The sequence below is a fragment of the Eublepharis macularius genome, chromosome 10, assembly GCF_028583425.1.
Source record: "Eublepharis macularius isolate TG4126 chromosome 10, MPM_Emac_v1.0, whole genome shotgun sequence".
NCBI lineage: Eukaryota > Metazoa > Chordata > Lepidosauria > Squamata > Eublepharidae > Eublepharis > Eublepharis macularius.
The window spans coordinates 59,578,796-59,700,691 of NC_072799.1; the positions used below are offsets into that span (position 1 = coordinate 59,578,796).

General features: G+C 42.0%; 1 protein-coding gene across 3 annotated transcripts; it reads left to right on the top strand.

The window, feature by feature from the left end:
• The first annotated feature begins 61,707 nt into the window (after positions 1 to 61,707).
• GUCY1A1 (guanylate cyclase 1 soluble subunit alpha 1) lies at positions 61,708 to 109,262 on the top strand. Of its 3 annotated transcripts, none has more exons than XM_054990053.1 (9): positions 61,708 to 61,798; positions 85,851 to 86,257; positions 90,923 to 90,984; positions 92,322 to 92,380; positions 94,408 to 95,117; positions 96,608 to 97,093; positions 97,688 to 97,831; positions 101,546 to 101,700; positions 106,725 to 109,262. In XM_054990053.1, the coding sequence occupies exons 2-9, from the start codon at positions 86,012 to 86,014 to the stop codon at positions 106,924 to 106,926; spliced, it is 2,064 nt and encodes a 687-aa protein (XP_054846028.1). In that variant the 5' UTR covers positions 61,708 to 61,798; positions 85,851 to 86,011; the 3' UTR covers positions 106,927 to 109,262. The 3 variants fall into 3 exon arrangements, with proteins under 3 accessions (XP_054846028.1, XP_054846030.1, XP_054846031.1); XM_054990055.1 differs by lacking the exon at positions 61,708 to 61,798 and adding an exon at positions 62,692 to 62,796; XM_054990056.1 differs by lacking the exon at positions 61,708 to 61,798 and adding an exon at positions 62,890 to 62,912.
• Positions 109,263 to 121,896: the final 12,634 nt, after the last annotated feature.

Sequence of the window (121,896 nt, forward strand, 5' to 3'; positions counted from 1 at the left end):
GAAGGCAGTAGGGAAAAGAAGAATACCCTAGATGTGGTAGATTGACTTCGGTTTGCAATACATGGACAAGGCTTTTGGGATATTTTGGAGCTCAATAATTCTAAAGTACACCATAAGTGATTTGAATGCATAAAACATACAGACACATACACATAAAATGTATATACCCCCTCCCCACCAAATTAAAGGTTTATCTTATGCCCCGGTTTTCTCCCCCATGGGAACCTATAGTGGTTTACACATTGCTGTTCTCCCTTGATTTGTTTCACCCTCATCACAACCAGGCTAACAATAGACAGCTGCTCCATGCCTCACATTGGAGTGACTACATCCACCGATGGCCTTCTTAGTTGTTGGAGGGGGGGAGGGGGGGGGGAGGAAGGAAACAACGCACTCCTGCCCACTCTATCTGGGGCCTAGGTGACCAAATTGCTTGGCCTTGGCAAGGAGCCAGTGGTGGGGCGGCACTGGTTCTGGGGCCCCGTCCAGAACATTTGTCTAGGGCCCCAAAATCACCTAGACTGCCTCTGGAAAACACAACACAATTGTTTACTTAGGCTGAGCCAAGAACATCCATCAAGCCTACAAGGCACAGAATCAGAGTCTGCCAGATTCTAGACCAACTCTCTAGCCATTGCACTACAGTGGATATCTAAAAATTGTTCATACCCCCACCAGCAACTTGAACATTTTTCTCCAAAAGGCACACAACTTGGCTGGGTCTCAAAAAGGACTATGATGCATGGGCCTGTCAATGCATACTGTTACTAAGGCTCTGGCCGGGGGGAGGGGGGCATTGTGCCAATGCCACCCTGGCTTTGGAAGGGGACAGTAAAATAGAAGAAATAATCTAGGTTCAGTGCCTCCCCCCCTTCTCTGTCTCTCTCTCTCTCTCTAATGTGTGTGAAAACATTACTGACAGACTATACCATCACTGAAGCCTACAGGATACTTAGGGTCTGTTCACACACGCATGATCATTTCATGGCAATGCTCTGGCATGATGATGTCTGTTCTAGGAAGTGATGTGATCATCACACAAGGCTGGGGAGCACGCACAATTCACAGCAGGCAGATTTGGGCCACAAGTGATCCTGCTTTGGCCTGTAGGGCCCAAATCAGCCCACTGCAAAGCACAGGAATACTCTCAGGGCAGCCAGATAACATCAGTGACATCACGGCAGCAGCCCCAGGAGCGTACCTTGAAGGCTCATTCCCTGACTTTCCCCCTTCCAGCCAGGTAAGCAGTGACAGGGGGTGATAGGTGAGAGTGGGGGATCCCCCACCAAGGGGAAACGGATCCCTAATTGTGTCTGAGGTTGTGGAAATCAAATGGGTCATTACCTCCATATTGCTTCTGTCTTTGAGGGACTTACATGCACATTATATTTAACTCCAGATTTCTTGATTGTCAAGGAATGCATGTGGTGGGGGGTGGTAGGAAGGGTGGGAGAAGGGCCCCTGAGGGTAAGGGTGGCATTTGGCATGCAAAATGCCACCCCTGGCAAGACAAGCCTCCCCCAGCTGTCAGTGGTAGAGATGAGAGCAGAGCACCTACTTGGGGAGGCCATGAAATGCCCCCCCCCAAGTGGGAGCAGGCTGAGCCTTGGTGGGGGGGGTGGGAGGAAGGGTGGGAGAAGGGCCCCAGAGGGTTGGGGGGGGATTTTGTTGCAGTGGTTCCCCCCCATTAAGTCATGTTATGGAGGGAGAGTTGTATTAGGCTGGTAGTTATTATGATCATCTTGTCTAGTGTGGGCTTCTGTTTCCATGCCCTGTTGTACCCGCTTACTATGTAACCTGTTGTAATGTTCAAAACTTTACAGATTGTCCATTTCAAAAGAAAAATTGTTTTTAAGATTCTCTGATGTGTAGTTAATTGTGTTGTGTTGTGCTGTGAGGGACAATAAGTGTAATATGTTGTGATTTGTTGACCACTTGTAATTTGAAAATGATAAAATAAAGGTTTTTTAAACTTAATCATTGTGTGTCTGTGTTCCCTTCTTTGATGGGAGGTTGGTTCCCAGCATAGGGAACAATGGGGCAGGCTGGCCAGCCTTCTCTGTAGGTGGTGGGGGGGGGTCAGGGGGGTGGTTGTCTGTGTGCCAGGGCAGGTGCTCTTTCCCAGGGACGATTTGGCACTGCCACCATTGTGGCACCCCTTGTCTGTGCGGAACTGCCCTGGGAAAGAGAGTTTAGGGGTTCCCAAAAGGGGAGGGCAGGCCAGCCTGTTCCTGGGGTTATGGTGGGTGTGGGGCAGGTGGGGGTTGATTTGGGTCTGTGAGGGGCTACTGGGGGGATTTGGGTCTGTGTGTGGCAGCTGGGGGGGAATTGGGTTTGTGTGGGGCTGTGAGGGGTGGACTTTGGGGGCTGAGGGGACCTACTTGGGGAGGCCATGAAATGGCCCCCCCAAGTGGGAGCAGGCTGAGCCTTGGTGGGGGGTGGGAGGAGGGGTGGGAGAAGGGCCCCTGAGGGCTGGGGGGCATTTTGCATGCAAAATGCCACCCCTGGCAAGACAAGCCTCCCCCAGCTGTCAGTGGTAGAGATTAGAGCACCTACTTGGGGAGGCCATGAAATGCCCCCCCAAGTGGGAGCAGGCTGAGCCTTGGTGGGGGGTGGGAGGAGGGGTGGGAGAAGGGCTCCTGAGGGTAAGGGGGAATTTTGCATGCAAAATGCCACCCCTGGCAAAGGAAGCCTGCCTCTTCATTTTTTCCCCATAGGAAATAATGAAGAAAGATTAGCAGCAGCATGCTAACAATATGCTGCTCCTTCGCTTTCTTATGGGAGGATGGGGAGACCTGCTTTGGGGGGCCATAACATGGCCCCCCAAAGTCCAATCTGTCTGAAACTTGGGTGGTTGTTAGAGAAGGGTTAGAGGAAGGTCCCCACCAATTTTGGGCTTATTCGGTGGGAAAATGCCTCCTCCAGGCGTCCTGGAAGACGGAGGCATTTTCCCATAGAAAAAAGCCGAAAGAATGCCGAAAGAATGCCGAAAGCCGAAAGAGATTCTTGTTTCGGCTTTCGGCTTTAACGGTAGAGAATCTTGTTTCGGGTAATGCCGAAACAAGAAAGCCGAAAGTTTTTTCCTTGCACACCCCTAGTTATGACTCAATTGCTTGAACTGTCAAAAGCTGTTAACCTTGCTTCTAGGACCCGCAATGGGAAAGTATGCAAGGGGAGTGTTTACTCTCTGTGTTATCTGTCTACTCCTTTGAACCTCTCACCGTAGCCTGGAAGAGACTCTGGCATGACCTTGAGAACCCCCATCCATCTTTCCTGTTCCTTTCCTGCCTAACTGCATTCCCAATGCCTGCTAGATGATGTTAGTTTGGGGGAGGGGGCTTGGGAGTTAGCTGTGCTTTGGAACCTATAACTGCTTGATGTTTTCATATAACCATTATTCCTGGCAAAGATGGCATAAGTGTATGATACTAGCAGCTTATCAATAAAGAACTTTTACTCCTGCAGTGAAGTTATTTGAGAGTTGCTTGGCAGATCCTTGCAGTTATGCATCTCTCTGGGGCAAGGAGGTGGTGTTTAGTCAGCCAGCTACTCTGACTCTCCTTTTAAAATATTTTTCCAGGTCCTTTTTCCTGGCTTGCATATTTCAGGGCAGGCAGTGTCTTGCACTTGTGCTATATGAGGAAGGGAGCTTATGATTTTATATCCATAAACCACCCCTCAGTGGGAGGAGGCGGCGAACTGCTATCAGCTGTGGGCAAGGGATCCTCTGCTATGGAAGTAGCTCTGTCAAGCCTGTAAAGGGAATAGTTTGTTCAATTGTCCTTGCAGTTGGCAGACAGTATGAAAACTTTTGGATTGGCCAAGAGGACTGATATTAGGGGTTTGGTCTACGAGGATTTTGGTCTGCTACCCATTTTTGGTCAATGGAACACTTACTTCTCTCTCTGCTTAAATTCAGAGTCCAGTTCCTCTGGCTTCTAGTTCAAGCAAGCCAACAATCTCAGGGCCTTGCGCCAGAGAACACGCCTCTGGATCCAAAATCAAGCACAGACACCCATACTTGACAGTCCTCTGCAGGGCTTTTTTTCTGGGAAAAGAGGTGGTGGAACTCAGTGGGTTGCCCTCGGAGAAAATGGTCACATGGCTGGTGGCCCTGCCCCCTGATCTCCAGACAGAGGGGAGTTGAGATTGCCCTCCGTGTGCAGCGGCGCGGAGGGCAATCTAAACACCCCTCTGTCTGGAGATCAGGGGGCGGGGCCACCAGCCATGTGACCATTTTCAAGAGGTTCCGGAACTCCGTTCCACTGCGTTCCAGCAGAAAAAAAGCCCTGGTCCTCTGACTGAAATACTGTGCTGGTGTAATGCAGATGAGCTATCCCATCTGTATTTATCAGTGATCTAACTGACAAATGCCTTTGAGGAGGTCGTAAAAAGTCAGCGATTATCTGTGACTGCTACTCATGAGTTCTAAGACAAACACTACAAAAACCACCCAGGAAGGCACTGAAATATTGATGATCAAACGCCTCCCGCTCCCAGTTTAATAAAGACTGAAACTCAGACAGTATTTATTTGTATTTGTTTTCAAAGTAATTACTGCAGATGGCAGCTCTACCATGCAGGAGGAATGAGTCAGAAGGAACGGATATATCCACACGCAAAATGAAAGTGTTTGAAAATAGAATAGGGCACAGACGACAAGAGTTGTATAACAACCAGCACCACACAGGCCTGTTCTCTACTCAGGCAGTAGCATGAGAGAGTGAGATAGACTGGGTCACTGTAGACTGGAGCAGAAAACCAGCGTGCTCCACTCTGTATAACCCAGCTAACCGAAAACTAGCACAGCAGGGGTTGGGCTGGACTAGAACCTTTTCCCTGGACGTATCAGAGTTTTTACTAGAACAGACATTTGAGTATTAAACAGTGGTAATACCTGCAATCTAACAATCTATTCTACCACCTTGTTCTGCAGCATATATAGACCCAGTCATTACATAAACACAGCACTCAGCCTTTCATAAGAAGAAGAAATGCCCATCTCCCTTAAGATCAGCAGAGTTTGAGCTAGGTTGCCCAAATTTGCCAAAACAACACCACATGGCTTTAAGCCTTATGCCTGTTGCGTCTATGGATCTTAAGCTGAGGCTTATTCAGCAAAAAAATTATGTTTAGGGTGTATCGGACACCACAGTGCCTTTTTAGTAAAGGCTTAAGTACAATGTCCAGTTGTTGCCATTGTAACTTACAACATGTCTCTTAAAAATATGCTTTGGACATGTCCAGTTATTTAGTCCATTTGGGAGGAAGTCCTTACTAGACATGGGCATGAACGGGGGGGGGGGACCGAACACACTGTTAATTGTTCATTGCTGTCGACGAACATGAACAGACGAACAGTAATGAATATGTCCCGTTAACTAACATGTTTGGTGTTTGTTGTTCGTGGGGCCAGAATGGCCCCCTTGGGACTTAGAGAGCCCATATTCACATGGAGTGTTCAGCAGGCTCTCCTCCAGCCATCACTCAAGTTTGGTCAAGATTGCAAGATGGATCTTGGAGTTATACATTCCCAAATCCGACGTCCCCAGGAAACTCCCATTCGATACAATTGGAGCCACCAGTTGACTTTGGACCCGTGTACAAGCAGTGGACTCAAAGGTGGGCCGCCTCCCCCCTAGGGGGTGGGGTTTGGATGCTTGCCGGTGGCACCCCCCCATGTGCCTGCCCGCCAGGCCTCCCAGAAGCTACTTTCTGTATGGTGGCCGCCGCATAACCAAATGACCTAGCAACACTCTGCAAAGAAAACCCTCCAGCAAGACATGATGGAGTATGCTTCTCCTTGCACACACAAACACACACCCTGGTGGGTCAGAGACACCAACATACTTCCACCAGATGGGGACATCATGGCATTGGGGCCAATGCTGTTGTCCACACCTCATGTGGTGCAGAGGCTGTTGCTGCCCAAACACACCGGCTGGACATGGAGCATTGGACGTTTAAGTACATGGGATAGATAGGTTTCTCGATAGACAGGTGCATAGCTGTATGGGATAGGTGTATAGGATAGAGGGATGCACGGATACATTGAATAACTGTATTGGATTGACAGGAGAGACAGATACCATGTACAGGGATATTGGGGAGATAGGTGGATTCATAAATATCTGCGTTATCCCGTCATTAGAAAGTTGGAAGGAAAGAACCAAGGATGGGAGGTGGGGCCCGCCCCTAACATGTAGAAGTCTAGAGCCCAGGTAATCTGGTTTTCAGTCATGGGGCTATGATCTTTATATTTTAACAATGAGTCTCGAGAGATTTTATCTGCTCTTATCTTGGCTTGTTGAATTACTCGAGCGGGGTACCCGCGCGCTTGAAATGCTTGACTCATTTGCCTAGCTTCTCTTATGTAATCTTCCTGAAAGGATGCATTTCTCTTGATGCGAAGGAAGTGGCTATAAGGTATATTCCGCTTTAAGTTAGTTCTATGGAATGATGTATATTCCAAATAAGCTGATCTATCTGTCAACTTACGATAGGGTCTGACACCCAAGCTACTCGCTATCTGTTTGAAGACCACTACATCCAAAAATGTGACACATTGTAAACTACCATGGTGGGTAAATTTGACGTTTTGATTTATGGCATTTATGAACACCAGATTACCTGGGCTCTAGACTTCTCGCCCCTTTCAGGGAAAATAACAGAAATAGTGAAACGAAATTGGCACATAATTCGTGATGTCCCTGGATGTAACCCCCCCCCCCCCCAAATCGGATATAGAAGGACCAAAAGTCTGAAGGATTTGTTGGTACATTCTGATCTCAAGAAACCTACTAGGGAAACAAATTTGCCACGGGGGTATTTTCCATGCAGACATTGTAACATTTGCCCTTTAAGTATGGATCTCAAACAATTAAAGCACCCGCAAACAGGGCAAGCAATGTATTCCCAAGACTTTTCTATTTGCTCTACATCAAATGTAGTTTATCTCATTGTATGCACTTGCAATTTAATGTATGTGGGAAGCACTTCTCATCCTATACACACACGGATACAGGAGCATCTCTCAAAAATAAGAACTTTAAACAGGGAGGCACCTCTTACTCAACATTTTAAGCTCCATCAGAAAAATGAGAGGGAACCAAATTTTTCAGTACTGGAAATGATTAAGCAACCAGGGAATCAGGCTCTAATACAATCTGAGGCTCGATGGATTTTTAAAATGAATACACTTACCCCAAATGGTCTTAATAATGAAATTGACGTCTCTGTTTTTTAATAAAAATATTTATGAAAAATAGGTCTATTTTGCATTCTCCTTATGTAATATAATGAATACCATTTTGATATATATTTTACCACCCATTTATAAATGAAATTGACTTTTTAGTCTTTAAATTATATACCAGTCTATCTTGTGTCTTTCTTATGAATTTTATCTTGATGTATTTATTATAAATGATATTTATGAATTATAACATTGTAAGGTATTGTACAATTATTTATGTATTTAATTATGTGTGAGCAAAGGTTCTGTGGTAACCCATGGGCTTGTTCCGTTTGTAAATTTGAATGGAAGGATTTCCCTTTAAGAATGACTCACAGACGAATGAGCATGATGGTATATACTTTGTAACAACTGGAAGTGCCTCACTCCATTGATATTGACAATACTGACCATATTGGAGACTGAAGTTTGACCACTGTTTATTGAGAAGAATTGTAAGTTTCATACTTTATTTAGTTATGTCAAATAGGAATGCCTTGGAGTAAATATACTGTGGTTATTTGTAGAATTATTGGCCGGAAGAAGGCTTTTTCTCAAAATGAGCCGAAGGAGATGGGGCCGGCGAAGCTCGTAGCCATCTGGGTGGAAATACCGCCTCTGTTCCTCCCTCCCAAGGGGAACAAGCGGCTTCCAATAATTCACAGATTGCATGACTGTGTGTGCTCCGCTATAGGCAATCTTGAAAAACAAGAAAGTACATGACATATTTGTGAATGGGACTTTGATATCGAACTTTGAAATTTTGTGAACAGGACTTTGATATTAGACTTGACTGTTCTGAATTATTGTACTGATACATGAAACCGTTTTGAATTATTGCACTGATACAATACTGATATAGACAACTTTTCTGAATTATTGCACTGAAACATAAAACTGTTATTAAGCAGAAGGTATTTAATTTCAATTGTAACTTTTTGTATCTCCTTGAGCTTTGGCTCTCTATCTTGGGTTGGGCAACCATCTCTGCCACGATGCAAATGCCCGCCTCCTGAGCCCTCGACCTCACCCTTCTCAGCGGCACTGTCCCCGACCCTGAGGGAACAACCTCTGCAAGGGTGCCTGCCTGACTGTTCCGCTCCCACCAGCAGCAGCCTTGGGGCAAGGCTTCTTGCTTGGGGTGGATTCCGGTGACCCTCCCACTGATCCCTGGTCAGAAGAGCTGGTAGTCCTCTTTCTCCCTCCGCTGGATGTTTCACTGGCCGAGGACGGAGACCACAGACTCGGGTGGTGCATCTTCAGGTGCCTACTCAGGATCGTCGACAACAGGTGCTTCAGGTCATTGTCCCTGCGCACCCCCACACGGGGGTCATTTGGAAGGGCCCAAAATGTCATTTGGAAGGGCCCAAAAGTGCATCCATACAGAGAGCTTGAAACGTGGCCCACTAACTGTTCCAGAGGAAGGAGGACGAAGGGTTACAGGCCACGCTGCAGAGCTGGCACTAGAAGACAGAGTAAGGGGTGGACTGCATGCAGGGACAGCACTGAGATTTTGGGATGGGGACGGGATGGATGTTTCATCGAACCCCAACCATTCCTCCATGGACTCCTGGTCCTCCTCCTCCTCCTCCAAAAGTTTAAGGAGATCCTCTTCCCCTGGCAGCAAGAGCTCTTCGGCCTCCTCCACAGCCTGCACAGCTGAATCTTGGGAAGCAGGAGGTTCTGCTGCCCCCGAGCCTCGCTCAGTACTGCTTCCCACGTGGCAACCAGGACAATCTTGGCACTTCCCCCCATGACCACCCTTCGCCCCCACCCAAAGCCTCATTTTGCCAGAAAACAAGAAATGAGGAATGAGAAGGAGAGAACACTGTGACCCCTCAGCTGAGGTGCCCACTGAGCTTGGCCCCAGGGCCTGGCAGCAGCTCTGAAACCAGAGGGAGGGGGTAGAGCCCTAGCCCAGCACTCCCAGAAACCTGACCAGATCAGGCACTGAGAGTAATCAGTGTGAGCCCTCAGCTGAAGTCCCCACTGAGCTTGGCCCCAGGGCCTGGCAGCAGCCCTGGAACCAGAGGGAGGGGGTACAGAACTAGCCCAGCACTCCCAGAAACCTGACCAGATCAGGCACTGATAGTAATCAGCGTGAGCCCTCAGCTGAGGTGCCCATTGAACTTGGCCCCAGAGCCAGGCAGCAGCCCTGGAACCAGAGGAAGGGGTAGAGCCCTAGCCCAGCACTCCCAGAAACCTGACCAGATCAGGCACTGATAGTAAACAGCGTGAGCCCTCAGCTGAGGTGCCCATTGAACTTGGCCCCAGAGCCAGGCAGCAGCCCTGGAACCAGAGGAAGGGGTAGAGCCCTAGCCCAGCACTCCCAGAAACCTGACCAGATCTGGCACTGATAGTAATCAGTGTGAGCCCTCAGCTGAGGTGCCCACTGAGCTTGGCCCCAGAGCCAGGCAGCAGCCCTGGAACCAGAGGGAGGGGGTAGAGCCCTAGCCCAGCACTCCGAGAAACCTGACCAGATCAGGCACTGATAATAATAATAATCAATGTGAGCCCTCAGCTGAGGTCCCCACTGAGCTTGGCCACAGGGCCTGGCAGCAGCCCTGGAACCAGAGGGGATAGATCCCTATCCCACCCACCACCCACAGAAAGAATCCCAGCTCCAATGCACTCTCCCTGTCTCTCTCCCAAAAGGCTAGCAACAGCTCTGTCCCGCTCCACTGCCTGCTGAAACTGAAAGCCAGAACTGGGAGCACAGTGCCCTTTTATAACCAGAGGTTTCACAGGGAAAAGCAGGATGTCTGCAGTTGGCAGTCACAACTGCCCAACAGGGTTTGCAGGGATGAGATTGGAGTGCCCAAGGCTACAGAACACCACTCCTTCACCCCCGCCCCCCGGCCTCTGTTGCCATGTAACCAATTGTAACCAATTTGGAGCTCCACACTTCGAAGGAAGACCTGCCCATCAAGCTAAGTTGGGCTCAGATTGGGGTTTCCAGGGCAACAGAAGGAGTGCAGACAGAGTTCAGGCAGTCCCTGCCTCTGTTGCCAAGGGAATTGATCGAAGGTGCCTTACTGTCTGGCTTCACAAACAGTAGACGAACACAATGAACAAGGCTTGCAACGGCCACTTGTTCATTTACAATGGCGCCTCACGAACGGCTTGTTCGCGAATACCCACTTGGGCTGTTCGTGAGTTTTTTTATTTCGTATTGCTGTTCGTGCCCACCTCTAGTCCTTACTCATATTAATTTTGTATTAGAATATGCATTTATTTTTGTGGATGTTATGTAATTTTAAACTATTTGCCTGCCTCATAGAATCTAATCAATGATCAATGGGAATGGACCCTTGCTAAAAAAATTATACTACAGCATTGGAAAGACAAAAGCCCACTTCCCGTAACTAATTGGTTGATCTTATACATTTATCTACATTTGATTGTATTGCATATAGATGACAATTGCATATGGACTTATTTTTACATACTTGGAAATCTTTTATAGAAGCTTACGTATAGATTTGCCAGGATTCCTTTTTGTTGTTGTTTGGGTTGAGAGAAAGTGTTTCTTTTTTTGATGCTTTGCACAAATAAATACATTTTTAAAAAGAAAGATCAGCAGGGTTTGGCTTGGGATTAGGGATGCAAAAATAAAAACATGTTTCCTCTGAGGATATTAATGGGCCTTTTCTTCAAATTTTGAAGAGTGGAGTGCTTAGAGTTGGATGGATGTCTGATCCATGCTAGTGAAAACCAGAGGCATCTACCCTCTGGAACTAGGGTAGACAGGACTGGTCTGGCAACCTGTGGAGACACAGAGTGGGGACATGAGGGGGCACCAGCAGCAACAATGTGACATCACTTCCAGGGAAAACCTGGAAGTAACGTCAGTCCTCTCTAGGAATCACCAGAAACATGATAGTTTTACTACTGAGTTTCTGTGATTCCTAGGGAGGACTGACATTGATTCTGCATTTTCCCTGGAAGTGCTGTCATGCACTCAAGCCAAGAGCCATTTTTTGTGTATTTTTGTTCTGCCGCCATTCTGACTGGCAGTGAGAACAGTAGGTGGAGACGGGGACTTCCTCATCACTGGGGGCTTGGCAGCCCATTCTCTTCGGAGTCCACCTCAACCAGTCTCTGATGTCCTTTAGGAAGCAGAGAAAGTCTTTAGACCAGATTTTGAGCACTGGTCTAGTTTGTATTTTATACATAGGCATAGTGTAGGGACACAGAATTTCCAGCTCTGCATTTGGTGCCAATGTATGGTTGAAAGACAGCAGCTGTCGTGCTGAATCTAAGGTGGTCCAGAGCTCGTCAGTACTTGGATGAGGAACCTCCTTGGAATCTGTTGTCCTGATTTCCATAATGGAGAAAAGGTAAGATATAAATGCAGTGCATGCAACATACAAACTGGGGTGGGGATTTGCTCATGAGAAGCAAAGGGCAAGAAGGGATGTTTAACCCCTCCCCAGCTACTGACTTTTTCCAGTCTGGGTTCTGAGCTTACCAATTGAAGGAGGGGAGTTACAGTATTGTTTTGAATTGTGAGGCACCTTCAGCAGGTCTCTGGATAGGTAGGACATACATTTCCTGAATAGATAAAAGCAGCAGGCAGGGAAGGATTAAATACTCTCTGCTTCTAACCTGCAAGCTCCCTTTCTGTTGTACAGCAGGCAAATCCTTGCTGGCACTCCCTATCCCCAGCCAATGCACTCCTTCAACGCACACAGAGTTGTAAATCATCACCCCTCATAAATAATGGTGTGTATAAGGGTTGCGGGAGGGACCCTTTCCCACGGTTTTTTACTCCCAGTTTGCCCCTGCTTACAGGGTTGTTCTGAGGATAAAAGGGGGAGAGGAGAATGATGTAGGCTGTTTTAGGTTCTCATTGTGGAGAAATGAGGGATATAAATGAAGTAAATAAATATAAACATAGCTGAAGATGGGGGCAGATAAAAAGTAGTTTGGTGGGTGGGAAGGGGAGAAGGAAACAAAAACAGAAAGGCTACAGGGGCTTTCAAAGAAGGGAAAGGGAAATAGTGGGAAAGGGAAAATGAGATGCCCCCACAAGTCCTTGTGAGTTCCTGCTTGTCTTACAATAATGACAATAAAGCTTTTGTTGTTTCACCATTTGTTGGTGGGAGCTTTGCCTCTTTCCATTTCTGATCTGTCATATAATTGCTGTAGGATATAATGAGGTAGTAGGATATCTCTTTCAAACAGTAATTACTCTTAAAGAAGCAATATTCTGCAAACAGTGAAATATTGTTTAATTAATGGTCACCAGGTGGATCAGAGGCAAAAACAGCAGAGGCTGTGCTATCCAATTAGTGGATGCAGCACTTCTCTCTGCTGCTGTGTTTATTTACAAGGAAGCAATAAAACGTTCCCGCTATACTGCAAGACTCTTCCGTCCTTTTCTGTCAGTGTGCTAATTAGCTAAGTAGAAATAATTTCTTTATGTGTTTGATGATATACTCTAATAAGGCAGCATTCAAATATTGGCATTCCCTCTGAAATTACGTTTCGTATTTAAGGGTTGTTGTTATTCTTACCTCCTGCACAATTGCTTTGACTGTAAGACTGCAAGACTCACTATGCAAGCAGTTATATATATGATTATTTATGAGAGGTAATGACTTACCACCACTCTGCATGATGAAAGGAGAATATTGTTAGAAAGAAGGCTTCAGACTGTAGCCAAATCTGTTTATGGTACTATTAACTACTGTAAAATTTGAGATTTGATATTATCCATTAAATTGTCCTTGATTGCCATGAGCTTGTTTTAAAGATGAATTAAAATCAGTCCTTCCAAATTGTAAGTACGAATGCAGGCTGGGATTCAACAGAACTTCTGTGGATGGGATGATGTCTGCCTGTGGAGCATCACTTTCTTGTCTCCTCCTGCAACTCAAAATGACTCCCCAAATGCTGTTCTTGGGGGATAGTGCCACTGGTGACTGCCCCACTACTAATTTAAATAAAATCCAAACATTATCCCACTGTCTTCAGTTTGGCTAAAAATATAAAGTGATTAGTTGCTGGTAAGGGGTTTCAGCACTAAGAGTACTAGCATAATCATTGTAAACAACCTATATACATTACTTTACTTTTACTTGGGAAATACATTTAAGGTAGCAGTCATAAGCACAATACTTGAGATTAACTGAATCAAAGGGAAATTGTTTAAGCTGCAAATAGTAAGATGATCTGTTGATCATCTTGCTATTTGAGACAGCCAGTTTGGTGTAGTGGTTAAGAATGCGGGACTCTAATCTGGAGAGCCGGGTTTGATTCCCTACTCTTCCACTTGAAGCCCGCTGGATGACTTTGGGCTAGTCAAAGTTCTCTGGAGCTCTCTCAGCCCCACCCGCCTCACAGGGTGTTTTGTTGTGGGGATAATAATGGCGTACTTTGTAAACTGCTCTGAGTGGGCATTAAGTTGTCCTGAAGGGGTGGTATATAAATCGAATGTTGTTGTTGTTGTTATTGAACAACAGATAATGTTGCTTGTAATTTTTGCCATTAATTTTTATAAATATCTTCAAAATACATTCACTTGAATTTATTGATTGATTGATTGCTTTATAGTCCACTTTTCTCACTGAGACTCAAGGCAGATTACACAGTGTGAGTCAGTACAGTCAATATCAAAGACATTTCAATAAACACATAATGAGTACAGACATGTGATTTGGCAAATATTTAAAGACCAGCAGAAATCCAATTGGCTGCTTGTGTGCACTGATGTTATCGACCATCAGCATGCATCTCCTCATTGAGGAGCAAGACTTTGCCAGCCTTGATGTTTTTATTACTCTCTTCTCTCGATGTAGCCAGGGACATTGTGTTAATGGCCTCCCCAGTTACAAAAGCTAACCGTGTTCGGTACATAGCATGTCAAGGCAGTATCATTAATCTTTTTATCAAGAAGATCAAGTAAAGGGCTAAAGCAAAGGCAAATATTTTTAAAGAAGAGGCAGAAGCCAATACATTTATGTTGTGCCTTGGGATATAAGTAACTCTGAATTTTGTTGTGCTGTAAATTATATATTCACATAACAGAAGCTCAGTTCTGCAGGACCGTCTCTCCCCATATGTTCCCCGGAGGGCACTCCGATCAGGAGATAAACAGCTATTGGTGGTCCCTGGCCCCAAGGAGGCCCCCTTAACCACGACCAGAGCCAGGGCCTTTTCGGTCCTGGCTCCCACCTGGTGGAATGCTCTGTCTACTGAGATCAGGGCCTGGCAAGACCTACTATCTTTTCGCTGAGCCTGTAAGACAGAGCTGCTCCACCAGGCACATGGCTGAGGTCTGGGCCTCCGCTGGCCTGAAACAACAAGGGGCGTATAAAATCTAACCCTCCCTGCAAAGGCTGTCCACCACCCTGTTTTAGTTTGTAAGGCTGACTGTCTAACTAGAAATACGTTTTTATTCTAATGATGTTTTTAAATGTTTTATGGAAATGGAATTTTATTGTATTTTAATGGGTTGTGATCCGCTCATGGGGAGGGCAGTATAGAAATGTGAAATAAATAAATAAAAATAAATAAATTTTAGGAAGCATTACGGATTCAGAAAGCAGAGAGTTTCTCAAAGGAACAAAGTAAGAGGTTGACTAATCAGGTAAGTTCTGAGCATATGCCAACAATATCTAACAACTGGTTTCTTTTTATGCAAATAAACTAATAATTTGAGAGTTTGGTTTCATCAACATGAAAGAAAAAAAAACTCTGGATTCGGTTTCGTTTTCTCGGCCATGTCGGACGCTCCTCTCCGCAGGTCCGAGAGGAAGCGCCCGAGCAGCCTGACCGGGCGGCTGATCTGCGAAGATTAGCCCCCAGAACTCCCAGTGAGGGAGGCAGGGTCCGGAACGCGGCGGGAAGAGCCCCCTGAAATTGATGCAGGGGGTAAATTGCCCGTTTGTTCCTATGGAGGCCGGCAGACGTGCGCGGCACCTCGAGTGCTGCTGGGCCATGGAAAACGGCAAAGAGCAGAACTAGGCGGAAGCCTGTAAGTAAGCGAATCCCTTCTGTTATTACAAGCGCACGCGAAGGAGTGGTGGGATCTGAAGCTAAGAAGTCTCGTTCTTCCCCCTCGCTGAGTTTCAGAATTTGGTCGGCGGTCCCCCCCCCTAAAATGGCAGCGAAAAAGCAGAGTCCCGCTTTGGGCAAGTCAATCTCGGCTGCCCTGCAGGGGAAAGGAGAGTCGCTCGAGGACTTGGTGAAGAGGTCGGTTATCAAAGCCATAAAGCCCTTTGTTGACAAGCTGAATGAAACAGATCAAAGGGTGGGCTTAATTGAGAGCAAAGTGAAAACCATTAAGGAAGCAGCGGGGGGGCAGAGAAGTCTGCTCGGGAAAATGCGTCACTCGTGAGGGCAACGAATAAAGAGTTAAAGCTGGTGGAGAACCAGCTGATCAGGCTACAAGTGGAACGAACACAGACAATTTTGCGCATCCAGAATGTGAAAGAGGAGGAAAATGAGGATTTATGGGATCTGGCCTCGGAACTATTGGCGACACCCGCGAGGGCAACTAAAGAAGAGGTAAAAAGCACCATTTTGGAAGTCCGTCGGGCTTCTTCAAAATATGCAACGAAGCGTCAGCTGCCTCGCGAGATCATCATCGATTTTTCATCTAAGAGGATCCGAGACACTATCCTATACAACTCATACAATGCGGATCTGGACTTTCTGGGTAATAAAGTTAAGATACTGAAGGACGTTCCATTTTTAGTTCGGAAAAGAAGATTTAAGTATAAAAAGTTCGCAGCTCTTCTGAGGGAACGTGGAATAAAGTATAAATGGCTATTTCCGGAAGGTATCTGGTTTAGTTACAAAGATCAAGCTTACAAGATAACATCAGAAGATCAACTAAGGGATTTTGAGGACAAAAATCAAGAATTTCAGCAAGACACCAAGCAAGAAGAAAAGGATTTGAAGTCTGAAGGGGGGGGGGGGACGAGCACTGCGGTTGCAGTTGCTCAGAGAGAACTGCGTCCGAAGCCCGGGGGGGGAGGAAGACTTAATTTGGATTGTAATCTGTATTTTGCAAGGTCAACCACTCCATCAATATCTTACAAAGTTTTAATTTTTTAATAATGGCAGTATGAAGGGAAAGCATTATTTGTAGTGTAGTGTTGTTATATGTTGCTGTTTTTTTTCTTTCCTTCCCCTGCCCCCCTTCTTTCCCTCTGTATTGTTAGTTAATGTAGGTAATAAAATTTTTTTTTAAAAAACCATGAAAAAAACCTCTGGCCATTATGAGTAGAAGAACTTGGCATTATCTGAGTGTGTTTGTGAGTTTCACAGCATTACTAATTATTAATTGTTTTAAACTTTGTTTGTGTGAGAATCATACTTATAAAACATTGCCGAGTCCAGAATTTATTGTCCCCTGTTGGAGGTAGGAGAGAGCAGTCTTGGTCAGCTTCATCTATGTTAGGCATATATGCATATATAATATGCATTCATTTTTTGCTTGTTTTGTTCTTTTCAAAGTATGCATTTTATTTATTCCCTTTATTACATGCATTTTCTTCCTGGAAAAGCTGGTTTCACAACATCAAGTTCTACCTAGAGAGACAGTTTGAAGCTAATCTCTCAACACAGGATGCTAATTAGACACTTTACATTAAACCTGTAAACTTTAGAAAGATTACCTATAGGGTGAAGAGTCATTTTGACACACACATCTGATTACATCCACCATGTTTTATTAATATGGAATATGATGGTTGTTGTTCTTCAGGAGGTACATCTTGGTGCAACGCTGTATTCACATCATATACCAAAGGGAACAAAGACAAATGCAAACCAAAAAAATGAATTAGTTTTTGTTTGCAAGGGTCAAACAAGATATTAAATCTCCTGTGGTTATTTTATTCCAAGCAGCAGCTGCAGCAGATAGAGGGTTATGGGTGGTAGGTATTGTATTGTGCTGTGGCAAAAATATTTTTTACACTGTTTTCCCACATGGTTTTCCTGATCATGCACTGAAAGGCAATGTTGTATAATGGTTAGAGTGTTGGACTTCAGCCCAGGAAACCTGGATTCAAATAATCACTGAGCCTTAAAGCTTACTGAGTGACCCTGGGCCATCTGAGGTCAGGAAAATGGCATAAAGGAGGAAATAATTAACTCCCTCCCTATTATGTGGTCATTCCCAATCTAATCTCCAGAAATTTATTTATCAGTAAGGAATGACTAATCTTCCAGCATCCTATCTAGCTTGGTTTGATGAAGAACAAGGGCTTTAATTGCTTTATGTCATTGCTGCACTAAACTGTATTCACTATTACAAAGGTAAAGGAGGCAATTCATCTAGTGGCACATCTCTGGATTACTGCATGTCCCATAGTCTGAGCCAAAAAAGACAGGCAGATGATCTGAGCCCTGGAGAGCTGGCCAGATGAGTCTTTCCTTCCAGAGACCATGGAGGAGCATGGGCTATCAGGGCAGTGTTAAGCATTCTAAAGCAGTAGAAGGAGGGTGGGGTGATCTCCTTTCTCAGATATAAAATAGAATGGGTAGTAGAACTGGGTGGAAATGATTTCTGATAGAAGATGGTCCACTAGTTTGGTGTCGTGGTTAAGAGCGTGGGACTCTAATCTAGAGAACCAGGTTTGATTCCCTACTTCTCCGCTTCAAGCCATCTGGGTGACCTTGGGTCAGTCACAGCTTCTAGGAGCTCTCTCAGCCCCACCCACCTCACAGGGTGTTTTGTTGTCGGGATAATAACAACACACTTTGTAAACTGCTCTGAGTGGGCGTTAAGTTGTCCTGAACGGCGGTATATAAATTGAATGTTATTATTATAATATTATTATTATTATTAAATAGCATACGCATACTCATCATGCAACCACAACATGTGGGAAGCAACCATAATAGGGTACATGGGATACACAGAGCCCACCAGCTATAATGGTGCTGCAGAAACTCAGTAAATATCCTGGTTTTATTCTCATCTGGGAGTACGAAAGCAGGGAGGATGTCAAATTTATAAAAAAAGTATCATGAAACGGTTCCTAAAATGACTTCCAAGTCTTCATGGATGAACACTCCTATCCAGCTAAGGTGTGCAAACATGTAGAAGCAAGCTGGATGACAGTGTGGGGAAACAAGTAAAACTGCAAGTAGAGTTTCTGGCTGGACTCAGCAGCTGAGGCTGTATGTAGGTAGTAATAAGCTTTTATTTGATCTTCCTTTCTTAGGTCAGCACCAGAAAGCATAAGCCAAAGTACAAGAACCAAAGGGCTCTTGGTGTGAAGACCTGGTTCCTGTGTGTGCATGTTGCTGGACTGGGGCCTTAGACTGAAATCCTATTGGAAACCCCTATTAGATAGTAAGTCTCACTGAAATAATTTCCACTTTCACTTCCACTTTTGACAACTGGGTAGTTAATAATGTTTGTAATGTTTTATCTAAGAATTTCCTTTCAGCATTCCTTTCCCTTAACCTCCTCCCTTAGTCCCGCTTTGTGCATGTATTTGGGCAATGAAGGAGGGGCTACTGGGGGCTGTGTGTTGTTGGAACCATATCATAATGAATAAGGATAAATTGATGTTTCCTCATGCAGTGTTCTTTGTTAATATTTTGTCATTGATTTCAGCTTTTAGTATGCCGTTTATTTGGGATTTATCTATAACATGCACATGTGTAATGCTGGTTTTTGATGCAAAATAATGCTTATGAGAAAACATTGGTATAAAGAAACAAAATGGCATAAAAATAAAGAACTGCAGTTTCGATTTGCAGGTTCGAAACTAAAAATAGATCTGGGGAATAAAACAGCAAAGTTGGAGTTGAGATTGTAGGAATGAAACCATTTCCTTCTTTCTACAGATTATGATTGGACACATCTACATCTTCATAACTTCTCGTAATTGCCACTGGGGACTGTTCCATTTAATAACTATGAGAATCTGCTTCAATAGTCAAGGATTTACGCATCATTGGTCCACAAAAGCTCTGAGTGTTTATTATTTGAGTTTAAATGGGAGGTGACAGTGGTGAGATATTGACACTTAGGGCCCCCACATGGTGGAGTACCCCACATTGGTACACTTTACTAGGGCCTGGAGGTCCAGAGGAGCCCAACCTAGGCTGCAATCCCCATTACCATAAGGGAAAAAATTGAGAATAAACTCTAGATCATACCTGAGGATATTTATAAAAACTTATTTCCTTGCATCAGTATCTTACCTTATCCTCCTCCTCGTGTGCGTGCTCTGGGACTACACAATGACATCACTTTCTGAAACTGACATCATTGTGCAGGCCACAATGCACAATCGAGATTTATATGGCAAGGCAAAAAGCCAAGGGTTAAATTTAAGGTTCTACTGGATGCAAAAGAAAGAGGAGGTTTGGGCCCCCCAGATTTGAGATTATATTTTGTGGCTAACTGTTTGGTTTGGATGAAGGAATGGATACTGTGAAAAAATAGAAGATTACTGGACCTGGAAGGGCATGATCTAAAATTTGGGTGGCATGGGTATCTATGATATGACATAGTTAAAGCCAATGCAGAGTTTAATAATCATTATGTAAGGAGTGCAATCCTGACAGTATGGAATAAATACAAACAGGTTTTGTTCGAAAATACCTCTCTGGCTGTCATCGCAAGAAGCTCATTTTAGAAGGGAAATGATTAGTCCACTTAAATGGTTAACTTATCAGGATTTATTGGAATTCTCTCAGGACCAAGTTAAAATTAAATCAAGAGAGGACTTAGCAGCAGAAGGGCATGCCTGTCAGTGGTTTCCACATATGCAAATTTTGGAGAGATTCAAACTAGACAAGAGTCATTATGACTTTGAGAAATCTAAAACTGAATTTGAAATAGCCCTTTGTACAAATGATGAACATGTTATTTCTAAAATGTATAAACTTTTGTTGAGGTTTGAGATGGAAGAAGAGCAAGTAAAAGAATGTATGATTAATTGGGCGAAAAATTGTGGACATGATATATTAATGGAGCAATGGGAAAATATGTGGAGAAGAGGGCTGAAATTTACATTAAGCTCCACTATTAAAGAAAATTTTTACAAAATGATGTATCATTGGTATATGACTCCTGAAAAATTGGCTAGAATGTATAAGGGGGCATCAAATGTATGTTGGAAATGTGCTAAACAAGAAGGGACATTTTTTCATATGTGGTGGATATGTAAGAAAGCAAAGAGGTTTTGGTTGCAGATACAATCATCGATTCAGAAGATTTTGAAGATTAAACTTCAGCTGAAACCAGAGACTTTTCTGTTGGGAATAATGGACAGCCAGTTGGAAAAAAGTTTTAGAACACTGTTTTTATACTTTATTACAGCAGCAAGAGTACTTTATGCACAAAAGTGGAAAACGACAACATTGCCTACAGTGGAGGAATGGCTGACAAAAGTTTTGGAGTTTGCATTAATGGCAAAACTTACTACATTAATTAGAGAAAGGACATTAGTTAACTTCTTGACTGAATGGAAACCATTAATAGACTTCTTGCATGAAATGGATAACAAAGATTTGATGACATCTGGATTTCTGGATTAAGAAACAGGAACAATAGAAAAAAGAGGGGGTTTGTGACTAAGTGGGACGCTAGAAAAGATATATACTTGTTGCGGAGAAAATCGGAACTCAACTTGTAGTGTAATTTAGGGAGGGGGGTGTTTTCTTTTTTCTTTTCCTCTTAATTTTATAGATATATGTAATGTTAGTGTGTTATGTTTAGAATTGTGTGTTTTTTCTTGTTCTCTATGTTTGTTGTTTATTGTGTTGTGGTGTGTAGTTTATAGTTTAAATAAAGAAAATTTTAATACAAAAATTAGTGCCACCTTTCTTGAAGGCCATGAAATGCCTTTAAACTAATGTGAGCACTTTGTGCTGAGAACATGGAAATAGTATTGACAAATAAATTAAAGTTAATTTAGTTGTCCTTTACAGCATTGTTTCAAGGACATATCAAGATGGTACTTTAAGGGACGTACAAAAAAGGCAAGTGATCTCTCTTAGAAGGATTACTGCAAGTATATTTCTGCAGCTCTTTTCCGTTCCTTTGGGACTCCTGATGAAGCTCCAAATGCAAATTACAAGCCTGGTTGTGTCAATTAGTCTTTCAAAGGTACAGCAAAGAATAAATTAACACAGCAGATTCCAACAGAGAGGGATGCTGGGAAGAGAGGAATGGGGGAAGGATCCTCAGGTTTCATTGGATTGTCGGATCCAATGAATATGTTTTATGTCATTTAGCTGGGGTTACTTTTATAGTTCTGTTCTGGTTACATTTGTTATTGTCTGCTAACTTACTGCTAAATCATACCACAACTGGGACATAAGCAAACATGTAGTTGGAAGTTTATTAATCAAGATCAGACCTGAGTAGTATCCTTTTTTTTAGTATCAGAAATGCACCAAATTCCCTCCCACATTACCTGTGCCATTTTGCAGAGTTCTTGCACATCTGGTCCACTACTCCACAGAAATGTCTCTGACAGTGGAATGCCTAGGAGAAGATAGACAAGTGTTTTCAAAGTTCATAATGGAACCCTATGCCTGGTAGGGTTGTACATTACAAAACCCTGAGCTGAAAATATACATGAAAACCGCTGTTTCAGGTCATTACTGTAATTTTCTGGGATGGCAACTAATGTTTCCCACGTAAACCATTTGTGTACTTTATTTCTGTTAATTAAGGTGGGGTTTTGTATGTATGTTTACTGTGGTTAAAATGCATGCCTCTAAAGCAAAAAGTAGGGGGCTGAATGGGTGAATGTGCTGTACTTGGATGGTAGCTGTACCCTATGGGGTGAAATAAACGGCAAGCTTTTGGAGAGTGTTCAGTAATTCAGTATCTCTGAGTGAGAGAAGACTGAGTTATTCTGTGAGTGAAATGCTGAAGGAAGAAGTCTCTGTGTTTGACTTTGTAGATGAAATCAGTGGGAAATGGGGAAAAAATAAATCTTTGAGACTAAGTCCTTTTATAAATGTTTGAAGATCTGTACCTGCCTTGAAAACCATCACGCTATGCACTATTCTGAAATAAATCCCCTTACTCTGAAACCGTTACACATATGTACTTATAAATATTGTTTCTGGTTAAGTAAAAGCGTCTGTTTCACCTAGAATAAAGGATCCCCTTTTTCTCTCACAGCCATTGACCATTCTGTCATTCTACCATCTATAACTAAGTCTTCCTATTCTATAAATCAAACTGAGACAGAACTAAGGCAAGTCTTTGGTGGCAGTAAAAATCTAAGGCAGGGAGGCAGTGTAACATACCTCTCATAGAGACCTATGTTATACCCCAAAAAATCCATGTTGTTTTTTGTGTTTGGGTGCTTACTATCAGCACTGTTGTGGGCAGTGGACATCTTGTTTTTTTATTTTTGATTCTCTGATTTCCCAAGCAGTGGCACTTCTCTCTTCCAATTGGATCCTTGCAAGGGATGAGTGCTCCCAGCCAATCACCTTTGGAGACATGCCCCAGAGAAGGAATTTCCATGGATGAGTCTGTTCTGATAAGTGAGAGCTCAAACGACTCCATGCACTGCTCCAAATTTATGTAAATAACTTCCCATTGGGAAGTTTAGGATCAGGAAAAGGCTGAGGGAGGAGCAAGATCGTTATTCCATGTTAGTCAGATTTATTACAGTCCTAGACCAGCAGAGATATTACAAAGATAAAAATAGAGTAGACAGTTTGAAAGATAAATCAATATAGTAATAAATTACATTGCCTTATATTAAAATTTTAAAAATTTAGAATTTAGTATATCATAAAACCAGATACAAGACTATGATTAATTAGTGATAAACAATTTCCTGTTTTTCATTGCCATCCATCCAAATTTGGCAACCTTGTATGTTATGTCCTGGGATCTATCCAAAAGCATTTTTGAAAGGAGAAAAATTCTGTCTTCCCAGATGGGCAGAAAGTATAGACCTTATGTAATCTTCTCGTAGCTATGTCTATATCTTACAATCAAAGATGACATGTTCTAGTGATTCTATTTTCCCATCACCACAGGGACACAAACATTCTTCTAGTGGCATTCTTTTATATCTACCTTCAAGTACAGCAGAGGGCAAAACATCCCATCGCATTAACATGAAGGTTCTCCTGTGTTCATGACTTGGCTGATTATAAAGATAAAGCATAGGGGTTAGACTAACCACGGGGTCAGGGTCAAATAGTAACATTTTGGTTCTATTTAAGTCATGTTGCCTCTTGACCTCAAGTATTCTCTGTTTAATAGCCTTTTTGGCTTGACCATAACCCATACTGAGCAGTAATTGCTGCGATAAACCATAAGAAGCTAGTTTGCTATCTATCTTTCTAGCCCAGGATGGAGTGTAAAGATCAGTTAGCATTAAATTGATAAGTACTTTGGGAAAATAGATTAACTTTAACCAATAGAGTATTGCCACAACCCATAATCTGTCTTCCACTCCACTGTGATCAGGCCTGCATCCAGTCAAATTGCAGCATTTGTGGTACAAGGGGGGACCTGGAAGATACCTCTCAGGAATTATGATTGTGTTATTTCAATTGAGGTACAGTTGGATTTAATACTAAGCAAAGCTCCATATGTTAGTTGAGCTAGTGATTTTGCAGAGAACAGCCTAAGTGCAGTTGTCAGGCTTTGTCCAGAAGAATTTTTGGATCGCTCCCTATCCTCCATTTGTGCTGCCCCTCTTCAGCAAAATCAATGGCTTTTGAACAATATTCTTGGAGCTGATGTATGACTCTGTTCAAAGCGGTGAATCTGGACACAATTCATAAATAAACAAGCTTAGCCCTCAGACTCTCCCACTCCCCAGCCCCTGCTGCTGCTGCTGCCACCTCCTCCTCCAGGAAATCTTTAAATAATAGTAGTATTTATTACTAATTAAGGTACCCCTACACTATATACCCAGCATGAAGACATGTGTATCATAGCAATTGGATGATTGATTCATCACATGAAACCACATGGACATATGCTCTATTTTTAAAAAAAAATATCTGAACTATTTTCAAAGATGGGATTAATAGGGTGGGGAAAGGGTCTTCAAAAGAAGCCTTCATTACTTTGAGAAAGGAAACTGACCACAAGAAGGAAGGGTGGCAAATGCAGAGTTTTCAGCAGAAAGGTAATTTTTCTTATTGTCAGTAAGTCACTGTAAGTTTACGTTAAAAATGGATGCGTACAGGTATTTTTTTTAAATGTCGGTGGCCAGGACCATTGCCTTTCATGGGGATTAATGGGGAGAAGTGTGTCTGCACTGAAAAGCACCTGCTTCAGCCATTTGTAAAATCAAACCCCTTTGTCCTCTCTGTTTGTATTTAAAGGGTCCTTAGAGATCTAATTTGTAATTTAACCTGTTAAACTAAGCAATTTTATGACAATAAAAATGATGTTTAAAGAAAGAAATGCATGTTCTGTGTTAATTTGGCGCCATTAACTTTAAAAAAAAACCTTTAAAATCCCCTCTGGGATACACATCTTTATGTGTTGAGGGGGTTTGAGCATGTTAGTGAAGCTGAGAGCAATACCGTCAGGAGTGCAGGCTTGGTCAAGAGTCTAAATGCCTGGAAGAGTCAATCAAGGTAGAATGGTCAAAGCTAAGACACCAGACTACGATGCTTCCACCCTCTTCAGGAATCAACGACCACATCCGCGGAAGAGAATTCATTGTTCCAATGGTGATGGGAGCAGAGGAATTCTTGAAGGCTAGCTACTGAACAGCAGCAGTAGTGGAAAGTGACACTGGTGGGGGATCATTTGCAGACAACAGCAGTGTCACTTCAGCTAACCATGGTTGGTACTGCTCAGAAGAAGGCAATGGTAAACCACTTCTGGTACTGCTCAGAAGACGACAATGGTAAACCGGTCTGATAAACCATATGATGAGACAATCCAAAATGAAAGAAGATACAGTGCTGGAAGACAAGACCCCCAGGTCGGATGGCATTCAACTAGCTACTGAGGAAGAGCAGAGGACAAGTACAAATAGCACTGTTCTTAATGATGGGACTGGATTAAAGCCAAAAGGATGTCCAGTTGCTGATGTGAATAGATGCGAAAGGTACATCGAAAGCTGTGCAACACACATAATAGGAACATGTAAAGTGAGAAGTAAGAAGCCAGGTAAGCTAGAAATCATAAAACAAAGAATGGAACATTTAAACATTGGAATCCTGGGCGTGAGTGAACTAATGTGGACTGAATTCAAACATTTTCAATCAGAAAACTACAAAGTGTTTTACTGTGGAAATGACAAACTCAAAAGAAACAACATTGCTTTAACAGACGAGACATAGCACAAGCAGTCAAGAGCTATAATGCAAAGTCTGACCAAGTAATATTAATCCGACATCATAGAAGGAGTATTAACATAACCATGGCCGTTTCCACACTGCTTACCTTCCCTCAGAATGACCCGGAACATCGCGCAAAAGAAGATCATGTTTTCTCGTGCGAGATAACGTGATCTTCCGCGTTTTTTGCGCGATGTTCCAGGTTGTTCCAAGGGAAGGTAAGCAGTGTGGAATGGCCCATCACTCAAGTTTAAAGGAGAAATCGCCAAAGGAGGATTACAGCTGAACATCAAGAAGACAAAAGTAATGACTACTGAGGAATTACACAATTTTAAGGTTAACAATTAGTAAATTTTACATTGTTCAAAATTTTCTATTCCTTGGCTTAATGATCAACCAAAAGGGAGACTGCAGTCAAGAAATAAGAAGATCAAGACTTGGAAGAGCAACCACGAGGGAACTAGAAAAATCCTTAAAGGTGTCTCTCTGGGGACCAAGATCAAGGTAATCCAAATTATGGCATTCCCCATTACTATGTATGGATCTGAAAGTTGGACAATGAAGAGAACTGACAGGAAGAAAACTGATTCATCTTAAATGTGTTGCTGGAAAAGAGTTTTATGAATACCATGAACAGCCAAAAAGACAGATAACTGGGTTCTAGATCACATGAAGCCTGAATTTCCCTAGAAACTAAACAACAAAACTGAGGTTATCATACTTTGGTCACATCATGAGAAGACAAGATTCTCTGGAAAAGTTAATAATTCTAAGAAAAGTTGAAGGCAGCAGGAAAAGAGGGAGACTCCAAACAAAATGGCTTGACTTGATAAAAGAAGCCACGTCTTCCAGTTTGCAAGGTATGGGCAAGTTTGTTAATGATAGGATGTTTTGGAGGGCTTTCATTCATGGGTCGCCATAGGTTGAAGCTGACTTGGCAGCACGTAACACTCACACATCTTTAAAAGCGGCTTCTCCAGACCTTTGATTTGGTTCCCCATTGAAAACAGTGGTCCCCAAATTCTGGAACACGGAGGAAAAAACCCACAGATTTGATCCCTGAACCAGTAATGTCCTACCTGAAAACCAGCAATCTCAGTAAAGCCCTCCCCCCACCCCCATCTTGAATCTGAAATTATAATTAAGTTTTTCTTGGCACACCTCTCTAAAGAGTGGTGGAGTTTTATGTAGCTTAAATAAGTCACATTGATGAGATCTTTTTCAATGATGTTAAAACTTTTATGTGCCTGATACTCCTTAAACAGATTTGTCAAAGATAACGTGTTAAAAACTTTGCTTGGTATTTAATATGTTAAACTAAACAATTTATGACAGTAAAAAAACGTTTAAAGAAAGAAATGCATTGCCAGTTTTAACTTCAGCCTTTTAAAGATTCCAAATAGGCTATGCCACAGAAGTATCTTTATTACATAACCAAAAAAAAAATCATTGAGATCCACAAACTAAAGTGCTATTTTTAGGTCGTAGCCACATTGTAAAGGTTTTGAAACACTGATGGCTTGGAATGTAACCCATGTAAGCAAAAGCCTTTAACCTAGAATTTCAATACAGGGAACAAATCTTCTAATTTACCATCTGTTGAACTTGGCTTGAATTTCAGTAGAAACATTTCTTTCCCACAGAATACTTTGAAATTGCTGGGAGAGAAAAAAAAAACATTTCCTTTCTTTAAGCGCAACACTGTTAACTCTGGTAAACCACTCAAACAGTAGTTCTTCAAATTGTGCCCAGTTCCCAGATACTATTACCAAATTGAACAAAATCTAATCAGAGTGTTTCTCCTTGCCCTTGCCTTGATCAGTGCTACTCACACACATACCCTACATACTGTCTATGTCCAATGAAAAGAGCAAGGCCTGAGAACAGCAGTTGAGTGTCTTTGGTGATTTATAATAGAGCAACTGTTGCTTGCTCCGGATGAGCAGCAACTTCTGAAAACAGCAGGTGGGCAAATTTGTTTTGAGAAACTTCTAAAGATTGGCGATTTCCAGACCCCCAAATTGCTGCTCCGTATAGAAGCTGTAATTTCATTTTATAAATTTCCATAATCTTGGTTTTATCATAATTTACATTAAGTGGTTTGTTTTATAATAGAAGCTGAATATTAATAGTGTATCATCTGGATCATAGTGAAGCAGATGTAGGAAAGATCACAGGAAAGTTAGGGAAAAGCCTGAAGGTGTATGAAGCCCCACAAATGCCGTGGGGAAGCAGGCAAAAAAATGCCCACTTCTTATCAGCAGCAAAGCTGGTCGGAACACTCAGTTTGGAAGCCCACAACTGTGTGCATACATGCTTGATGCACACAGCATCAAGCACACATCATCTTGGTAGGCCCTTTCCTCTAAACAGATGTTTCTCTGTCACTTGCTTTGGGGTATCCAGCAACCTCCTCTTCACCAGACCTATTGTTGTGCCCTCCTGGAAGCAGCTTCTGCCAGGCCCCCAAAAGACAGTATATGGATTTTCTGATGTGATATACAGAGAGGTATCTTTTTAGGAAGATGAGCCACCTGTGATGCAGTGCAGTGGCATATGAGCAGTGAAACAAGCCTGGAGGCACCTGGGGAGGCCTCTTGCTTTTCTTGTTCTTCTCATCTTGTTTGCCTGTGAGCTGGTTAGTGACTCTGGCCCACACAGTGCTTATATTTTAAAAGTTTATACCCCATAAAACTCTATTTATTTGCATGTCAGGTTTTCATATGCCTAAGCCACTATTTCTTTGAATATATTTATCTGTTCTGTTTTATAGTTAGCAAAAAATCCATAATGCAGCTGATAAGCAATATTGTCTAACATTTAAGTCAAACCAGTCTTTGGTACATTACTGTAAATGCCCCAAATATTACATATGAATGTTGACATCCATAGATGATGTTTGTGAACCCATATACACACACACACACATCTACATGGAGATGTGTGTGTGTAGAGAGAGGAGGGAGCACACCCACAAATCACAGTAATATGGATAATATCTGAAAACTTAGATGTCCTGCTGAGTGTTGAGAATCATCCTCCTTTTGGGACATCTTCAAGTGATGGTTACCTTTTCACACTTTACCAAAATGTCAGCATCATATGCAAATGCTGACATTTATCAAATGTTGGTGATAAGGAAGCCGTAAGATAAAACAAAAATGGCAACTGCTCAAGTGTGCTGGCTGTGCACCCTCTGTATACAGTCTAATTATTCCAACAGCTTTGCAGCAATGAGCTGGAGCACAGTTGGATTAGGCCCGCAGCTAGTCCTGGACTAAAGCGATGGTTCTAAATACCAGAGATTTGTAATGGTTGGCCCTAGAGCACCCTGGCAGGCTTTAATAGAAACACAACCTTCCCCACGCACATTTATTCCTCAGTGTTGACAAACAAATAAGATGATGTTTAAGGAGAATTACTAATGTATAGCCAGGCACAGTTTTCAGTGACCTCATTTCAATGGGCATCAATGGGAGTTATAACACTGAAGGCTGGTTTTGGCTTTCTGACAGGAAAAACACAACAAAGACTCTTTCAAATTTGTTGGGAGGAAATAAGTCGTTTGTACCAAGGACTTTTGTCTGGAAAGCCAAACGTAATTCTTTCTGAAGCTTGATTTCTAATATGCCCATGAATTTTTTCTATGAAGGCATTATAAGGCATAGATATGATTTTACAAAGACATATTTTCCAGTTGCCTTGCACTGTGAACCAGTGTGGGATGGATACAGAATCTAACAAATTAGGGAGGTGGGGTTCAAACCCCGGCAGTGACATGAATTTGTGATGGCATGACAATCTCTCTGTTTTGCATTCTCTTATTTGAAGTGAAAATAGGGATCAGAGTAAACTAACTAAAATATTGTAAAAAAATATGTAAATATTGGTCAGAATACCCAACTTAATGTCATTTTTTAAAAACTTTTTTTCCTGCTGGAATAGCAGGTCTCATGTTGAACCACATGCCCCTTTGGGGTGCTGTAAGCCTTGTGCTATGCAGTACGGACAGCTGCTGTCCTCAGGCAACAAGAGTCCAGTGCATGTTTGGGAGCACAGAACTAGCAGGACAATTATTTGGATCCTAGAAGAGAAATCCAAAGTAGATAAACATATTTTTGCCTCATTTGCAGAGAGATGGCATTAAGGCTGAACCATAGCTTTGCATTCCTGTATATTAAGTGCCCTTTCTTTCTCAGCATCTGTGCTCTTTGAACACTTTTTCATGACACAGGGTAAGAGAGCTCCTTTCAAACCCTTAGTATCAGCTGGAAAGCAGCCACAGGCAATTACTGTTCTGGAACATCAATCCAGGACTCCCAGAACGAACAGATTCCAAGCACATTGGTTGTTGGCTGTGACCCCAGAACACAGCCTTCTCTTTATTTCATTTCCATGTGTGTGCCCCGCCACATGAATACAGGAGGGTTCTGGACAAGTCCTCTTTGCCTTCCACCTAGATGATCCAACATTCTGCATTGAAACGCTTCTAGTTTAGGAAGATGGTCTTGGGAAAGATCTCAGCAAAACAGGAGAAAATCTGAAAAATGGATGATAAGGGAACAAGGTTGCTTCCCGGTGTGGAAGCAACCCTGATTTCTTCAGAGGGTGACATCTTAGGAAGGAAAAGGTGGAGTCTAAGTCAGATTGGCTATTACGATACATGACAGGTGAGGGCATTTTAAACATATGAATTGAAAGAAACGTTTTCCTCCCTGATATGGACAACTAGAACATCCTGGGCACAATTCAGTGGAAGCAGAGTGCTCTCCTAAGTCCCATGAGAATAAGTGCTGTTGCTGCAGTATACAATTTCCTGGCTCAAAATAAAAACTTCTCTTGCTCATAGGCTTTTATGCATTGGGCATAATTTCCCTACTATGTTCTTTTCTGGCTCAGAATATTAAATGAAATTCTACACGTATGCCTGCAAACAGTGTCCAGGTTCATCATGGGGCTGCTTTGTGGACACATGCAGGAAAAGTCTTTAAAAGCACTGAATAACAAAGAAAATTGCACAAGCATCAGACATGTTTATGTGTGCTTCAGATTGGTTTGGGTTGAATTCTCTGTTTTGACATGATTCTCTGGTTGGATGTTAGTCCCTTTGCTTCACTTTGGTTGGGAGGGACTGTATTCCCTTGCTTGTTTGGTTATGTTAGGCTTTCTATGAGTTGAACTTGTATTTGGGAATGTGCCTTTGGCCACTGGCAGCCTTGCCCCTGTGATTTTTTGCCTGAGAGCCTGCTTGGAAATATTTTCCCCATAGGAAATAATGGAGAGTGGCTTGGCCATAGAACTGGACCCTGGGGTCCACTGTTCCTGAAAATTGAGCAGTCTTTAGTGGCCAATTAGAAGTAGGTTCCCTGAAAAAATTGTGGCGATTGCCCCCCCATAGGGAATAAAAATTGACTAAATCTGGGATTATCTAGTCTTGCTGTACCGGATCAGAGAATCTCTCCCAGTTTTAAGGGATCCCTGAACCTGGATCTAGATTTTCTGTATTTTTAAAAATTTATTTATTTATTTCGATTTATATTCTGCCCTCCCCACATCAGCAGGCTCAGGGCGGATTACAATTTGTACAATCATATATTAAGCACATTCCTAGTTATAACCCTTAGAAGAAAAGCAAGCTTTTGCTCCAGAGATCTAAAAAAGCTCACCAAACCAATTTTTTATCAAACTGAATGAAGTTTGCTGCCTAAAATCAGTGGGATTTAAAATTTCTTGTTGTTGGCCATCTGGTATCCACTGGAAAAACTAGCATGATATAGCAGTCACAAAGTCAGACTAAGACTTGGGAGTACCAGGTTTGAATCCTCTCTCTGGACCAAACTAGACATAATGGTATCCTCATAGAGGTCACAAGGACAGCACCATTTAAAAATCATCTAAAAATGCAGCAAGGGCCTGATCCTGATCAGGCTTGCAAGCCATTTCAAGTGCCCAAACAGCTGTGTGTGTGTGTGTATGGGGAGGGTGTGGCTGTTTCAGCACTTGATAAGGTGGGAGGGGGAAATAAGAGTGCCTCAGCCCACTGTGCTGTGGGTCCAATCAGGATCAAGCCCTCACAGCATTTTAAAATGACTTCAAAATCACAGCGGTGTCCTTGTGGCTGCCAGGAGGATGTTGTCATGTGTCATGGCCCAGTCTGAGAGTGAGGTCTCCTTTGGAGGAGAGGAGCCTCGTGTAGCCAGCCAGGACTCCTCAGGAGAAGAAGAGTTCTGGAGAGTGGACGATGAGTAGCATCAGGATGGAGCCCCAGCAGCTGGCTGAAAACCACGCCTGGCTATAAAAGCCAGTCAGGAGCAACTGCCAGGTGTGGAAGCAATGTGTCAATTACCTGCAACCACTTCCTGGTATCTTGTGGCTTGCTCTTGCCTGCACCTTGCCTTGATACCCTCATGCTCTGATACCCTCGTGCTCTGACCTATGGACTGGACTTGGCTTGGCTTTTTGGATCTTGGACACACCCCTGGTGTTTACCTTGGGCTCTGACTACAGACTGGACTCGGCTTGTGACTCTTGAACACTCCTTGGCTTTGTGTTAGTACCTGGGCTACCAGCTTGGGTGGGCCCAGCCCATGATGACATCATGTCTACTACTGCCCTCTGCCATGGAAGCTCACTGAGTGATCTTGGGTCCTTTAGCTCAGCCTAACTATGTCACAAGGTTGTTGTTGTGAGGATAAAATGGAGGCAGGAGGAACGATGCTGTAAGCTGCACTGGATCCACCAGTGCGGTATAAATACCTAAATACCTAAATGCATAGATTATTTGCAGTGTGGTATCCATGCTGAATACTCTTTCACAGGAGACAGTGCTAATTAATGGCTGTTAATATTCTATTATTTTGAACCTCTTCCCCATTATCTAAGGCCAGCAGAGGATTTCTTCCCTTTGAAAAGTGAGATTTCGGGGCACTCAGTTCAGGGACTTCTTGATAGTTGTACTGATTTGTTGGAAGTCCCTGCCTAGGAAAGCCTCTTTACATGATTAATTAATTTTGCAATGGAAGGACCATAGGAATTAGATCAAGGCTGTGATACTGGGGAGGCTATTGTACTGAACATTGTACTAGTCTTCCCTCTCACATACTATTGCTAATAGTAGCTTTAGGGATGGATTTCTATCACAGAAATGAAAAGGCGTGTGTGTGTGTGTGCATGCAATTTTATCTTATTTTATTTACTTCATTTATACCCTGCCTTTCTCCCCTGGTGGGGACCCAAGGCAGCTTACATCATACTCCTCTCCTCTGTTTTATCCTCACAACAATCCTATGAGGTAGGTTAGGCTAAGAGTATGTGACTTGCCTAAGGTCACCCAGCAAGCTTCCATGGCAGAACATGGATTCAAATCTGGGTCTCCCAGATTCTAATACTACACTCTAACCAATATGCCATGTACCATGACGTTGACCTCACAAATCCAACGGCTGCTTTAGAAAATGTCAGGAGCTGCAGACATGGAGACTAAGGTTACAAAACTTGGTTGGGATTTGTTAACTGTCTTTGTTTTCATATCACTGCTATTAATGAGTTATGATGCATTTTCTTGTATTGGGATTTGTTTGCATTGCTTTTATTTGATTTTATTTTGAGATACTTCGGGTACCTTGAAATAGAAAACCATTTCCTAAAAACATGTTTTTTATCACAATGTTGATTAGCTGATTAATGCCTTAAGTCCTAATTGTAGCACAATGAATTTACTGAGAATGACCAGATTTAAAAAACAAAAAATTCAGAATAACAAGCCATACTTACAGCAGTGTTTTGAGTTGACTGCAGTGCACTTGTTTATGATGGTTGTCATTCACTTGCTTCGTCTACTGAAGCTGAAGTTGTTTGGTAATTGATGTGAAATTCATGGACTGCATCATTTAATTATGGACGCTCTTAGACCATATTGTAGCATCAATTTTTCATTGATTTCTCATTGCTGTCAAGCAGGGGCTGCTAAAACATTGATGAGACACGGCAATGCACTATCTGGTGTTCTATTTTAAATGCAGAACAAAGAAAGATTTGTTGGAGTGGAATCTAAAGGGGATCCAATGCCATTTTTTTCCACATGTCACATAAGGACATCAGAGAAGTCAGACCAGAGTTTAGATTTTTGCAAGCAAATCCGATTCCCTGCAGGCAAATGAAAAGGCGCAGGAAAGAAAAGTAGAAAAGGGAAGCCATACTAGAGATACATGCTTTCTTATTTCAGGTAAAGTGTGCAAAAGGTCTGGGAGTAATTGCATGTTTTCCTGCCTGCCTACTTTTCCTGTTACAAACCAGACCTTTGAAAGGTATTATTCTTTCCTTTTGTACTTCAATGGAAGCTTTTTTTCTTTCCTAATTCTTTTTTCTTTGACTCAACCGTCTTAAAGCTTTCCAGAATCTGGTAAAAAGGAATACAGGAGCTAGAAAAATAGAAGGCTGCTCTTTCATCTTTTTTTCTCTGTCATGAAGAATAATAGCACAATTTATATTGTGGCTACCGCTATACAAGCTGTTACAAGAAACAGAAAAATATACTTCGATTGCCAAGAACAGAAGATGCAGCTTTAATTCTTCCTGACTGTATTCTACCAAATTAGAGTCACATAAAACTGCCCAGACTAGATGTCGATCCTGTGCAGAGGCAGTCCGGGAGGCGAGACTGCTCCTGGAACAAGGCAGGCCAAGAGGCTCTGTAGCGCTACAAGCCCACGCTGCAGGGCCCCCGAGCTCAGCAGCACCAGCAATGGGATTTAGGCATAAATAATAATATTTGGTTTATATACCGCCCTTCAGGACAACTTAATGGTTTACAGTGGGGAGACAAAGTATGTTTGTAAACCAAAGAGTGGTTTACAAAGTATGTTATTATTATCCCCACAACAAACACCCTGTGAGGTGGGTGGGGCTGAGAGAGCTCCAGAGAGCCATGACTAGCCCAAGGTCACCCAGCTGGCTTCAAGAGGGGGAGTGGGGAATCAAACCCGGCTCTCCAGATTAGAGTCCCACGCTCTTAACCACTACACCAAACCGGCATGCATTGCTGCCTCCTGCAAACTGGCAGCAGTGCAGGGGAGGCAACTGGTGATCTGACACTGATCATCTTAATGGCTGAGCCAAGTGAGGCACTGGCAGAGTTGCTGGGACTTAGCTCTGCCTCCTCCTTGCCACCAGCAGGTCCTATAAGGCAGCAATCCACTGGGAAATTTCCGTGCAAGTTAAATGGATAGGCTTCCCCTGGTGCTGGGTTGGTTCTCTGTTTACAGAATCCAGGCTCTGAGAAATGCTCTCTTTAAAGGAGTATCTCTGGAAATGAAATAACAAATCCCATAGCTGGCAATTGGAAGCGTGTTGTGGTTAGGGTTGCCAGGCCCCCATACCCTCCCAGCAGGAGGCAGGGACCCAGTATTCACTGGCTTGAGGATTTTCATGGGTGCACAAAGCAAGTGCACAATCCCAGCACCACTGAGATTACATCACTTCTGGAAATGACATCATTGCACTTTGCGTGGGAATGCACCTGTGCTTCATGCAGGGCCGATTCTAAAAGCAGGGAAGCTTTTAAAAGTTTTTTACACCCTGCTGGGACCATGCCCACCACACGCTTACCCGGATTGTCTGCCAGAGGCGGGCAACTGCCATGTGGCTCAAACCTCTCAATCCCCAGCAATCGGAGGGCACTGGGGCAAACCACCAGGAGTTTGCCCACCATTGGCAGGCACCTGGGAACCTTATTTGGGGCACATGAAATCAACAATTTGAACTTCACTTTCATAAATCCGTTGTTGGAATAGTTTGAATAGTAGATAATTATCAATCTGACAAAATTGTAAGAAGATTGTAAAAGATTGTACTAGGGAAGACTTCTGTGTATGACAACTTAGAAAGACCCTCCAGGTTCAGCAAAGAACTTATCCCACCAGTCACTTTTGAAGGAACTCAACAGGTTTATGTACATATATTACAACTTGGGCCTAAAGATCCTAACACCTTCCGTAGTCATTTTAACTACCAGAACACAACTTCTTCTCAAATACCCCCAGGAGGCAGAAGGCCTCTCCTCCAAACATTAATTCTTTTTTAACTGTATAATCTTTTGTAACTCTTTACCACACTGTGTTGTATATCAAAAAAATTCTAGATACTAGGAAGCACTTGCTAATCCAGCTAGAAGTGCCAACACCTGTTCAGTTAACATGGGAAAGGTACCCTTCTATGGTAGTTCAGTGGAAAGCAGACACCCCCTTTGATTTGGGTGATAGAGTATTTGGAAAGTGGCTTGAGGAAAAAAAGATTCTTGCATGATTCTTGGGAATATTTTTTACTGTTTCAGCTTGAGTTTTCATTTTGGATCCTGGGACCTTGGGTTTAAATCTTCTCTCAGTCATAAAGCTCACTGAATCACCTTTGGCACTATGTTTTAGGCTAATCTAAATCACTAAGAACTCCTTCCTAAAGGTCTTAAAGCAGAGGCTGGAGTCATCTGTTGGCAATGCTCTAGCTCTGGATATTCTGCACTGAGCAGCAAGGTTCATTCAATTTTTAAGATGACCAATAAAGGAAGGAAGGAAAAGAGAGAGAAAGAATATAAGGCTAGTCAAGGCCATTAGCAGAGATGGCTTTACATCTGGGTTAGACAGATTCATGGAGGAAAGGACAATCAATGGCTAATCAGCATGGTGACTAAAAGGAATCTCCACATCCAGAGGCAGTAAACCCCTGGTGCCAGGAGGCAACATCAGGGGAAAGCCTTGGACCTCATGCTTACTTTGTTGGCCTCCAGGATGACTGGTTCCTTGACTAGCTGGACCAGTGGTCTGATCCAGCAGGGCTCCTTTTATGTAAATCTAGAATGATATGAAGCTGAAAGACTGTTTCACCAAGTTGACCTAAATCAAACTGGCAGTTGTGTGCACTGACTTGCGCAATCCATGCAGCTCAGGCAACTCGTACTTCAAGGGTGGACTTTTCATTCCAGGGAATAGCTGGAGTAGTTGCTGGGCACTCTGCACACTGCACTTGATGATGTGGGAAGGGCAGAGGGATTCCAAGAACTCTATGAAACCCAATAAGGATCCCTTCCCATACAGATGGACTGGCTCACACTTTTAGTTAATGGTACAAATGCAACAGTGATATTTTTGCACTTCCTTTGACCATATGTTGGCTGAATGACAAGTAATGTTCTGAGAATCCAAATTTATAACTATGGTAAATTATGTCAGATAGAGACCTTTAAAGCAACAGCATCTGTTCATTTTCAAGGGCTTTCTTACAAATTTCCAATGCTCTTCGGTTTGAGCATAATGGAAAGTATAAAATTAGAAACAGCAAGTGTGCCTACACATCTGCAATATCTCAGAAGATAGATGGTCAGACTACTATGCAATTAAAGAGTTTTAGTCATGTTGGGTCTACAAAAGGAAAAAAAACCCCACGTACTAGTAGGCAAAACATCTCCTCCTTCTAAGATTCATGATTACTTTCCACATTAGAGGATATTAACCAGGAAGTTTCATTTGATTTTAAAGAAAACCAGTCTTTAAAATATTGCTTATCTAAAAGGAGCAAGAAAGAGAGAACACTTGAAAAATATATTAAATGCGCAACATAGGAAAAATATGATTGTTATTATTTTAGTAAGACCAATGTAACTGTTGTAATCATAACTGTGCATAAAACAAAGACAGAAAAAACAGTCTCGGGTGACAAATTTTAGCTTCTAAAGGGAATTTAAATTAGGAAAATACATGATCTGCCACTGGATATAGACTCATAGCTTTCTATGGGCAAGCAGATACTTTTTAATAGACACTTCTCCTATGTAGTAATAAAATCTTCTGAAGGGAACCTGTACAGTAAGGGTAAAGAGTTTGTAAAGTGTGTGTAAAGTAAGGATTTGGTTTCTTGCAAATGTACCAATCAGAAAACTGCTCACAGTAAAATAATCACTGATACTCCATTTCACATGTAACAATATACATGTTTTCCCTACATAGAAATGGTCTTTGTACAACTTGGAATTGTGATCATGAAGGTGTTTCCATTTACAGCTACTGACGTGGATCCTCATATTTTATAGTCCATTGGGCTGAAGGCAAGGGGCGGGGGGAGGAACGCCGGTATATACCTGGAGAAAACAATACCTAAGGAATGTAAAATAAGTGTTAAATAAGTAACTCACATAGGCAGTTTCAGCTGGCAGACCAATAAAGCAGTCAAATACAAGTAGGGAAACCTCCCAGAACCCGGCAAAGCACACTACCTGGTGTGTCAATTAATTATATCATTATATATGTACCAATACATGCAATAAATAACTTATATACCAATACATGCAGTAAGTAACATAGCATAATAGTCCTCCTCCTACAAAAGGCAGTCCATAGCTTAGTAGTAGTTGCACACAATTTGAAAGCCAGTTCTGTGCTTCCTTTTTGCTCCTCAATATATGTAAATTCCTTCGGCTGAACCTCGCCCACCAAACGGCCAATAATGGCCAGGAAGTTGGCAACGAGCCTGCCAGCTTCAAATGTGCTCGTTTCGGCAATTCTTCCTCACGGCCAATTATTTATTCAGCCCCAGTAATACCTGCAATAAACAAACATACAAAGAGCCAATCAGTGAGTAGATATTCTGTATGTCAGAATTTTGGAAATATTTGGTTGCAAAGTGTAGTGGCTCTTTGTATGTTTGTTTATTGCAGGTATTACTGGGGCTGAATAAATAATTGGCCGTGAGGAAGAATTGCCGAAACGAACACATTTGAAGCTGGCAGGCTCGTTGCCAACTTCCCGGCCACTATTGGCCGTTTGGTGGGCGAGGTTCAGCCGAAGGAATTTACATATATTGAGGAGCAAAAAGGAAGCACAGAACTGGCTTTCAAATTGAGTGCAACTACTACTAAGCTATGGACTGCCTTTTGTAGGAGGAGGACTATTATGTTATGTTACTTACTGCATGTATTGGTATATAAGTTATTTATTGCATGTATTGGTACATATATAATGATATAATTAATTGACACACCGGGTAGTGTGCTTTGTCGGGTTCTGGGAGGTTTCCCTACTTGTATTTGATTGCTTTGGACCCCTCCGCTTTCTTGTTGGGTCTAGACCAATAAAGCAGACCTGGAATATCTGGGGAAAGGATGGGAGGGCATCCTCAGCCACAATATCCATAGTTTATTTTGCTTTTAGGTGTCTGTTACTCCTCCTTTCTACAAACTAGCAAAGTGGTCAAGTGGTTGGGCTGTGATGCACTTCACTGGTTTGATTCTCCTTATTGCCATGAACTCTGTAGATGGCCTTGGGTAAGCCACTCCTCTCAGCACCAGCTCCCCAGTTGTATTGTGGGGATAATAATAACACTGACTTTGTTCACTGCTCTGGGTGGGGGCAACTAATCTGTCCAGAAGAGCGGTACACAAATGAACTATTATAAATTTGAATGGCTGTTCAGATATATAAACCATCTGCAGGTTGAGAAACAGGTAGTTAGACTTGCAAGAAAGGAATGGCTTGCAGGGCCAGGGAACTGAGCAAGACAAGACGGGGCAAGCAATATCTGTGTAACTTCATATATTCATATTCTTCTCTTGTGACCTTGATCTCTCCCACTGACTTTTTGCCCCCTATTGTGTCATCTCTGCCAAAATGAAGACTGTAAAATTCTTAGGAGCAGCAAGCAGACTTTTGTTTACAGCTCTTTATAAGGTGCCATCTATGCTGATAATATTACCTAAATGATAAGTAATAATGAAATTCATTTTGTACTTTACAGCATAGGCAAAGTCTACTAACAAGATGAGAAAGTTTCTGTTAGGACAGAAACCAGTGCTGGATTACACTGACAGATTGCACTGGGAAAGGAGTCGTGGAATGAAGCAAAGAAAGGGCCAAATTACATGATATGTTTTTCAACCAGTTAGGTCTGGGCTCCCCATTCACTTCAGTTACCGATCCAGAACAGTTGCAGGGAAATCACTTTTAAATTGCAGGGACCAATTTGATTCAGGATGGCAAGGTAGGGGAAGGAGGGGCCTCTAGCCTCCCCCCATGCCTTTTTCCTGAGAAGAAACAGCCTCAGTCAGGTAGGGTTCCCATTCCCCCAGAGGGGGCAGGGGATACCCTGCTCCCAGCCTCCACCCCCACCACCTCTTACCTGGCTGGGAGGGGGGAGTTATAGAAACAGGCCCAGGGAAGCTGACAGTGTGTTCCCTCGTGCTCTGCAGCACTTCCGTGTTGTGCACTCAGCTGATTTTAGTAAAACTCAGCCCCAATCTAGTATTTGGAACCATTTTTCAGAATGCAGCTGCATGGGTGGTTGCCAGAGCACCAGTCATGGCTCATATAACACCTATCCTCCGTCAGCTGCACTGGTTACCGGTTGAGTACCGGGTCCAGTTCAAGGTTTCGGTTTTGACCTATAAAGCCCTATGCGGACTGGGCCCAGCATACCTTCGGGACCGCCTCTCCCCATATGTTCCCTGGAGGTCACTTCGATCAGCCACTAAGAACTTGCTGATGGTCCCTGGCCCCAGGGAGGTCCGCCTGGCCTCTGCCAGAGCCAGGGCCTTTTCAGTTCTGGCTCCGACCTGGTGGAACTCTCTGTCTGAGGAAACTAGGGCCCGGCAGGGTTTGTTATCTTTCCACCGGGCATGCAAGACGGAGATGTTCCACCAGGCATTTGGTGGGGGCTAGGCTGTCCTCTCGCCAGCCATACCACTGAAGACCTTCCACCACCCATGCAGGAAAATGCTGTATTTTAATATTTTATACCCGCCAATTTTAATTGATTTGATATGTTTTAATGTTTTTATAATGTTTTTACTGTTTTAAACTGTTGTTAAACCACCCTGAGCCGGTCTGACGGGGAGGGTGGTCTAGAAATGTGATTAAATAAATAAATAAATAAATCTGCTCTGAGCATGATCCATCACTTCTGTGCAGCACCACAATGCAGAAGTGCTCTGGAGCACATGCGCACTGTGTGCAGATACAATGTAAGTCTCTGGATCGGCCCCACCCCATACCTCCTGCCCCCCCTTTCATGCTCAGGGACTTGGCAATCCTACAGTTAGGAATTAGTTGCTTAACTTTGAAGCTGCACATAGAGTATTCTGAGCATGAGCAGCTCCAAAGTTATGCAAGTAACTCCCCACTGGGGCCATTTCAGCTCAGGAAAAAGGCATCAGAGGGAGAGGTGGGAGCCCCTCCTCCCCTAACACTGCTGTCCTGAGTCAAATTGGCTCCTGAAAGAAACATTCCCTTCAGCTGCTGTGTGACTGAGGTGAAATTGGGTTGATCCACGGAACCCATATCCAACTTGTTAAAAACTTATCTTACAGTTTGGCCTCTGATCCAAGGCTACCTGTGGCTGGCACAGACAGAGGTATCGCTAAGAACTGCAATGGCATGAGCTGAGTTCTGAGAGCTACAAGCATAACAAATAATATTCTTAAGGGAAGATATGAAAGAAAAGGGAAGATACGAAACAAAGAATCAATATTTGCTTTCTCTTTTCAGAAACAAAAATTCTAGCCATATCTATGGAAAAATATGAGAAAATAATAGAGCGGGAGATGGTATAATCATTCAGAAGAAGCAAACCATTTTCCTATAAGTGTATTTGGCTTTCAGATCACAGAATGGTATTTACTACTGGGGTGTGGTAATTCACACTATCTAGATTTTGGTGCTGGGTAGCGAAAGAACATTGTAAAAAGATACTAGGACTAGGGGGTGGGATACCTCAGTGGTAGAAGCTACTGGTCATGCTCATAAATTCTGAGAATCCTGGTTGCGAGGGAAGCCCATGCTGTTGAACTGATGGAGGTCCACGTAAGGCCAGTACTTCACAAAATGCATTCATCTGTCAGACTTTAGGATACAAGATTTGTTTTCAAGTCCTGAATGAACTGCATTCACCTAGGAGAACACATTCACCTCATCTATATAGTTACCGGTAAGTTTGGACATAGATGTACTTGCTTTCTAGTAAATTGAAATACATGCTAGTAGCATAGCTGAATTATATGCTCAAGTGCACAAGGGTAGGAGTAGTGGCCCTTTTGGATGACTCAGAGTGTCTCTAAGGGAAGGAAGCCATATCACCTGTAACTTAAATCTGGGGAATGTGTGCTCATATTGTCTTTGAAAATCATCATCATCATTGATTTATATACTACCCTTCAGGATGACTTAATACCCACTCAGAGTGGTTTACAAAGTATGCCATTATTTTCCCCACAACAACAAACACCCTGTGAGGTGGGTGGGGCTGAGAGAGCTCTGAGAAGCTGGGATTGACCCAAGGTCACCAAGCTGGCTTCAAGTGGAGGAGTGGGGAATCAAACTCAGTTCTCCAGATTAGAGTCCCGTGCTCTTAACCTCTACACCAAATCTGTCATAAAGGTGTTTATTCTTTTTACAGTAGATTTACACTCATTACTAACAGCATGTGCTAGCATGTGACTTCAATTAGAATAAGAGGTGAATGACAGGTAAACAATAGAATGGTCTGGCTCACAGTGATTAAATGTTTATAGTGATAAAAAATCCTTAACATGCTGCCCACACTTTTGATGTTCTGAAATTAAACTAGTGGAAGACACTGTAGACATATTTATGCAAAGGAGTTTTTAATGTGCACTGCCTCGTGCTGTATATAACTCTTGGCACATTCATTAACACACCATGCTAGTGAAAGTTAAAAGACAGCATACATGAATAACTGTCAGAGTCCCAGAGGGACAGAAAACATTGGAATGATGCCAGACATTTGAAACAGCTGGTTCTACTGCAGCAGCTGTATTGTGACCTTCAGATGACAAAATCCAATCAAGGGTAACACACATGTTGTTAATGACATTTTCAAACGTAAAGGAATTGCCATCAAAATTAATGAAGACATACAATGAACTTTTCCCCTTCTATGTGAAATCTTGTAAGCATTTTGCTACTTTGAGATGGCATTTGGTATCATGAAGTCCAGTTATAACATTTAGAACCTGAGCAGAATGGGTATTTGAACAAATCTGAAAATACTTCTTTTTTTTCAGTAATGTACAAGATCTAATCAGCATTTTACAAACTGATGTATTTTTGTTGTTGTTTGACTAGGGGAAAGGAGGTACAAATACCTTCCTGGTTTAGAACCAAACAATGAAATATTTCTTGTAGCAGTATATTTATTTGTTTAGAAAATGTATGCCACCTCTTCAGAGACCAGCTCAAGGTGGCTTTCAACTAAGATATTAAGAGAAAATCATTAAAACACAACCATTAAAATAGCTATTAAAAGCCACTAAAAACAAGCTGATTCTATTAAAACAAGTCACTATACATATAGAGTGAGATGTCTTTAGAAGAGGTTTAGAAAAGTTCGTGGAGGATAGGTCCATCAGTAGCTACTAGCCATAGTGACTAGAAGTAAACATAGAGGCAGTAAAAACCTCTGAATGCCAACGCTAAGGGGCAACATCAAGGGAAGGCCTTGGCCTCAATGCCCTGTATGCTGGCCCTTCAGAGCAACTGGATGGATGCTGTATGAAACAGTAAGCTGGACTAGTTGGACCACTGGTCTGATCCAGCAGTGCTCTTCTTAGGTTGTTACCAGTGAAATCCTAAGAACACTTTTCTGGGAGTAAGCTCAATTGTTGAATAGACTTGAATAAGATTATGAATTGACCTGCTTAGGATTTCTTTCTGTAGTGATCAAATGCTGGTTTAGCAAAATGCTGTGAGAACTTACAGACTGCTTGGCCAGGTATGGGGTTGAATTTACACCCAGGATGAATACTCCAGATTGCTTAATGAAGATTGGGATCCCAGGTTCCGTGGTGGAGGCAGGGGATCCGCTGCTTCCACCCATCACCCCCTGCCACCACTCACCCGGCTGGTGGGGGAACAGGTCTCTTGGGTACACTCCAGGGGCAGCACAACAACATCACTCCTGGGAGTGATGTTATCACACCACCACATTCCACAGTGGGCTCCTGTGCCTGTGCAATGATGTTATTTCCTGGAAGTGATGTCATCGTGCAGGCATATGAGAGTGCGTGAGCAAAGAGCACACACAAGGAGCACTCCCAGGGAGGTGTGAAGTTGAGTGATGGGTCTCCCCTCTCACAGGGAGGGTAAGGTGACCTGGCAACCCTAACTGTAGATTAGTTACCTCTTGGTATTGCTGTTTAACATATAATCACTGTGTTAAAAGGGTGCAAATGGGTGTAATACTCAGTAGTACAATTCATGTTTTATATTAGTTCCAGGGTACTGGAATCTAGAGCAGTTCCACCCCAGGTTTTACTCATGTCTTTGGGGAAAATAGCTAGAGAAGCTGTTATGAAGGACTCTATTAGCCCTTTGCTCCTTATTTCTCCTAAATAACATTACTCTATGTTTATGTTTTAAAAAAAGACCTTCAGCATCTTTCTGGATGATTGTAACATCTTACAATGGGTAAAATACTTCAGTGCATGGTGATTGGTGAAGGTGATTGTAGATAAAAGATAATCTGGATTAATTAATGTGGAATTTAAAAGAGTGATCCAGTATCCATCACTGGTGCAGGCAAAACTGTATACAAAGAGTAATGTAGGAGAGCAATTTCCGCAGATATTATTTTTTTCTCTTTTATAAGTAATTTTATAAACTATTGTGCTTGTCATTGGTTCCATTAACAGCACAGTCTTCTATCTGTGGTTTTTATCTTTTGTGAGTAACCTACGCAATATGCAACAGTGGGTCACTTGCTCTACTGTTCCAAGTATCTTTTTATCCCCCTTCCTCAGTTCTCTTCTGCCTGTTTTAGGAATATAACTTACGCCTTGCTTGTTGTAGCACACAGGAAAGAATATTCTCCCTCTGAGTTCGTAAAGCCAGAGAGAGAGAATGGAAATACACATTACAAAGTACCTAGGGTCGGTCAAGTGAACCGCATTTCACTTGTCCCCCTCTCTAACTTTGCATGCACTTGCTCACACAGTTACACTTCAGTTTCCTCCGTGTGAATACTTTCATGTGTTTGATATCAGTTCTTCCTCAACTGCGAAAAGTATCCCAGTTTCCCCCACATCCACATCCATTCATTGAAATGCATATCTTGAAACTTTCTCACACCTGAAGTAGTGAGCTGTGGCTCACGAAAGTTCATACCCTACCACAAATTTATAGGTGTCTTATAGGTGCTACTGGACTCTTGCTCTTTTCTACTATTCACACCTTAAAGAAATACAAATTGGCAAGTCAAAGGAGCTTACAGTACTTGTTCTCACAGATGCAATCACACAAAGGAAGCTCCCGTGAAAGCAGCATTCGTGCACAACGAACATAAACAGCCTACATGTTCGATATATTGTCGAAGGCTTTCACGGCCAGAGAACGATGGTTGTTGTGGATTTTCTGGGCTGTATCACCGTGGTCTTGGCATTGTAGTTCCTGACATTTCACCAGCAGCTGTGACTGGCATCTTTAGAGGTGTAGCACCGAAAGACCGAGATCTCTCCATTGAAATTCATAAGCATAAGCACAACTTCAACAGGAAAGAGGAGACTTTAAGAATGAATAGAGCTTGGTTTCCAGTCCTGAAAAACACCAGGCTAACAAAATACTCTACATCTTACAATAGCCCTGCAGATAAGATTAGCATATCAAGCACCAATCCATATGCAAAAGAACCTCCTCAGGATACAGTGAAGCCTCCCTCCATTAGCATTCCACACCCTGGGAAACTCTTACAGGATGACACAACCCAAACCCACCTTCCTAAGTAGATATAAATTACCTGCTAACATCTTCTCCACAGTTTGACACTGAGAGATCTCTGTCTTTCGGTGCTACACCTCTGAAGATACCAGTCACAGCTGCTGGCGAAACGTCAGGAACTACAATGCCAAGACCACGGCAATACAGCCCAGAAAATACACAACAAGCAGCCTACATGTTAATTGAGGACCACACATAAAATCTTACACTGGAGCATCCCCAGTTAATTTGCAACGTGTATTTCCACACAGAGTCTCTGTCCTGGAACCCCTGTCCCGGAAAACAACCTTCTCAAAATTTCATGTCAGGATTGGCTGCCCCAGACATTGTTTCAGTCGGGAAGGTATTATGGTTTCTGCTAAACTTGGTACAGATATTTCAGCCAACTTTCGCCATATAAGAGGACAGGAGGAATTAGTCCACATTTTGAAAATATCTGCAATGTTTCTCTTTTCTTGTTCCCACAAAAAGATAAGAATTGCTGTAGGGGCATCCAGTGGTCACTACATTGGATTTTACATTAAACTTTCAAATCCTACTTGAAAAGAATGGTTGTAATATTTTAATATTCCTTTTAAAAGTGTATCCCACACAGCTGAAGTCAATATACCATTCAGATTGGCCCCAGGTTCAAAGAAAGGAGCAGTCATTCTAAGGGCCAAGCTACAAGCGACAAATGATACAGGTTGGACACTTGTCAGCTTCCCTCAAGTTTGGATGGGAAATGTAGGCATCCTGGTTTTGCAGCTTGGCTCTCCAACTACTGTCCAATGGACTTTTCAACTGTCACTTGTCCAACATTCCACCAAGCTGCCTACATTTCCCATCCAAACTTGAGGGAAGCTGACAAGTGTCCAACCTGTGTCATTCGTTAATTGTAATTTGGCCCTCAGTATACTGTGTAGGAGCACAAAGTAACCTCTGATTCTAGAATTTTCTGAACCTAGAGTATTTCTTCGCATGGATTGGAGGGTGACAGGTGTCACGCACAACTATTTCATTTGAATTCTGAAATAGCTTTATCCATGTTTGGCTATGTAGTTTCAAAGTCTATAAATAAGTCTGCAGACCAGAAGACAAAACCAGAATAGGCTAGAACTCGAACAGAACTTGAACCTTCCATTTCCTTGTAACAAGTAAGGTATTTTTTTTTACAAAAAGAGCTTAAAGATATCAACTTCTAATGGCATTGCTATAACCCAATTTATATTTGCAGGGAATTCATCCAACTACAAGTTTCACTCTATGCAAGGTTTTCAGCTTCTTTAGATTCTCTTGACAGCAGGCTAACTGCCAAGATCAGACTTTTCATCAAAAGACCAAACATGCAATCTAGAGATGCCTAACCTCAGTCCCATTTACTTCAATAACATTCAAGCGTGTAATTTATATTTTGGATTATACCCACAAGGGGAAAAATCTACTATCCAAAAGTGTTACTTAGTTATTTTGTTGTTCCCAAAGGTGTTTTGGACGTGTACATCTTGACCATCAGTCCCATTCCCAGCAACTCTTATGCAGCATGCCAATTTGTGTTTGAAATGGTACAGTTTTAAAAGTTCTTGGTGATATGACCAGGTATTCTGTCCCCGCCCCCAAATGGTTCCAGTTCCACTGAATATGTAGAAGCCTTCACTTATCCTAAATCACCTCTTTGGGTCCTGGCTTATACCCCAAGAAGGAAATGAAGGTTTTGTGCAACCAGTTGAAGAAGATGCATTTTTGAAAAACTACCATTCATTTCATTCAGCCTTTTTCAGGAGAGAGTCCAAGGAAATGATCACTTATACGTTACCAGAATTTTATTTTGAATAACAGAACTGTAAAATAATTGAAGCACAGAATCACTTGGGGCAGCGGCCACAGCACACAGGTCATTTCACTTCTCAAAACAATATTAAACCAGCTCCGACACTTGTTTATCTAGGAAGCTATTTTTAAAGGCGTCCTCTTCTAAAGATGAGAGCTTTACAACTTCCCTTGTAATTTGTTCCACTTCCTAACTATTTTTATGTTTAGAAAATTCTCTCTTACACTTATCTTTCTTCCTGCAACTTTATCTTGCTTCCTCTAGCTTGATCCGCTGTTGCCATGGTGAGCCATTAATTTCTGAATTTTATCAAACTGTGTGTTTGAAGACAGCTGAAAGGTCTCCCTTCGGCTCTCTGGACAAAATATTCCTCTTACTTGAATGTTACATTTCTCAGTTAAGTGCAGTAACAGACTGCTATATATTAAAAATGGGGTAGTTTAGTTTTTGTCTATTTTTATTTTCTTAAGCTTGGTTTCAAATTCTTTGTATCTGAAGGCCACCGAGTTGAACCTGCTGTATGTCAGACATAGAGCAGGACCACAAGTGACAAAAGGCACAGATTGGACACTTGTCAGCTTCCCTCAAGTTTTGATGGGAAATGTAGTCATCCTGGTCTCGCAGCTTCGCTCTCTGACTGCTGTCCAATGGACTTTTCAACTGTCACTTGTCCAACATTCCGCCAAGCTGCCTACATTTCCCATCAGAACTTGAGGGAAGCTGACAAGTGTCCAATCTGTGCCTTTTGTCACTTGTGGTTCTGCTCATAGTGAGGCAGGTTCCAAGAACAAAAATATTTCCATGATGGCCTGAAGGACCATCCAGGCCTGTATTCTCGCTCCAGTGACAGCTAGTTAGATACTCTTGTGAAGCTCACAATGCTACTACAGTCCACTTTGCCCACAACATCTGGTAGTCAGAGATAGTGTTTCAAATTAAGGAGACTGCATTGCTGAGTAATAGCTATTCTAACCCTTTAAAACAAAAGAACTCTAAAAACAAAGTCACACTAGTGGACAGCACACCATTCACACCAATATATTCTACAGCATACTTAAGACTGAGTGTGGATAAACAAGTCCTTCCTTTTATTCTTCCTAAACCTGCTGCTCATTTGGTCATTTTAAATACCCTGAACAAGTCTGAATGTCTAGAGAGAGAATGAGTCGCTTTTCTCTACTTTCTATGTATGCATGAATAGTAAATTATTCTACCATTTCATGTCTTATGAACCAGTAAGAATTTTAGAAATAGGAGACACGATCTAAACTGATGTTTGCTATTTGGGAAACTATTATAAAGTTTTGGAAATCTACACTCAATTTACAGATTGATGTTTATAACTGTGTTTCTCTTCTTTAAGATTTGTAATTCCAGATGTTTAATTGTAATTTGGGAAAAAGAAAAAGAAAAAAGATATAGGAGACACAAATTATGAAGCCATTTTATATCACACATGAAGTCTTCCCAACCTTATTTTAGGCTTAAGGTATTTTGCTAAATCCCAAGTGAATGGTTTTAGTTGGATAGACTGGGGGATCCCCAACACGGTGCCTGTGGGTACCATGGTGCCTGCCTGACAGTACATCCCCTGGTACCCTCCCCAAGCTTTTCAAAAGGGGGTGGGGCCTTTGCAAGGCAGGGCTTTTTTTTCAACTGCCCTCATTCAAATGAAAGTAGTTTTCATGGATGTAATGGCAGCTGCTGCTGCCACATGCAGGTTTGTAGTTCCATTCCCCCTTCAGGGTTTCTTTATTTTTATTCCCCTTTCTTTTTGTCCCTTCCTCTTCCCAGGTTTTCCTTTGTTTCTTTTTATCCCACTTCTGTAATTCTTTTGCAGAGTGTTACAGCTATTTTGGGTTTGGCTTTGCCTCCTCTGGCTACCATTTGGTGGTGCTCATGACCAACCTCTCAAAATTCCAATGGTGCCCACAGACTCAAAAAAGTTGGGGACCCCTGCTGTAGTCTCTATACTTGCAGAATCTCACCAATTTAGCCATCTGATGGTAGGGAGGAGGGTGTGGGAAAGACAAAAAGAGGGAGTATGCAGGTCCACCTATTTTTTTAACTTATTTTTTAACAGGTCAAAGGGGTCATCATGAGCAAGCAATGTTTTACAAGTCATGGGGTTATGAAAAGCCAAAAAGGAAGCCTACTTTCATCCCAAATAGACCACAGCTCCAGATCCCAGCACATTATATTTAATTTCCGGATAGTAAACTGATTAAAATTTCACAGGAAATTCTAGGAAGGCAGGCAAAGAGAGACAATACACATTCCATTAAGAAGGATGGTTTGCTGACTTGTCTCCTAAATGAATTTGGACAACTTTTTCATTCTGTAATGGCAAGGTGGCCATTTTAGCTATCATGCCCAATATAATCCGAGGCCATCACAGCTACATATTCCAGCCACTGGGATCTAATGCTTTTCAGTGTTGGCTAAATAGAAGATGAGAGGCATAAAAGTAATAATAACTTTGAACTTATTTTTATGAAGTTGGTATTTATAGACATATTCAGAGAGTAGACTGAAAAAGCTATAGAACAAAAGGAATGTTAGACTTAGGCTTATAGTGGTTTATAAAATGAATTCTTTGTGATTGCATATAATCAAAGCGTAAAAGGAAAATGACAGCTTTTCCTGCCTAAAAAGACAAAAATAGATGAATATATACAGGAATGTGACATTCTGAAAGCCACTTTGGTTTTTTATAGTACAAGCAAAACAAATATATTAAACCAAATTAAAGGTTAAAATGTTTCATTCTAAAAAGTTGAATAATGTAAAATCCTCCCACCACAGTTCGCATATTACGTCATTCAAATCTCTTGTCACTTTCATATCCAATGTTCAAAGCTTCACTTCAGTTCATATGGATATATAATAGCTTTAAAAGGCTGCTGTGACTACCATTATCTAGCCAATGAGGTCTTCAGCTTGGTCAGTAGCTTGGACATTGGTTGAGATGCTGAGAATAAAAAGCCATTTGCCGCACTTTGATGGTGGCGTAAACATTCCAACAACTGCTGGAGGGAAAGGATTCATCCCAGAATGCTGGAACTGAGAGCCAAGCTACAAGTGACGCCTGACACAGGTTGGACACGTGTCAGCTTCCCTCAAGTTTTGATGGGAAATGTAGGCATCCTGGTCTTGCAGCTGAAATGGAGAGCCAAGCTGTAAAACCAGGACGCCTACATTTCCCATCAAAACTTGAGGGAAGCTGACAAGTGTCCAACCTGTGTAAGGCATCACTTGTAGCTTGGCTCTGACTGGAACTGCTGAGGAGGCAATAGAAGTTCAACTGGCTAGACTGAAATAGGAAACACAAAGGGGGATTGGGGGTATGAGGGACTTGAAAGATTGTGCTTCTGACAACATTGGTAGGCAAGGGGGACAGAGCACTATGGAAAATCCTTACACAGTGCCCAGGGCACAAATAAATTGTATCTGGTAAGAAAATGTGAAAAGAGGTGGCTACGGCTAGATTTCTAAAACAACCAGTCAGATCTCGGGCTGCACATAAGTATTCTGATCTAGGTGGTACACAAAAACAAAGCCAATGTGGTATAGTAGCAGAGTGTCGGACTAGGATCTAGGAGACCCTGATTTGAATCTCCATTCTACTTTCTGGGTAGCCTTAGGCCAGTCACACATCATCTTCCTCACAGGGTCTAACCTTCCTTGCAACAGTCTAACCTTCCTCGCGGGGTTGTTGTGAGGATGCAGAAAAGAAGAATGACATGACCTGCTTTGGATCCTCATTGAGGAGAAAGTCAGGGTATAAATGAAGTTGGAAACCAATTATCTCCACAGTGGGAATTAAGTTGTGGAATTCCTCAGGGCACAATCTTATCCCCCATGCTATTTAACCTCTACATAAAGCTTTTTAGAGAATTCATTCATAGCTATGGAATTGGATGCCATCAATATGCAGACAATACCCTGCTCAATGCCTCACTATTCAAATCACTGTGGGATGCTGTAGAGATCTTGGGTCGCTGCCTGATACCTTTAGTCAAATGGCTGAAAGCTAACAAACTGAAACTGAACCTAAACAAGAGAGATGTGATGCTGGCTGGGAAGGCAGAGACCATGAAGGACATTGTACTCCCCACCTCTGATAGGGCTCCTCTAACCCTTGCAGGCTCAGTTAAGAGCCTAGGGGTTATCCTAGATCCAGTGCTACTGCTAGAAAGGCAAGTCAAGCAAAAAATGCTTTCCGTGAACTCAGACTAACCTGGAAGATGGCCGCTACCTCGACAGCTGATCTGGCTACCTGGATCCATGCTATGGTAACATCAAGAATTGACTACTGTAATGAACTGTACATAGGTCTCCCTCTAAGTTAACTCAGAGACTCCAGTTTGTGCAGAACGCTGCACCTCGGCTATTATTGGGAGTTAGGAGGAACACAAATATTACTTTCATTCTGTAGCCACCCCACTGGTTACCTATCAGTTGCTGGGCTCAATTCAAGGTATTGGCTATCACATACAAACCTCTTCACGGCCTTGCTTTGAGACAGCCTCTCTATGTTCCAACACAGCAGCTTCTTCATCTGAACAGGACCTTCTACAGGTATCATCTTGCACATGGGCAAAATCAGCAGTTGTGTGTACACACGTATTCTCTCAGGTGGCCCCTACTTTATGGAATGGCCTGCCTAATGACATTAGGAACACTCTCCTGGCTTTCTGCAAACTATGCAAAACTGAATTATTCAGGAGGGCTTTTTTACTCAGATAGGAAGGCTGTAATATAAGGAAGCTGTATCAAAGAGATGCATCAGTAAAGGGATAGGGAGCTACTACGGACTTTACTACTGCTGCTGTAAATATGATAGATTGTAGACTTTATTGCCACTGCTTTAGGTAGAATACTATGGGTAGATCGTATGTTGTTTAATATGTCAATCTTACAATTACTTATGGTCTTGCCAGCATTTCTTCAACTGGGTATTGGATTTCCACTGGGTTTAAATCGTTGTAAATTTGCAGGTATATACCCTATTACATGTTGAAATGTCTTTGCAACTGACTGTATGGACCCACATTGTGTTATCCACCTTGTGTCTCAGTGAGAAAAGCGGACTATAAATAATTTAAATAAATAAATAATCAGTACATGTCCACGTTAATTTTTAATCCATGTTTTGTTTTCCTTAATAACTTTCCCAAATACCCATTAACATTTCTGAGATTTTCTGTGAGCATTCAGAAATTTTCACCTCAATTTGCATAACCCTCAATTTGATTTGTTTCATGTTACGTGGATAACAGTATCTGATATGCCAGAATGGATGGAAAACTTTCCACAATCTACTGCAATTCACAATAGCACAAAAGGCTTCTGTCAAGCAATTAGATCTCATCATATGCATTATATTCCAGAAATCTTCATGGAGGTATTACATAGGTATGTGTTGTCAAGTTGCAACCAACTCATGGTATTCCCAGCAAGGGGCTTTCAAGGCACGTGAGAAGCAGAGGTGGTTTGTTCCTGCCTTCATCTGCAGAGTCTTCCTTGGTGGTCTCCCATCCTAGTACTGATCCTGCTTAGCTTCTTAGATCTGACAAGTTTGGGCTATACCTTTCCTTTGCAGAGTATTAAAATCTGGCCAAGTTCAGGTAAATTGGATAACAGATTCTAGAACAGTAGTAGAAGTTCATCTGATGTTCAAATACGACATTGATGAACCTTCTAGAAAAGATCTAAGTGGTTTTTGCAATACTTAGTTAAGAGGGTGAAGTTAGAAAGTGATACATAGAAGGTATCACTTGGGTCCCAGCTTGTGTCACCAGGTACCTTGTCCTATCTGCTAAGGTGGGAGTGGTTATCCTGAAATAGGTGACCTTATAAAAGCTGATTAGCTTGCTCTTTTTGTATTAAAAATTACAAGATAATTGGATTTGACCATGTCAATCAGCTTAGTTATTGAATCCATGAAAATGATACCAAAGCACAAAGAAATCTTAGTGCTGTGTATGTATACCTTTGTTTACAGCAATATTTCAGAATGTGTTTTGTACCACATAAGAAAATTAATTCTTTCAACAACAAGAATTGTTGGATGAGCAGATATGTTATGGTTTTATTTAGGGGTGTGCACAGGGAAAAAAATGCAGTTGATTTGGTTCAGTAATACCAAACTGGGGGGGAAAGTTCAGAATTCGGGGAATACCAAATTTATTCTCTACTTCGGTTTGGTAATACAGAGCAAATTCGGTAATCGGCCATTGCTTCCTATGGAAAACTCAATTTGGAAATTTCGTGTGTGTGTGTGGGGGGGGTCATTTTTGCCCCAAATTTCACCAAATTTGCAGGAGACCTATTCTTAACAGTCCTCTAATGACCCCCCCCCATTTCATGAAGATAGGACCATGGGGATGCATTTTATGGCCCCACAAAGAAGGTGCCTCCAGCCACCTCTAATCGTTTACAGAAATATTTCAGAATGTGTTTTGTACCACAAGTTTTCCCCTATGGGGAAAACTGACAGCTAGCCTATCTTAAAAACACTTTTTAAAAGTTCACACTGCACCGCTCTCTCATTATACTCAAAAAGTACACCAAAACACTACTAGGTTAAATTAATAAACTGAACCAAGCACCCCAACAAACACTCCCCCAAGAGGAAGAACAACCAACAATTGAACACCTGACTAAACCAAACTTCTATGCCAACAGAAAACAGAACCCAGTAAAAAACACCAACCTGTAAAGAAAGCCTAACAACAGGGGAAAACAGCCCCCACCCTCGAAGAACATGTGAATTTAATAAAATTAACAAACTATAGAACTCCAAACAAATTATCCATAACAGAATAAAACAACCCCCCCCCCGAAGAACAAGCAACAAAATGAACAGTAAATATAACCAATTTCAAAAGCCAGAAATAAAAACCCCCTCCACAAAAACCCAACTAAAGCCCACACACACACAAGACAAACAACCTAACAAAGCTGTTGGGAACATAAATGAATAGAGGATGATAAAGCATTTTATACATTATACAGTATTATATAAACACTAGCAACAAAGCCCGTTGTGAGAAAAAATACAATGTGCTCTAGAAAGGGAAGGGTGGGCAGACGGGCATTCCCTCCTCCTCTGTCACTGATCCCAGCCGAATGGGCGGGGGTGGGGGTGGACATGGCCACCTCTTCTGCACCTGATCCCAGCCGAGTGAAGGGGGGCATTGCCACCTCCTCTGCGCCTGATCTTGGAAGGGTGAAGCGGGGGTGGGCATTGCCACCTGCTCCGCTTCTGATCCTGGCTGGGTGAAGGGGAGGTGGGCATTTCCTCCTGCTCCGCTCCTGATCCCAGTTGAGTGAAGGGGGGCAGGCATTGCCACCTGCTCCACTCCTGATCCTAACTGGGCAAATGCGGGGGGCAGGCATTGCCACCTGCTCCCCTCCTGCTCCCAGCTGGTTGAAGGGCAGGCTGGCATTGCCACCTGTTCTGCTCCTGATCCCGCCTAGGTGATGGTGGGGTGTGGGCATTGCCACCTTCTCCGCTCCTGATCTTGGCCAGTTGAAGGGGGAATGGGCATTGCCACCTGCTTTGCTCATGATCTGAGCTGGGGATGGGCATTTCCACCTCCTCTGCTCCTGATCCCAGCTGGGTGATGGCGAGGGGCGGGCATTGCCACCTACTCCACACCTGATCCCAACTGGGTGAAGGCAGAGGGTGGGTATTGCCCCCTCCTCTGCACTTGATCCCAGCTAAGTAAAGGGTGGGCAGGCATTGCCACTTGATCTGCGCCTGATCCTAGCTGGGGAAAGGTGGTAGGTGGGCATTGCCACCTTCTCCGCTCCTGATCCTGGCTAGGCGAAGGCAGGGGATGGGCACTGCCACTTGTCTTGCTCCTGATCCCATCTGGGTGAAAGTGGGGGGAAGGCATTACCCCCTCTCTGCTCCTGATCCCAGCTGGGTGAAGATGGAGAGCTGGCGTTGCCACCTGCTTTGCTCCTGATTCCAGCTGGCTGAACGTGGAGGGCAGGCATTGCTACCTGCTCTGCTCTGATTCCAGCTGGGTGAAAGTGGGGGATGGGAACTGCACTTGCTCCGCTCCTGATTTCGGCCTGTGCTTCCCACCCTGCCACTCTCTGGAGGTTTGAATAACATGGTATGTAGTCTTTAGAAAAATGATGTGAAAATGTTCTGGTATTTATTACCATTGAAGACCTTTCATTTGTATAAATCAGAGTAATTGCACAACTGCAACCAGTCAAATGTTTATCCAATTAATGATTCAGCCTTCTGAATAAGAGAGATTTCATCTGTGTTTAGTTTTTGTACATTTAATGCTTTTTAGAATACAGTCCACGCACAATATTTTCCCATAAAACAAAGAATGAATCCAGATGTTTCTGAAAGAAGACATTTCATGATCTACTTCAAGATTTATTTTTTATGTCTAGTCCTTCTGAGTGCTTTTCTCTTTAATTGGAAAGCAGGATTTTATTTTATTTTAATAATTGTTTTCAGGTAAGTATATTTGAAATAGCAGCCTAAGGCAAATTCCTCAAAATGAAAGCAAAATTTCTTAGAAAATATTAAACTGATTTCTCTGTTCTGTGTTCCCAAACAAGGACTCTTTTAAATCCCATGGAAGACAAGTTGGGGTATAAAATACAGCCTAATAATCTTTTATTACAATACCACACTGTGATGCTTTCAGTAACCACATTATCTTAGAAACTGAGGCATTATTTACAAATGAAGAGAGATTTTCTTGGGATTTTCCGAAGAAGAGTTACTCCAGTCTAAGCCCATTGAAATCAATGATCTTAGACTGGAGTACTGTTTAGGATTCCACTATATGATAATCCCAATCGGTCATAATCTTGCACTCTCCATACTAGGAGCAGGATGCAACAATGCTTCCAAAAATTCTAGTGTATCTCTAGTGTAGAGAGAGAGGAGAATTATTACGTAGTTAGGTTTAAGGAAACTTGACTGTATTGCTTGTTTTACTCCCAAAGCTATATACCTATATTGTTTATATGTTTAATGGTTGTATAACTTGCAATTTACTGTCTAATTTAGAATCTGTATAACTTTTATATTATGCACTAACTTTACTTCAATTTCTTTGCTTTAATAAAATTCTTAATTAAAAAAAATCTAGTGTATCTCTTCCCCCTTTAAGTTTCTGCCATGCTGCACACACCTGAGACACTGCCAGGCAACTACTTCTAGTCTGGGGATTCCTTGGCAAGAAAGCAGACTTTACTAAGAGCCTCTGCACACAGTATTCTCCACATGGACCCAAAGCAAAATTGTATTCTGAGAAGAGAGACGTTTGTGTACTTTGTTTATGTTTCTCACAAAAAGTATGTCACATAGATATTAACAAGTGGAGGACATACAAGGACTTCTTGGGGGCATCTCATTCCCTTCCCGCTATGTCATCCTCTTTCCTCCCTTGCCACATAGCATCTCCCCCCTTTTCCTGCTTCCTTTCCCCCTTCCCACTCACCCTAGTCTGCCCCTCTGTTTTCACCTCCCCACCCCCATCTCCAGCAGCCTTTCTCCTATGGCCCAGTTATGTGGTGCCAGCTGAGCCAGGCCAAGCAGCACGGTGGAGAACCATTCCTGTAATCCCTTCCCCGTACTATTTCCATTTTCCCTCCTCCTGGCAGCCTCCATATGCTTATCTTTCCCTATGTCTTCTCCTCCAAACCCACTAAACAACTTACCTTTTATTTGTCCCCATCTTCACCTATATTTCTGATATCTTAACTTACTGCATTTATATACTGCCATTTTCGACAATGGAGACCCAAAGCACCTTACATTATTCTCATCTCCTACATGTTATCCTCGCAAGGCTGAAAGTTTGTGACTGGACCAAAGTCACCCAGAGAGCTCCCACAGCAGAGGGAACTGGGTTTCTAGGCTTGGCAGGTCCCTCTACCCTCCTGGCGGGAGGGGGGACCTGGCACTTACCTTGTGTCTGTCGCGTGATCCATCTTTGCATGTGCGTGCTCCGGCACTTACGTGATGACATCACTTCCGGAAGTGATGTCATCATGCCACCTGTAGGAGCACTCTCGGGCTCTGCACAGGGCCAATTTGCCCCATTTGTGGCCAAAATCTACCCCGAATGAAGCATGGGAGCACTCCCGTGGCCAGCACAACATGTGTCGTGTGTGTTCCCAGTGTGCCTCCCCTGGGAGTTTGCCCGACAGTAGCAAGCACCTAGGAATCCTACGGGTTTCCTATATCCTAGTCCGAAACACTAACCACAGCACTACACTGGCTTGGTAGGGGGCTGCTGTGGAACAGTAGCAAGCAGCAGGACGGGGTGGGTCATGCAAGTCATGTGGTATCAGGTTGCCCAGTGGTTGCTTCTGGTCTTGGCCTCAATGAGTCCTCCCTCAAAGGCCCAAACAGCCCTGAAAAGGGTCTTGCCCCCTCCTCCTGCCTTTTACTGATAGAAATCAAGCCTGGAATACTGGCTAAACTGCTATGGTTGTCTAGCAACAGGCACTGAAGGCATCTGGTTAAAGCTACAGGTGCTCCTTTTATCATTTTGGGGTTTTTTTAACATCTGGGGTTTTTTTTACATTTCAGATTTTTCTGCAAACCTGAAGCATTTTTCAGGTATGTAGGAAGATCTGTTCTGTCTGTCCATGTCTCTAGTCTCTGGATTTAAGTACCCAGAGATCACGACCACTTGGCTATTAGTATAGAAGATGTCAATTTGTATGAGTAGTGTATTAAAAGGAAAAGAGCTCTGATATATATTGTTCTGAGTATATAGAAATAAGTTATATCCCCCTAAAATACAATCATTTGGGAATATATAAAAGTCAAGAGAACTAAGGAAACAGTCTTGCATGCTGCCTTAGCTGAGCTGGATGGAACAATATAATTCTTTTCAATAATACATTAAAACATTTTATGAACTTTTATATGGGAATTGTATTAGCGTCAAACAGATTATCCAAATGTGGAAACACAGCACATGTTTATCAATATCTAGTTTTGTAGAGGAGAATGTAATAGTAACAGAACCTACAATAAAATGGACTTGAGGTTACAATTAACCTGAATTTCTCATTTCTGTTTCAGCCTAAAAATCACGAGTTCACTTTTGCTTCTCAGTGATGTGAATCACATCTATTACTCTTTATCTCTGTGACCCAAGCCATGAGAGTTACAACTAGAGATGGGCATGATCTGCATTACAATCGAAAAAAACCCACGATAATGGCGATCACGCGATCGTGACCCAGCGGATCGTGATCGTCCACAGCCAATGATCCAGCGATCGGGAGAGGCCTGGATCGGGGCAATCGGGCTCGGATTGGGGATCCAGACACTCAGGCGCCAGCAATCCATTCCCCTGGCAACGGAGCCAGGGAAATGCCTGAGCTCTGTTTGCCCTCCTTCTGTCGCCCTGGAAACCCGAATGGAAGCCCAGCTTTCCTTGATCAGCAGGGCTTCCTTCCAACCATGGAGCAGCAAAGCAGTCACAAGTTGGGAGAAGACACCCAGGGGAGGGAGGGGGAAGGGGGTGTTTTGTAGCCATGGGCACTCCAATCTTATCCCTGCAAACCCTGATAGGCAGATCTGACGGCCAAACACAGACCTCCTGTGTTGCTGAATGGGACCCATGCCATGGGCTCCCAGGCTGGGTTTCACTTTCTGCGAGCAGTGGAGTGGGACAGAGCTCTTGCTTGCTACTTGCTAGCCCTTGGAGAGAGAGAGAGAGAGAGAGACTGAGAGAGTCGGCCGCCGCCACAACCCACCTTCCCACATAGCTGGGAATACCAGCGTGCCCCGCTTTGGCCTCCACGATCCACGGCTCGGGAACGGGAAATGATCAGTGTGGATCGTTAATTCGGGATTGTTGCCGGCGCCAATCCACGATCAGCTGGATCGTTAATTTTTTTTGGATCGTGCCCATCTCTAGTTACAACTCATCATCCTTTCTCCCCCACACCATGAACCTACTCTGTGCATTGCCCCATCAAGCCTTTCTTCCTCAACTTTTGCTGCCAGTAAGTACGTACAGTGAAGAATGAGGGGAGGAGCATTGTAGATATGCTGGTGGCATGCTATCAGCATGATGAAGTAGCTCCCCACCCCCACAAGTGGGGATACAGGGAGCAAAACTACAGCCTGGGATGACTACCAGCCACTCTATGATTTGTGCTACCTACCTCTGGTTATTTTGTGCTACCTATTGCTTTGTAGGGTCAGAGCCCCACTGAGAAGGCCTAGCAGACAGCAGACACAATTCCACTACTATGTCCTATTGAGGACAGGTAAGTGTTAACTCAGGGTTATACTTTAACCCCCGACTGGGGCAGACCACCAAGTGGGAACTCCCAATTGTAAGGGAGTAGATGCAGACTCTCACACAATCCCCCTCTGCAGTGTAGTCAAAGGATAATTAGTGGTGCCAATGCCACACTAGCATCTATAATGTACTGGCATTGAGTTCTAAGAGGTCTAAGGCCAAGATTATGAATACTGAGCCATATTCATACTCATTTATTTCAGTATAGAAAAGAGTCCAGAAGCACCTTTAAGACTAACCAACTAACCAAGAAGAAGGAGAAGAAACTCGCAAAACTCTTGCATGTAACAGGGAACAAGATCACTTTAGATCCACCTAGCAACATTATCAACCTCTCCAGCCACAAACTGAGCCAAGCAGAGGATTCTGTCCTCTCACGTGGACTATCTTTTTGCCCAGCCAGACCCACACAAACCATACAACTCTGTGGAGACCTGGAGGCCTATTTTAGACGCCTAAGACTGAAGGAATTCTTCAACCACTCTGCTGAACAAAACGCTGAACAGACACCATCACAGCAGCAATCACCCTCCCAACCCAGCAATGCACAATCATCATTAATAAGTTGGTTAGTCTTAAAGGTGCTACTGGACTCTTTTCTATTTTGCTACTACAGACTAACGTGGCTAACTCCTCTGGATCTTATTTCAGTATGTGGGTGTGTCCATGTATGCATGCACCTGTGTGAAGACTTGTGTTTCACTGCCTTGTTGACTTACCCACTCATAAAAAGGCTGAAACAGTGAGGGTATATTTCAGTGAACTGAAGGGGTGGAAAGTGTCCTCAAGTTGCTACTACTTATGGCAACCCCACAGGGTTTTCAAGGCAAAAGATGTTCAGAGGTGGTTTTGCCATAACCTGTCTCTGTCTTCCTTGCTGGTCTCCCATCCAAGTAGTAGCCAGGGATGAACCTGATTAGCTTCGGATGAGATTGGGCTAGCCTGAGCTGCTAGGCCTCTATTATTCAAAACATACTAGAAAAACATGGAATAGCTGTCCCTCAAAAAGGTGGACTTAAATTGAACATCCAAACAATTCAGGTACTTTCTTGCCCCACAAAAGCTGCCATTTAGCATGTGTATAGTCCAAAGCATGATGGTTTTCATTTAGGAGATCACTGTAAGTTTATCTAGAAGCAAGACAAAAGAGCTGCTATACCTCTTATATGCCAATAAAGGCTTGCTTGACTTGACTATACCTCTAAAGAGGTAAGGAACTTCTAGGCAACACGGAAAGCTGAAATTTGGCAAGCATGCAGCTGATCATTACAACATTTAGTATATGGTATATGTATTTAGAACACATATATTGATCAACAGGAAGGTCTGAAAATTGGACATTTTTTTGCAACAGAAGAAAACGGTCATTGATCAGCAACATATTCTATCGCAGAGCAAGCCCATTTATGCAAGTGTTTGCCTCAGTTCCCTATCGCTTACATTTGTTGCTGCAGAGATAATAAATCCATTCTATACGGAATGCAATCTTCATTTTCTAGTGCACTTTAAAAATGAAAAACAGTGAGAACCATCATCCTTTGTTTTTGCTAGCATGGAACAAGTTATGCATAAGAAAGAGTTTAATATTTTGTGTAAACAGGTTCCATTGTGTTTTGAATTATTCTGGTTGGAATCTATAAACAGGTCAGCCAAGGTGGTGTAAAACCTGGGCCGTTTCCACACTACTCACCTTCAATCGGAATGCCGTGGAATGTTGCGAACAAAACCCGGAAGACAGCATTTTCTCGTGCGAGTTTTGCGTGATATCGTGCAAAACTCGCAGAAAACGCTCTCTTCCGGGTTTTGTTTGCAACGTTTCGTGGCATTCCTATTGAAGGTGAGTAGTGTGGAAATAGCCCCTGTCAGCCATGAAGTGCAATGGGAGAACTTGGGTCGGACGGTCTGTCTAAACCTAACCTACCTCACAGGTTTGTTGTGAAGATAAAATGAATGAGAGTTTTTCAGCAGCAGCCAGGGAGGCATCTATGCTCGTGCTCCATTAGTAATAAACATGCTGGAATGGGGAGAGTCACTATATTTCAGATAACTGTGTGTTATGAATCTTAACAAAACTATGCCCGTAACATCTCCGACTCCTGCCATTATTAGCTGGGGCCTCCATTTTCAACGCCGGCTGCTCACCTTCCCGGAGCTCAGCGCAGCTCCCTCTCCCCTCCCGCTGGAGTCCCAGCTCCGATTTGCAGGCTCCTGATTGGTCCCGAAGAGCGGTGCCTCCTCCCTCGAAGTGAGCGGCTGGGGAGGGGACAGAAGAAGCGGCTGAAGCCAGCTGTCCAAAGGCACGTTGCGAACATGAGCTAGGTGGGGAGCGAAACGGCGGTCTCCTCGGACCCACGGAAGAAGCCCTGAGGCGCATCCCCAGGCAGCAAGCGAAGCGCGTCGTGCGGTGAGTGATGCTAGGCCGGGGAGACGGCGCGCCAGGCTGCTCCAGTGGGTGCTCGCCCGGGGTGCTCTTGCGCGCGCCTGGCTAGGTTAGGGAAGGGGCAGGGCGCGCGAGGCCGGCAGGAAGCTTCCCTCTAGTCATCCAGCGGGGGGACCCTGGACAGCTCTCGGGCAGGGGCGGGGCTGCCGGCCGCCCCGTCCTGACTGAGCCCCGTTTCCCTCCTCTGACCGTATCGGGTCCCCCCCCCCCGCCTCCCTTCTGGTGTGGCGGCTTCCTTCGGGAGACGCTCCCGCTTGAGCACGAGCCGCCTGGGGCAGGGGGCGTGAACGAGCAGGGCTCTGGCCCGCTGCCCACCCCACTGCTCTCTGCGCATCCCAGTGCCGCTGCGACCAGTTCTGTTCCTCGCCCGCCTTATATGGGCTCGCTTCCCTCGCCGCCTGCCTCAGGGGGACGCCGGTGCCCTCTGCGTCCTCCTCCTGGGGGACAAAAGGAAAGCGAAATTCCTCTGCGTTGCAACCGGGGCTGTTAACCGGGGTCTGGGGTGAGGTAAAGGTTGAGGGCAAGTCTCGGCGCGCCCCTGCTCTGCCCTTGCCTCGACCTGCCGTCCGTCTTTCTCCGCACAGCGCCCCCCCCCCCCCCCCGCAGCTAGAGACCTGGCGGGCCGCGCGCGAGCTTCTCTCTCCTAACTGGTTCCCACGCTCCGTCTCCGGAGCGCGCCGGAGAAGGCGAAGCCGCCCAGATCCAGGCAGCCGGTCGGAACGGCGACGGGTTTCGTGGGCAGGGAAGAGAGCCTCGGCGGAGCGCGGGTAGGAAGGGCCCCAGGCGCCGGCTGCTGAGGCGACGCTTGCCAACTTTGCGCAGCTCGTGGCGCGATCGCTAGTGGGCTGGCGCGGCGTTCCTCTGCAGGCTGTGCGACGCCTCGCCGCCTGATTTCTGCACGTCAAGCTGGGAGAGGCGCAAGAGACCGCTCGCCGGCCCCTTGTAAGCCGCAGGGAGCCCAGGTAAAGCCCAGAGGCTGCACCGCCCCGCTGCACACACACCTCAGTCTCACGGCGCTTGGCTCCAGATCCGACTGTTGTTGCACAGGGCGCGTCCGGAGGAGCACGAGAACGCGAAGGTTGGGTTTTCTAGACGCTGGCGCTTGCTATTTTGTTTTGGAAACAGCGAAGCCTTCCCGCTATTGGAGAGATGGGTGTGTAGGCTGCCCCCAAAGACCTGTTTTCCGGCTATGTTTCCTTATCCTTTACTATCCACTTGTTTTATTCTTTTTCTGTTGTTATCCTTGGTTGCATCTTGGTATCAGCCGTGCTGTTTTCAGCAGTCTCAGAAATGAGTGGCTTTTTATTGTTTGAATACTTCGGGCACTGTCGATGTATTAGACAGCGGCATGCCATGTTTCCTTTCTGAGATTGGCTCCTGTCTGTTGGAAGCAGAATTAAAGCCCCACGCTACGTCGTAGCTGGTTGAGTGTTAGATATGGAGATGATACTTAGGGGGTTGGGAAGCATTGATTCTAATGTTGTATTTGCCATTTGAGTTTATGGTTATTGGAAATGAGAGAAAGTTGAGGGCTATGTAAAATGCTATGGCGGAAAGTTTCCTCTGTTTCTCAGCTGAACTTTTCTGTTCAAGTTCAGTGTGAAAATGTGCTTTTGGCATTTAATGTGTTCTTTTTAATACAGTTTTTGTAACATTTTCTGACTGTTGTCAAGGGATTCTACTTTTAGAGCTTTTTATTTTTTAATAGTAATGCAAAACAGATGTCAACAAGCATAATGCTTCTTTAAGCATCACCAATTAAAATGGTTTTAAAAGGACCGTTTTTGTGGGAACACAGGGCATGTTATAATATAGAACATGCTTGTGGTTTTTTAAAAATCAGTTGAAGGTAAGGCTGAAACAGTTGTGAACAGCCTTCTTGGAAAACAACTTACTTTCAGCAACAGAATCATTGTATATGAATTATTACATATATGTTAATATTGGTTGGAGTATATAACAGAGGGGGAACTCCCTGATTCAAATACGAAACTGTAAAAAATGCAAAATCCTTTTCACTAGTTCTTACTGACTGTAACTTCATTCTAGTTGGTTATAGGCTGCTACTTATTGCATCTACTAATTTTTGACATGGACTGCTGAAAAGAATACCTTGTTTCATCTTAAAATTTTGCATTCTGTAATACCAGAACTATACTGGGCTTTAATTTTAATAAGGAAACTTTCACAAGATATTCTACAGTAATACCAATATAATGTTTAGCTTTCTCTTGCGCTAGTTAAAATAATATGAATAAATGTTTGTAAGTATAAATATTATAGTTGTACTTGTACAACTGAAAATTCTCAGAATCTCCAAATTTGACATCTGTGAAATCTGATACACTTGAGTGAACAGTATTTCCATGGGATGGCTAATACCATCAATTTCAGAAGTATGTGGTTTTATTTGGTTTAAAGTTTGGTCTTAGAAATAGATTTAAAAACACTGAATCCATTCATGATAAAAACTTATAGCTGTTTAGGTACTTAAAACTATTTTGGCTAGCTAATAAAAGATCACCAAATCTGTATTGTTTTCATTTTGTGGGAGCAGCATGGCGACACACAGTCTGATCTTTGAGTGAACAAATTTGCCTGTCTTTTTGTTGTGAAATTATCAAGAAGATTAAAGTTCTAAGATGGAATAGGTATTTTGAATCCACAGAGTCTGATGTAAGATTTGAATGCAAAATCTGTTTTTAGCGATGAAAAATATCAGGACCTTTTAGTCCTTTTAAACACAAAGTGAGGGATGAACAGATAGAGAGTGCTGCTTCATATTGTCCTTTCTGTATTGGGGACAACTCTGATGGCTGCTCCTGTAAAATATAGCTTTTTATACAATTGTCCATGATTGACAAGCTAAAATAATACATTTTGAGTTACAGTTAACAACCAGTGTATATATCTTTTAATGTTTTCAGAAAACATTATAAAAGGTATTTAATGAATGTGGTTTTTATCCTTCTTGCTATGGATTTTGCAGCTTATTGTACTCTGCCAATCATAAGAAGATAAGATAAGCTGCCGGATAAAAGTCAGGATGAAGTGCACTGATCAGCTGAACTGAATCATTATCTCTGAATAGTAGAGCAGGCTCAGAAATCCTTTCATTCACACCAGGGAAGGAGAAGAAACAGGAAAAGTGGAAAGAGCCACCAAATGCACATTTTCCAGTGATCCTTTGTGAGGGTTTCGTACCATGATAAATGATCATATAAATGTGGTTGTACAGTAATGAAATACCATGAACAAAATACAGTAAAATTGTTGTGAAGTAGTCACTTGAATCCTTTGATAGTATTCTGTTTGTTTACCAGCTATTTGGTAGCTGAGGTTATACATGAAGTCAATCATGTATCAAAGTGAGTGGTACTAGCAGTAGTAAAGTGCTGTCAGGTTACAGTCACCTTATGGTGACCTGTAGGGTTTTCAAGGCATGACACAAACAGAAGTGGTTTGCCATTGCCTGTTTCTTGTGGAGTGACTCTGGACTTCCTTGGAGGTCTCCCATCCAAATACTAACCTGCTTAGCATCTGCGATCTTGACGAGATGGGGCTAGTCTGGGCCATCCAGGTCAGGGCCTTGAAGTGAAGGAGAGGAAATATTAATTTATTTTATTTATGTCATTTATAGTCTTTCTCACTGAGACTCAAGGTGGATTACATAGTGTGAGAGTAGTACAATTAATATCAGGGACATTTCTATAACTGTAATCGGATGCTTGTGCATTTTCTTTTCCAAACATTTTTATCATATTGATATCAATAGGTTTTCTTCATTGTTTACATGTGGTTGTTCTTCCTTTCTCATGATCCACATTTGATGTAATCTCACTTGTTGTTGCTGCACAGATGTACAATCAAAGTTCATAGTTCATGTTATTGCCATGTTCTTGGCACTGCTTTGGCGGATGTTTCTTGGAAAAGCTGCAAAACGGCTTTGAAACCAGTGAACCAATGAGACGTAGCGGTTAAAATGTTGTACCAGAAATGGGGAGACATGGGGTCAAATCCTGCTTGGCATGTATCTCATTGGGTGACCATGGATGAGCGTTTCGTTCACTCCACCTAACTTTCCACACAGCATTGTTGTGAGGATCAAATGTAAGTTGCCCTGAGCTCCTTAGAGAAAGCGTGAGACAAAATATTACAAAGAAATTAAAATGAAATCATCTGCACCCTAGTGCTAAACCTATTAACTTGGGAGTCAATCCTGTGGAAATTGCAGGGCCAGTTCATAATTGTATGTGGGCTGAACACATTGTACATGCTCTCTTTCTCACCGCAAAATATGTAGAACATTAGATATGACATAGAGCATCTATCTCACCCACATGAACGTCTACCACTTTTAACATATGATTTGGTATCTAGAATGCGTGCATATTGAGGGAGAATGAAGCTCGTAGCTCATTCTTGCAACCCACAAAATCTTAACAGTGATACAAATTAAGAATGGGCCTTTCTTTCAAGTATGTATGTTTAGGTACCAAACTTACATATTTAAATGCTGGCTGCGTAAGTTTAACAAATTGTTCTGCAGAAAAAAAAAGAATTCATGGATATAGACAGAATTCTGTGTAAAGAGAAAATAAGTTATGGCAGAGGCCACATAGCTTAACGTTGGATATTGTTGTTGGACAGTATTCTTCATTGTGTTAAGCATGGGGTTTACAATAAAAAAATGCTTGTTTGGCATTAGCACTTGGCAGCACAAGAAATCTAATTACAAAGTGTTAATTCCCCCCCCCCTTCTTGTGAAGCTATGGAACGTTCTACCAGTAACCTAATTAATGGCTATTTGAAATGTTTCAAAGGTAACAGACTCACATAGAAAGTTACATTTTCTGTGAGGCTGAATAAAGTAATGCTCCATCATATATCCTATTTATTTTAATTATTTTTGAACTGGTTTTACCTAAATAAGACTTTCCTATAAGCCAACCAACATCCCTTTTGTGTTTATCATTGTATATGTGTGTGAGAGAGATGTCACTCATACAGGAGAGCTTAAAGGTGGAAATGAAGAACTGAAAAAGTTATAATAATTTATTTAGAAGATTTATGTTCTGTATTTCTATCATAAGCACCACACAGCTCACAACATGAAGTTAAAACAGTATAAAAATATAAAACTGATTTTAAAAAATCTAAATCACCAGCCAGGAGAAGAATAATTCCAATCATTAAAAAAAAATAACATTTTGAAAATCAGCACTCAAGCAATAGAATAGCAGTAGAAACAAAATCACCAACTACCGTCTACAATAAAATGGTTTCACAAGTTTTGGGAAGGTTACAAGGGAACTCCTGCAGCATGGAGTTTCATGTAATGGCCTTACATTTCCTGAGCATAGGAGCAGTTTGGGGAAAGTCAGGAAACATCATTTAAAGCTCATTTGTTCCTTTCCATATTACATTGCCTATTAAGCAGAGTATATCCCATATTGAAAACAGGTCAGTTCTACAGTGGAGGAGCTTAAAGATAATTTAGTTTGTTTATGTGGGTGTATACATTTATTTATAAACTGGGACAGAGTAACAGTTGTTCGGTGTCTTGAGGCCCACATATATGCCCACTGATAGAAATTGCTTGCATATTAAGTACCATTATGCAACGCTGTAAAGAAAAAAAAATAAGAATAAATTTATTTCACTGAAATTGAGCGAAACATTTCTGTTTTCCCATTAAATGATAAAAAGCTTTAGACCATATTTCCGAAGTGCTCTGAGATGAAGTTCATGAAAAGGTTAGTTGTGTTCGTCTATCTTTATTTTTTGTCCCCATGAGTTAAAGGAGGTTAATAGCATCATAACAGACTTGTTGTCTTGTACGAAGTATATGTTCCGTTAGGCTTGGAACCAAGCATATTTACTAAAATAGAGCCAATGTGATGTAGTGACTAGAGTGACAGACGAGGATGTGGGCAACCCAGTTTCTATTCCTTGCTCTGCCATGGAAGCTCGCTGGGTGACCTTGGGCCAGTCACACACTCTCAGCCTAACGCATCTCACAGGGCTGTTGTGAGGGGAAAAGTGGAGGAGAGGTAAATGCTGTAAGCTTCTTTGGGTCCCCATTAGGGAGAAGGGTAGGATATAAACAAAGTTAAATAAATTAATAGGCTTGGACAGTTTTAGGTGTCTGGAATTCAAGTTATACCTTGCTGTTAGAGGGGGTCCCAGACCAATGTTCTCCTTTGGATGTGAGTGCCAAGAAAGGGAAGAGGAGATGGTTTTTAATTGGGGGAAAGAGAGAAACAGTTTGAGATTTTGGGCTTGCTGGTAAGAAGCAGTCTTGGGGGGTGGGGTTACAGGATGCTTTTGGTAAATGATGTTCAAAAATGAGTTGTTTAAAGTTCAAATCATTTCATATATGGAACCATTTGTAAACTTCCTTATATTTAGTTAATTCCATATTGAACCTTGAACTAATCTAAACCGGCTGTCTCCACCAATCAGCTAATGAGAAATGTTCAGCACAAGTATATCAACATTTTGGAAACATTTACATATCTTAGTGAAGTTGATCATGTCACTGTGTCCAGTGACTGCAAAAATCTCTCTCATAATCAGACTCTATTCTCACCCCAAAACATGCCAGAAAATTAAACCGCTAACTTGAAATAGTGAACACTTTTTAATGTCTCACCATTTTGAGCATGTCACCATAATCAGTCATATTTTTACATACATTTCTCCTGTAATCATCAAGCTCCTTTTCTCTGCTCCTTATCCCTTGTCAAAAATAGAGTGGAAATTTTAACGACAACATTTGATTTATATACCGCTCTTCAAGACAGCTTAATGCCCACTCAGAGCAGTTTACAAAGTATGTAATTGTTACCCCCACAACAATAATCACCCTGTGAGGTGGGTAGGGCTGAGAGAGCTCCTAGAAGCTGTGACTGACCCAAGGTCACCCAGCTGGCTTCAAGTGGAGGAGTGGGGAATCAAACCCGGTTCTCCAGATTAGAGTCCCGCTCTCTTAACCACTACACCAAACTGCCTGTCTTATGAGTCAAATAGTTACCAAAAATGTATTATATGAATGTTCTATCTTTTTAAAAGTTAGGATAGACAAGAATGACAGTAAAAGCATTTAGTAATATAGTATGGTTGACATTGAAGGTGCATGTTGCTGATAAATTAGGATTACACAGAAACTACTTGAAACCTTTAAGGGACACAGAGACTACTTGAGACCATTTCCTTAAGAGAAAGGGTGATCAAGCTTGACTCTAAGAAGTGGGAAAATGATAAAATTTTGTTTCAGTCTTCTGCAGCTCTATACTCCATGTATTTCTCAGTTTAAACGGAATTCATTATCCTTTGATTTGAGTTCAGTGGCACTTTAGAGACCAACAAGATTTTCGGGGTATAAGCTTTCAAGAGTCAGATCTCCTTCAGACATGGTGAAAGCTTACACAAACCTGATGGCAGGGCTTTTTTCTGGGAAAAGAGGTGGTAGAACTCTCTATTACCACATGTGTGCATGCAAAGCACGCACACGTTCCCAGAAATGCATGATGATGTCACTTCTGGAAGTGACAACACTCCCGGAAGTGACACCGCTTCCCGGAACTCAGCACGATGTATTACAACGAGATAAATGTTAGTAAGCTTGGAAAATTACACTATTATGAGAAAGGGTTTGTTTTCCTTTCTGTATCCTCTACAAAAAGTGAAATCTTCCATTCCCTTTCCTGAACATTTCATTTCTTTGGAATCATATTTTAAAATATGCAAGGAGGGGGCCTCTACAAATTGAAAACCCATCTCACAAATCTAAATTCTAACAGATTCCCTCTTCCAGCATGGAAAAAAAATCCAAAATTATTTCTCAAAATTCTGCAGAGTCTGAAATTCCTAATCTAAGGAATATTGAATTTTCAGATTTTCAGGGAGGGTTTTGCTTTACTGGAGCAATTCAAAAGAAGATACTCAACTTTAGCTGCATTAGATTTATACTTAGTTTAAAATGGCTTTTTTTTTGTTGCCTGCCACCTCTACCTTACCAATGGCTAAGCTGTTGTGACATGGTGAAATGCTAATAAATATTCTAATGTCCCAGACAAACAATATTCATAAAAACTTCCTTAACACCCATATGTCCACTGTAATTTCAGTTAAGTTAATCAGCTGAGGGTGGGGAGAACCATTTGAGTTACGGCTGTTAAGACACAAGAACATCTATGTGCCGATGAATATATTGATGAAAGCCTTCTGTGACTTGGACACAGCTGTGCATTCATAGCATAAAACTGGAATAACCTTAAGTGATATTTTAACTAATACAAATAACCATAACTGATATATTTAACTAACATAGAACCATAGCCATAACAATGTCAACTTCAGTCAACAAAAGAATGAAAGCAACACACACACAGACAGACATACACAGCCCTACACACACTCACTCACTCACTCACTCACTCACTCACTCACTCACTCACTCACTCACTCACTCACTCACTCACTCACTCACTCACTCACAGAGGAATGAAAAGAAAGCAGAATGAACTCAAAGCAGCTTAACCTCCTCTGCAGAGCCGGCACTGGGACCCAGATTGCTCTCTCTCTCTCTCTCTCTCTCTCACACACACACACACACACACACACACACACACACACACACAGAAAAATTAAAAGGAAGCAGAGTGAACTCGAAGCAGCTTAGTCTCCTCTGCAGAGCCCGTGGGGCCAAAGGAGGAAAAAAAGTGGGTAGATTCCAGAGCGGCCTGAACGCTGTTCTGGGGCATTCCCCCTCCCAAAAAAGCCCTGCCTGATGGCGTTGAGTCATTTTTACTCCTACTTCATTGAATGGGAAAGTGAGTTGAGCATATGGGGTGAAGCTGACATCCTAGTTTCCTTACACTTTCTTTCTGTTCTTTTACTGAAGTGCCAAAGGGAATTATTTAATTATTGCTTTCTTTGTAGCTGATATCATACTCAGCGAACCCCCAAGGGTATTTATTTATTTATTTGATTTATTTTGTGGTCTACTTGACCTCTACACTGAATATAGTAAAGTATGTTTTTTTTGTTTGCTCGAAGTGATAAACTCTTAAGTACTTGAGTCTATTTTAGCCTTTTTCTTGGCTTTAACTGCGATGAAAATGGATGGTTTCTATTTTTGGAAAGTTCATTTCCGTCTGCATCAGATGCAGAAGTGCTCTACATATACTGGGAAAAATCCTAGAGGAAAGCTGATCAGAATTTGATAAAATCACCAAGTTTTCCAGTTAGACATGCTGTGTATATTCTCATGCATCATTTTTATACTTTAAAAAATCATTGCAATTGATAGCCCCAATTTCTGGCCTTGATGTCTTAATGTAGAGGACTAGCCCTTTTTTCTCAGCATACTAAAATCGACCAGATGGAAATAGGCATGATACATTCTCCTAACCAAGTGATACTGAGCAGCCCACCATTCACACAAGGGCACACCGCAGTAATGTATTTAACACATGGAACTATTTGTCTTTAAAATCTTCTAAGATTTTGCATATTTTTACGTGTTGAGTAAGAAAAGCAACAGCAATGAGAGAAGACCAGAGAGATAAGAAGATAAATTACATCTACTGTAGTCTCCCTCTTTACACTCCTTGCTCCTCATTTCTTTTCCAAAGACACTCATGTTCTAATAAACACCTAATCTCTTTGTATCTTAGAGGCTTTCCATACAACTGAACACCTGCCTTATATTGGGTCTGTCATGGTCAGTATTGTCTACTAGAACTGGGGGTGCCTCTCCATGGTGTTAGGTAGAGGTCTTTCATATAATCTGCCTGATCCTTTTAACTGGAAATGCCATGGATTAAATCTGCACACAAAGCATATGCTCTCTCACTGAGCCGCAACCTCTCCCCTCTATAAGCAGATCTCAGAAATGCTGAAAGTACCACCATTCTTGCACTGAGTTATTCTCTTCCTGTTCTAGTACTTGGATAACATTGCTGTGGCAACATACCCATGCACCTGAAGTATTGGTGCAATATAGCTATTATTATTCCTTGTGCTACCAGCCTGCTAATACTCCAAAATGATTTACTATTGGAAATAGGATTCTCTGTCTGTTGCTTTAAGGCTGCTAGCTAAAGATAGTGGTTAAGATCTGCTTAGAATTTCTGGCTCATCCTCGCTTTCTACTGTGCTTATTCCTTGATGTAAAGGTAAAAGTGTTGGATACGAATCCGGGAGATGGTTCAGATTCTTACTTGACTATGAAACCCTCTGGGTGACCTTGGTCCAGGAATTCTCTTACACAGCTTAAGCTATCTTGAAAGACAAAATTGAGGGGGGGGACACCATGTGTTAGAGTTGCCAGCTTCCAGATCTCCCAGAATTGCAACTGATTCCAGATGACAAAGATCAGTTCTGCTGGAGAAAGTGGCTGCTTTGGAAGGTGCGCTGAATGGCATTATGCCTGCTGAAGACCCTCCCCTCTCCAAAGCCCATTCTCCCCAGGCTCCATCCCCAAATCTCCAGGAATGTTGTAACTCAAAGTTGGCACCCTCCTTTGTGTGCCATCCCAAGCTGTTTGGAGGAAGGGCAGGATAGAGAGGGGTAGACAGAAGAACTTCCTGACATCAGTATCTATATTCTTTCTGGAGCAGCTCCTCAGCTGGGATGCCTGGCTCTGGCCCAGCTTTCCCCCTACCCAGTGATTCTGTTTTCCAGGCTCTGCTTGCTGCACCCTGCTTTACCATGTTACTATATTATTCTGTCTAGCTACTGTTACTCCTTATGCAAACTCAAATGAAGCACCTCATGAGCATAGCTTGCAGTCATCCTCCTGATACATATATACATTCTTTTTTTAAAAGCAAGCTCTTGATTATTTAAAATTTGGGTAGCTTTACAGACTGTGCTATTTTACAAGAAGGGATGTTCTAGAGGGATTACTGCACTCTTAAGTACAAGATTTTATTTCTTACATGTTTCCAAGGCTACCTGTCCAAAATTGAACAACTTCCTTATCTTCTGTGTCTCAGTTTTCATCAGACTGAGATCGCAGTGCTCCCACTCTTACATTTGCTGCCTACCATTCTGGTTTATATTCTGCAGGTTAGTGCCAACAGGTGCATTCAAAGCACTGGGTCACATGTTTATTCTGACACTGTGGGTTGGCTTTTATATTAATGTGTGCATATTTAATGCCTGATAAAATGTGATGTTCTTCTTGGGAACTTTTCAAGTACTATGTCAATCCTGTAAATAACTTATGTTTTTCTAAAAGAACACAACTTAAACTGGTATACAAGTCAATGCATGATTGATGCATGACTTCTCAAAGAGAGGAATCACTCAAAAACAAAATAATGATTGTAATTTGAATGCAATAAACAGACATTTGGACTTAAAGAACAGCTATAAAAGAGTTAATTCGTGCACTGAATCAAAAACACATTGATTGCCTGGAGGCCTAGACAAAACAAATAGTAATTTAATAATGTCTTTCCAAGCCAAAGGCTTCAATTGACTAGAGAAGACTCATATAGTTAATATTATTATTTCCTTTGGGAAAGAAAGAAGTTGTTGCAAAAGCATGTTTCTTTTAGCATCAGTCAATTAAATACAGTATTGACCAGTTTAGTAAGTCTTTTTTTCACAAGCCTGAAAATATTTCATAATGCTAAATAATCTAATTGTCAGCCTTAAAAAGGTTGATGAGGAAGTGAGGCAAGATTTCAACAGTGGTTTTCTATTTCTACAGGTACTATTTGAAGCCTCTAGTATTTGAAGGGATTACTTTAGCAATGTGCATGCAGACAGAAAGAAGAGAGGGAAGGGAAGATTAGTGATTAAGGCTACCAAATTCAGGTTGGGAAATTCCTGGAGATTTGGTGGTGGAGCCTGGCGTGGTGGGATTTGGGACCACAGCAGGGTATAATGCTACAGAGTCCACCCTCCAAAGCAGCCATTTTCTCCAGGTGGACTGATCTCTGTATTCTGGGGGTCAATTGTAATTCCAGGAGATCTCCAGCCCCCACCTGTAAATTGGCAATCCTATTTTTGATCTAAGTATTCATTAGGAACACTTAAATGAATATTTAAGTCAGTGTATTTTGCTTACATTTGAAAGTGTTAACAAAATACACATTAAAATACTAGATTAATGAAGGAACCATTGGAAAACAAATTACATGCAATAAAGAAATGAGGAAAGACAGTGAACTGTGTGGGGGATAATGAAGCTTTTTCATGTTTGAGAAGCAACATGCACTAGGAATGAATGTTGATTTTTTTAAAAAATAAAAAGGATATAGCCGTTATTTAGACAGAAGAGAGGTTTATATTGACCCTATAAATCTGCTTTGCTGTTCTGATGCATATTAACATACTTGCATCTAGTGACGCAAAACTGCCTTCAAAATGACAGGATTGGAGCTACATGGCCAGTTGTGGCATGGTGGCACCTATGGGTTATTACAGTTCAGCCAGGGGAGCTGAACTGTCAGTAGAAGGGAGATATCACAGGAGGTGATAAATGCTGTTGAGAATAATTTGGATCACCGGAGATTATATAACCTGTTCCCTTATAGATCCGTGGCTTTTAGCCTAGCGGTCTTACCCCTCTATAAGAGCTGTTGCCACATACCCTGTCTGGGATGGTGAGCATGAGCCAAGGTACAGAAGGGTTCAGGTAGTGCAGATGCTACCTTTTCAGCGGAATACGGTTCAAGTGATGTCATCTGTGCTTTAGGACCTGTTCAGGATATAATCCACTGAGGCGTTTTGGCTCAGGGACAGAGTCAGGTTCCATTGGTGCACAGTAGGTACTGTCAGCATTTTATCTCCAATATCAGTATGGTGCTGAATGTGGGTTGTAACTTGATGCTGAGAGCATTGTTTCCTCTAAATTGCCCTATTCCTAAAGCTTCTATTTCCCTACTAAGGATATAATGTGTGTTGTGTGCCATCAAGTCGCCTCTGACCTACGGCAACCCTATGAATGAAAGCCCTCCAAAACGTCCTATCATTAACAGTCCCACTCAGATCTCGCAGACTGGCGGACGTAGCTTGTGTCAGACCATCTCATTCTGTGTCTTCCTCTTTTCCAACTGCTTTCTACCTTTCCTAGCATTATTGACTTTTCCAATGAGTTTTGTCTTCTCTTGATATGACCAGGGTACGATAGCCTTGGTTTTGTCATTTTGGCATCTAGGGAAAATTCAGGCATGATGTGACCTAGAACCCACTTATTTGTCTTTTTGGCTGTTCATGGTATCTGCAAATCTCTCCTCCAGCACCACATTTCAAATGAATTAATTTTATTCCTCTCAGCTTTCTTCATTGTCCAGCTTTCACATTCATGCATAGTAATGGAGAATACCATAGTTTGGATTTTGATATAACACATTTTTTTTTCTGTTGTGAGGCTTTAGTGGCTCTCAAGAAGGAGTGCCTTTTAGTAATTGTTTGTTTGGAATCTGCTCCTTTTGTCAGTTTGATGCATTCCTTTTGTCAGTTTGATGCATTCCTAACTTTATAGGGTTTAATTCCCTGCTATAAATGGGGTTTAGGAATTCTGTGCCTTCTGTGAGGTGGGCGGCTAATGCCTTAAAACAATTTGTAGTAATTTTTTTTTTTAAGAACTGACTTCTCCATTGCCCCAGAACATTCTTGGAAAATTGGATGTTTTATTTCAGAAAGAAATAGATCTGTTTTTAAATTCCCGTATGTTCTGGCTCAAACTAAAAAATAAACAGCAATGTTCAGACAGGCTCTATCGATGTGGGAATACCAGTCCTCTTTTCGTCTCTTTCTCTTACACCTCCTTCTCATCTCCAATTTGTGCTCCTGCCCAGGAGAACGTCTAAAACCCAGAAGTAATAAAAAACCAGTACTACTGGACATTCCATTACTAGATGTTTTGTTCCATTCTGATACTGACTGAGCGACTGGGTTCTGTACAAGCAGGAGTATGTCTTTGTTTTCCTTAGAAAGATTTATCAAAGCTGTCAGTTGATGCATCACTCTGCAGAGAAAAAAGTTGGTGAAGTGGAGTGCCCCCAGATTCAGGTGTCCAGAACTGCATGGCACGTAAAAGCAGTGGTATTTTACCACATGTGATCATTGTGATATATCTTCTTACAAATTCACTGGATATTTGGCACAGAACTTGTTTTGGCCTCTGCTGGCTTACATTGTTAGAGCACAATCAAAAAGAGTCCAGTAGCACCTTTAAGACTAACCAACTTTATTGTAGCATAAGCTTTCGAGAATCACAGTTCTCTTCGTCAGATGCATGGAGGGCAAGAAGAAACTGGTCAGACATATAGGTGGAGAGGGGAGGGAGGAGTAGATGCAAACAGTAGCTTCTGATATGAAGAACAGTTTGCTTCTGTTAGAGCAAGAATCTTTGGGAGTAGCTGGTGGCCCTGGGAAATAATCCATTTTATTTTACTGGAAAAGAATAAGAGTCCAGTAGCACCTGTAAGACTAACAAAATTAGTGGTAGGATATGAGCTTTCGTGAGCCACAGCTCACTTCTTCAGATCTGAAGAAGTGAGATGTGGCTCACGAAAGCTTATACCCTACCACTAATTTTGTTGGTCCTATAGGCGCTACTGGACTCTTGCTCTTTTTCACTGCTACAGACAGACTAACTCGGGTACCCATCTTGATCTTATTTTACTTCAGGAGCTGACTGAAGAAGCCTCGGCCGGCCCTGCCTTTTACAGCTTGTGGGAGGACCTGAGTGAAAACATGTCCACTCAGGTCGGGCAACGGCTCCCACCCTACAAGCTCCCAGCCAGCTCTCTTAATTGGGCGGCAGGGAGATTCAAACCGCGCCTCCCAGCACAGCGCTGGGACGCGCGTCTTCTCAGGGCCGGCAAGGAGCCGCTCCTGCTTTCTTTCCCCGGCCGTGCGAGCCCGCAAACACCGGCCCAGGTGAGTTCGGGGCCGGGGGCATCTTCTGAGATTACCCAAAGAAGCATATATAAAAATAAAACAAGTTAAGGCATATATAAGATACAAAAACAATTGTGTAGGTGGGAGAGCTCCTTCTAGCACAACGACTCCAGAATCAACTGCCTATTTTTTCTATATTGTCACTTCCAACGTACATTGGCAGTGCTTCCTGTATGATGCAGTCTTTGCAAAAACTAGATTTATAAAATTTTCTGGTCTTCTCATACTTCTTCAGAACTTGTCTCCAAATAATAATCCCCAGACAGTTATAATAATATTACCCCAGTTTTCTGGAAATAATTTTCTTCCTACTATATAGCTTAATAAGTTTACCTAGAACATGCTTAATTTATATCATTTTTTGAAAAAAAAAAAACCTAAGCATAATTTGTTTTAAATTTGTTTCTGCACAATTAGGGAGGGCCCTCTAAGCAGTAAACAATTAATAAGGTATTAAAGGCAGCTTTAGAAACAGTAATCAAAACCGGCAGGTTCTCTGCCATGTCTTGTCACCATTTTTATATGCTTCCTTCCTGAATTAAGGGTTGCTGGTTTCAGTTGCCAAAACTTTTCCTTCAGAAAGTGAATAGAAAGCAAAACCCCTATGGGAACAGCATAGCAATTTCCCCCAAGGTTCCTACGTTTTACCATGTGATTAGAGAATGAGCCATATCTAGGTGAAGTCCATAGCTCATCTTCCATTAATTTTAATTGCTGAAGAGTCCACCTAACATTTTTCACAAAGGCATGCTAGAAAACCTTTCTCCTATACTATTTTAGTAATATTTGTTGCTTAGATATATTCAACTCATATGATTATGCCTCATTGTTACAGGAATCTTATATACTAATAGCAAAGTGGCCCTGATCTGTGGATACTTAAATCTGGAGATTGGAGCCTTGAGTGGACAAGACAGATCTTCCTTCACACCTGAAAAATGCTCCAGATTTGCAGAAAAATCTGAAATCTAAAACAATTAAATTGGGGGTTAAAAAAACTTCAAAACGATCAAAGGAACTCCTGTAACTTTAACCAGATGCCCTCAGTGGCTGTTGCTAGGCAGCCATGTAACAGGTTAGTATTCCAGGCTTGGTTTCTGTCAAGAAAAGACAGAGGGAGAGGGCAGGGCCCTTTCCAGGACTGTTTTGGCATTTGAAGGAGGAGGACTCATTGGGGCCAAGATCACCACATGACTTGATACCACATGACTTTCATGACTCACCAGGCCAAGCTGCTTGCCAGTTTGATATAGTGATTAAGAGTGGCAGGACTCTAATCTGGAGAGCCGGGTTGCATTCCCCACTCCTCCACTTGAAGCCAGCTGGGTGATCTGGGTCAGTCACAGCTCTTCCAAACACTCTCTCAGTCCCACCACCTCACACGGTGATTGTCATAATAACACACTTTGTAAACCGCAATTATGATTGTCATAATAACACACTTTGTAAACCGCTCTGAGTAGGTGTTAAGTTATCCTGAAGGATGGTATAGAAATTGAATGTTGTTGTTTTTGTTGCTGTTATTTGCTACTGTGTGACAGTAGCCCCTCCTAAAACCAGTGTAATGTAGTGGTCAGAGTTTCAGTGTAGGATCTGGGAGTCCCAGGTTCAAATCACCACTCTGCTGTGGAATCTCACTGGATGACTTTGATCTAGTCACACATTCTCAGCCTAACCTACCTCTCTGGGTTGTTCTGAGGATAATTGGAGGCAAGAAGCATAATGTAAGCTGCTTTGAGTCCTCACTGTTGGCAGAGGTGGTATAAATTAGTAAATTAGTAAATATAGATGAAGATGGGACAGATAAAAAGTAAGTTGCACAATGAGTTCGAAGGAGAGAAGCAGGGCTGGCACACTCATTGAGGCAGGTCTGGCCCCTGCCTTAAGCGCTGAGGCACTGAAGGGGGGCGGGGGGGGCGCGCCGCAGAGCTGGCGTGCCTGGCCCGCAGCTGCTGCAGCCTGCCAGCTGCCAACACCAACACACGCCCGTGGCCGGGCGCAGCAGTCACGGGCCAGGCGCGGCAGGCGTCCGGGGCAGCATGCGAAACCTTCCCAGCCACCCACCGCGCCCGACTGGGAGCGCGGGCAGCCTCCGTGCACTGTCCCAGCCACCCGCCAGCCAATGAGGCCGGCTTACTGCGTGATGACATCACACGCAGTGTCATCATCACGCAGTCCGGGGGGCGCACGCATGCTCCGTGCGTACACACGTAGAGGCAGCCATGGGCGCCAGAAACCCTGGCGCTGCCCCTGGAGAGAAGAATGTAGGGTAAGGTAAGCATATGGGGGCTACTAGGAGGAGGGATAGAGGAAGGGGATACAGGGACAAGTGAAGGGCCTCACCCGAGTCCTTATAGGTTCTCCACCATGCAACTAGGCCATAGAGGAGAGGCTGCTGGGGGTGGGGGGAGGAAAGGTGAAAGCAGGGAGACAAAAAAGGCGGGTGGGAAGGAGAAAAGGAAGCAGGAAGAGAAAGTAGGCATGGTGTGAGAGAGAACAATATACTTTTAGAGTTCTATGGGTTGTATATAGCCAGCTTTTTTTTGCTAAGTCCCAGCCAATTCCCTTTTTTACTACACCCCTTGTCCTTCATGGCTTTTGCCCATTCAGGTCCTATGGTCTCCAGCATAGTATTTTTGGTAGCCAAACCCCCTTCTCCCCTTTTCACTAGTGGAAAAACAGGTTGGATTCAGCCCTGTGATTGTTACCTTGTGTTCTAAATTAAGGACCATTTTCTTTTATTCTTTATGGGTTGTTTCCTTTAGTTAACTTGTTGGTAAGTTGAGAATTAGGTAAAAAAATATTTTTAAGTGAAATGTAAATTGATATAACATAGGTGTACTGGATACATATTTTGCTTTCATTTCTTGAAATTTGATCTTTGTTTAACTTATAAATAGTATCTAATTTTCCCTTTCCTTCCCCCAACTCCCATTCTGTCTGGTGATAGTGATGGAAAGTGCCATCAAGTCGCAGCCAACTTATGACAACCCAATGGGGATTTCCAGGCAAGAGACAAACAGAGGTGCTTATTAATGCTTGCCTCTGAATAACAACCCTGGACTTCCTTGGTGGTTTCCCGTTCATGTGCTAACCAAGACCAACCCTGCTTAGCTTCTGAGACCTGACAAGATCAGGTTAGCCTTGGGCCATCAAGGTCAGATTTCCCACTCTGTCTAGAATGTGATAATGAGATCACATAGAATAACATTCTATCCTGTACTGGTTTGTAAAGTTAGGCAAGCTTGTTTATATAATGTAAGTACTTGTCAGTTTGTGTTTATTGAGTGCCTTGTTTGCGTTTTTTTCTTAAATACATCCCAAATAGGAATGATTTCCCCACTAAGAAGTTTATCTGTGTTTTGCTGTATTAATATTGGAATCAGATATGAAAAATTATGATACAATAACTGACTTCTTATGTTTAAAAAATCCCAACTATTTAAATATTCAGACTGTGCCATCTCTAAAACATACTTTTACTGAAGGGTACTGTACATGTATGAATGACTGTATGTTTTTTACTATGCCTTACATAAATGTTTTTATGTCTGAAACTTCTTTCATATCTTAGGAAATGTGTATATGAAATGTCCTGTGAAATGAAGCGGGGCTGTCTTAGATTGCTTCATTGCTGTCTGTTTAGTTTTGAATAAACACAAATTGTTCACTCAGATTTCACAGAGAATGCAGATAACGTTGTCAGTCTGATGCATTGCAGCGTTTTCTGCGTTGTGTTTTTCTTTCGCTTTTTTTAACCAGTTGTGATTCAGTGGCAAATTTCTTTTGGTTAAAATGTATTTGCAGTTCCACCCATCTCACTATTTAGACTTCTCAGGGTTACTGTCCTTTTAAATCCCCCCTGTGTCAGAGCAGTTTCAGCTGCTCCATGCTGAATTCCTGTTCTCTCCTGGTTCGCTTACTCTGGCATTCCTGAATGGATCTTTAATGTTCCTTTTTCCTTTGCAGCAAAAGCAATTGCTCTCTATTTTTAAAATCATTCTGATTGGTCAGTCATGAAGTTACAGTCATGAAAAAGAAAACAGTAATATGAATTGGTACTATTCGTGAAAAGAGGTAATTAAGTGAGAACTGGAAAGAATATTTAGCTGGAAAGTCAAACATTTAAAGGAACAATGGTAGAGAAGCAGGACATTCGATGAATGGAACCTACTTCTAAGTAAAAATAAAAGTAGAATATTGGGAGTGGGCATTGTATCATCTGTTGAGTGAGACCACTGATTCCATTCCACTTGTAAGTGATTACTGAAAAGCACAGAAAAGTCTTGTGAATACAACTGTTCAAGAACTGTGCAATGTGTATCCTCTCACTGGGTTAGTCAGACATAACAGGAAACCATGTTTTAATTAAGTTAACCATAGTTAAGTGATTGAATGTGGGCCATTATATTAGCACATTTTTTGTCATTTTGGCTGATCCTAATAAAATGTATTATTGCACGGCTTTTGAGGGGGTGTTTTTATACAAACTATGGTTGGTTAGGGTCTGTCAAAGCAGCATCGAAAGGCAGGCTGTAAAGTTGGTACAGTCATCAGAATTAGCTTTGATTGTGGTTCCCCAGGAACACAGGGCTTAATCCTGACTTACTTCCCACCAGTGCTTCATGCATGCCTCAGTTACAGGGATGCCTGACAACAGCAGCTTAGAATTAAAACCACTTTGCTTTTACCGCCTAACTGTTCTCCTTGCCTGTGACTTTTTCTTCCTATTCAGGAAGAATGCAGGAATGCTGACATGTTCCATTTTTGCATACAGCAATTAAAAGAACCTTAACTGGGGTCACACCACCCAAAGCAGCATTAATGTGGGGCAGGCCTGGGAGGCCCCCCCCCCCAGCTGCTGTTGGAATGCAGGGCAGGCTGTGTCGGCTCATACCAGGGCAAATGTGGAGAGTGCACTCTTCTCTCTTTCTGGCGTCTGTGCCACCACCTGTAGAGATGCTGCTTCTGCAGGCCCCCCTGCACCTGGTAGGGTTCATATGGGAGAAGGGTGTTGACCTCCAGACCTGCCTTGCTGCTATCAGTGTGCAAAGTGAACTCCAAAGGCAGAAGAAGTAGAATAAGAATACCAAGATCAAGAGGAAATGGGCGGGGGGGGGGGAGAATGTGTATGTTGTGTGTGCACCTGGGCCGTTTCCAGACGGCTTACCTGACTCCGGAACGTTGCACCATCTTGCGGGGAAAACGCGAAATATCGCGTTTTCTCGCGCGAGTTTTGTGCGATGTCGCATGACGTTGCGCAAAACTCGCGTGAGAAAACGCGATATTTCGTGTTTTCCCCGCAAGATGGCACAACGTTCCGGAGCCAGGTAAGCCATCTGGAAACGGCCCTGGTTTAATCAGGATGTCTTTGATTTGTGTAAAGAAAAGATGGTAAGAAAAAGGGGACATGAAATTATGACTGTGCCGTACCACCAAATAATAGGAAATTGTTTCCCTCAGTGGGACATCACAGTCAGGCAACTGAAAGAGCACAAAAGCTCTGCAGCCAGGATTTATCGATCATGGATCCCAGTTTTCCAAATGAATCATATTTAAAACAAACCATTGTTTGAAAGGTCATGTAATAGTTCATTCTTGGAGCCTTCATATTGTACTAAAAGTATTTAAATCACTGTTTCAGTCCTGGGCAATGTGTCTGTTTCATGCAAAGTTTGATGTAGTGAAGCTGATTGCAAGGTGACCATAGAAAGGGGACACTAAGCCACCACCTGCTAGTGCTTACTTAGCCTGCATGCAACACATTTGTTTCAGAATATAAACAACCGTAAGAAACTAGGAAGTTAATTTTATATGATATTTTATAGAATCTAGAAGATTAAACTTTAGTTATATTGCTGAAAACAAGAACTATTTTTTTTGGGAAAGTTTTCCAAAACATTTTATGACCTACAAGTAGTGCTCTTTAATCTCAGCTAATAAACAAATATCCTCCTGCGTACTACTCCCTGAGTAAGCAAGAGAGGAATAGGCACCTTGTATTAGCATGCAATGCAGTGCTACTGCTTCTGGTTTTGCACTATTGTGCTTATGTCAGCTCTGAGGATCCTCTGAGTCCTTTCTGACAGGCAGTAATCAGCACATTGATTGGCACGGCCCCTGTGAGAATTGCACACTGTCACTCACAAATGCATTATAATTTCTGAGAAGCTCAAATGGAAATCCCTTCACAGTCTGTGAAAGTCAATTAGTGTTGTACCAATGACTTCATGGGAATTAAAATCTCTCCAACTAACTTCCAGGGTATTTCTCTTACAGTTAGATCTGTTCAGCTGAAGAGGTGAGAGAATAAAGTAATATGTCCATATCTCATATTTCTTGAATTTTCTTAAACCAGTTTTACTTATTTATTTACAAGATTTGTATGTCACCTGTCCAGATCTGGTTGAGGCAGCTCACAGCATTAGATAAAAAAAAAAAAAATTAGACCAATAAAACAAAATGTATAAAAAAGCACCAATAAGAACATTTAATAAAATCAAATGAAACAGAGCTGTTTAAAACAATGTTAATAAACCTGTCCTCACATAAAACAGCAAAAAGTGATGGAACGCATTAGTTAAAAACCTAACTAAAGCCAAATGCTTTGGCCTGGTACCTAAATGAGAGTATGAAATAGGTAGCAGATGAACCTGAAAGGTGAGGGCATTTCAAAGGTGAGGTGCCACCATCATAAAAACCCTGTCTCCAGTGGCCACCCACTTTAACTCTACAGACAAAAGCACAGGGCTTGAGAAGAAGTTCTCAAGTGGTGGGCTGGACAGTATCGAAGGTGGACTTTAAGATACCCCAGCCCCAAAGTGTTTAGGCTTTTATAGGTAAAAACAAGCACTGAATTGTTTCTGGAAACAGATGGGCATCCAGTGTAGTTCTTTCAACATGGGCACGATACAGTCTCTATTCAGCCACAAACAATAAGCTTGCTGCTACATTTTGAAGCATCTAAAAAGTTTTCAGAGCAGCCCCACAGAGTGTTATGACAGACCCCCCTTCACTCCGCCACTATGAGGCAGATTTTCCCGCCAAAATTCAAGTTTGCCTCCTTTGATTGAGCAGTCCCAAATAGCATGTCTCTATTTGTGGTTTGAAAGTCTGTTTGTCGTAAGTACTTATAATTTTGGCTTTTTAGCCCAGCCAAAAACACAGTACCAAAAAGACAAACTTGATGAGGGAAAAGCAGGATCCCACTTCCTTTATGTTGTTTGAAATGGCACTGGGAACTATATAATGTTTAAAAGAAATAACTTTATTAAACAAGAATAAATATAGTCAGGGAATGAAAGTGCTGAAGTAAAACTTGTTTGATATTACAAAATACACTTTGAGAAACAGGCAAAATAGTTTCATTGAAACTTAGTTTTTTATGTTCGTGGTTTTTAACAGTGAGAGGTGTTTTACTTAATTCTTTAGTTAGCAGCAACACTGTTTCTTTACAGAGTTCCCTTTCACAAATCAAGTTTCCTGGAGTTAGTTTAAAACGGGTTTCCCTTCACAACAGACCCAGGATCCTCCTCAGAGCCAAACCCCTTTTAGACGCTGGGCAGGAATTAATCTTCTTCTCCTAAGAAGATATAGCTATTCTTCTGTTGTCTTAACAGGGGGTCTCAACCCACTACCCTGTCCCTCTTGCCAACACATGCTCAGTTCTCTCATACCTATGTAAACAGGCTTCAGCTTGTGCTGACTCTTATACTTGGAATTCTTAACTAGAATTCTTCCTCAGGATAATGATGTTACAGTTAAGGCAAAAGATTCCTTTTCCCTCACTCTAGAGGGGAACCTGTCAGACCTTCCCTGTCAGACTCTCACATACTCTCCCTCAAAACAAAACTCTGTCAGCAATCAACTCTCAGCCTGACTACTGGTTCTCACTGGCCAATCAGAGAGGAGGGAGCAGCCTGTCAATCAAGCTCTCATTCCAGGCAATTGTTAATTGTTTCCCTTCCAGCTCTCTGATTGCTGCACTTAGGAAACCTTCTTTAAAGAGCATTCCATCACACGTGCATTCCAGTAATCTAACCTGGATGTAATTAAAGCATGGATCACTGTGGTCAGATCATGGTTTTTCAAGGAAGAGCCATAGCTCTCATATCAGCCAAAGCTGACAAAAGCTGCTATGTGCCATGACAGAGACTTGAGCCTCCAACCAAAGGTCAGGGTCAGCAGCACCATAGTGCCTTGAAGTTTCACCCTTCTCCAAGACAATCCTCAAGCAGCTTTATCATTGGCCAATAGTACCTCAGTGTTGTCTGGTCTGAGCTTCAGTTTATTGGCCCCTGTCCATTCTATTACCTTTTCTAGGCATCTGTTCAGGACTTCCAAAGTCCCACCTGGTTTGGCTGTTCAGGAGAAACAGAGTTGGGTGTCATCTACATATTAGTGGCACCACATTCCAACCCCCTAGATGATCTTTCCTAGCAATTTCATGTAGATGTTAAATAAGATAATGATAAAGATAAGAGAGATCCCTGACAGACAGGGCTGAGCAGCACTCCCCAAGCACCATCTCCTGGAATTGTTCTGTCAAGTAAGAGTGGAACCACCAAACCGTGGTGCCCCCAGCCAGCCTCTATAGAAGAATACCATGGTCACCCTCAAAGAAAGGGCCAATTATTTAAAAAACCCAAGCCTGCAGGTCTATGCATATTTGCTTGGATATAAGCCCCACTGAATTCAATAGGACCTTGTGTTTTATGTCTTGTAGTAATACTTTAATGAGGATAGTTCTTAATTTGTTCTCATCCTGAAACATAAAACTGATGCAGGTGTGCTTTTGTTGAGTTATCTTTGAAAATTAGTGCATTACAGTGTTAGCATCTATATAACTTTAAAAGATGACTTTTTTTCTGCTGTGCTACTGTGTATATCTGAAACAGCTCGTAGAATCTTTGATCAGCAGATCAGCTGTGAAGTTGTGTGTGCTCCAGAGGATCACAGCCTAACGGATTAAGGAAGCTTACTTACTTGAACTGTAATAAACACAGAGTTAAACTAAATTAAACAAGCATGGAGTACAGTGCTTTCTGTTTTCTTTCAATTTTCTCTTTTCTGCCTTCTATTGCAGGGGCATAAAACTGCAGTTGTTCCTGAATTTGGTTTTGCTACTACAGATAATCTTGCCACACCAACTGCTGTCGGTAGCTGCTATCTGCTTTTGGTTAGCATAACAGACATGTTCAACACACAGTAGAGTGCACGACTTCAGTGCAAAAGGACTTGTCCAGGATGTTTTGTACTAAACTGAAAGACCTGAAGATCACTGGAGAGTGTCCTTTCTCTTTGCTGGCCCAAAGTGGCATTTCAGATGAGCATGAAGAAGACAGTACAGAAGTGCCAAACAGCTCCAAGGCTGTTTTGCCAATCTGCAGAGAAAAAGATACTCATGGGAACCTTCCACAAAGGAAAACCAGCAGGAGCAAAGTGTATCTGCACACTTTAGCTGAGAGCATCTGCAAACTTATCTTTCCTGAGGTAAATATGTTTTGATAAACATGTTTTCAGAAAAGTAATTGAGATAATCACTGGGTAGATTTTTTTTAAAAAAACGCATTTTAAACAATCATTTAGATAAGAAGACTGTGTCCTCTTAATTAATACTACTTGTCTTTCTTTTCATTTTTGACAGTCATCTGTTTCCATTTCCATTTCTATCCAGTTCTGCTGCTTGCAGACATCTACATTAATTTCATTACTGGTCCTGTGTTTAGGGAAAAGAAGCTAAGGATGATGAAAGTAGCCAACGAAGAGTGATGTTTTACTTAATTTAGCTTGCAATAGCTTTCCAAAATTTACAGAGACTAGCAAGTCAGTATTTATATCTAGCAATATGGATATTGCTAATAGTACAAAATATCTTGCACCAGTGGGATCGCTGCAACATCATGCTAGAACAAGAGCAATCGGTTGTGCTGCATGGATGAAGCCTCTCTTTATATTATAGTGGTAATGTTGGATCTGCTTCCAAGGGCACTGTGGTAACACTGAGAACCTCAATGCTGTGTGAGTGTAGTCAGTCACATCAGTCTTTTGCATGTATTTATCACTTAGTAGGAAAGAAGAAACAGGAAGAACCTGGTCAATTGGCCTCATGCACATGATTCTTGGTTTCCATACATTGTAGTAGTATAGGAAGAACCCATGGGGCTACAGCTTCCTCCATCTCCGACAGAATGTTTTTACTTTGTGAGCTACTTCAAGCACAGGCCTCTGGAGAGGCAAGCATCAGCATTTCCCAAAAAATAAATAGGTGAGGAGCCCTCAATTTCAATCTCATCATCACAGTATATCAACAAGTAGGAGTGTGCACCCCAAAAAAATCCAGGAAATCAGGATCTGGGTTTCAGGGAAGTGAAAAAAAATCTGGGTCATATTCTCTAATCTGTCTTGCAAGTATTAGAGAATCTCTGATTTATTCAGCCCATTATATTCTATGGGGAAGCATATCTGGGGGCTATCTGGAGTGTGTGTCATTTTTCAAGCAAAGTCCACCAAATTGGCAAGGAACCTACTCCTGACTGTCTTATAAAGACCTCTCAAGTTTCAGGAAGATTGGATTCCGGGGTCCAGTTATATGGGCCCCTGAACAAAGTGTCCCCAGCCACTCTCCATTGTTTCCTATGGGGAAAATAGTCAAAGCTGACTCCCATTGCAGAGACACACTGGGGCAAGGCTGCCATGGCCAAGGCACGCTGGCGCTGCCAAATGCAAGCTCAACACACGAAAGCCCAACAGAAACAAACTGAAGCAACATTTCCTGGATAAACCTGGATTAACTCGGATTTTTCCAGGGATCTGGATCTGGGTTCCTAGAACAGTTACCCGTAATATATCCCACATTGGATATCCATAATATCTTACTTGGAGAGCCCTGCTCTCTGGAACCCTTTAACTGAGCATTGAACCCTTCTATATGCAGAAATGGTATTCGTTTAATTAAACTATTTTATTGATTTAGATCCAGAGGAGTTAGCCATGTTAGTCTGTAGTAGCAAAATAATAGAGTCCATTAGCACCTTTAAGACTAACCAACTTTATTGTAGCATAAGCTTTTGAGAACCACAGCTCTCTTCATCAGATGCATCTGACTTTCTCCTAGACTCTGTGGTATACTATAGAGTCTACCCTCCAAAGCTGCCATTTTGTTCCAGGGGAACTGATCTCTGTAGTCTGGAGATCATTTGTAATTCTGGGAGAAATCCAGGCCCCAACTGGAGGTTGGTAACTATGATACACCACTTGAACAATTGTCCCAGTATTACTACCAAGTACATAGATTGTTTGTTTGCTTGAGTACTGATAGTTTTGTTCATAAAAAATTGGCACATAGTTGTATCCATCTCCTTAAATGGTCTTAGATTTTGTTTAAAACTTGATAAACTCTAACCATTGCCTGCTTGGCAGTTTGTCACCCAGCGTATGTTCCCTGTTTTCCACATGGAAAACTCCAAATCTGAGAGGGTTCCTATCGTGTCCCAGATCAGCACATGTTGCTTCCATTGACGTCAGTAAGAGGCTATGTAGAAGGATCAAGGAAAAGTATAGTGTGGCCCAAAATAGCATTTGATGAGATTCTAGATACCAGTAAATGCATGTGGATTTTTGTTTGTTCCTTTATTCGTTTTTAAAGGGATTATAGAGTTGAGGGAGGAGTTGGAAAGCCCTGTGCTGAAAGACAGAGTTTATTTTAAAGTTAAAGACCATCAGAATAAAACATACACAAACAGAATAAAGATGTATATACAATCATTATATAAGGAGTATTTCTAAAAAGTAACAAAGGGTAACGCTAAATCAGCACTGTACCTCAGTGTTCGACTGGCAGCTGCACGGAATCTAGCCGCTCCGGGGTTCCAGGCTCAAGAGCCGCTGACAAGAAGGAGAAAAAGCCCTGTGTGCATTGCTTCCATTTTGATACATTAATTAAATCTTGCTTTAATAAGGGAGAATATTTGTTCCGTTCTTTTTATTTTGAATGGAGAACACAAACTTCTTGAAGAATATATTTTTCTTGAGGCAGCATAATCTTCTTTCTTTTCATTAAGCAACTGCCAACAAATTTTTGTGTGAGTTACAATAAAACTGATTAAATGTCCAAACTTGATATTTAAAAAAAATGTTGAAATCAGTATTTCCATACTGTTTATTCTACTGAAGACTGAGTTGGCTATTTAGAAGTTTGGCATCTTGGTAATACCCATAGCATGAGGAAGCTGGCCCAGTTTCCTGGAGTGTTAACTTAAAGGAAGTTGGGATGATCATTAGCAGAGAGACAACACAAGTCTCACTGACGTGCCCTGCCCAGCCTGCCTCCAGCCCCTTCCCTTTTTAAACAGGCAGTGGGGTGGACCAGATTGGAGCTCCTGACCATCAGGTGTGCTGCCCTCCCCCGCATCTAGCTGGCCAAAATGGGGGTCAAAGGCAGACCCAGAAGTGATGTCACACCACTGACATGAAACTTTGTTTGTTTGTTTGTTTGTTGGATTTATATCCCGCTGTCCCCACAAGCGGGCTCAGGGTGGGTCACGACATCGTAAAACCAGAGTTTAAAATACAACAAATAGCAGTTAAAATCATAAAACAATAAAATCAACAGATCTCATTGGACAGCGGAGTGGAACAAAACAATGCTGTATTGTTTACCAGAAACATTATGGTCAAACTATGTGGTGAAAGCTAGGGTGTCACATCAATGGTATGACCTCACTTACCTGTTTGCCCCAGAAATGACATCACACTGTTGATGGAATGGCAATTTTGGCTATTTCCCCCCCTCTGACCTACCAAACAGCAGCAGGGGCTAAGAACTACAACCAGGAGGTCTCGTGCTATAGTAGGAATCCTGGCAGCCCTGAGTAGGTTTCTCATTGCTCTCTGTTGAAGTGTTCAGCGGGGAAAGGAGTAATTGGTGTCATGGAGCAGCCAGGCCCTGGAGACAGCTCTGACTCCTCTGATGAAGAACAGCTGGATTCCATGCCTGTTGGCCCCCAGCCATCTGCAGCTGAGCCATCAGACAAGGAATCACAGTTAGGAGGCCATGAGGAGCATGTTCCGCCCCCCTGTCCGGAGCTGACAGTTTAGGGGCGGTCAGCTGCTCCATCTCCTCCAGGATTCCCAGGTCCGCAAGAGCAACATCAGCACAGTGTAGAGGGGAGTTACAGTCCCAATGCAGGTCACTGCGCCTTAGAGCTCAGCGCCAGCAATCAGTTGCAGAGGAAGGGGAAACATCACTAGAGGAGACGTGAGGCAGCTGTTGCAGGCATGGCGTTGGGGCTCAAAACATATAGAAGGATCCCTTCAGTGTGGCTTCAACATAGGGTTGCCAGCCTTCAGTGGCGGCTGGAGATCTCCTGGAATTACAATTGATCCCCAGGTGACAGAGATTAGTTCTCCTGGAGAAAATGGCTACTTTGGAAGATGGTATTATACCATTCTGAGGCCCCTCCCCTTTCCAAACCCCACCCTCCCCACCCCCAAGATCTCCAGGAATTTCCCATTCTGGACTTGGCAACCTATGTTCACTTAGGCACTGACCTGCTGCTGCTTGGTAGGTTAGAGGCTGACCTGCTGCTGCTTGGTAGGTGGGAGGCTTCTTGGATAACTGACCTTGGCCTGCTTACACAACCCTTGTACAATTGACTGACTCTGTTTATTAAACTCTGGCATTCTTCCTCTGATAACCAGCCCCGTTATCTGCCTGAGTTAACTCAGCGTATGCCGGCCCCTGCCTGAAGCAGAACAGTTTGTCTCTCTATGATCAGACAATAAGAAACCATTGTAATATTCTTGTAATACCTGTTTGGAAAAGATTTAAAAGTTGGTACTTTACTTCTCTCTAGCTTTGGGAATCCCGTCCGTCTCCTAGAGTATAGCATTTGTGCCCCATGTGTTTTTCCTTGGGTTGAGGCCTATGCGTTTTACATACTACAATACATAGTGTGGCTCAAAGGCAAAGAAACATCTGCCACATGGCAGGAACAGATATTTGGATCTTTCCCATCTAGTAGCTCTGTTTTTTTAAAGTAATATTTGTTAAACATTTAAAGCTCAGCTTATGAGTTTTTGTAGTACTAATATGTCGATTCTAGTGTTCAGTTTTTAAAACTCTCATTTTAATTAATATATCTTTTCTTATTCCAGTATGAAAGGTTGTATCTTGCATTTCAGAGAACGCTATCAAAACATAAAATACAAGAAATCAGGTAAGTTAGTTAAATAACATACAGTTGGAACACCAAATAAATGTAACACACATCATGTATTTACCAATGAACTGGGATACAGCACATCTGACACTGAATTTCTGCTCACATTTCATGTCATTGGATGTCTATGATTGAATTTAACAATATTTAAGAACCAATTTCCAGGAGACTTGAGACAGCAATTTTAAGCAGTTCTGCTAAGAATCCTACTGAGGTCTATTCAATGGGGCTTACTCCCAGGAAAATCTTCTAGTATTTCACTGCAATTTTATCACATAAATTATTTTGTTATTTAGTCAAGAGAGGTATCCATATTACTTGGTGCACCAAAAATGAAGAATGATGAGCAGCTTAAAGGCTAACAAATTTTATTCCAGCATAGGCTTTCACAGAATCTATTTTTGTCAGATGCAATAGTGGATCTTACAATGCAGATACTTTATATTGCAGGTTCGCAGGTTCAAGGGGCCGTGAAATTCAGAAACTACAGGGTGAAACTAATTATGTAAAATTCAGAATTTAATCAGTACAAATATAGAGACCATTCACTACTTATGTTTAGCTAGTTAATACATGTAATGTGTGGGGAATCTCAAATTTGGTTAAGATAATCAATGCCTATGGTGAGGTAGAAATCAAAAATCCCTGTTCAGCCATAGTTGGTAGTATTGTAAAATCTTCCTTTGGAAACTTCTTTTGTGGTCAAATGATTACAGGATGTCTTGGGAAACTGAAATTTCTCCCACTGAATCCCAAATACTGCAGTTCTTAATATCAAATTTGTGTTCCTTATTTGTTTGAGTAGGAACTGACCTATTTGTCCTATCGAGATATCTGGTATTGCTGGCACCAGAAGTAATCAAGAGTTTGGTATCAAATTTAATATCAAGCCCCAGGGAACTTTTGTCAAAACTGTGTCTCTGTACCAAGACTGAATTCCAAACAATATTCCCTTTTAGAATAGTCACCTTCACTACTTTGAAAACAACCTGTTCTGCTTTCCTTCTCATACAAGTGAGAGTAGGAAGATTATCTTATGGCACGAGAGCTGACAGTTTAAAATTGCTGACTTTTAAATCTAGCTTTTCCTTAGAAACAGAGCCCCATTTATGTCAAGAGTCTCCACAATGAAAATACAGACAAAGTAGGCATAGTACCCCAGATTTAAACAGATTTACTTGATAAGTAATATTGTTGACTTTCAAACTTAGGATGTACTTTGAATTGTGGGTGTACTCTGAATTGTGGTGAGGGATATAAGATGTATGGATGTTTTAGTACAGTTTTAGTACAGACTTGGTCATTTAAAAAGGTTTATTTTGCATTGTTTGTAGGAATTCTGGGGAAGGAGAAGATTTTGAAAAGCTAATCATGGTTCATGCCAATGCCACAGGTAATATTATATCTATGAACATCAACTGCTACAACTTTTTGCTTACGAAACAGAAAATGGGATAGGTTCCATATAGCAAACAGAAAGGATGTGGTCCTTGTCCAAAAGGAAGGAATGCAACTGAATAGGCAAAGGGAGATCAGTAGCAATTGTCCATTTTTCAGTAATTTGCAGTTTTGAGAACACAGTAGGAGATAAGTTATCTTCATGTTAAAAGTATAGTCCTCACATGTTGGATAATTTAAATTTGTTTTGTCTAAGATGAGAAGCTGGCACTATAAGCAAATGTTTTCTAGTGCAATAAACACAAAATGGTTGCTTAGTTGTTTTACAGGATCTAGAAAGCAAGTGATTGCATGGCAACAAAATTATATTCCTCTGGCATTCAAACCATAGTATTTGGTTGCTGAGAAAATACAATCCTTCATCCTTTATTGCAATAGCAAGTATTATATTTCTATTCAAAAAGAGTCCAGTAGCACCTTTAAGACTAACCAACTTTATTGTAGCATAAGCTTTCGAGAATCACAGTTCTCTTCGTCAGATGCATGGAGGGCAAGAAGAAACTGGTCAGATATGTAGGTGGAGAGGGGAGGGAGGAGTAGATGCAAACAGTAGCTTCTGATATGGAGATCAGTTTGCTTCTGTTAAGGAAGTCAGTTACTTCTGATAATGAGATAACCATTCATAGTCTCTATGCAATCCCAGCCTGACTGAGTCAAATTTACATATGAATTCCAATTCAGCAGCTTCCCGTTGGATTTTATTTTTGAAAGGTTTCTGTTGAACTACAGTGACCTTTAAGTCCTTGATGGAATGTCCTGGTAAATTGAAGTGTTCTCCCATTGGTTTCTGGGTGTTGCCATTAATCTGACATTAAAAATGGCAACATCCAGAAACCAATGGGAGAACACTTCAATCTACCAGGACATTCCATCAAGGACTTAAAGGTCACTGTAGTTCAACAGAAACCTTTCAAAAACAAAATCCAACGGGAAGCTGCTGAATTGGAATTCATATGTAAATTTGACTCAGTCAGGCTGGGATTGCATAGAGACTATGAATGGTTATCTCATTATCAGAAGTAACTGACTTCCTTAACAGAAGCAAACTGATCTCCATATCAGAAGCGACTGTTTGCATCTACTCCTCCCTCCCCTCTCCACCTACATATCTGACCAGTTTCTTCTTGCCCTCCATGCATCTGATGAAGAGAACTGTGATTCTTGAAAGCTTATGCTACAATAAAGTTGGTTAGTCTTAAAGGTGCTACTGGACTCTTTTTGATTTTGCTGCTACAGACTTAACACGGCTAACTCCTTTATATTTCTATTATAAGCAAGCACATTGATTGTGATAGTGACTGGTACATGGGATGTTGTACTCAACTATTTCAACTCCATGTATGTTTCTTTTTTATTCCTTTAAATGCATTCTTGGGAATCTACTTTCTGCTGTGCCAGCTAGGAAAACTTGATAATTACTTTGGGGCAATGCAGCAGGAATGCTTTGCAGTGAAGAAGTAGAAAATGGAGGAGGATTACTTAATCTCTCTCCTGCCCATCACTTTTCCCTTTTTTACCATGGAAAAGAAATTGTTTACTTACCTTGGAATTTACAGTGCAATCCTAAACAGAGTTACACCTTTCTACGTTTATTAAAGTCACTGGAATCCTGCAATTAGGATTAATTGCACTGTTGGTGTTCATAATCAAAGTAATTAGTCTTGATTTGGCCATTTAGAAAGGCCTTTATTGCTATCTATAATAAATGATTTCCAGATTTTTGTCAAATATAAATAAGCTGCCTGAAGTATGCTGGTGCTTTGCCTCTGTTGTGCAAGGTCTCTGGAGTATAGAAGGAGCCGTCAGAGACTAGACTGAAATGAGTTTGTTAAACTTAGCCTTGGGAAAACATAGGATTGGTGAAAGGAAAGAAAAATCATTGAAATTCAAAGTCATGCATGGGGGCGGGGGGGATGTTATGCTTAGAGGAACACCTCTGACCTAAATGTTTTGCGCTTACAGGAGTTCCAGTAAACATTATAAAGGAATCTCTTGGTGAAGAGCTTTTCAAAATATGTTATGAAGAAGATGAAAACATTCTACGAGTTGTTGGAGGGACTCTTAAAGACTTTCTGAACAGCTTCAGTACTCTTTTAAAGCAGAGTGGCCATTGCCAAGAAGCAGAGAAAAAAGGGAGACTGGAGGAGGTCTCCATACTGTGCTTGGAAAAGGACCCAGATTTCTTAAATGTCTACTATTTCTTCCCTAAGAAAACAACTAGTCTCATCCTCTCTGGCATGATTAAAGCAGCAGCTCATATTTTGTATGAAACAGAAGTGGAAGTGATGCTGATGCCGCCCTGCTTCTGCAAAGACAGCGCCGAGTTCATTAATCAGCCATATTTGTTGTATTCTGTACAAGTCAAAAGTGCAAAGCCGTCCTTATCGCCTTGTAAGCCTCAGTCGTCTCTTGTGATTCCTGCTTCTATGTTCTGCAAGACTTTCCCATTTCACTGCATGTTTGACAAGGATATGGCAATTCTTCAAGTTGGCAATGGTATAAGAAGACTGTTAAACAGGAGAGAATTTCAGGCAAAGCCAAACTTTGAGGAGTGCTTTGAAATCCTGTCCCCTAAAATAAACTGCACATTTAGTGGGATCATGACAATGCTGAACATGCAGTTTACTATAAGAGTGAGAAGAGGGGGCAATGTTCTTAAAAAGTCAACTGGGGTAAGAACGAGTCCATTGCCTTTTATGTTCCCTCTTCCTCCACTTCTAAGTCGGGTACATTTATATAAGAGCTGCTTTGGATATTTGTATCCAAAGCTCCAGCAAGTGGACACAACAATGCCTCTTGCTCCCATGTATGCTCCCCCCCACCTTTTAATACCTGAATAAGGAACGTGTGCATGTAGGAGGTAAGAGAGATGTGTGAGCTGTATGCCCATTTGATGTTCGTATGCCTTCCCTGTCTTAGGTTCTGTTCAGATATTACAGTAGAACTGCAAAAGGCAGAAGTACGACATGCGCGTGTATTCATTTTTTATCCTTTAAATAAATCTGGAGACCTGGATCAGTCAAAGCTCATATTAACACTGTTTTTTTTTTTTACTATATAACCTTAGTACATTGAGAAACAGCATCTTAGGGAGATGTTTAGGCTACAATTTTTCCTTCGTTGTGAACATAGGGGAGTTTTTATCCCATGGAGGAGCATTTAAATATGCATATACAGATTCCCCAAATGTAAATAGATAAATTAGTCAGGGTCCTATGATATTATTTCTACTGTAGCTTCCAGTGCTGTTCAAATTTGTCAGATCTTCTGTTCTAAAGATACTATTTTCTTTTGCAGTTCTGTCTGTATTGAATTATCACAATACTGCTTGCAGCTAAGTGATGAACATAGATAAAGGATTTGGCTATATTGTTGCTTCTACTTCAGGTATTACTAATCTAAGGGCCCGATCTGTATTAGGCATTCTGAATCTACTCTATTCCAAACTCATGCTGATAACTTATCAGTATTTTTAATAGAGATACAAGCTGTAGCTGAAAAGCGTTCTCTGATGTGTATTGGAGTGTGGGGTTGTGCTTGTTAAGGCTCTCTTACTGAATGTTGGTTGAAGGAAATTTATACAAACTTCCATATGAAGAAAAAACCTAGTTCTCAATACTATGTTTGCCTTACAGCTGTATTGCAGGAAAAAGGGAGATATACAGCTGAGAATTGTCGGGCATGTTTAACCTTTCCCATGCCTGTTAGTTCTTCCTTGTAAATGCCCTTATCCCCAGTCATATTTATTTTTAATTGCCTTCCTCCAGCTGGGCCTAGATGTGCTTTGTGTTGTTGTAGACTTACTTTCCTCTTGGTTCATTCATTCTTCATGTTCCCACTACCCATTCTTTCCTTAGATTCCTGCTTTCTGGCCTCAAGGTCCACTGCTCAAGAGGGGAAAAAATATACACCGATGCCTGTCCTTTTTCTCTCAGAAGCTAGCTGCAAACATTCTGACAGCTTCATTGCCTGATCAGATGCAGTACCTTCTGCTCACCCTTTCTCATGCCACTTTGGCATGCAAGACTTATCTTTTCACCTGATGAGTGTTCCTGCCATTTTACTTTTCCTGATGGGGGAGGGGAACCTTGCTGTTCAGGGTTAAGGGAACTGCTAATCACACTGTAGCCCACATCACCTTATCTTTCTCTCATTGTTTCAGGTTATGGACCTTAAAGGGCAAATGATCTACATATTTGAGTCCAGTGCTGTCTTGTTCTTGGGATCTCCCTGTGTTGACAGGCTAGAAGATTTTACAGGACGTGGCTTATATCTTTCAGATATTCCAATTCATAATGCATTAAGGGATGTTGTTTTAATAGGCGAGCAAGCCAGAGCTCAAGATGGACTGAAGAAAAGACTGGGGAAGCTCAAAGCTACCCTTGAACAGGCGCACCAAGCCCTTGAAGAGGAGAAAAAGAAGACAGTCGATCTTTTGTGTTCTATTTTTCCAGGGGAGGTCGCCCAACAGCTGTGGCAGGGACAAGTTGTACAAGCCAAGAAATTTAATAATGTCACAATGCTTTTCTCTGACATCGTAGGGTTCACTGCAATCTGTTCCCAGTGCTCACCTATGCAGGTTATCACCATGCTTAATGAGCTGTACACTCGTTTTGATTACCAATGTGGAGAGCTGGATGTCTACAAGGTAGAGAATTTATTGCACTGGTAAATTAGTCATCTGGAAAGGGAGAACCAATCTGTACAGGAATGAATGGCACCAGAAAAGCTATTGTGACACAGACTATAAGGAGATTAAAGTATGATCAGTAAGAGAATGAAGCACAAGTTGTCTGCAGAGTGAGTTACATAGGCAGCCATGTGGAGATATAATATAACCTAGAAGATGATGACATAACTCAAATAAGTAATTGAGAACATTATGTATGTAGGACCTCAATCCTTAGCATATATAATTTGTAGCAGATCTGTTGACTTCAGTGATACTGTTTATGAGTAAGTGGCTTGGGTATCACTACTAGAACCTCATAGATGGTGAATGAAGAGTAAACATTTGGATATAATAACACTTCTGTTATCCTGGACAACTCAAAATAGTCAGCTTCATCAGCTGGCAAATCTCTTGAGGCAAATAGTATGACAGAATTCCCGTTCACATTTACCTTGAGTAACAGTTACAGGTTGAGGTGGGTGAGTGTTCGTTGGGGATGGGGGGAGGGTGGGCTAATGAAAACTTGGGTCATATTTTTTCCTTGTATTATAAAATGAATTTCATGTGCAGGTAGAAACCATTGGAGATGCCTATTGTGTTGCTGGAGGCTTGCACAAAGAAAGTGACACCCATGCTGTTCAGATAGCATTAATGGCTTTGAAGATGATGGAACTGTCAGATGAAGTGATGTCTCCGCATGGAGAAGCCATCAAGGTGAGGATAATAACAATGTTTACAGTAATGAGGGGGCTGGGATTTCCTTATTTTTGTAGTTTACTGATTGCTTAGGATGCCAGAGCTGGAGGGGTGCCAGAAGTCCTAATGCTTAAGAGACAGGATAGCTCTGTGTGGGACCACGCTGCCTCTCCTGCAATGTTGGGATCAGCCAGGGGCTGACAGAGGAAAAATGACTCTGAAAGAGGGCCTAGAGCCCACCTAAGATTGACAAGGGGGGGGTCCCTCAACCATAGCTCTCATGTCCTATTACCATAAGTGGCAGCAGGATAAAAATTTAAAAATGACTGTTAGCCCAATGATGTGATGTCACCTGGAAGTGACACCAGTCCTTTCTAGGAATCAACAGAAACATATGGTTTTACCATAGTGTTCCTAGCAATTCCTAGAAAAAACTGACATCACTTCTGTCCAGAAGTGATATCACGATGTTGCCAGTGGCAGCCCTTCTGTGTCCCCACCCCCATCTCCTGTTGGTTATCACATCCTGCTTGGCAACCCCAGCCCCCCTCGTCCCCCCAATGAAGAGCAGGTGAAAAAAACACTTTGCCATTGCAGCCCAACAACGGGGAAGCCTGGTTGGAGTGAGAAAAAGCAGAAAGAGTAGGCTTTTACTGCCACTGGTATCTCAGGAGCTCCTGACCCATGACTGCTTGCCCAACCACCTTATGCAGGTGAGAGTTTGAAAGCCCAGCTGTCTTCTTCCTTTATCTAACAATGGCAATGACTGAAGGAGCAAGAGCAGTGACTACTGCTGCCATCCCATACCCCGGTTACTGCAGTCTGCTTCCTGCACCATTGTCACCCCCCAATCCGCTACCAAATGACATTTCATTCTGTGGCAGCTCAGGGGCCAGAAGCCTTGTTCCCCAGTGATGGCAGGGAGAGAAGGAAGATCAGCCTTGCAGCAGGTCCCACTCACCAGGCACAGGGTGAGGGTTGAAAGCTCTCACTTGCCATGCAGGAGAGGATTTCAGTTAGCACTGCTGGTGGTCCATGCTTGCTTCATTCCAGATGGGGTCTGGGCCAAGCATAGGGATCCCAGATCCCTTGGTAGGGCAGGGGATCCTTTACTCACACCCTCCACCCCCCCCTGCCACCATTCATCTGGCTGGTGGAGGGGGAGGTGGGGGAACAGACCTCCCGGGAGCACTCCCGGGCAGCATCATGATGTCATTCCCAGGAGTGATGTTGCACCGTCCTAAGAGTGCTCCTGCGCTTTACAGCTGGCCGATTTGGGTCCCAAATGAGCTGAACTGGACCTGTTTCGGGCCCAAATTGGGTCAGTGTGAAGCACGCCTGCACTCCTGAGCCTGCACAATGACGTCACTTCTTGGAAGTGACATCATAACACAGGCTCAGGAGCTTGCGCATGGAGAGCAAAATAAGGCAAGTGCTAGGTCTCTCCCCCGCCCCCCCCGCCCCTGCCAGGATGGTAAGGGGACCTGGAAACCATAGCCAAGTACAATTCAGCCAGAGTTTCACCTCCCCCCAGTCAGGCACAATTCTATTGCCGGGAAGGGGGGGGGGATGTGAAAGTTTGTCTAGTGCACCAAAAGATCATGGGCTAGCCTTGTATAGTGGTCTGTATTTCCATGAAATTCATGGGGAATTTTGAAAACTCCTCCAAAGCAATTATTTTTGGATTCTAGCTTTGAACATATTCTATAGCTGTGAAATAAGCCTTTGTTTATGCAGATATCTTGGGAGATAGAAATTGTGTATATAACCACAGAGGTGTCTGTTTTTGTGGGTATGATATAAATAACTAGTATTTTTGAGTGGGAACAGGCAGCATGTTGCTAAATATTTTGCTGGACAGGGTAGAATAAACAAACTGCATTGCATTTATTATTTAAATATAATTATGAAAAGTAATACAAGACAGATTTGCAATCTTTATTTAGTACAAATGTTGGGGAAAGTAAATGATTGAACTTCTGAATATGTTAAAACTTGAGAGAAGAGAATTTTGTCTAATATACCAGATAAGGGTTTTTTTCCCCTTTAAGGAGTCCTTTTATTGTCCCTTGTGAGTATTTAATAGAAATATTGCAATGAAGTGTGTTGATTTTATTTCTTTTTTCCCTTCGAAATTTATAGAAAGGACACTTTGAACTTCGTTTTTATGTAAGGCTACAAGGACTCCCACTATGGCAGGAGGCCTTCCACTGGCAGCCCTATTTGTGATGGAAGAATTTTTTAAAATTTAAAAATGTAAAAATTTAAAAAAAGTGATATCAGCTGTGTCACTACATCACTTCCAGGAAAAAAACTGGAAATGACATAGGGTAGCTCAGGGAATTCTAGAGCTACCTTACATCTGAATTTTCCCCAGAAGCCATGTGTAGACAAAGCCAACATCATGCATGCTCTCCGTGTCCCCCCGCCCCCCGTTGCCAGGATCAGCCTGGCAACCATATTTTCATTTATTTCTATTCTTACCTAGAATACAAAATTATTTTTATTTTATATATTATTTATTTATATATTATTTACTTATTTTTATTCCAACCTAGAATGCAAAATTAATGGCAGATTTCAGTCATTTGTTCCCACTGTGTAGGTGGTGGTTATTTTAGATTCCATGCAGATGTGCTGAAAAGCGTTCAATGGAGTTGATAAAAATTGGCCCTCAATTGTTCAGTTGTCTTAAGTGACATCCCAGTTGTCTAACCATGTCAGAAACATGGAGATGGGGAAAATGCAGATTAACAGTGCAATCCTAAAACGAGTTACTCCAGTCTAAGCCCATTGATTTTGTGTGTGAATACTCCTTGTGAGGCCATCCTTGTTTAGTTATCGGGGAAATGCAGATTAAACCTAAGAGCACAGCAAGGCGCAACAGACAATTTTCTAAATAAAAAAATAAGGCAAAACCTAAATGAAATCCTAATGGAAAATGCATAAGCGGAATGATTTTGCCCTGCACTCTCATTCCTAGCACAGGTGTGACATAGACAAGGGCTCATTTTGCCATGTTGAATCTAAGCTCTCCTTCCCCATATTGCCACAGCATCTTTGTGGCTGCTTTAAACTGTGTCCTGTGGAAACTATCTCCGTAACTCTCACATTAACACAATAAGGACTCTGGTACCTTTTAGCCCTCCCACATATTAGTCCCTTGTGGATTCCATTTTTGAGAACCATCCACAACCCCTGCTGATATGCAAGTCCCATTTGTTCAAGAGCTCTCTATGCATGTCTTGTTTAAATGAATGGACCCAGGACGTGGTCTGCAGTCACATGATTCAGAGGATTTGTTGAAGGTCTGAGTTTAGGTAACGATGGTGCTTAGATCGGAGATGTTCTGTGAAATCCCACTTACTCTTTCATGTAGACCATTTTTCGCACACCATTCCTCCAAGGGTCTTCAGGTGGCATAGATAGTTCTCTCTCCTCCTTCATTGTACCCTGTGATGCAGCTTGGGCAGAGAGAGAGTGTGGATGGATCAGATTCATCTAGTGAGTTTCCTGGTGTATGGGGATCTGAACCCAGGTCTCCCAGGCCCTCGTACAACACTCTATCCCCCCTGTGCCTCACTTGCTGTCATCTCCTTACACAAGTCCCTCTGCTTGCTCATGATCATAATGTGTAATGATTCAAGAGGAACTAATAAAACTAGGTGCCTTTGAAACTTTGGTTTTATTCTAGCCATACAATTTTAAAATGTTTTTCTTTAATTCTAAAAGATGCGTATAGGTCTGCATTCTGGATCCGTCTTTGCCGGCGTTGTTGGTGTTAAAATGCCACGATATTGTCTGTTTGGAAACAACGTGACACTTGCCAACAAATTCGAGTCTTGCAGTGTCGCTAGGAAAATAAATGTCAGCCCAACGACCTACAGGTGTGGTAATTTACAATATACAACACGTATCATGCTAGTGATGTTTAGTTTTGTGTTTTCACATATTTATCTGCATTTATTTTCTTCCCCAAAGTGCTCAGTCTTTAGAATATGTGTTTTAGTCTCACTGAGTGGCTTTACCTCATAAAAATCTAATCCAAAACTCATTGCATAGAAGTAGTAAAGAAAGAGCCCTTCTTCTTTTAACAATAGAAGGTGAATCAAGTTATTCCTCCTCCCACTCACCAACACCCACTGACTTCTCCCACTCACCCATTCCTCCTCTAACTCACTAACACCCACAAACACACTGGTCTGATCATGATTGGGTTTTTTTCCATTGTGGTCTTGATGACAGCCCTTCCCAAACCCTCTGAACCTTGCACTATTCTCTTCTCTTTGCCCAGGCTTACTAGACAGTAATAGGAGACATCCTGCCAATAGCAGAGCTGGTGCTAGGGCCTCCATTATGGTCAAGAAAGCAGCAGGGGTCCTGGCACCTTGCAAGCTGCTGTAGCAGCCTCCTTGGCCATAGTGACCTTGGCTCTAGCCCAATTGCTGCTGCCAAAGCCAGACAATTTGGACCCAGGAACCGAGAGGGCTCTCCGTGGGATTACAGACTGAAAAACCAACAAACTATTTCCAGGAGAAACAAAACATGCAAAAAGCTCTACAGTCAACAAAATATTTTTGTAACAAATTTTAACAATTTTTGCACTTTATAAAATAGTTAAAAATTTGTTACAGAAAACTATTTTGTTGACTGTAGGGCTTTTTGCCTGTTTTGTTTCCCCTGGGAATAGTTTGTTGGGTTTTCAGACAATTTGGACCAACAAACGGGGGTTGAGGTGGATTAGGTGAGGGGTGTGTGTGCTCATCCTGTTATAAGATAGCCCTGAATTCTGGGGTGGTATGATCTGAGGTCATCATGGGTTTGGGAATTTTGAGCTAAAATAATTTCTTTCTGAATCCTTCCAGTTCCAAAATTTAGCACATCACTACATAGAAGGAAATGTTGTTATGTTAAATAGAATCTGCTTTCATGAACCAATGTGTTTAAGAGCAGGGGGGCCGCCTCTGTCTGAGAGCTTGGTAACACAGCAACAATCACAAAGAGTTAGCACTTACATACAGACTTAGTAAGTATGGAACAACCAAACACTTATGTATCTGCTAGCCGTCTTTGCTATACTTGACCTCAGTATTTATTTTTGCTCTTAAAAATACTGAAAATAAAGGCAGTTCTTGGGGGTTTTTTTATTCCCAAGAGCATATAGTACATGCTAAGTATCTGTGGAGGTAGTTGTTTGAGCACCATAGTCATAATTAAGACATTATACAACATGTCCCACTTTCCCCACACATTTAAAACTTTGAAGTGTCAGGATGAAGTTTGAAAATTGCTAGCAATGCTCAGTTTTATTCATTTAATTTGGACTACTCATCTCTTTGACTTTTTCAGTTTGATGCATCTGTAAGAAGGCTAAAATAACAAGATTATGCTGATAACTTCAAGACTGTCAGAATAAATTCATTAGGATTGCCCTTGCAAGTAAAGAAGGCACCCACCTATTTTGTAATAGTGTAATAGATAAAAGTCCTAGGCTATCATTACCCCATTCTAATTCTGGCAAAATTTTGTCTGTGTAGTTGTTATTGAATTGGGGCAACCCTTAGCAATTCTAAGTAGATGTCAATGGAGCTTATTTCCAGGAAAGTGTTTTTAGGATTGCAACCTGGATCTATTATTTATTTATTTATTTGCAAATTCTATACATTGCTTTTCTGCCCTCATCAGGAACACTAGGCAGCTAACAGAATAAAAACCATGTAAAATAAAAACATACCTTAAAAATCCTTAAAACAACAGAAACAAATCATTAAAACAATTAAAACCAAGTTATAATGCATATGCGATACAATAAAATACACATACATAAAAGCAACAATTAAGGAGGGATCATTGAGTGAACTCCAGACAAAACAAAACAAAAAGTCTTCACTGAATGGTGGAAGATGACAATAGAAGGGGACAGGTGAGTCTCTTTGGGGAGAGAGAGTTCCAGAGTTTCAGTACTGCAACTGAGAAGGCCTTCTCCTGGGTTACCGCTCACATAATCTCAGAAGGCAGGGGCACCCAAAGCAGAAGGCAAGGGGTACCTTGGTAAATGACCATAGTGATCTGGTAGCTTTGTAAGGGAGTAGGCAGTCCTTCAGGTATGCTGGTCTCAAGCCATGTAGAACTTTAAAGGTTAACACTAGAATGTTGTATTGCATCTGGAAACAGATTCAATGCCAGTGTATATGGACCCAAACTGGAGTGATACGGTCCATTCCATTTCAGTCAACATCCTGGCTGCAGCATTCTGTACCAACTGAAGTTTCTGAACACTTTTCAAGGGCAGCTCATAACAGCAACAACAACAACAACAACATTCGATTTATATACTGCCATTCAGGGCAACTTAATACCCTCTCACAGCAGTTTACAAAGTGTTGTTATTATCCCCGCTACAATCACCCTGTGAGGTGGGTGGAAATGAGAGAGCTCAGAGAGAGCTGTGACTGGCCCAAGGTCACCCAGCTGGCTTCAGTGGAGGAGTGGAGAATGAAACCTGGTTCTCCACATTAGAGTCCTGCGGCTCTTAACCACTACACCAAACTGGTTCATGTAGAGTTCATTGCAGGAATCTAATCTAGATGTATATCCAGGACATGTACCACAGTGGCCAGATATTTTCTGCCCAGGAAAGCCCACTCATCAGTAGCACTTCCATCTTGTTAGGATTAAGCTCCAGTTTATTAGCCCATGTCCACTCCAAAACTTCTTCTAGGCACCAGTTCAGAATTTCTGCAGCCTCCCTGGAATTGGCCAGAAGCACAAGCCAGAGCTGAATGTCATTTGTATATTTGTGACAACCCAACCCAATTCTCCAGATAATCTTATCCAGTGGTTTCATGTAGATATTGAAAAGCTGTTAGTTAGCGTTTCTCGTCTCTTTGGAAGAGAAAAGAGACCCCCAACTAACCGGTCCGCTAGCAACCTCTACCCCCCAGCAGCAGATTTAATTAGCCAGGAAGTGTCATAAAAGCCAGTGATAGGCCTCAAGCCTCCAAGGAGCCTGTCCACTCCTTCAGATAGAACAAACGGAGTATACATGCTGTAATAAGGAGGGTTACCTGCTGGCCTTGAGAAGAATGTTCTCTCCCTTTAATATTTAATAGGATGTTATTTACTAGGTGATATTATTTCATGCCCTGAAAAATGTCCACTGCCTATTTCCTCACATTGAGCATCTATGAAGGGACTAGACATTTTTTGTCCAGGCCAGCTGGCATCCCTAATAATGACCCCCTTTTTACATTTAGTTTGAACATTTCAGAACAGGTATCATACTGGTGACTCCTGGATGTGACTTAAAGAAGCATACATTTATGATAACTTGATTTTGGTTCTAAATCTGCAATCCCATTTGTAGGGATGTGCACTTAATGTTGTAATAATTTTGTATTTGGATTGCAAGTAAAGCTCTATTTTCATTATCCTGTTCTTCAGAGGTATTGTTACCAGTTCAGGATTTTTTCCAAGTTTTTTTTGGGGGGGGGCAGGGTCCCCTGGAATTTGGGGTGGTTATTTCTGTCATTCACCCTCACCCAAGGCAGCAGGGCCATAGAGGGAAAGAGAGGAAGCCAGCCCCAGACTTACCATGCTGACTTTGTCCTGCTTCTCCTCACTGCTGTAGCAGAGGAGGAAAGGGCTTTTGTGACCGTCAAGCACCACAGGGGCATGGGAGACCACTAGCCTGGCCATGATTTATCTGCTGTGGAGCAGGCTCTGCTGCATCCAGTGCCAGCAGCAGGGAGAAGTCTCCAGCAGGGACAAATGCCAGCATAGTAAATCTGGGGCCATTTCTGTCTTTCCCCTTATTAAATTGAAAGGGCCGTGGATGGAGGCCAGGACTGTCTGGTCATCAGCTGTTAGTTGGGGGTCTCTTTTCTCTTCCAAAGAGAAGAGAAACTCTAGCTAACAGCTGTTTCCCTGGCGGGCTTCCTCTTTTCCCCTCCGCATTCCTGCGACCCTGAAATATTCCCAACATTCTGGGAGATCCATGTTTTTACTCCTGGAATTTCAGGAGCGTTTTGTGTCATTTTGAGTACCACAAACTGACACAAAACAGATGTAAATTTGGATATAATTTTGAGTTAGGTGTATCTGAATGCATGCCCCTACCCATTTCATCTTTTAGCTATCTAATCAAATATGATACATTTTTTGAAATGCTGATATTAAATGTGAAGAAAGCAACTTATTGACAAATGTTTAATGTAGACTTTTTATCCCCCATTCAAATGTATTCTGACTGCAGTTTTGTAATTTTTGTTTGTAATTAGAGTACCATCTTAGATTATCTTTGTTGTCTCACGACCTCTCATCAAATACTTTTGTCATATTTCATTTCATTTTTGTTTGCTTCCTTAATTGTTATTTTAATATATTTCTATATTATACACACTTGTTTTGTTTGAAATACAGGTTGAAGCATTTTCTCCCTAAAATAGTATTGATTTTGTACCCTTATATCTTCCCCATTAATTAGGTGAAAATGCTAAAAAAGTGTGAGAAATATAGCAAGTCATCTTGTATGTAATTTTCAGGGGATAAAAGAGAATTGAGCCACAAAATAAGTGATTTCACCATTATTATACATACATAATAGTCTCATTCTAGTAATTCTGATGTATACACAGTGCACCACGTATCCCAGAGGTTGTTCTTGATCATTCTCTTCACTGCCAGAGTTGGAACTGTGCATAGAACTTCCCCTATGCTTAAGTACATAGAGGTCAATGAATGCTTTGGAATTCCCCATAGATTTTGTAACTGCAATGATTAGTTTAGAAAATCATTCAACCTCTAATGCAGACAACAAAAAGTTTTTTAAAAAAAGATTTCAGATTTTTATCTCTCTAGTGATTATAGTGTACATTTAATTTTATACCTAATGACACTAATTTGGTTGCAGGTTGCTAAAGGATTACCCAGGCTTTGTGTTTACTGCCCGTTCAAGAGAGGAACTTCCTCCCAATTTTCCAAGTGATATTCCTGGGATCTGTTACTTTCTTGATGCTTATCTTCAAGGAACAAATACAAAGGCCTGGTTTCAAAAGAAGGATTTTGAAGATGGAAAAACAAATTTCTTGGGAACATCAACAGGTGTAGATTAGAGTGTTTCTCCTTGTATTTTCAAATAGATGAGTTAATATTTTGTGTTTTATATAAACTGAAAATAAAAAAGAAACATGACAGCACTTTAGCTCGTTAACACATGAAAGCCAGTATTAAAATTTCAAAAAGCGCATTACCTATTTTAAATTTTTATTTTTTATCAGAAATATATTAAGTGAACTATATTTCAGTGTCTCTGTTTCAAATGCTTTCTTAAAGCCCCCTTTAACTATACCCATTTGCAGATGTTGTATGGCCTCTATTTTGGTTCTGTGTACTCAAAACATTGGACACATTGTGCACCAAACATGTAATGCCTCAGATTTTAATGCAAGCTGCAAGTTACACTGTTTGTGGGCAAGCAGCTTGGTTCTCTTTGTTAGAAGAGAATCAGGAAATGCTATTGAGGTGCTTTGTTCTTTGTTCGCCCCTCACCATCTGTCTGTTCCTGAGAAGGAGACATTATTTGACTTATCCTTGGCAAAACAGCTTTTTTTGTAGAGGGAAGGAGGTATTGGCTGGCCAGGCTTGCTCTTTTTTGTGATACTACTAGTCTGCCATAGTAACTTGGGCAGAACCATTAGTCACACCACATAAGTAATTCCTCCCTTCTAATAAAGAGCTCTCCTTTGATAAGAGCTATCCCCTTTCCAGAATGGCAAAAAGTGTGAGGAGAGAGCAGGTCTTTCATACCTCTCCAGCCTTCTTTGCCTTCGTGGACAGCTTATAGAGAAAGCTTTTAGTATTCCAGACAAGAATAATCAAGTGATTGCCCTAAAAGCACTATAGCACGTAGCTTGGCTTTTCATGTAGAAGTATTGCACACCCTGTACTGTGAACCAGTTGAATGCCAATTGCTATTTAAATGCAGTATCTTAATGACTTTATACCAAAAAAAGCAGCCAGAAATTATTGGTGGCACATGTTGTAGTCATCACATTCTTAATAAAAAAATAATTGCCTGACTATATGTTATACTTGCCATATGGAATCTGTGCCCATTGAAAGTTTGGAAAATCACCCACCAGCAAACAGGTAGAATAAGCTGAAGGAAGAGAAATCGCTTACATAATGAAGAAGGTACCATTGACTGCTGTCTATATGTGCTATTTTCTCTCATTTGTCTTCTTATCTGCTAAGAGGAGGAACAGGGGCAAGCATGCTCTATACTGTGTTCCATTGTTGAAATTTGGATGTGGGATAAGAGCACTATTGAAATTATGTGTTCATATAGAGCCAGTCTTGGCTTTCCGCAAACTCACTGGAGCAGGATGTGCTTCTTATAAGATTCCAATAGGCCTCAGCTTTGACTCAGCAGGGAGCAGGAGCACCCATTCAGAAATAGCTGCCCTAGTCATAGGAGGATACTTTGCTTAGAATGTCAAAATATTTTCTGATTGCTCTCTCATGGCAGTCATTTTGAGGTGGTCAAAGATTCAACAGGGTATGGGACACCTGTTTAGAGTCAGCTATTCAAGGTCTGTCCCAGAGCATCTCCCCTCTCTCGATTCATACCAGGGAATGTAGTAAACGCTGTCTCTTCCTGCTTTCCCAGCTGCAAGACTCCCTGCAATTGTTCTTACCCGTTCCTATATGTTAAAAGGATTGCTTTCTAATTCTTTTGGGCGCTCTGCTTCCTCCACTTTCCTGTCCAAAATGCAGCTATGATGTGTGCTATGATGCATCAAGAAAATTAGTGACAAAGAGGAGAAGGTTTTTATGCTATGTAACACGTCATAGCAGCATAAGCCCTATGTTTGAAGGCATGGGATGAAACCAGTGTCATACAGATTGTTCTACCCGCAACAGGGTAAAGTAGCCTAAATTTTCCTAAAATATGGGGTAACCTGTATCTCTGTTGTTGTATCATTTAGATATCATTCTCTCCATTGTTACCCATTTCCTGAAAAATACCCATGTTAAAGAGATGTCAAGTGGCTAAACACTTTATTTAGTATAATTGTCATCTGTTTTCAGTGCTAGTATACAGAATATGACACTTACTGCTTCCTGGACTTCTTTCATTATGTATAAATTAAATTTATATATTATAAATTTATATTATAAATGTGTAATATACTGTATAACCAAATGTAATCTAACAACATTTTAATTCTTGAAATCATGAATTTCATTTCAAGGTGGGGCAGATATTTCCCCTATAATGTATTATAGCAATAAATGTTTTTTTTCTCTTTTTAGTTATTTAATTATAAGTGTTTAGATTAAAGATTAGAAAGTAAAATGTTTCACCGTATCAACCATTTCTAAGCATACCGCATAAAATTTGGCACAGAAACATATGAGGAAATAAAATGAGGTTCAAATGAAATTATATATGGGCTTTAGATTCTGTGAATGTGTTTTTGATATATAACAGCTTCAATAAAGGAAATGTACTAGAAAGATGCATGGCATATTTTGAATAACAGATGGGAATAGAGGTCTTGTTGTAATACATAAAATAGGACCATAACGTTGGACAAGGTGATCTGCTCCATCCCCTGGTTTATCAGCACTTTGTGGGCCCTGTGAGGGGGACTCTGGTAGATTCCAGGGCTTCAGAGGCTTCATCAACACAAACTGTGCTGTATACAGGCATCCTGTACCAAATTGGTGGAATGCTGTGACACTCTGGATGCTGTGACACTGTAGAAGCATCATGTGCTGGGGCTGAAGATTGTTGTAAGCTGCAGCGAGGAGAGGGAATGGGACATAATCACTTCCATTTGCTCTTTCATAAGCACAGTAGCTTGGAAAGCTGTGTTTTGGACCAGCTGAACCTCCTTGACAGTCGTCAAAGGCAGCCCACCATCCAGCACTGTGCAGCAGTCGAACCTGGATATGACCACTGCATGGATAACTAAGTCCAAATTATGCTTCAGAGGGATGCAGCTGGCACCCTAGACAATTACGTGCTCCCGAGGAGATCTGTGCCTCCATCCAATAGTACTCCCAAGTTATAAGTTAACTCCTTTAAAAAGAGAACAAATTCATTGAGAACAGATGGGGTCCGCAAGTTCCAACTGGCTTTATTACCAACTAGAATACTTCTGATTCCAATTCAGTACATCCACTGACTCACTTGGAAAGGAGTAGACTTGGATTTAATCCATGTCTGGGTAATATGTCATTCCAAAACTGGGTGACCTCTCCAAATAATTTCATGTAGATATTGACTAGGAGTGCGTGTGAGTGAGAGAGAGAGAGAGAGAGAGAGAAATCTTCAGTGTGGGATCTCACATTTTGAATCCAGAATGCCAAGCTGTTGTCCCCTTGAATGCGACCAGCCATATAGAGAAGGAATCACTGGTGCCTCCAATACCCAGACAGTACCATCAGTATTGAAAGCTGGTGAGAGGTGCAAGAGAATCAGTTTGCCCTGTTTGTCTCCCAGCAAAGGCTGTACACTGGGGTCACTCAATATCAGGCTTAAAACAGGTTCATAAACCAGATTGAAATGAGTTTAGATAACCATTCAAGAAAGTCTGGAGATGAATGCCTACCACTGGGGGTGTGCACTGATAAAATTTTCATTATAATTTTTGATCTGGGGGAAGCGGAAGATTTTTACTGTGACTGCTTATTTGCAGGTAGGATATTACAGGTTCAGGAGTCAAATCTATGTGGGTTTTCTTTGGGACCATTATTTTCAGTGAGGGATCTATCCAAGGGTTTGGAGCAGCTCTTTGTAAAGAGAATAACACCAAATATGCACAGAACACAAATCCTTTAATATAAAACTCCCCTAAGTCTCAAGCAGATTGAACAAAGGGGGTCGATTTTACAGACCTCCAAAGTACTCGCCTCTCTGCCTAAAATGGTGACAGCCTAACAGGAGAGCACCGGATGGGAATTAGCATTAAAAACACTCCCCTCATTTGCATTCATTTCATTTTCCTACTGTTACAGGAACTGACTGACAATAAACATTTTTTTACATTTCTATTTGTCATGCTTCCTTATTGTGGTCTGTTTATTTAACAGAGTAAGGAAGGAGATAGGCAGCTTTTCCATTATTCCCTATGGGGGACAGGGTGGGGGGCCTGACAAGGCAGTTTTTCAACCAAATGACATCAAACTTGCAGGGGGGTGACGACTGCCTGTCCACTAAAGACCACCCAAATTTCAAGGGAATTGGACCAAGCATTCCAGTGTCCGCTGGTTCCTTCAGGTTTTCTACTTTCAGAGGAAAATCCCCACAAAAAGGGCTGGGAGGCAGTTTGGGATTAGCTGGGATTGCTCTTTGCTCCACCTCTGCAAGGAAATCGGTAGAATCAAAGAAAAACATGCTCATGCTGCATGGCTGGTAAGCACCAAAACTTGAAAATAAAACCCACAGATATTCTTCCCAGGCATCTTGGATTTGTGTTACTGTTACAGAAAATCAAAAGTAATGATTTGAAGCATCGATTTCCATGTATATTTTTGGGTTGGGAATTTAATTGTGCACATCTCTAGCTACCGCATACTTGTACCTTGCCCAAGAAGGGTATATTTGTAATCAGTAGTAGCTGTTTAAATTTTTATGGGGGGTGACCCATAACTGCTTCTTTCAAAACAAATGGAACACATCCCTCCCTCAGTGAAGTATTTTCCACATCCAACCAGATACAGTGGCCATTTTCACACACGTTGAATAATGCACTTTCAATGCACTTTAGCAATCCTTTGGAAGTGGATTTTTTTGTTTCACATATGGAAAAGCAGTTCCAAATGTTCACTAAAGAGTATTGAAAGTGCATTATCTAACGTGTGTGGAAACAGCCAGTAAGACACAATGGGCATTCCAGATCATAGCAGATCCATCTCACAGGTATGTCTAGTCTTCTATGCCAGATTGGTAGAAGACGGTAGTTGACCAGTAGTATTAGTGTGCTAAGACAGAAATAGTAGCCATGGTAGAGCTGTGCAGGACTCCATTGACTAAAAATGCTAGTGTATATGGAATTCAGCAGCATATTTCTGAGCCAGTTCAGACTGTCTCAGTGTATACATAGTATGACTTTCAACATTAATTAAGCCTTTTCAAAAATGGCAAAAATTACTGGATTCTGGTAAACTGTGGCCGTTTTCACACGTCTTTAAAATAGCATGATACTATGGAAGGCTGCTGGCTTCCTCGTGTGATTTTTGATGCCATCTGTTTACAAATTGGAGGCAGGCAGACATGAAAGCGCCATCATCACAGATGATGTAAAAAAATTGCACTAGGAAGCCAGCAGCCTTCTGTGAGTATTGCGCTATTTTAAAGACGTGTGAAAATGGCCCTGGTTTGGACTGGTGTGGGTACACCATAGTAAATCCACAATTGAGTACTGTGTACAAAGATAATTTTGAGGCATTTATCGGCATTAATGTCTCATCATTTCTCCTTTTAATGTATTCTAAAACCTGTGAAGAAGATATTATGAGAAATTAATTGAATGAAATTTTTTTTGTAATTTGATTTTTTTTTTACAAGTTTGGGAGGAAGATAAATCACTATAATTATGGACCATTTTATAGTGGTTCTGTACTGCAGATAATAATCTCATAGAGAGAGGTAACCCTCCACAAATAAAGTGTGTCTGCCCTACTCTATTACTGAAATTCCTGATTGTGTGGAACCCACCCCCCGTGTATGCAATTCATCTCCACAGGCATAATAAGTGGTAGTTTTCCTCCCTGTTAAAATGCTTGGAACTGTAGTCACAGTGATGTAAAATAGAAACCAGTACTCTTTGAGGGACAGGCAGGTTTGTAGTATGCTCAGTACATAAAAATAAACCTAGAACTGCATTTTCCTGTAAAGAGGCTGTTTGGGGCTGATTTTTCTCACATTGGCCCTGCATGGGACCTGTCACTTCTGCACCATGCCAAGAATGAGGCCATTCCTGGTACAACAACAAAATGCTCCAGAGCATGTGCGTGCTGCACACACATGCAAAGTAAATTCTTCTGGCCATGCACCCCCCAACCTTCCCCATCATCCTCCGAGGCTGCTGAGGTCAGGAAGGAGGGAAAACTGAAGATGTGGGGCAGACAGGGCTCATTTCGAGGGGGAAGGTGCAGGAATGCAGGTCCGGCAATTCCCCAAAGAGGTCACATCAGGTGACACCGCCCACCTGACTCTCGGCCATTTTGGGCCCGTTTCAGCCTGAATTGGGGCCAAAATGGCCCGGATTGGGCCTTTGATGGGTGGTGGATCACTCTCCCACTCAGCAGCGGCCCGATCCTGACCATTTGGGGACCCTTTTCAGCCATTTTCAGCCCCTTTTTGCCATTTGGGGCCCTGAATGGCCAGGATTGGGTCCAAGGCAGCCAGGATAGGTGATGTCAGGGGGTGTGGCATATGCAAATCAGTTATGCCAATGACTCACACCTGGCGATGTCAAGGGGTGTGGCATATGTTAATGAGATATGTTAATGAGTTCCTCCAGCTCTTTTTCTACGAAATGACCCCTGGGCGCAGATAAAGGTAGGTTGGCTGGTAGATGAGAAGGGGAGAAGGAAGCAGGAAAAGGGGGAGGACATGAGGTTGTTCAGGGAAGGGAAAGAGGAAAAACTGAGGGAGAGGGAAATGAAATGCCCCCTGCAAGTCCTTGGAGGTTCCTGCTTGTTTATCAATATAAGGGACATGATTGCTTGCTGGAATAGCAAGACATTCTCATAATATATCTTGCTGTATTTTATGGAACATTCCATCCAGTGTCCCTGGGATCCAACACCACAAATTCTTACAGAGGACTGAAAAAATTGTTCAGTTCCAGTTGGCTATTGTATGTCATCTGCTGCCTAGTCCATTTTTGTGGTGTAAAACAATATTTGAGCCACGCTTCACACACAAAAAATTAATAGTAACAATAAAAAGACAACAATAACATATATGCACACTACTTTTCAGTTGCTCTGAATTTCCTTTGTACTGTACTAGAAAAAAGTGTATAGTCTGTACATTTCTCAGTAATTTGTAAGGAAATTGAAGCAAGCACACACACAAAATCTGGACCCTCCCATGTGATCCAAATGCAACAGTTTGAGATTATTTTCTCCCAAGTACAAAGGGTGGATCTGAATGTTAAATATGCAGTTATGCTGGAACATGAGGTTAGACATCCAGTCAAATAAATAATAAACTGTGCAGGAATGTGAAATAAAATAAACAGTCCTCTAAAGATATATGTCCCATGGGCTTCAGAGGTCTTGGTGCAGACGGCAAAGCAGCTTTTCTACTTATGCCAACAAGAGGAAATAAACTTCTTCTTTCCCTAAAGTGTTTCACAAACTTAAACTGTAAGTGTACATTTGTAGCACAAGGCCCCAAATTAATGTTGCATACTTTTACACCTCCTTGGTAACTCAGCTTTCACAGAGAATTTTCTGATGACCTCAGGATTTTTCAAAGCTTCTTCCATAAAAATTTAGAAAGACTAAGCTCAGCTATGGCGTGTGTTAAAATAAATGAGGGTGCCACAAAATCTGATTGTTTTGATGCACAACCTGTGCTCTGGGCAAGAGGCCACAGTCAGGACAGAATATGAAGAAATAGAATGGTTTCCAATTGGTAAAAATGTCAGACAAGGATGCATATTATCTCCCTATCTGTTCAACCTCTATATAGAGTACATGTATATCATAAGGAAAGCTGGATTAGATCTAGAAGAAGGTGGAGTGAAAATTGGTGGAAAGAACATTTAACAATTTGAGATATACAGATGATGCCACGTTATTGGCAGAAAATAGTGAAGACTTGAAACAACTACTGATGAAGGTTAAAGGAGAAAGCTCCAAAGCAGGATTACAGCAGACCATCAAGAAGACAAAAGTAATGATGATCACTGAGGAATTACACAATTTTAAAGTTGACAATGAGGAAATTAAAATTGTTCCAAGAGTTTCTGTTACTTGGCTCAATCTTCAACCAAAAGGGAGACTGCAAAGAAGAAATCAGAAGAAAATAAGAGTCTCAGAAGAGCAGCTGTGAGGGAGCTATAAGAGATCTTTAGAGATAAAGATGTCTCTCTGGGAACTTAAGATCATTGCCATGTATGGATGTGAAAGTTGTACAGTGAAGAAAGAGGACAGGAAGAAAATGGATTCATTTGAAATGTGATGCTGGAGGAGAGTTTTGTGGATACCATGGACAGCCAAAAAGATAAATAAGTGGGTACTAGATCAAATCAAGCCTGAATTCTCCCTAGAAGCTAAAATGACAAAACTGAGGCTATCATACTTTGGTCACATCATGCGAAGACAAGATTCTCTGGAAAAGTCAATAATACTAGGAAAAGTGGAAGGCAGCAGGAAAAGAGGAAGACCCAAAACGAGATGGCTTGACTCAATAAAAGAAGCCGCGTCCTTCAGTCTGCAGGATCTGAGCAAGTCTGTTAATGACAGGACGTTTTGGAGGTCTTTCATTCATAGGATTGCCACAGGTCGGAGGTGACTTGATGGCGCATAACACACACAACAAGCTCAGCAGTGCTCACTCTCTAAGCCCCCCTGCTGATTCCTCATTTTCCAAAATTTATCCTGGTAAAAAGATATGTGTATGTGTTAGGGGGCAGAGTATGTTAGTGGTGAGAGTTAGTGTGACGGGTTTGCCATGGCATTCAAACCTCTTTTTCAGGTGAACATGCTGGTGATATCTTCTGAAAAAGCAACAGGAACAACCCTCAAGGGAGTACAAAAACAAGCAATATATATGAGGGCAACGCAGTGAAAAAATAGTATAAAGTGTTATTGAAAAAGTAACAACAAACGTATAGTCAATTCAAGTGCAACATGCTACAGTACCATAGTAATACAATCAGAACAACCAACCAAGGTAATGGAGTACAAGGTGAGTGCTACATATAAAGTCATAAAATTGTTTTCATATTAAAGGTACTTGACGTTCTTTTTTACAGGTGTCAGGAAGAAAGCCTGGGGGCACAAGACCCCAGCGACTCTACAAGGAGCCAGGCAAAGAACTTGTTTCACAACGTCTTCCTCAGGAGTTGCAACACAGATAACACCTGAACTGAAAACTAAAGAAATCTTTTTAAAAAATACATAATGGTCAAAGCTCATCCTTGGTATACATAACAAGCATAATACTGAATGCACAACATTGTAATCAACAAAAACCACACTTACAATAATAAATCACCACCATGAAGCTCTTTGGTGGAAAAGCAAGCACCAAAGGTGTGGCCGCTGGCAGAGGAAGCCTGACTGACAAGCAATGTAAATACAATTCTTAAAGGGGCAGAAAATGACTGGGGGAAATTGCACAACAATTTACAAAATACACAATTTACAATTCACAAAGATTGCTGCTGGGAAGTGTGGGAAATATGAGTTTCCAATTTTTGTTGGCTTAATGGATTGAGCTGGGGACTGAGTTTCTCAAGCGCCTGAGCAGCAATGGATTCCTTCTTAGTGGTGGAGTAGTGGTATTGTGAATAATTATGAGCAATAGAAACTAAGATTTAAGTTTTGACATATTGCAAATGAAGTGGGACAGATAAGGTAGATACAGAGGCAATCAGTGCTATTTCTTCATCAGAAAGTAGCAACACAAGTATTAAAAACTTGAGTCTGGTGACATTGTTCATCAAAAAATGCACAGTATAGGCGTCTCTATAGAGATTCCCTAAACATTGTAACACTCATAGGTGTAGCGTGCGGGGGGGGGCAGGGGGCGGGCGCCCCAGGCGCAAAATTTTTGAGGGGGTGCCTGGTCCACGCCCCCCCCAGGAGCACCCCGTTGCCGCTGCCGCCTGCCCGCCCCTTCGCTGGCACTGCCTGGTGTTCCAACAGGTGAGGAAGGTGGTGGGGAGGCGAGTGGGGAAACAGGCTGTCTTGCTGCTCGCCTTCCTGCCCCTTCGTTGGCACTGCCAGATGCCCCAGCAGCACGGAAGGTGGTGGGGAGGCAAGTGGGAAGGTCCGGGTGAGGAGGGTGTGTGCCCGTGCAATGATGTCACTGAAGTGACATCATCATGCAGGGATGGAGCGTGTGCGCACGCCAGGCGTATGGTTGAGGCCATCAGGGTTTCCACCAAATGAGCCTCTCTCCCGGTTTCCTCTGTGTCTACCCTCCATATATGAGTGACCACACATGGTTAAGACGCACCTCCACCTCCATCAGATGTTACATGGTTTTTATATGGTGAGCAGGTGTTTTATTAGAAAGCTGTGTTAATTTACTGTGATTTTATCTTGTATATTTTATCTTCTGTTGTAACCTACCCTGAGCCCGCTTGTGGGGAGGGTAGGATATGATGATGATGATGATGATGATGAAGAAGAAGAAGAAGAAGAAGAAAACATCTCATGATGATGAAGAAGAAGAAGAAGAAGAAGAAGAAGAAGAAGAAAACATCTCACAGTGGCTAAGTTTTCCATGGTACCTTTGATAAGAAAAATTTTCCTTCACCAATAGGAGGAAACAGAGGAAGCAGCTTGGCTTTCTTTTGCACACACTATGTACAAATGTCCCCCTAATTATTGTGCAGATGAACAACAAGCAGGCAGCAAGGGGAGAGCAGCTTTCCCAGCAGCAAAGGGGGTTGAGATAACATCTACTTGGAGATAGGAAAGCAAGCAAGCAGCAAACTGTGCTTTACAAACAAACCAAAGTCTGTTATTTATGTGTGGTAGACTAACCAGGGTTTATGCAACAAACAGTGGTTTGAACAAACCACAGTCTATTGTGATGTCTGATTGCAGCCATTGTTATTACTGGGTTATTAGAAAGTATTTTGAGGCATGAAATGTAATACATTTGAAAACATTTAACCCCATTTGAGAACATTTAACTCATACTTCTAAAAGATGGAACATTTATCCCCAAATTTTTATTTTTTACACACAACCAAAAAAGTACTTTTTTTCTGGGCCTTTACATGACTAGTAGCTCAAAAGCAGTTGTGAAGTCCAGGGGCAATAGAAAAAATATATGGATGTACTTCAGTGCAAAAGCAACAAAAGCAACCTTAACATGTAATCCAACACAGAGCTACCCCCTTCTAAATCCATTGAAGTCACTGCACTTACAGTACTACAGGAGAGACAGTGCAATTCTTACTGCACTTTCCTGGGATTAAGCCCCATTGAGCAGACATCAGTAAGATTCGGAGTGACCTGTTTAGTGTGGTACTGTTCATCTGCCAAAGAAAATCCTACCGGTAAAAAGAGTACGGTTAGAGTCCAGTGGAACCTTAAAGACCAACAAGATTCTCAGGGCATATAAACTTTTGAGAGTCAAAGCTTCCTTCAAAGGAAAGCTTAGACCCAGGAAATCTTGTTGGTCTTTAAGGTGCCACTGAACTCCGATGTTCCTCTTCTACTACTGCCCAACCCGGCTACTCATCTGAAACCACAAATAACAGAAGCATGAAGATATAGCAAAAGCCTTCTCTAAGTATTGCATCAGATGCAGCAAAAGTTTCTGTCCAGCATATAGGAAAGTATGTAAAAAGAGAGAATTGTTTCAAAAATGTATATAACTAGAAATATCATAGCAAAAGCTATCTGCACAGTGGCAGAAACAGATGATTTATGAAATAATGTGCAGATCCTCTTAAATGATAATAATAAGCAGTCTTTAAAATTAACATGAACCACAGGCTAACACGATACTTTTTAAAACATACAAAGCCTTGCAAGCGAAGCCACTTCAGCATTCAAGCATTAGATAAGTAATAGATTCTTGGGAAAAGGTATAAGGATTTGGTAATTTGCTCTAGGTAATTCATTCCTGTAGGAAGGACACTTAAAACACTGCATCAAATCAGCAGCAGCAGCAGCTTTACAGCAAGACTGCATGAGACAAAAAGAACCTAACTAGATGTTACAAACCGCATGAGTTTGCCACATAAGTAAATGTGCAGCAGGGCCCAAGTCAGATTGGGACCACTGCACTGGTGAAGGAGGAATGTCTACCTTTTCCCTGGTGCTGTTTTCAGCAGCTGAAAGACCCCAGAGGGCTGTGCGGGGAGAGCATTATTTGCTCTGTTGAGAAGCAGCAGGCACACTAAATGCTTGAATGTGCTGGCTCCCCACAAAGCAAATATTCCCCCCCCCCATGGCACTTGGAGTGTTTCAGCTGCTGAAAACAGCACAGGGGAGAAGGCAGGAATTCCTCCTCGTCCCGTGCGGCAGTCCTGAATTGGACTTTGCTGCCCAGTTCCTCATGAGTTGCCAACAGGAACTAACAGCTACAATATAGCTGCAAATCCCCATGGCGAACCTGTAGAGTTTGTAACATCCAGTTAGACTCTCAGGTTCTGTGGTTTTAAGCCGATGCATGAAATTTGTCCCTGTAGAGGGGTGAAGGGCTGTGTACAATTTATTTATTTATTTAATTGAATTAGTATTCTGCTCTTCCCGCAAGTGGGCTCCGATCTGGATCAAATCTGCAAGTACAATCTGGATCAAATCTGCAAAGCTGTGTGTAGGTTAATTTTTCCTCCCATGCTATTTTCCTCATAAGAAAAAAATCCTGCCTTTCCACCCCATATGATCCTTGAAGAAGCATAAATAAGCCATCAACAACCTCCTGGAGATGAGGAACATCTGATAAGGCTCTTTCCCATGTGGGCATTTTGTGCTTGTGTAGCTAGAACCTTCATTACAATTTTTCCAGGGCTCTCTTTGCTTTCTTTTCATTCTTCTGTGTCTTTCTGGCTCTGTTGCATCCTGAATTTTCACATCCCCTGTTCCCAGATGCAGCATCCAAGTGTTCATTGTCCATTTGCAGCCCCAGGCCCCTCTTACTTGCAAACATCCTTAAAACCTAAGCTTTGTTTGATTCCATGGCTTTGAACATCTGCATGTTCTCTGTGTAGTTCTCTTGGAATGAATTCATCTTCCATCCGGTACACATCACCGAGTCGAGATGTCTGTGCGAGATGAGTAATTGACTTGGCAACTGTATTTTCTCAAGCATTTCTGCAGTAACCATTTTAGTTTCTTATCTGATATGTTGGATACACTAAAGGCATGATGGGTTGGACTCAAAGTTGCTGCTCCTGCAGCATAAATGAAGTTATGCTGCTAGAACAGCACTTCCGGAGGAGGGGACATTGATTTCTGCTGATTTTCCCTGTCGACTGCAACCCACACAAATGACCTCTCATGCTTTTCCTGATGGTCCTTTAACCTCCAGGAACAATGAAGTCAATGGGCTTAGACAGGGCTTTTTTTCTGGGAAAAGAGGTAGTGGAACTCAGTGGGTTGCCCTTGGAGAAAATGGTTACATGGCTGGTGGCCCTGCCCCCTGATCTCCAGACAGAGGGGAGTTTAGATTGCCCTCCATGTTGCTGAGTGGCGCAGAGGGCAATCTAAACTCCCTTCTGTCTGGAGATCAGGGGGCAGGGCCACCAGCCATGTGACCATTTTCAAGAGGTTCCGGAACTCCATTCCACCACATTCCAGCTGGAAAAAAAGCCCTGGGCTTAAAAACTCTGTTTAGGATTGTACTGTAAGTGGTTTACCAATTGGTCTCCTCTCCTCTATTTTGTCTTCACAACAATCCTATGAGGTTGTTATGCTGAGAGGGTGTGTCTGGCCTAATGTCATCCAGTGAGCTTCCATGGCAGAGTAGGGATTTGAACCTGGGCTTCCCCAATCCTAGTCTATCCACTGTACAACACTGACTCATTGAAAACACAGTGCAAATTCATATGGTCCAAAAGCGTGATATAAACATTTGAATTCTTGGTTGTTATGGATTTTCCGGGCTGTATAGCCGTGGTCTTGGCATTGTAGTTCCTGGAGTTACAGGAACTACAATGCCAAGACCACGGCTATACAGTCCAGAAAATCCACAACAACCATCGTTCTCTGGCCGTGAAAGCCTTCGACAATATATTTGAATTCTTCTTTATCTTCTGCTGACAATGAACGTGCTGTTGTGAATTAATTCTGTAGAACACTGAAATCCAGGACAAATTGAAACGAGCAGAATGATCAGATTTTCTTTTCCACAAGTAATGCTATAAAATAACTTCAAAACAAGTATCTTTCAATATTATGGATGTGTGAGTCATATTTTGGTGCACTGATGTGATATTGTGAGTTTGGCCATCTTGATTACTATGAATGGGCAAACATATTTCAGTTCCTTGAAAGAATTAACCATTGATCCCCAGGATCCTCTTTTGACTTCGCAGCGTAGCACCTCCTGTTCAGCAGAGGAGCAGAGACTGAGTTCGAATATACATCCTTCCAAAATTTCTCCACATCCACATTTCTCCGAAAGTTCTGAAATATGGCATTTCCTGTCTTGTTTTCAAAGTAAGTTGAATGCATTAGGCATTCTTCCACGTTTTCTTCCCAGATTTTGTACAGAAAACATGTTCTGCCCAAAACCAAAAGAACTGGAACCTGGGAAATCTGCTTGTCCCTCATTTGGAGCCAATTTTACACTTCTGAATTTGGCAAAAGCAGAAAGAGCAAGGAATTTTAACTTCTTTACTCCCTTTCAAATCTGGATTCAGAGTTGGTTTTGTTTTTCTGAGCATTTTCAGAGAATTAGTGGATGTGACTTCAAAGCTTATTTTAGAATTTTCTAAAGGCATGGAAGGTTATGCTTGGGGAGTGCCCTACCACCCTCCAAAATGCCAAATCTTCCCTGCTGCTTCCCACAACTGACCTTGTGAGTAGAAGGGAAACCAGCAGGAGGGAAAGCTGGGAGTGATATATGGCTGTCCTTAAGTTCCAAGCATCCCCGGTGACACAACTGCAGCTTTTGAGCATGCTCAGAAGCCTTCATAGTGTCATTGGCAATCTGGTTATGGCTGGCGTCCAGATAAGCTAATTATGAGCCAATAGGAATTTGTTCTGGCTCATGATTGGTGCAGGTTTTCCAAACTAGAGGAGTTTCTTTCCAAACTTCCCAATTCTAATTTGGCATCACATTTAATTAAAACTGGAATGATATCAGAAAAAAAGTACTTCCTAATCATATGTATGTTTACTTGAAAATGAGCTCGTGTTCA

Coding starts and splice junctions, on each gene's coding strand:
- GUCY1A1 (XM_054990053.1), top strand. CDS start 86,012: ATGTTTTGTACTAAACTGAAAGACCTGAAGATCACTGGAGAGTGTCCT. Junction 90,985..92,321: donor CATAAAATACAAGAAATCAG/GTAAGTTAGTTA, acceptor CATTGTTTGTAG/GAATTCTGGGGAAGGAGAAG. Junction 92,381..94,407: donor GGTTCATGCCAATGCCACAG/GTAATATTATAT, acceptor TTGCGCTTACAG/GAGTTCCAGTAAACATTATA.